General features: G+C 40.0%; 2 protein-coding genes across 2 annotated transcripts; both read left to right on the top strand.

Moving 5' to 3' along the window:
• Positions 1-22,653: 22,653 nt before the first annotated feature.
• Positions 22,654-99,135, top strand: LOC311289085 (uncharacterized protein; the record flags this gene model as incomplete). Its single annotated transcript, XM_084406843.1, has 6 exons — positions 22,654-22,745; positions 22,852-22,933; positions 47,147-47,369; positions 97,581-97,831; positions 97,929-98,996; positions 99,082-99,135. Exons 2-6 carry the CDS (start codon positions 22,865-22,867, stop codon positions 99,133-99,135), a joined length of 1,665 nt encoding a protein of 554 aa, XP_084262969.1. The 5' UTR covers positions 22,654-22,745; positions 22,852-22,864.
• Positions 99,136-99,243: 108 nt separating this feature from the next.
• LOC311290012 (uncharacterized protein) lies at positions 99,244-126,635 on the top strand. Its single transcript, XM_084408288.1, has 6 exons — positions 99,244-103,231; positions 103,341-103,470; positions 123,665-123,837; positions 124,115-124,387; positions 124,541-124,647; positions 125,505-126,635. Exons 1-6 carry the CDS (start codon positions 99,273-99,275, stop codon positions 125,822-125,824), a joined length of 4,962 nt encoding a protein of 1,653 aa, XP_084264414.1. The 5' UTR covers positions 99,244-99,272; the 3' UTR covers positions 125,825-126,635.
• The last annotated feature ends 17,544 nt before the right edge of the window (positions 126,636-144,179 follow it).

Raw genomic sequence — 144,179 nt, 5'->3', positions numbered from 1 at the left:
GTTTTCTACGTGAAAAGGAAGCATGAGAGTCATTTAGTTTGTAATGACTTTCAACCCGGTGTGCAGCCACTTGGTAAGCTCTCTTAATTTCAAATGTTTTCTTGTCTGCTTTATGATGTATGCTTCATGTTGTCTGCTGTCGCCATGCTATGTTGTTGTACTGTGTTTATGTCCGTTGCACGTTAAAGATAACGCTATGCTCCGGTAGATCTAAGCAGTTTAGTTAACTGATAAAGATAACGCTATGCTCCAAAGATAGCCGTGGGACATAAAGCTAACATTTAGACTTATAACATTGCTATACCATACGTTTCCATTCGTGTTTACTTTCTTTAGCTTTATAAATGTTTGATGAAGTATGAATCGCGGACCGGTATTTGACGTAAGTAACATACTTCCTGGTTTGCCGCGGGGCATTTTGGGAGTTGTAGTTTCCTGCTTGCAGAAAAGACTGCATGCATTTTGCATAGGTTTTTGGTAGGACTTGAGTATGGTGCATAATGTTTGAAGTGTAAAGGGTAAACATGAAAATTATGAAATGATTATTATTAATATTATAGTATATTAATATTATTATATATTTGTATTTTGATTAATGTTATTTATTGTTGCTTACTGTTATTGGGCTATTGAGGTAAAGAATTGGGGCTGTTTGTAGTATGCAAATGAAATTTGAGACATTGCATTTCTTATTATTTCAGTTTTATTACCTGGTTATCCTTTGTGAAAAAATAAACAAACAAATGTGGAATACCGAGTAATATCCTTTGTACACTGGGTTGCCCTTTCCGTGGGAAGAACATGGAACAGAGATCCTACCCACACACAAAAGAAATATATTTGAAATGTATTTTCAGAATATATTTTGGAATATATGCAAATATTTGAAATTGGCCCAATAAATATATTGTAAGCAAGGTTCACTCACAGAAAGAGCCTGCAGAGGCGGCGATAGCCACGACAAACTCTCAAGGTAGTTGCAGCCGCTCCAGCCACAAACTTATCCTGCAGGAATTCCAGCACTGAACCAATCGGGCAGCTGACTGGGTCCACTGCACTAGTCGAACACTTAGAAAAATACAGCCATCTAGTAGAAGGCGAATGAGCATTATCAATGGTTTCCCGAACATTAGCGAGAAGACCAGATGCCACTGTCGTTATCGATTGCCCCTGATCGGCCAAACCCACAGCCTCCATATCTAGGCTTGAGGATGCCAAATCCTGCCCTGGAGCATTCTCGATGCCAGAATAACCTCACTCCCTCCCCCCTCTGCCCCCGACTCCAGTTGTTATTCTACTGACGGGCCAGCGTGTCTACACACCCCACTATCCCTGTGGTATGTGTGCTTTCTAATGTCTAAGTGCATTAAAAGAGGTGCAGAGCAGGGGGGAGAACTTATTCAGGTCTCCCCTCAGACACCGCCCTCACCCTACCTATAGATTGATTGTGTGCCCCCTCTAATATGAGATGCATTAAAAAGAGGTGGGGCGCGCCTGTGCAGGTATCATGAGGAGCATTAAAAAGTGAGGTGTACAGAGTAGAGCCGGCCCTGGCAGTCACAGGGGAAAAGGAGGGCTGCGGAGGCGCACTGGCAGGGAGGTCCCCCCGGACGCATACCCCTGCCATCCAACCACACCACAAGGTAGCCAGTCACAGGCATCTGGAGGCCAGAGCAGCACAGAGGAAAACTGCGGGTTGACCGTGAGCCATTCAGGGGAGGAGACATAGAGGATCAATTAGGGGAATGTAGTGGGTGCATGTAGTTGGGGGATTTATCCCAATCCTGCTGATTTTTCTCAATTTCTTGTATTTATGTATTAATGTGAGTGGTGAGTGATCTGAGTGGTATAGGGGTATGGTAGACAATGGTGAAGCAGATTTATTAAAGTTAATAAGAGATTGGTAGGTAAAAAACGTGAAAACTGAGTCTCAGGCAGAGGGGGCCAGTAGAGCTGTCATGTTAATGTTTTCAAGATATTTAATTTTTTGTTGCAAATGTGTTTCCTTTTCCTTTTCTATTTTTTTTTTTGTGGACTGAAAATGATATAATAATTCCTCTAAGTACTGTTTTTCCTGTTTCCCACAGAAGAGAAGGCGATGACTCTGGAGAATCATTCATTTCTAGAAAGAATGCCCACTCTCTCTTGATAAGGGCGTCAAATTGTGGATCGTGGAGGAGAGAGGTGTTAAAGCGCCATCTGGGTGTTGTTTTGTGTATACGAGTCTTTGTCCATTTAATTGTGACAGGGGCGTGGTCGCTGATTATAATCGGATGGATTGTTGACTGGGAGATATTAGAAATCAAGGCAGGAATAGGAGCGATGGACTGGCGAGAAGAATGAGTATTCTCTGCTGCTTGGGTGTTGTAAGCGCCAGCTGTCAGCAAGACCGTAATCACTCATAAACTGTTTTATGGTTGAAGTGGATTGCCAGATTAGTTTGCTTTTCGAGTTATCAGAACGGTCTATTGATAGGTCTAAAACTGTGTTGAAATCTCCTGCAATTATTACTGTGCGATCGGTCAGGTTTGATATGGCAGAGAAAAAGGACTGGAAAAAAATTGGATCATCTGAGTTTGGACCATATATATTTCCTATTGTAATTGGGTTATTATCTATTGATATATTGATGATAATATAGCGCCCTTCAGCGTCAGCGATAGTAGTATTATGAGTAAATGAGATCTTTTTATGTATCAATATGCAGACTCCTCGTTGTTTTGTATTGTAATTTGCTGAAAATACCTGATTATACTGAGCTGATTTGATTCTGTTGTGATCGAATTCTGCCAGATGAGTTTCTTGAAGGAGGCAAATGTCGGCCTGTAATTTATTTAAATGGTCAAACACCTTGGCCATAGTGAGATAGTGAGAAGTAGAGTAATGGAGGTTGCATATTTACAATAACACAGCTATTGCATATTTACAATAACAGGAGGTTGCATAACAGGAGGTTGCATATTTACAATAACACAGCTATCAAAAACAAAAGAGAGAAAGACATCGTCAACATAGACATTAATAGTGATAACATAGTAGCTAAGGTTAGATATTAAAAGGAAACTATAGTAACAAGACCTGTGCTAAAGTTTAAATACATGTAGCTATCATACAAATAGGCTACAATGAAGGTGAGAGAGAGAGAGAGAGAGAGAGGGGGGAGAGAGAAAGAGAGAGAGAGAGAGAGAGAGAGAGAGAGAGAGAGCGAGATAGAGAAGTAGAGTAATGGAGGTTGCATATTTACCAGTGTGAGAGTTAGAAAAGCCAGGGGGTAATGTTATGGGGTAATGGTAGAAAGTTGTGTAGTGAGTGACTGTAAAGATAATGTTAGTGATTTATTTTCTAGTTTAAGAGTGTCTATTTGTTCTTGGCTGAATTCAAGGCTAAGGCGTAGAGCTTGGATCTCTTCGTGTAATACTTCAATGAGTGACAGTATGGCTTTGAATCCGGTGAGTTGGGTCTGAATGGAGAGTAATATTTCCTTGTTTTCAGCGCAGCATTTGTGTGGTGGAGATTCAGAGCTAGATCGTTCACTGCAAGCTCTTTTTGGTGTGTTCTTGGTACTGGTAGCGGATCCGTGTGGCATGTTTTGGTCTCACGCTACGTTGATAAAGTCCTCAAGGTCTTCCAGTGTGGTGAGTTGGACGTAGCATGCGTCGATAAGGTCCTCAATTTTTTCCAGTGTGGCGAGGGGTGTAATGGAGTCCAGTAGCGAGATGTAAATTCAAGTGAGATAAATCCAAACGAGCGGATAAACAAAAACAAAAAACAGCGTCTAGTAGGCAGCCATCTTCCGCACATCGTCTTGAACTACGCGCATGCGTCACTCTGACATCACTCGCATGCGGCTCCCATGTCTCCCATGTCCCATAAAGAAACATGTCTTGAGCCTAAAGGAAGAGGTGGCGCGCATGCCTGTCCACGGTGGGCGACCACAAGTCTCCCTGGCGATTTACGCAGGGCACCACTGCCATGTTGTCCATCTTGAAAATGACATGACAGCCCATCAGGGCCGGAAGGAAGTCATCAAGGGCCAGAGAGAAAAGTCCAGGCAGTTTATGTACCATAAGAGAAGCTCACCCGTCCAAACCCTGCAAGCCGGTCTGCCCTCAAAGACCACACCCCAACCAGTCAAAGAGACGTCCATCGTGACAACCTGACGATGACAGACTACACCCATCTTGACCCTTTGAAGCAAAGAAGGGGGGTCTTTCTACCTCCAGAGAGCATGAAGGTAACTGCACGACACTCTTAGCAGACGGATGGAAGACCAAGAAGGACGAATACCTCTGCGCTTCACTCACCATAGGAATGGTCTCATATGAAGGATACTCAAAGGCAGCACAGGAGAGGCTGGTGGTCGAGCCTGAAACGGGCCAAGCACACAAAGAGACTGGAAACTCAAGCAGGGGCCAAGTGGGCATGCATTGAGAGAGAATCGAGTTGGATACCCAAGAAAATGGTCAGCTGGGAAGGAGTTAAGACACTCTTCTGAGCATTCAGCCTGAGACCAAGAGACCGGAGATAGTGGAGAAGGACGTCCTTGTGACGACAAACTAACTCTCTTTAATGAGCCAATCATCTAGTTAATTTAATACACAGATGCTCTGGAGCCTCGAGAGGGCCATTTGGAGAACTTCAGCGGGGCCAAGAACACACTATTGGCAAGCTTTGCTCCAAAAGCAAGCCTGAGGAACTTTCTGTCTCTCTTGATGATCTGGATGTGGAAGTACGCATCCTTAGATCGATGGTCATGAACCAATTTCCGGTTCAGAATGAGACAAGATGGACTTCGACGTCAGCATCTCGAAATTGCTTAGTGTAAGCACAAGACTCGCAAGTCCAAATCAGAAGCAAAGCAGGGTATTTCTTGTTACAGCATTTCTTCCGAAATGGGTGGTCACTGTAGAAGCTGGATGGTATAACCAAACAACAAACTGATCCTCCCATATGAAGCCCCGAAACACTTGATTGGCTGGAAAAACTTCTGAAACAGGAAACAGTCAAATTATTCAATCGGGCAAGCCAGCACCAACCACAGAGGTGGGAGCTTGGATGCCGACATAGACCCTGCACACATGGCCATAGGGTCATCTTCTCAGACTACGAAAGCTAAGGCGCGGAGAACAATTAAAATCGGTCCGAACACAACAAATGGCGGAACAGCTGAGAGAGAGGCAAACACACTTAGACGTTGCCATAGGAAGTTACTCTTAAAGGGTAACTAAACCCTAAAACAACTTTTTTTAGTTAATGATCTGTAAGACTGGGGTTTTATTAATGCTGTTCATTGATTCAAGTCATTTTTGACATTTGGGTTTAAAGTGTTTTAATTCTACAATATATGGTGTAAAAACGTCTGAGTGCTGCCCTCTTCAGGTTGAACAGTGGCTACTGCAGTTGCATTTTCCTATTGGAAGTTGTGGTACCCTCTGACGTCATAGGGTACCAGCTAACCATGCCCTTGCCTACAGAGAGATGCATCTCAGATGCACGCCCCCCTTCTGCTAGGCTCTGCCCACTTTTAAAAAACGTTCAGATCTATTTTTTTACAGTCTATGGTTCAGATAGATACTGCTATCTGCTAAGTAACGTTAGCATCACACAGGTCACAATTAATGCCAGATATTGAACTTCAGGGGCGTAGCACCAAATTTTGGGCCCTGGGTACAAACCATCTTGCTGGGCCCCCGTACTAAATACCATAGTGATACCAATGCATTTAGATACGTATTGCATTTTTATCATAAAAACACTTAAAATGTAAACAAAATAAGCCACACTCTGATTAATATATTTTTGTTTTATTGTCAAAAGTACAAGTTAATAGATGATTATTTGTCTGTTTAGAAATAAATGCAGACTATTGAATCACAGGGTACACTAACCGCCAAACTAGACATTCAGTCTTTGAATTACATTTTTAAAATAAGTCATTTTCAATCATTAAGATGTGCATTAAACTGAGAACAATTCTGTACTTAATGTAAGAGCGTGCGCGAGCTAATTTGCATAGCAATGCGGTAAAATAGGCGCTAATGTTTTTGCGGGTGTTAGATTTTGACAATGGAGGGAAATATACAGTGTTTTCATGTAAACATCTGATTTTTGCAGTGTAAGATTACAGTTAACGCCTTTAAATATTACATAAATGTATTATTATGTATTTTTATTAAACTTATTGAGTGTAGGCCTATAAATCAGCAGCAAAAAGTAATTCTTGAAAAAATCTGCACAGTAATTTTATCAAATCTACACGTTAATAAAAACAAATAGCTATTAGTACTCTTATAAAATTTAATCAGGCAATCATACATTTCTCAATTTTATATTTATATATTAATGTCAAGAATTTAGAAGTGTGTTTATATAGCCTACGCTACACTACACAGAAATAATACACAATTAAATTATGCTTATTTTAAATGCATTGAGCAGGCTAGGTATAAAAAATATAGGCTTTTAATAATCTTTCAGTGCGCAAAACCATGATAATATGAAACGCTTCAAAACAGAGCGCGTATGCGCATCGCGGGTGCAGAATGATGTGCTCAAAGCGACATGGAGTCACAGCAAGTGTGCATTTAAAAGTTCACGGCACAAAGCGAAGACATGTCGAGCGCACAAATCCTAGTGTATATCTGTCCAACAGTTTATTGATCATTTGTTTCTTCAGTTTTAAATTCCAGTTATTGTGCGTTTGATGCCGATTCATAGTCCTTGTGATGTGTGTGATCTAACAGGCACACGGTAGCGAGTCGTTTAAAAACAGCAACAAACTCCAACAAAATAAAGTAATTTTATGCAAATCCACAGCCTTTTCTCTACAGATCAAGCATTATAATGTTAATATATCATATTGGAGAGAGTTTTACCGTGCATCCTGCTGTAACCGGCAGAGGCGCGCGCGCTGTTTGAATAACGTTAGTTAGCTGTTACTGAATGGAGATTGACAGCCGCAGAGGAGGGAAAACGAGTTTCCGTAAACTTTAATGATGTAATACGACATCTGTCCGTGTCCCTCACATTAAGCTATGGAATGGCCTCAGATGACTTTGTCACCCAAACTGACGTGAAAAAAGCGCGAGGCGCCGAAAAGCGCGCTGTTTGCATCCCTGTATGTGTGATACTATAAAGTATTGGTATATTATTCAAACAGAGTACGAAGATAAATGTATGCTATTCTACCTGGAGTAGATATTTATGTTAAAACAATGTCAATGCTCGATTATGCATTTGGAGCTCACCTTTTTTTTTTTTTTAAAAAACTGAGTGAGCAACTGCTTGCCCTCATTTGCCTTTCTCTCTTTAATCTTCTTTTCTTTTCGTTTTTGAGCCCCTTATTTTCCTTCCTTAAGGAAAGACATGACTCTTCCCCTGTCTTCCTAATTCCTATCACAGCTCACTCCAGCTCCTCCTGTCTCTCATCAACTGATTCACCGCGGGTCTGTAGCTGAAGCACCTGACCTGCGGGTCGTACCATTTACATTGATTCGAGAGGGGTGGTGGGGCCCTGCACAGCATGAAAATGACTTTTTTATACCAAACCAGTGCCTAACTACAAGTTTAGTTTTGCACAGGAACTTTTTTATTTGTACATAAATGCTATACAAATGTTAGTGCATGTATATGTATGTATAGAAAACTGACTTCTAAGGGCCCCCCCCCCTGCCTCGGGCCCTGGGAACTCGGTACCCTTTATCCCCCCAGTCCGACGCCCCTGTTGAACTTCACCTAATAAACCAGTCTACAGTTTACAGAAAACATTTGTTTACTTACCAGGGCTTAACTATACCGTTGTTGTCACAATAGTTGTCACAATAACTGTCAATAACACTACAAACACGAGCATCTTTGATCGTAGCATTGTCCCAGTCTGCCCGTTTATTATATAAAAAAATACACATACTTAACAGTGTTAAATTTGAAAAAATACTGTTCGACAGAACTGCTTGGTTTGTTACCACAGTTATCTGCGTGGTTCCTCGGCGATGAAGTTCCACATTTGCGGCTATCCAACACGAAAATGCAGCAAGCATTTCACAATATTTTCTTCAGATAACTCCAAATTTCTCCCACACACTGGACTTGATTTTTGATGACTGTCAAAAACTTTACAATCTCCACTAGCTATTTTTTTTCTTTAACTCCTCAGCATCGACGACTGAAAGCAGGTCGCGCGCGCGCGCGGTTATGATGCATTTTTAAAAGTGAAAGATCCTGGGAGGGCGTGGCGCGTGGGCAAATAAACTGATGTGGATTTTAAATTATTTTATCAACTTGAAATACAGGCATATTTTTGTAGACGTGTTCCTAAAAATATGAATATTATTTTACGTTTGCATGTGATTGTTTTAAACCCGTGTTTAAACCCGTGTTTAGACCCGTGTTTCCCCCGTGTCCGACCCGACACAGTTGGATATTTTTCACCCGTTTGAGCAGAATTTGTGGGTCACCCATCCGAACCCGTGCAGGACTCTAATCAGGCAGACAATCGCCATTAGCTAAAACAAGTTTATTATGGTTCTGTTCCCGTTCCTGTGATGGCAAAGACAGTGCATACCCTTGACACAATATGCCGGTCTATTAGCCGCACCATTTTTCTGACCCCATGCTGCGCGCGCACCCAACCTAGGCGTTCGATGTTTACAAACATTGAAGGGGTCTATAAACTGAAACAAAACTCAGCGAATACTTGTCACTAGGGGTGTCGCAATATACCGGTATTGACGATAATCGTGATATTCAAAGCATGAAATATCGACATCGTGTTAATTTAGAGCAATACAATATACCGGTATTGGCGATATTGGCGTTTTCTAGACGCAACGCTCGTCCGCGCCCGCGCAGCTAGAGTGAAACACTCTGTCCACACCATGGTCCACACCCGAAAAAAGTAAGCTGAGCTCGCCAGTATTAACAACAGAGTTCTTCGGCTTCAAAGAAAACAGCACCTTAGAGGTGGTCGCACACCGGACGAGAAGCGCAGCGCCAAGTTTTTAAAATTCGAACACATTCTGTATGAGTGTACACACACCGGACGAGAAGCACAGCGCGGTTCTATTCGGCGTCTGTCCGCGTCGCCCAGCAACGGCTCAGGACGTTGTTCAAAATCCTGCCGCGACACAGAGCGCAGGAAAAAGTGTTCAGATCACAGACTCAGCAACTATTGTATTTAATTGTACAGTATAATCATAACATAGTACAGACATTATCTCAATTCCATAATGTCCTTAAACATAATGATATTGCTGGCCATAAACTGAGAAAGTGCGTGTCCGGTGTGCAATACCTGGAGTTGTCATAGACGCGACGCGGCTATTATTTTACTAGTCATCATGGAATGGGAAACGTGACATTAACTGTTAACAGGGGGTTTCTGTGTTCATATATTTAATAAAGGGTGATTATTAAAATTAAGAACCCCGTTTTCTTTACTCATCTTATTTTTGTATTTGTATTTGCACTTGATTTTTTTATTCAAATCTGCTATCTGCATGACTTTATTGGCGCCAGTGCAACAACAGGTTTAAGAGCTTTTCAGTTCTTCAGGAAACCTTCAGACAGTGTTTGGCTTCAGTTTGAAACCAGATAAACTTCACATGCTTGTCTTCCTTCACAAAAATTTGCCATAGATTGAGTACCCCCCCATAGATTCTATAGATATCGCGATATATCGATATCGTGAATTCTTTTGGCCACAATAACCGTGGTGTGAAAAATCTAACATCGTGACAGCCCTACTTGTCACACATTTATGAGCCATATACCTTTATAAACATTTAAGTGTGTACTTTTAAATGATCGGATTCAAAACGAAAACAAATATTCTCTGTTTAAGTAATTTGTATAAAACCAACAAGATGTCCAGCTTCTCAAACGCTTGCTCATTACAGTTAATTTGGCCACGCCCACGCGCGCAAAAGAGATTCACATGCAAATCTCCACATGGAATGCGAGGATCCGGCATTACCTCAACAACAAAACACTTCACTTTTCGTCGAGTTTGAAAGACGTGCCTGAGCTTACATTGGATTTAGGCTACCTCAGAAGAAGAAGAACGCGATTTGAAGACAAGAAAGATAAGGTAAGAAATTCTTACATATTAGTTTGTTATTGTTGCATAAATGTCACGTTGCAGTTGAACTGTTGCTAGATATATGGGGAATATTATAATATTTAGACCCGTGTTTACTGTTACTGTGTTTGTGGATATCTGCTCAAACGTAGATATGTATATGGTAGGCCTAACCATAATGTTTTATATTTGAGCGCGATCGCGTTTGAATGTATCATATTTTTGATAGCGATCGCGTTTGAATGTGTCATATTTTTGATAGCGATCGCGTTTGAATGTACTGTATCATATTTTGGATGAAAGCAAAACGCACCAAACAGCTTCATGTTTTATTATTATCTCATTTCATATCATCATAACGGATGGAAACATTTGAAGTAACATGATAATCAATATATTTTTCTCTAGCTTAGTTGTTACTGAAATCTTTTGGAAGATTTATACTGCTATAGGTTATTTATTGTTATTATTATTTTATCCGGCACTGCGCATATACCTTATGCCTACAAGGCACAACAAACCTGGTGTTCATTATATTATGTTGGAAACATTTGTGTGTGTGTGTGTGTGTGTGTGTATTCTGTGAATTTTAAAAAGGAATTTTAAAAAGCAATTTTAACCAGAAAAATCTAATATTTATTTCCAAAATCGTGCAGGCCTTTCTCTTGATATCACTATGTTCACTTTTTTTTTTTCAGGGCCCAGATGCCACTGAGGACTTCAACATTCACATGAGTCTCTGTACGTGAACACGGTAAAGTGAAAATCTTGGAAATGAAAGGTATGTACAATGTTTTTAGGAATGGCACAAAGGTCTGTCTTTGAAGTGCTTTTTTGGCATTTGCTGTGTATCTTTGGATTATGTTGTGTTGTAAATAAATCCAAACAATTTAAAAGCCATTCTTTTTTAAATCTCCTCATTTACAGTATTGTGCAAGGTTGCTCAGAATGGCAGGGCCTGATAGCTCCTAATAGGGCCGTTAGGGGAGGTTCTTTGTCTTTCTCAGGTGAGAAAAGCTTACATATTAATGAGCTCCCGCATAAAGCTTTCTAACACAAAACACGTCGTAAATTTTTTAAATCAATTTATTGTCTTATCTGAATGAGCAGTCAGGGTGATTTTCACATAGTTTTGGAGCAAATATTCTAGGCTACGTCATACAATTTTCAAAAGTCTTGTGAAGAAATAATCAGTAGGGGTTTCATGACCTTATTTCAGTGAGAATTTTTTTTTGTATTTTCACAAACCACGCATAAATGTCATTATTTCAAAACTACAAACTTTTACATACATGCTGCTGATATATTATTGTAGCAGAGTTTGTGCTGAATACAGTGTAATTAGACTTTAGCCATGAAAATGTCACAAGTAACAGAAATAACCAGAAATGTCAGAGCATGTCAGAACACCTCCAGGGCCCAGAAAACAGCTCAGACCTCAGAGGGTTAATGAGCCATTCATTCAGGTGCGTCACTGAGCCACAAGAATGCAAGAGCAACAGTTGGAAGCATATCAATTTAAAAAAAAAAAATTCACAAATTTTGCTTGCAAATTGGCCTATAATATCCAAGGAAAACATGTCTAGTAATTGTGCAGTTAATTCTCATACTGTATTTTCAGTTTTGGAATATTTATCCTCTCCCCAAATTTGTCACTAATAAAACACAGTAAAAATTATTTAAAGAAAAGGCTTATATTTACCTTTTAATAGTTTGTTTACATCTACCTTGTAAATATATTTTTTTATTAAAAAGGTTACAATTACAACAACAATTCAAGTGTAATCTTTCTTTGTAAAAACTAAAGTATACATTTTATCATACATATTTCAAAGTTAAGGATTTGATTGATTATTTGATGACTTTATTTTTGACAAAACATACTATATTTAACATATGAGCAAAAATTGGCAAACAAAAGCTTATTTGAGTTGGCAGATATTTTACAGTAAAAATTTATAATCTATCCAAAACTAATCAACGAAATGTTGTCTTTCATATGTCTGTAACATAGGTCTTTCATTTTTATTATAAGAAATATAAATGTTAATTTGCAGTTTAATACGTTGCTTATACAAATACATTTTATTTCAACATATTTCAGTCGATTTTTACTCAGTATAGCAATACAGTTTGCTAAAAGCGAAACATTCATTCACACACAGAAACGCCTGACTGTAACGTTGTTTTTATGAAATATTAGGGCATATAAATGTTAATTTGCAGTTTAATACGTTGCTTATACAAATAGCCTACATTTTATTTCAACATATTTCAGTCGATTTTTACTCATCTCAGTATAGCAATACAGTTTGCTAAAACATCATCATTCATTCACACACAGAAACGCGATTTAAATTTAAACTGTCTTTTTGCGAGCTGTGGTAAACAGCGCGCATCTCTGCCATTCATTCATTCACAAACAGAAACGCGATTCACTTGAGAAGGAAAAAAACTTACTACAGTATTCCTCAGCTCAGTCGGATCCTTGCTCCTCGAAATACCCGCACTTCTGAGGTACATTTTCCATTATTATTATTCCTCACAGCGCTGCGAGACGGTGTAAACAAGTACAATGTTAAACTTGTGTTTTCTCGAGCTGATATGGGGGCGTTCACAGGTTTGCGTGGATTGCCTCAGTAATTTGCGTTTGAATAGCGCGCTCTCCGTGGGCGGGTCACATTAAAAATAATTAGATGAGATGAGAACGACTGACATCTTGCTCTTTTATTACAGATTACATGAACTGAGAATATTTGTTTTTTTATATAAATTACTTCATTTAAAAGAAGAGAATTCAAGCTTCATGCCTGTTTGTCTGTATGTCTGTTTGACTGAGTATTCGCTGAGTTACAGTTCATTTTCGGACGCGTTTCAGAATGGACTTAACTGACAGAGAGAAGGCAGAACTCGCCTTCTGTTTATTTTTCTTTATTTGGCAAAAAGCACAACACTTTGTTTTTATTGTGAGTATACACAAAAATAATACACATTTAACAGGATCGATTGATGTATGAAACTGGTTTGTAAGATCAAAGTCAACAGTATTTGGACTCTCGTTTGAACTAATAGGGAAAAAACCGAGCAAATCACGCCGGTGTGATTGCTGACCTCAGAGGGTTAAGCACAAACACATTCACGTAAAAAGTTCCAGCTCAATGCAACAGTGGAGCTGACAAGAACAGTAATTAGTCATGCAAACTACTGTTTGGTAGCACGAAGGGCAAAACATATAGTGCACGATAATGTATACTGCAGCACGTAAATGCAGCCATGTGAAGCAAATGTTGGTAGCATAAGCGCAGCACCGATCACATGAAGTGAGGCTGACCATGGTGAGCGCTAAAATAGTTTGCCATAAGAAAAATGACTCTTTTACTGTACATGAACAACAAAATTCCTGCTGCAAAACTCAGAGTCCACCTAAAAGCACATCACAAGAGTTGGATGCTTGTTGGCTTGTCAGGCCACTCGATGTTGAGCTTATCTGTAGCACGTACTAGTACGTCTACATGTCTACACGCGCTTGCTGGCCGCTGGGCGGGAGAGCGTCAGCCGCGGCATCGGAATCCTCCGAATTAGACACTGCAGTGAATAAAATATCCTCCATACCAAAGGAAACAAAATTGCGTGCCTCTGGACTGGGTCATTTATCATCTAAATAATCATGGAGAAACTCCACTGGAGAAAGAGATTGAGAGGGAATAGTGCTCGCTCTCTAACGCCTCGAGCTCGACGTCCAATCTCCAGGCTACATCATTAGCCCCGTTTCCATTACCCTTCAAATTGCGCAAATTGAAATTGCGAATTGAAAATACGCACAATGGAAACACGTCAATTTCGCAAAAACTCCCGTTTATCGCAAAAAAGTTTTTACGCTCTCATGAGGTGGTTTTTCAGGCAATTCGAAAAAGGAATATTTCGCAAAACTGCAATGGAAACAGTTTTTGCGCATTTACAGTCACCTGACGTAATGACGCGGTGTGTTTGAGGTCCATGTATAGCTACGCAAATAATAATTATTTTATATTATTTTATTATAACATTTAAAAGGCCATATTTAGAAGACGCTTTTATGCAAAAAAGGAACCAAGCTAAGTGTGGAGCGCGCACTGCATGACACGGAGGTGTGAGCGCGAACACTTGCATTTTCCTATCAACAGTGGAAACAACTTAAAATACTCTATCATTTTTGGTCATACAGAAAATAATAATACATTATTCTCAACTACTTTTATTTGTGTAAATGCACAATAACAAGAAAATGTTGTGCTTTTGTAAAATAAAAGAAAACAATCAGACGCACTTCATGATCTCCGTAAACTGGAGAGCGAGAACTGAAACAAAATATAGCCTATGTAGGCTAAAGCTTGAAATGTCCACTTTAAAACGAACAAATTCGAATCGAAGGCTAATACCTTCTGATTATGTAAACCGTCTGCTTAACAGCGGAGATGGAGATGTGATTATAGCCAAAACAATAGTTTATTAATATTATTAATGGCTCTTCTCATTCAGCACTGCGGGAAAAACATCAATTCCAGGTTCTAATTTGGCCTTAGAAAACCAGTAAAATCGACATGTTTTCCATATTAATTTGTGAATATTTTAAATGTTTAATAAAGGGGCAAAAAGTCATAAACAAAAATCTGAAAATTCGTCGATATTTACTTTTTTGCGCAGCAGTTGGTGTAGCCAGTTCAAATTAAAATTTTGGTGTTCAATTTTGCGTTTTAAAAAGACAACAACCGTTCATTTTTCGTTTTTCAATTACGGGTTAAAAAAGGAAAAACGAATGGACATAAAAGTAGCCTACATGGATCGTTTGGACAGAATACGAGACAGAGTTCTTTATTAAATTAATAAAAGAAACAATAATTAGCCTATAGGAATCCTGGATTCTAAATCTCAAAGAAATGCCACAATCAAAACCTTGGAGCAGAAATGAGGGTGAAACACCCAGAAACTCCTTAGGCTATATGTGTCGTTCGCAGTATAAGGGTCTTTCCCTGCCATTAATGCTTGGATAACACACCACGTCTCCTTCCATTCACCCTCTGGGGACCAAGCTGTTTTGGGGGTCCTTGAGATGTTCTGACATGCCTTGACATTTGTGCTTTTTTCAGTTATTTATAAACATGTTAATGGCTAAGGTGTAAATTCACTCTATATAGCACAAACAGGGCTACCATAATATGCGAGCAACGTGTATGTAGATGTTTGTATTTTTAAGAGAATAATGTTTATGCGTGGTTATTAGAAAAAATTAAAATGAAAGTTGCTGAATTAAGACCACAAAACACATATTAAATATGTGTCCACAAGACTTTTGACTAATGGATGTTGTCCCTTTGAGTTCTAGCTTCAAAATGATGTGAAAATAGTCTTGCTTTATCGTTCACAAAAAAAAAATACATTGATTTAAATGGTGTAAAACAGGTTTTGCTTGGAAAGCCAATATGCGAGGGGGAGGAGTAGTTTACACCTTAGATTACAATGTCCCACCCACTCTGCATAATGACTCTGCCTAATGAGCCTTTCATTCAGGTGTGACACTGACTGAGCCACAATGCAAGGACAAAAGATGTATTTAGAAGAAGACTTATATTGACCATTTAAGATTTCGCTTACATCTCTCTTGTAAATATGTTTTGTTATTTTATTAAAAATGTTACAATTACAACAATAATTACAATTTCAACAATATTTCAAGTGTACTCTTTCTTTGTAAAAAAGAAAAAGAAAAAAGATTATAGGCCTACATTTTATCATATGTATTCATTAGTTTGAATATAGCCAACATTGGAACATCTAACATCTTAGTCTATGACTTTATTTTTGACAAAAATAATATTTATATATATATATACACTGCTCAAAAAAATAAAGGGAACACTTTTTAATCAGAGAATATCATCAAGTCAGTTAAACTCCTGGGATATTGATCTGGTCAGTTAAGTAACAGAGGGGTTTGGTAATCAGTTTCAGCTGCTTTAGTGTTAATGAAATTAACAGCGGGTGCACTAGATGGGCAACAGTGAGACAACCCCCAAAACAGGAATGGTTTTACAGGTGGAGGCCACTGACATTTTTTCCCTACTCATCTTTTTGGACTGTTTTTCACCAGTTTTGCATTTGGCTAGGGTCAGTGTCACTACTGGTAGCATGAGGCGATACCTGGACCCTACAGAGGTTGCGCAGGCAGTCCAGCTCCTTCAGGATGGCTCATCAATATGTGCCATTGCCAGAAGGTTTGCTGTGTCTCCCAGCACAGTCTCAAGAGCATGGAGGAGATTCCAGGAAGACAGACAGCTACTCTAGGAGAGCTGGACAGGGCCATAGAAGGTCCTTAACCCATCAGCAGGACCGGTATCTGCTCCTTTGTGCGAGGAGGAACATGATGAGCACTGCCAGAGCCCTACAAAATGACCTTCAGCAGGCCACTGGTGTGAATGTCTCTGACCAAACAATCAGAAACAGACTTCATGAGGGTGGTCTGAGGGCCCGACGTCCTCTAGTGGGCCCTGTGCTCACTGCCCAGCACCAGGGAGCTCGATTGGCATTTCCCATTGAACACCAGAATTGGCAGGTCCGCCATTGGTGCCCTGTGGTTTTCACAAATGAGAGCAGGTTCACCCTGAGCACGTGACAGACAGGAAAGGGTCTGGAAAAGCCGTGGAGAATGTTATGTTGCCTGTAACATCGTTCAGCATGACCGGTTTGGTGGTGGGTCAGTGATGGTCTGGGGAGGCATATCCATGGAGGGACGCACAGACCTCTGCAGGCTAGACAATGGCACCCTGACTGCCATTAGGTATCGGGATGAAATCCTTGGATCCATTGTCAGACCCTATGCTGGTGCAGTGGGTCCTGGGTTCCTCCTGGTGCACAACAATGCCCGGCCTCATGTGGCGAGAGCATGCAGGCAGTTCCTGGAGGATGAAGGAATGATACCATTGAAGGGCCACCACGCTCACCTGACCTACATCCAATAGAACACCTCTGGGACATTGTGTTTGGTCCATCTGACATCACCTGGTTGCACCTCAGACTGTCCAGGAGCTCAGTCATCTGGAGTTGTTCACCCAACAACTCTATCCGGTCCCCAAACCACGTTTTTTCACGAAAACACACGTGAGAAGTGGGGCTAGATTGACAGGGGGAGCCTTCTCTTAATTTGACTGGCATGAAGTTAGTGATGAAACCTGATGTTAAGGCACCTCCCTGTTTCATAGGGGATACATCTGAGAACTCCGGTGTGTTCCAGGCATCCAGAGAAGCCTGGAATTCCACCTTTCTGGAAAGCAGTATTGATGTATCCATTCGCTGTCATGTACGAGGTCATCCTCTTGGCCAGTACCGAAAAGAAGATCTTGCCTTCTACACTTACCAGTGAGATTGTTCTGAATTGGTCAATGGTTGAGGAGTTCTCTTCCTTTGGCTCGAACAGCCCTCTGCCTTCTTCCAGCCTGATGGAATGGTACTCTTTTTTCAGATCCTCCGGAACAGCTTCCACAGCCTCGGGAGGAGCATTGGGTATTTCTCATATACCTTGTAGGGTAGTAGGGTATACAGCTTGGGCCGGGGGCAGACCCTGTTCTGGCCTTCTTCACCAACTCATGGACTTCCTTCCAGGATGGTTAACTGATGTTAACCCTCTAGCCGCCACAGTCGAGTTTACTCGACAAGATGCGGCACTGAATAAAACGGCCGATTTTGTCAAACAGGGTGTCAAATTTCGTTCGACCTCCCCTCCACTAGTTAGCATACATGTCATACTTCATCCCCGACTCAAAAAAATGTCATGTTTCTATACAAAATCTTCGAGCTAGAGCGTGTTGAATCAGTGCGAACAAAAGCGGAGCTAGTGTGCGAGTGAGCCATTTTATCAGATCAATATTGTCAACGTCAGCGAGTATTTGCATTAGATTATTATTATTATTATCATCTAATGGCATCAATAAAGCTTACCCGCAATGAAGTGTTGGGTGTTCTATTCGCGGACCCTGATTCTGAAGGGGAATAACGTTATCTGCCTTCAGAAAATGACGGTGATTCTGAAAGTGAAAGTATAGCCCTACACCAAGCACAAACGGTGAATCCTTTGCCCAATATATATGGTCCTTTGCCCAATGTCAGTGGTGGGAACAATGTTTCCCGGGGTCGGAGTGTTCATTGCGAAGTTAGCAGGCGTGTTAGTGTTGTGGGGAACGAGGCGGGAGATGTTTACCGCGCTCGCCATGGTGACCGCGTGCCTCTCCGCAATCGCGGCGACAGTATTGTGGTGGAGGCTTTGTCTAATGCCACTGGGTATGTTAGACGAGGTCGAAGTATTCATAGGACAGTTAGGGGGCAACGAGGGGGCAACGTGGAGGCAGGGTGGGGAGTCGCAATGACAAAGACAGTAGTCCGAGCTGTGCACACTCGGCGCGCGCGCGAGACAGATCTGGCCGCGCCCGCGCTGCTCGTAGCAAGAGCAGAGGCGGTGTGACACGGAGCAGAGGGGCTATTAGTCTATCGCAAGACCACACCATGAAACACTACAAGAAATGTCACCTGGATGGATAGGGAGTCATTATCTCTACAGCAAAAGCTCTGCAACATAATTTTTTTTTTTTTTTGTCTGCCATTTATTAGTAATGATTTACACTGTTGATTTACTATCTATTTCCCTGACCATTTTAGTGTACAATATGTGTTCTTTTTTGTGTGTTCATGTCCTTATGATGTGTGCGTCTATGTCAGCTAAAAAAAACAACCAAAAAAAAAAAAAACACAAAAAAAAAAAAAAAAAACCTAACACTGTCTCTCGTCTTGTCTCGTCATCTCACTCATGATCTGTGGCATGCCATGGCGAGTGAGCTTTTGAACTAAACAGGTTTTGTCTACTTGTGTTTGTGTGTCATATGAATAATATGTGCACCATAATCAGAGTGCCTACTGTTTGTAGTAAATGGAAAATCTCTACAGCAAAAGGCCAACCGCTACATGCATTCAGTTTGTTTCTATTATTAGTAATGATTTACACAGTTTGTTCACTACTTACTATTTACCTGAGCATTCAGTATTGTGCAATATAGCATACAGAAGGTGAGGGACATTTTTGGGGGAAAGAAGTGCTGCATTTTATCTTTTAAACATGTGACTTTTCATGAATATTCTATAATCCAAGATGGCCGCCACTATATGACGTCATAATATGCAAATTAGATGGGAAAATGTAATTCCTACATAAACTTTGGGTCATCCTTAATATTTCTCTAATTTACAGAAAGTCTCTATCTTTTATCACTTTTAATATATAGCCTTTTGAAATTAAGATGTCAAAATCGAACGTTTTAGGAAAAAACCTCTGGCGCCTAAAGGGTTAAACTCTTTTTCCAGGATATTTATACTGTTGACGCTTGGGTTGGCGTCCAGGGCCTGGTTTCTAGAGGTATCATTGTGGGTCTCCCTCAAGAACGCCTCCACATCTCCTCTGGGGCTGGTCAGCCTTCCAGATTTTGCTTCACCCAGCAGTGTTCTGGTGAATCGGAAAGGGGTCTTTGGTGAACTGGGATCTTTTGTTCTCCCTATCCTTCCTCTTCTTCCAGATTTTCTGCTTTTCGGAGTCTGCAGAGGTGCTCCCGGAGTTGATGCGTCAGGTCCTTGATGCCTTCCATTTTATCAACAAGGGCTCTTTTGAACTGCTTAGTGAGAGTCTTGATTTCTCCCCACAGATGATGGATTTCCCTTTCTCTTCTGCTTGGCTGGTGTGCAGACTTGATGTTGATTTTCTTCTCCTTAATTCCAAAACGCTCCCTTGCCAGGTTGTAGGTTATTGTTGTGAGAGTACTGACTTTCTGCTCAGCCGTCCCTGCTAGTGTGGCTTCTAGCACTTTGTTGAGATATTGGTCTAGTTGGTACCACTCTTTGTTATTAGGGGTGTCACGGTTCACAAAATTCACGGTTCGGCTCAATACGATACACTTGTGTCACGGTTCGGTTCGGTACGTTTTTGATACAGCAAAAAGAAAGAAATGCCAGAGAAATTTCCTTGATTTAATTTTATTTAATTTTATTTTATTTTATTTTATTAAAACTAACATCATAAAGTATGATTTTTTTTACTTTAAGCAATTCTAGAGCTATAGCCTAATTGACTTTTCTTAGGAGCATATAAAACAAAACAGCTCCTTGGAAAAAATGAAATAAAAGGTTTGAAACAAAGGTTTATTTTATTTTAGATTAACATTTGAGGGCAGCAATTGTATTCATAATGTCAAAATAAAACTGACGTAATGTTACTTGAAGGCATTATGCCTACTATTCCTGCCAAACTTCCATGGTTGCAGTTAGTGTTACTACAGTAAATCCACGGTGAATGTTGCTGATCTGTGGACACTGGATAGTTCATTCATGACACAATGTTTCTCCTGGTTTCCACGTCAGCGCTATTTGATCCGTTAATAACGGAGAAATGTGAATTTTTCTCACTAGTTTCTAATGATTTTCTACTATCAACACTTTATTCCTAATTGGTCTTCGATCGCCAAGTCTCTCTTTGCTTTAACTGCGGGTCAGAAGAGAAGAGGTAAAGAGAAAGTAAGGAACCCTGCTGGCACGTCCAGGAAGCTGAATCCAAGTGATTGGACAGAGGAATGCGATATAAAAGGAAAATAATAGCAGAACCTGGCTAAAACAGCACGTTAGTGGTGAGGGAAAAGCTCCCTGTATTGCGTGTGATAACAACAACAAAGATTGTTAGCTGAGGGGATTACAAAGATTAACCAAGTGTTTTTTTTCCACCACCGATAAATTAAATGTGGAGTTATCTGCTTTTACCAACAAACAAAAAAATACCACGTTAGTCAAGCTCGCATCAGCTGATCCACGTCTACCTATAGGAATACGACGCCTATCACTGTATACATATATAAGCTCCTTCAGTATTATCTGCAGCTATCCCGGCTCCTCCTCTCGTTAGTCAGGATTTGGCATTCTGATTCCCCTTGAATCAGAATAAATTCTCGAAATCATATTTTACTTTAAAGTCTTGAATTAATGATATCTGCAAGTTCTGTTCTGTTTACCCTAAGAGGGGTTATTGCTACTCTCCCTGCTCTTATCCATGCTAGGCTGCATGGATGCGCAGGGAGTTTTTGCCCAGAATGGAACCATACCGCCAATCCAGATTGTATGCTAATTGTCAACCGTATTTGACGATAGTAGTCCTGACAGAAATGAGTGTTGGAGTTATCTGCTTTTGCTGAATGTGTCAGTATGAGTATTTTAGTCTCGGCCTACTATTGGTTGGTTAGGGTCTATTGAGTGAACATATCACAGCTAGAGGTAGAGTATATATACCTGCCTTGTGAAGAATCACGTCACCAACTAACTGCCTTTTCCGGTTCCGCATGCCAACTGTTTGTTGGTCCCTACATGGTGTAGGAGTTTTTGCAGTTTTCCATGGTAGACATGTCTGCAGCCCATCCACAGGTAGGAATGTGGTTGTTTGTGGTGTTTATATTTGTATTGGTTTGGTATTCCTGGGTTGGGAGTTCCCAGGTGGCTTCATTGCACTGTGGTTCTTTAGTAAGTCCTCTTACCACCACATAAATAACAAACTTTTAACTAAAAACATACTTTCAATTAACTTACATTTTTTTAAGTTACCTTTATTTTTTAATAACTAAATCAAAACAACTCATCTGCAGTTTGATTGATATTACTTGGAATGCAAAATAAAAAAAAACATGATTTATGAAAATGAATAAAAACAGATAACAGCAAATTAACTCTTCAATTCTGAATTTGGCATTTGTCTCACAACAAGATAAATGTTGTGTTCACTGTTAAACTTCTATTGTCACACAGAGGTTTTTGATTTGGGTTGCAGTAAAGTAGAGTGGAGTGGAATTTGCAGTACCAGGAAAACATACTTTAATAAATCAAAAGTTCCTCCCTATTGCGCAAAGGCCATGTATTGAAATTAACCTAGAAAATGTCATTGTGAATTTTCCTAAAATTCTAAGTGGTAATATGGAGACAGCTGTGTATTTGTCCCAAACACCAGATGAGTTAAAAAAAATAAGCTCCAAATAAAAAGTAAAACGACAGTAACAAATGTGTATTTGATGTGAAACAATTATTTTCTTTCTGGCTTTCTTTCTATTGTATATTCTTTCTGTTATCACACATACAGTATGCTTGCTTGTGAGTCATTCTAAATAATTATAAATATGACATGAATATGAGAAAATAGCCTCTAGCTGTGTTGGTTTTCATTCAGAATTTTTAAGAGCATTGTACAGCAGGTAAAATAACCTGTCACATGAAGATCTTTGTCACATGAAGATCTGGCCCGTCACCTACTCAATGTTCTGATGAAGTATCAGGAGTTACACAACAGGTCTCTTTTTGAAGATTGCTGCCTGACATGTTTGAGCACGCTGAGCCAGAAGATTGACAGAGGAGGAAATTATATGAGGAAATGGCTTCTCATTCCTATAGAATCCTTTTGACAGAATCTCATCAACACCAAATAGTAAAGTACGTCACATCATTGGTCCTAAGCTCAACCCCCTTCTCTCCTCACGCTCTGATGGACGGTTTATAAAGAGCAGACTGCATGAGCTTCTTCACTTTTCTCACAGATACCGACTTTTCTGCACAGGAATGAAATCAGGTTCCATATCTTTTTACTATAGTTATAATAATGCAATTCTATTTGTTTTTAGTTACTTTGCATAGCTGTTAAATACTGACCAATGTTTAATGTTTTACTGTAACAGAATATCCTGAATAATGGGGGCCACGGTTACAGTCGTCAATGACACTCCTTATACCTGGCACTTTGCCACCCAGAACAGAGGGGTAAGAAATTTTGGTGCATTCACTACACATGATTGTTTCTGTTTCAAAGTTATTATTCCCTAGTTAGCATGTCCTCTGATTAGCCAGATAATAAAGCATGTTATGCTTGTTTATTCGGTAACACTTTAGAATACTGTTCGTCGTTAAAGGGTTATGAAACCCTAAAACACATTTTCTTGAGATGTTAACAGATTTAAATCACAGAATTAGTTAACAGAATTAATTCGGAGAGCTGATTGACTGAGCTTTTCTCCACATTTATTCATGAGAATGAACTTGTTTAATCCAATCACTGCCAAACACATTTACGTTTGTGGCAATGTCTGTGGCACGTTGCATTTCTGCAATGGCAACGTCGCTGTTTATGTGCTCGCAACATTGTAACAACGTAGAATTGTAAGACGCGACAGGGCTGTAGCAATGTTGTTGAGCGACATTCAGCAACTGAGAGATGAAGTTCTGACATTTTCTTTTTTTTTAATGCTAGATATGCCTATAGACAGGGGTTAAAGTGGGCCGGAACGGTCTGAAACTGTGTTCCAGCACCTCCGATAAATAACTAAATAAATAAATAGATAGATAGATTAATTAATATCAATGATATTATTTATAGCCGCGATGGAAGGCTATTGTTAAAAAAAATGTCGCCTGCACTGTTAAATTGCAGCCAGACTGGTGCTTCTTCTGAAGGAGTCCTTTCGTATCAAATCAAAACGTAATATCACAAACGCTTTCACAAACACGCTTCCCGAGGTTATGTTCTCAGTCACAGAACGCCAGCGATTACTAATGCGTGCATTCACGCTGGTTGAGGAAAGTTAGCGGTAAAGTTAGATTTAGGTTTGATATTCGCCGAAAATTAGTTCTCCCTTGCCACAGTTCTGTAGGGTCAGCAGTCTTACAAAGATATCAATAGCAGGATTAGTTTTAACATTATGTAACCATTGTATATCAACATGAAACATTCTTTCAAAATCAATAGCTGCATATTTATACCTGAGAATGCTTTGACGCATTTCCACCAACTGCGGTAAACGTAGCCTATAGTTTGTATTATTTAAATTACTTTTAACATTTTAAAACAGACGTTTTCAAATTCCAAAGCTTGTAGAAGGATCATATTGACAATACCTGGTAGCCTTGAGTAAATTAACTTGTTTAAGAAAATGATTCATAAAACAATATAAATATCAGTTGAGCCTATGTTTACTTTCTTCACTGACACAGACGAAAATGAAAAGACTATCAGTCAAAGTTCAGCTTTAGGAGGGGAAGAAATATGGCAGGATAAGGAGACTGAGAGAAAAAGAAAGATGAAGATGAGGAGAGAGCAGGTGTTGACAAATAATCGAATGCCCACTGAGATGGTTTTAGCTGGTAATGTGAGCTGTTGTGGCTACAGTGCCAGGGTTGAATTTTTGTCCCAGTCCGCCCCTGACAGTTGCTGTTCCAGCCAGAGCAAGTGGATGTTGCAGTGGAGTTAAAAGACAAAGGTGAAGTAGGCTCATGTCAAATTTACATAATTGTGGTTGTGATTTATTTATGTTATAGTTGTCTTGAGCCAAATTTTATGTTTGAATTTACTTAGTGAAAAAACAAGGTTGTGTTCCATACTTTGGGTGTTCAGCAATTTTAACATAGTATCGTCATCATATCAGTGTAGATGTAGATGGACCAAAATAAAACCATTAAAATATCAATTAAATAAGTATTGTGATGCTTGGTGCCACAGTGACACTCTTGTCCCAAAAGGTTCTGCTATACCACAATACTCAATATGTTGTCCCACTGTGAGTAATTTTTCCCTGTTGCACCTACACAAAATTTGAGGGTTCCCCCACCTGCCAAATCCCACTTTAACCACTGCCTATAGATATCCCCCATGTAGTATTTTATGTTTTGATGTAAATTTTTAATTAGTCAGATGTTAGATAATTATATACTTTTTAAATTTTGTTTATCCTTATTATTATTTAATGGGGCTATCAGTAAATTAGCCTAATTATAATCAACACCTGCAAGCGTACACTTTGAAGAGTAAAAATTCCAGAAGGTTACGTTAATTCAACTTTATTATATGGTAATCAAATTGCACCTCCAAAAGTCATACATTTGTGAATAAAGAAAAAAACTAAATAAACGACTACACAAATTTCTTTTAAGTGTAATAAATGAAACATAAAAAGCAAAGATCATAACATTTAATGAACAAAACCGGGTTCTGTACATGGCAGACGGGAGCGTAGTCGAAAGCCGGGCGATAGAGGTCGGTAACCGGAATCAGTCCAGGAAACATCCACAAATCCAGAGGAGCAAAGAACGAATGACACTAAATAGCAGAAAAATCAAATGAAAAACTAAACAGTTTGAGCGAGGCTACATTTGTCACATTAGAAAATGAAGTTGTAGGTTGTCTTTGAATAATTACGTATCTTATTTAGCTGAGGTAAATTAAATGCAATACTCACGTATTCTTGCTTGATGAAGAATGAGACGACACAATGAGTCCAACGGGTGGTTGAAATTTAAAAGGATGATTCGCGCTTCAGGGCAGTGACGAATTCAAGTAGTCCAGTGGTTGTCAAGACACCATAGGCACAACTTAAGCAATGGCCCTGAACTGTGGTTTAATGTCAACATTGGGACAACGCTGTAACAACCTTCAACACATAACGTAGTTATAGCAACCTTTTGGCCATGTTGTTAGAAGGTTGGGTAAGTTGTGCTAACATTCTGTGTTTGTTGGGTGTACATTAGCCTGGCAAGCCAGACCTACATCAAAATGTTAGGTCTGGCAACTCACCATTGGCACAACTCAATCCGAGGTGCAGGATAAACGGTTGTCTTTCAAATTCCCTCTGTATGCAATAGGATAGCGCTACAACCAACCAGAGCGTTTTCCCACCACCGGAGCTAGTTGATAGATTAAACGGCAAAACTACGAACACATCTTCCTTTTTTAAGAATGACTTAAGTGCCGTTCTTTGTTCTTTTGTCAAAGAAAAGCTTAACTCCAAGCCCTCCAGAGTCGCGGCCAAAGCCGATTAAAAAGACTGCTGTTCGCCAGCAGCAGCAGCAGCAGCAGCAGCACTTCTTTGTTTTCAAGTAGAATAGAATAGAGTAGGAATTCACACGGAACCATCACGGTAACCCTTCCTTTTACAGTCCCCTAATTACTAGGTATTTACCTGGTAAATATATGGTAAGTTATAGTTGGTTATTGGTAATTACCACAGGTAACAAGTATGTAAATGCAGAGAAACTACAAACTAATTACTAGGTATTTACCTGGTAAATATATGGTAAGTTTTAGTTGGTTATTGGTAATTACCACAGGTAACAAGTATGTAAATGCAGAGAAACTACTAAGTATTTACCTGGTAAGCATATGGTAAATTATAGTATTTTAGTGTGTAATTACTTAAGGTGATTAGTATGCAATTACAGAGAAACTACCAGGGAAAAAAACACCACTGTTAAATATAAACTCAACAAAGTACTGTGTACTTGTTACCTGTTTAGGTTGGTAATAACTCCGATTTAATTGTGTACTTCCTCAGAATGTAGGCAGACTATTTTTAGAAACACCTCCAGTATTACCCATCAATTCAAGTTAGGTTTGTAGTTATCCTAAGGTTATGTTGGTAACAGTCCATGTTTATTTATTACTATCTTGAAATTAAGACGTAGTTTCCAATAAATTACCTTGTCTTACATAGTTGTTGTTCATTGCTACACCCATTTATAGAGGGTTTATCAAATAATTTACCTTACACTTACCTGGTAACTACCCCGCAGGAACAGTTTTCCATAATGTCATGGCACATCTTAAATACTGGGTATGTTCTTGCAGATGTTTTTACAATTTACTCAGTAAGTAAAGTGCAACTGTACTGTAAAAGGAAGCCTTGTTTATTTCCATGGTATTACCGGAATTGTACCATATAACTTGATCATTACCTTTTCCATATAGTCACAATTTTTTACCTCGTATGTCCTGCAACGTTACCAAGGAAAACATGACAATTTACTCAGTAAGTAAAGTGTAACTGTACTGTAAAATGAAGCCTTGTTTATTTCCATGGTATTACCGGAATTGTACCATATAACCTGATCATTCCCTTTTCCATAGTCACATTTTTATTTTTATTTTACCTCGTATATCCTGCAACGTTACCAAGGAAAACATGACAATTTACTCAGTAAGTAAAGTGTAACTGTACTGTAAAAGGAAGCCTTGTTTATTTCCATGGTATTACCGGAATTGTACCATATCATTCCCTTTTCCATAGTCACATTTATTTTTATTTTTTTTACCTCATATGTCCTGCAACGTTACCAAGGAAAACATGACAATTTACTCAGTAAGTAAAGTGCAACTGTACTGTAAAAGGAAGCCTTGTTTATTTCCATGGTTTTACCAGACTCTTACCACATCCTTTGCTACTGTTTAAACATTTTTGAAATCACAAAATTTTACCGTGTGTTCTGCAACTTAACTAAAACATTCCAGCCTGGTCTCATTTTTAATACGTAGTATTAATACGTAATTTTCAAAAATAGAAAACTACATAGGCTACAATTATGAAGAAAAACAACATACGTGTAATCACAATAATTTATTTATTGCGAAAATGTCAAAACCGGTACCAAAAGTCGTTCACATGACGATGTGTTACAGTCACAGTCCTCTCTTTCAGTATATAATAGTTTTGAATGAGGTACAGAGCAGAATTTAAGTTATTAATCCATGAACATGTTAATCCGGCTTCGCTCTGTGTGAAGGCGCACGCTTCTCCATTTCAAATGTAGTTTACCGACTGAAATACGGCATGTCGCAATCTGTGACGAACATAGACGAACAGGCGAGAGCCAATGAGCGTTTGATATCACTGCCGTAAAACATGTGGTAACGCTTCTCGAGGGTGCAATTTTTGAATTTGAATTCATCATCACCGAGCGCGGGTCCGCGGGATTTGACAGTTACAGACTGCGCTGTTGTGGTTGCCTGTGAAATGGAGATGAAGATCACTCACTGGATAAAGGGCTGAATTTGGATCTCTTTCTTGCAAACGTATGGATTCTAAAGATTTGGATTATATCAAGTAGGCTATAATAAAATTGATGTCTTTTGTGAATTTATGTTGGGTTTTGGTGTATTATTGTTCTATTGGAGAAAACGCATTTTGTGTCTCACTGTAAATAAACTAAATATTAAAATGGTTAAACGATTAAATAAGGTACTTTTAAGGTTTTAAAGTGTATTCTTGTTTAACTGCATGTATGCTAATCCTCCGAAACGAGTTTGCAGCAGAAGGCACGAACAGAGCGAAATGTTATTAGTCTATTTCTTGAGTAAACTGCATAAATGCGACTGAAAACATAATTGATAAGACATTTCAAGTCAAGTCAAGTCATTTTCATTTATATAGCGCTTTTAACAATGTAGATTGTCTCAAAGCAGCTTTACAGAGATAAATGTATAATTTAACGTAAGATTGTTTTGGCTTTATAAGCGGTTCTTTAATAAAGTTATTTTCCAGCTAAAGTTAGTTTTGATTGATTCGCTTCCGTCGCAACGATCATTTGTTTTTAAATTAGGGCCGCCAAGACGACACCATTCTCTCTACACAGACTTTAAACGCGAACCTGTGAGAAACGCTGATGGCGTTCAGATGCGCATTAAGAACGGGTTCTATAGTTATGTGCGTTTGAATATATGTGTGCAGGTTTGGAATTCCCTGCAAACCAAGCCTAAACAAATTACTGGTGTTTCCTTATAGTTTTGATTCAGAATTTTATTTTATTTTATCAATTCGGGGTAGATGCGCAAATTGAGTTTTCCCGACGACGCGTTATCTGTAGAGTGGGAAAGGGATCCTCCATAGGGAGAGACTAGTTGGCACTTCAGCACTGCGTTGACATCGGGTCCAGGCGAAGGTCCTTCATCAGATCTGGAAACGGCCTGGATCCGGCAGGCTGCGGGAAAACCTTGGGATAAACAAAGACACTAAAATTAGCGTAGATGCCATTCTTCTCATGATGTAACAAGTACATCAGGATTTATGGGAAGTGTTCCCGGTTCCAGCTGACCTAATCTATGCAGCCTAATATTGAATTATAGAAGTCTATAATGTATTATGTGAACGCTATGTCAAAGAGATGTGTCTTTAATCTAGATTTGAACTGACAGAGTGTGTCTGCTTCCCGGACAATGGTAGGAAGGCTGTTCCAAAGTTTTGGTGCTAAATAGGAAAAGGATCTACCGCCAGCAGTCGATTTAGATATTCTAGGTATTATCAACTGGCCGGAATTTTGAGATCGCAATAGACGTGAAGGAGTATAATGCGTTAAGAGCTCGCTCAAGTACTGCGGAGCTAAACCATTTAGTGCTTTGTAAGTAATCAGCAATATTTTAAAATTGATGCGATGTTTAATAGGGAGCCAGTGCAGTTTTAACAGAACCGGGCTAATATGGTCATACTTCCTGGTTCTAGTAAGAACTCAAGCTGCTGCGTTTTGAACTAGCTGTAGTTTGTTTATTAAGCGTGCAGGGCAACCACCCAGTAGAGCATTACAATAATCTAGCCTTGAGGTCATGAACGCATGGACTAATTGTTCCGCATTTGTCAATGAGAGCATATGACGTAATTTAGATATATTTTTAAGATGGAAAAATGCGGTTTTACAGATACTAGACACGTGACTTTCAAATGAAAGATTGGTATCAAAGAGCACACCCAGGTTCCTAACCGACGACGAAGACTTAACAGAGCAGCCATCAAGTGTTAGACAGTATTCTAGGTTATTACGTGAGGAAGTTTTTTGTCCAATAATTAGAATCTCTGTTTTTTCAGAATTTAGAAGTAGGAAATTACGAGTCATCCAATTTTTTATATCAGCTATGCATTCTGTTAATTTTGTGAATTGGTAAGTTTCGTTAGGTTTTGAAGAAATATAGAGCTGAGTATCGTCGGCATAACAGTGGAAGCTAATTCCATGTTTCCTAATGATATCTCCTAATGGTACCATGTACAGAGTGAACAGCAGCGGTCCTAGTACTGAGCCCTGTGGTACGCCATACTGAACTTGTGATTGATAAGACATCTCTTCATTTACTGCTACAAACTGATAACGGTCAGATAAGTATGATTTAAACCATGCTAGTGCAATTCCACTAATGCCAACATAGTTTTCTAGTCTATTTAAAAGAATGTTGTGGTCAATGGTGTCAAACGCAGCACTAAGATCGAGTAACACTAATAGAGAGACACAACCACGATCGGATGATAAGAGCAAATCATTTGTTACTCTAACGAGAGCAGTCTCAGTACTATGGTATGGTCTAAATCCGGACTGAAAATCCTCGCAGATATCATTTCTTTCTAGAAAGGAACATAGTTGTGAAGATACTGCCTTTTCTAGTATCTTTGACAGAAAAGGTAGATTCGAGATCGGCCTGTAATTGACTAATTCTGAAGGATCAAGTTGCATTTTTTTAACAAGCGGTTTAATCATAGCCAGCTTAAAGTTTTTTGGTACGTATCCTAGAGACAAAGATGAATTAATGATATTAAGAAGAGGATCTATGACCTCTGGAAGCATCTCTTTCATTAGCTTAGTCGGTATAGGGTCTAACATACATGTTGTAGATTTAGATGATTTAACGAGTTTAGTAAATTCTTCCTCTCCTATAGCAATGAATGAATCAAATTTTTCCTCAGGGAGACTACAATGCACTGCCTGATGCGATACTGTAGTAGACGGTTGCATAGTTATAATTTTATCCCTGATATTATCAATCTTATAAGTGAAGAAGTTCATAAAGTCATTACTGCTGTGCTGCTTGGAACCTTCTGTGTTTGAAGCTTTCTTTTTCGTTAGTTTAGCCACTGTTTCAAATAAATACCTAGGATTATGTTTATTTTCTTCTAATAGTTTTGAAAAATAAGCAGATCTAGCAGCTTTTAAAGCCTCTCTGTAAGCAATCGAGCTCTCTTTCCATGAAATGCGAAATACCTCTAATTTTGTTTTCTTCCAGTTGCGCTCCATTTTTCTGGCTGCTCTCTTAAGGGCCCGAGTGTGCTCGTTGTACCACGGCGTTGGATTATTTTCTTTAATCTTCTTTAAGCGCAAAGGAGCAACTGTGTCTAAAGTGCTGGAAAAGAGAGAGTTAAAAGTTTCTGTTGCAATATCAAGTTTTTCTAAGCTATCCGGAATGCTAAAATGATGAAACTGATCAGGAAGATTATTAATAAAGCAATCTTTAGTAGCAGAAGTGATAGGTCTAACATATTTGTAACACGGAGTCAGCTTTGCAGCCTTGGCTAAATGTAATTTACACGAGACTAGATAATGATCTGAGATGTCATCGCTCTGCTGCAGAATTTCAACGGCATCAACATCTATTCCATGTGATAATATTAGATCTAGACTCTATTGCATTTGAATGCAATAGAGTCAAAACATTAATGCCATGATTTTAATATGCATAAATAAGAATACGTACAAATATGTACGTCGGTAGAGTTGTTCATACGTAAATAATTTATGTTTTTGTGCTGTTAATACAAACATTTTACGTTTTAGTGCTATAAATACTATACGTTTCTGTGTGTATAAAACGTAAGTAAATGTACGTATGGTAGAATTACACTTTACGTAAAAATACACACGTATTCTCATGAGATCACGTTGAACATTCTCAGTAAGTAAAGTGAAACTGTAACGTTACTGTAAAAGGAAGCCTTTTTATTTCCATGGAATTACTGGGATCTTACCCTATAATCTGTAATAGCTACAGGTACGTAGCTATAACAGATTATAGGGTAAGATCCCAGTAATTCCATGGAAATAAAAAGGCTTCCTTTTACAGTACAGTTTCACTTTACTTACTGAGTAAATTGTTATGTTTTCCTTGGTAACGTTGCAGGACATACTAGGAAAAAATAAAAAATAAAAATGTGACTATGGAAAAGGGAATGATATGGACCAATTCCAGTAATACCATGGAAATAAACAAGGCTTCATTTTACAGTACAGTTTCACTTTACTTACTGAGTAAATTGTCATGTTTTCCTTGGTAACGTTGCAGGACATATGAGGTAAAAAAATTTGCCTATATGGAAAAGGGGAATGATCAGGTTATATGGTACAATTCCGGTAATACCATGGAAATAAACAAGGCTTCATTTTACAGTACAGTTACACTTTACTTACCGAGTAAATTGTCATGTTTTCCTTGGTAACTTTGCAGGACATATGAGATAAAAAATTGTGACTATATGGAAAAGGGAATGATCAAGTTATATGGTACAATTCCGGTAATACCATGGAAATAACCAAGGCTTCATTTTACAGTACAGTTGCACTTTACTTACTGAGTAAATTGTCATGTTTTCCTTGGTAACGTTGCAGGACATACTAGGAAAACAAATAAATAAAAATGTGACTATGGAAAAGGGAATGATATGGTAGGCTACAATTCCAGTAATACCATGGAAATAAACAAGGCTTCATTTTACAGTACAGTTACACTTTACTTACTGAGTAAATTGTCATGTTTTCCTTGGTAACGTTGCAGGACATATGAGATAAAAAATTGTGACTATATGGAAAAGGGAATGATCAAGTTATATGGTACAATTCCGGTAATACCATGGAAATAAACAAGGCTTCATTTTACAGTACAGTTGCACTTTACTTACTGAGTAAATTGTAAAAACATCTGCAAGAACATACCCAGAATTTAAGATGTGCCATGACATTAGGGAAAACTGTTCCTGCGGGGTAGTTACCAGGTAAGTGTAAGGTAAATTATTTGATAAACCCTCTATTAATGGGTGTAGCAATGAACAACAATTATGCAAGACAAGGTAATTTATTGGAAACTACCGTCTTAATTTCAAGATAGTAATAAATAAACATGGACTGTTACCAACATAACCCTAGGATAACTACAAACCTAACTTGAATTGATGGGTAATACTGGAGGTGTTTCTAAAATTTGGCTGCCTACATTCTGAGGAAGTACACAATTAAATCGGAGTTATTACATTTACATTTACATTTACATTTAGTCATTTAGCAGACGCTTTTATCCAAAGCGACTTACAAATCAGGACTAAATTAAGCGAGTCATCATGAAGAGGCAAAAGACAACAACAACGCAAGAAGTGTTCAGAATACGAAGTTCATGCATTATTCAGAGTAGCATAAGCATGATAAGTGGGATTTTAAGGGAAAGGTGTTTTTTTTTTTTTTATGAGTTTAGGTGCTCATGGAAGAGATGGGTTTTCAGCTGTTTTTTGAATGTTGTCAGGGATTCTGCATTCCGGATGAGGGTGGGGAGAGTGTTCCACCAGCATGGAACTGTGAATGAGAATGATCTGGAAAGTGATTTTGTGGCTTTCTGTGATGGAACCACGAGACGTCGCTCGTTGATTGATCGTAGGCGTCTGGTGGGGATGTAGGCTCGTAGGAGTGAGTGAAGGTAGGAGGGAGCTGAGCGTGTGATAGATCTGTAAGCAAGCGTCAATGCCTTGAACTTGATGCGAGCAGCGAGAGGTAGCCAGTGCAGAGAGATTAACAGAGGGGTGACGTGGGCCCTCTTGGGCTCGTTGAAGACAAGACGAGCTGCAGCATTCTGGATCATCTGAAGAGGTTTGGTAGCACATGCTGGAAGTCCGGCCAGAAGAGCATTGCAGTAGTCAAGCCTAGAAATGACCAGGGCCTGGACGAGGAGTTGTGTTGCGTGCTCAGTTAGGAAAGGCCTGATCTTCCTGATGTTGTGCAGCGCAAACCTGCATGATCGAGCTGTCTTTGAAATGTGATCTGTGAAGGTCAGCTGGTCATCAAACGTTACTCCCAGATTTCTGACCGACCTTGATGGGGTGATTGATGATGAATCAAGCTGGATGGTGAAGTCGTGCTGTAGAGACGGATTGGCAGGGAGGACGAGCAGCTCAGTCTTTGCCAGGTTGAGCTGCAGGTGATGTTCCTTCATCCATGTGGAGATGTCTGCCAGACAGCTCGAGACCCGTGCAGCTACTGTGGGATCATCTGGTCGAAATGAGAGGAAGAGTTGTGTGTCATCAGCATAGCAGTGGTAGGAAAAACCGTGTGCCTGTATGATGTGTCCCAGTGATGTAGTGTAGATGGAGAAGAGGAGGGGACCAAGAACTGAACCCTGGGGAACCCCTGTGGTCAGTTGATGTGCTCTGGATACCTCGCCTCTCCATGCGACTTTGAAGGACCTACCTGTGAGATAGGATTCAAACCAGTCGAGTGAAGTTCCTGTGATGCCCAGTGATGAGAGGCTGGACATAAGGATCTGATGGTTCACGGTGTCGAAGGCAGCAGACAGATCAAGGAGAATGAGGAGTGAAGATTTGGAAGCAGCTTTTGCAATCCGTAGGGCTTCTGTGACCGACAGTAATGCAGTCTCAGTTGAATGCCCTTTCTTGAAGCCAGATTGGTTGACATCCAGCTGGTTGTTTAGAGACAAGAAGGATGTTACTTGGTTGAAAACAGCTCTTTCAAGTGTTTTTGCAATGAATGGTAGGAGAGAGATGGGTCTGTAATTCTCTACAAAAGATGTGTTTAGCGTTGGTTTTTTAAGCAGTGGAGTGACCCGAGCCTGCTTGAATGCTGTAGGGAAGGTGCCAGATACTTCTTCCTCTGTTAGCGGCGAAAAGGAGGACAGAGGGGTATTGGCTGTGGAAGGGGTCGGTCTGGGTTCCTGTGTGTGTGGAGCTGAGAATTGACTGCTGATAGTTGTTGTTTTGTTGGTGAAGAAGTTTGCAAAATCATCGGCAGTTAAGGAGGAGGAGGGTGGTGGTGGAGGTGGACAGAGGAGTGAGTTGAATGTCTTGAAGAGTAGTCGTGCGTTGGAGGAGCTGTTGATCTTGTTGTGGAAATATGAAGATTTTGCAGCATGAACATCAGCAGAAAAGGACGAGAGGAGAGATTTATACATACTCAGGTCAGATGAGTCTTTTGATTTGCGCCATTTCCTCTCCGCTGCCCTGAGTTCGGTCCGGTGTTCACGAAGAACCTCAGATAGCCAGGGGTTAGAAGGAGTAGCGCGTGCTGGCCTGGAGGAGAGAGGGCAGATTTTGTCTAGAGTAGAGGTTAGTGTGGAGCATAGGGTATCCGTTGCAGTATTCACATCCAGAGATGAGAATTGTGAGGGTGGGGGAAGAGAAGATGACACGGCAGAGGAGAGATGGGAGGGGGAAAGTGAGCGTAGGTTTCGCCTGAGGGTGACTGGTGGTGGGGTTGGTGGCGCAGGGGTAGCGAGTTGTAGACTGAAGGTGATGAGGAAATGATCTGAAACATGGAGAGGCCTCACCAGAATGTTGTCTGTGATGCAGTTGCGTGTGTAAACCAGGTCCAGTTGGTTGCCTGATTTGTGAGTACCTGTGGTGATGTGTCGTTTGAGATCGAAGGAGGCTAGTAGAGAGGTGAAGTCTGTTGCATGTGGTTTTTCGAGATGAATGTTGAAGTCACCGAAGACTAGAAGTGGGGTGCCGTCCTCAGGGAAGGAGGACAGCAGCACATCCAGCTCCTCTACGAAGTTACCCAGCTGACCTGGGGGGCGATAAATTACTACAATATGGATCTTACTGGGAGTTGTAAGTGTGATAGCATGATATTCAAATGAATTGTTGTTGCATAGAGAAGAGAGCGCTGAGTATTTCCAATTGTTGGAAACGAGAAGCCCTGTCCCGCCACCCCTCCCAGACTGGCGAGGGGAGTGAGAAAAGGAGAAATTGCTAGAGAGAGCAGCGGGGGTTGCTGAGTCTTCAGGACGAATCCAGGTCTCAGTCAAGCCCAGGATACTGAGAGTAGAATGAGATGCAAAGGCTGGAATGAAGTCAGCTTTGTTGACTGCTGACTGACAATTCCATAGACCCACGGAAAGAGAGAGAGGAGTGTGTGAGGATGAGAGAATGGGACGCAGATTAGCAGTATCGCGCTGCCTTGTGTGCGTGATGAAAGGGCGTTGTCGAACGATAACAGGAATGTGTTGAAAACACATGCTGATTCGGGAGAAAGATAAGATAAGAAGTGGAAAGGGAAAAGGCGAATTTTAAGTGCCTTTCTGGTGTCCTTGCTCGGTGGAGTCGCGCAGGTAGAGTCGATGGTCTTTACCCGAGTCGGTCTTCACACGAGGAGGCTGAACACGAGGGCTGAACGCTTCCGCTGACGCTTCCGCGACAGCGCGTAAAATACACAGATATACAGAAAAATGCTTTCACCGCTTGAGTGAGTACAGCTGTTTCGGTCTTGCAATTAAGTGGATAACGCGATAATGGGCCAACTTTCGCTTTGAAAGTGCTAGGAGCAGAGGCTTAAAGTGCAAATTAGACTTTAACAATAATAATGTTCACTCGCGGCTGCTTGTTTAATGTGGCAACGCGTCAAACTAAAATACACAATTATGTGAAGTTCAAAAAATAAGGGAAGCTGAGAATCGAAGATGGGCTTACCTTGACTACAAAGCAACGCTGACAATAACAAGAGAGCAGAGTATTCCAGAAAAACACACAGTTGCGCGTTCCAGTCGAGCCTCTTGTTGCTCGCTTGTCCTACGGGAGTGAACTGAATCTCGTCTATTTAAAGGTATTCTAACAGATGCTGGTTCGGTCTTGCAATTAAGTGGATAACGCGATAATGGGCCAACTTTCGCTTTGAAAGTGCTAGGAGCAGAGGCTTAAAGTGCAAATTAGACTTTAACAATAATAATGTTCACTCGCGGCTGCTTGTTTAATGTGGCAACGCGTCAAACTAAAATACACAATTATGTGAAGTTCAAAAAAATAAGGGAAGCTGAGAATCGAAGATGGGCTTACCTTGACTACAAAGCAACGCTGACAATAACAAGAGAGCAGAGTATTCCAGAAAAACACACAGTTGCGCGTTCCAGTCGAGCCTCTTGTTGCTCGCTTGTCCTACGGGAGTGAACTGAATCTCGTCTATTTAAAGGTATTCTAACAGATGCTGGTTCGGTCTTGCAATTAAGTGGATAACGCGATAATGGGCCAACTTTCGCTTTGAAAGTGCTAGGAGCAGAGGCTTAAAGTGCAAATTAGACTTTAACAATAATAATGTTCACTCGCGGCTGCTTGTTTAATGTGGCAACGCGTCAAACTAAAATACACAATTATGTGAAGTTCAAAAAAATAAGGGAAGCTGAGAATCGAAGATGGGCTTACCTTGACTACAAAGCAACGCTGACAATAACAAGAGAGCAGAGTATTCCAGAAAAACACACAGTTGCGCGTTCCAGTCGAGCCTCTTGTTGCTCGCTTGTCCTACGGGAGTGAACTGAATCTCGTCTATTTAAAGGTATTCTAACAGATGCTGGTTCGGTCTTGCAATTAAGTGGATAACGCGATAATGGGCCAACTTTCGCTTTGAAAGTGCTAGGAGCAGAGGCTTAAAGTGCAAATTAGACTTTAACAATAATAATGTTCACTCGCGGCTGCTTGTTTAATGTGGCAACGCGTCAAACTAAAATACACAATTATGTGAAGTTCAAAAAATAAGGGAAGCTGAGAATCGAAGATGGGCTTACCTTGACTACAAAGCAACGCTGACAATAACAAGAGAGCAGAGTATTCCAGAAAAACACACAGTTGCGCGTTCCAGTCGAGCCTCTTGTTGCTCGCTTGTCCTACGGGAGTGAACTGAATCTCGTCTATTTAAAGGTATTCTAACAGATGCTGGTTCGGTCTTGCAATTAAGTGGATAACGCGATAATGGGCCAACTTTCGCTTTGAAAGTGCTAGGAGCAGAGGCTTAAAGTGCAAATTAGACTTTAACAATAATAATGTTCACTCGCGGCTGCTTGTTTAATGTGGCAACGCGTCAAACTAAAATACACAATTATGTGAAGTTCAAAAAATAAGGGAAGCTGAGAATCGAAGATGGGCTTACCTTGACTACAAAGCAACGCTGACAATAACAAGAGAGCAGAGTATTCCAGAAAAACACACAGTTGCGCGTTCCAGTCGAGCCTCTTGTTGCTCGCTTGTCCTACGGGAGTGAACTGAATCTCGTCTATTTAAAGGTATTCTAACAGATGCTGGTTCGGTCTTGCAATTAAGTGGATAACGCGATAATGGGCCAACTTTCGCTTTGAAAGTGCTAGGAGCAGAGGCTTAAAGTGCAAATTAGACTTTAACAATAATAATGTTCACTCGCGGCTGCTTGTTTAATGTGGCAACGCGTCAAACTAAAATACACAATTATGTGAAGTTCAAAAAATAAGGGAAGCTGAGAATCGAAGATGGGCTTACCTTGACTACAAAGCAACGCTGACAATAACAAGAGAGCAGAGTATTCCAGAAAAACACACAGTTGCGCGTTCCAGTCGAGCCTCTTGTTGCTCGCTTGTCCTTACCAACCTAAACAGGTAACAAGTACACAGTACTTTGTTGAGTTGATATTTAACAGTGGTGTTTTTTTCCCTGGTAGTTTCTCTGTAATTGCATACTAATCACCTTAAGTAATTACACACTAAAATACTATAATTTACCATATGCTTACCAGGTAAATACTTAGTAGTTAGTTTGTAGTTTCTCTGCATTTACATACTTGTTACCTGTGGTAATTACCAATAACCAACAACCTTACCGGAAGGGAAAGGTTACCTGTAAAAGGAAGGTTTTTTTTTTTTTTTTTTGAGTGTACAGTATATCAGTTCCCTTTCGAGGGAACTCGTGATATGTCAATGACACTTTGGGAACGCCCCTGCGTGATTGCGTCTGAAGCACATGTGTCAACTAGTCCTATGGCGAGAGTGAACATCACGGGCGGGTGACATCATGACCAGGAAAGGATAAAAGCACATCCGGTATACGACCGTGCTAGCTTCTGTCCCTCAGCAAGCGCTCTGTCAAACTGTCTGTCATGTTTATTGTTGTCTGTCACGAAACCTATACAGCTCCAATCTTTATATTATGGCGTCCAAACAATCATTCAAACCGTGTGCTTCTCCCTGCCCTCGTTATCTTACGGGTGGGGATACACACAAACTTTGTGTGTTGTGTTTTTGGAGCGGAGCATGCTCTGTCAGCCTTCGAGGGGGCTGACTGTGAGCATTGTGAGAGGCTGCCGCTCCGCTCTCGCCTGTCACTCTTTGAGGAGAGTGTTCAGGTGAGCGTTCCCGGCGGTTCGGCTCACGGAGGGGATTGAGACGGGCCCCGCCCTTTCTCAACCTTTACCCGTGAGATCCAGTGCTCTCTCTCTAGAGTTAGAATCCCGCCCTGCGTTTTTGGTGCATCAGCCGTTTAGTTCTGAGGAACTAGATGTGCTGAGCATCGAAACAGGGGAAGAAGAAATGCCAGCTTCTTCCCCAGCGCATGAGGAGCTGGTGGAGGTTTTGTCTCGAGCTGTGTCTAAGTTGAATATTGAATGGCCAGCCGAGAAACAAGGTGCCCGTCCTAAGAGCCTTTTAGATGAACATTTCCTCACATCAAGCACAATACCTCCACCTAGGGGACTTCCATTTTTTCCAGATCTTCACAGAGAGTTATCTAGATCATGGAATAAACCTTATTCGTCTAGAGTATTTAGCCCTCAAGTTCATGTTTACTCTGAGAGGGTTGAATGAATATGGTTATAGGACGATGCTCCGGCATTGCCATCGTCCTTGAAGTCCCCAATGCTGCCCACTAAACCTTTAAAAACTTCCTCTATGTTAGTGGGTAAAGCATATATGGCAGCAGGTCAGGCTGGTGCATGTCTTCATACCATGGCTATACTACAACCGTATCAGACTTACCTGCTGAGGGACCTCGAGATTGGCGAGGGGGCGGGGCCTGACGTAGTTTGAGAACTGCGTCAGGCCACCGATCTGTCTCTTCAAGCCACTAAAGAGACCGCTCGTGCTACTGGGCGGTCGATGGCAGATAATGTGGCTACAGAGACATCTTTGGTTAAATCTATCTGATATCAAAGACAAAGATAAATATTTTCTGTTGGATGCCCCGCTTTCGCCTAGTGGTCTATTCGGTGAAGCAGTAGTAGATAGATTTCAAGAAGCGAAAAAGCAAGCGGAGGCATTCAAACGGTATCTCCCTCGCCATCAACAGGCCTCTGGGGCTGCTGGGCGTGAGCAGCTCCAGCCGTCAAGCTCCTTACACAGAGCTCAACAGAAGGAGAGTGTCGCTTCAATCATCACATCTGTAAAAGAGATAAAGCTAGGCCAGTAACTCATTGTAAAGCAGTTCCAAAAACTGTTGGGTCTGATGACAGCCGTGTCCAACATTATTCGGTTCCGCCTGCTGTACATGAGGCCCCTGCAGTGGTGGCCCAAGACCAAAGGGTTTTCTCCGAGGGGGAACCCACTCCGTATGATCAAGATAACATTGTGGTGTCTCCGTGCCTTGGTTATATGGAGGAAACCTTGGTTTCTATCCCAGGGTCCAGTGTTAGGAGCTCTTTGCCATCGAGTTTCGCTCTCGACAGACGCTTCTCTCGCGGGCTGTGGAGCGGTAACGGAAGGCCACTCAGCTCAAGGTCTTTGGAAGGGTCATCATCTTTCACATAAACTGGCAATAAACTGCCTGGAGATGATGGCGGTCTTCAATGCGTAGAGACATTTTCTTCCAGACCTGAGGGGCCATCACGTGCTTGTTCGCACAGACAACACGTCGGTGGTCTCCTACATAAATCATCAAGGGGGTCTGCGCTCACGTCCACTATTCAAACTGGCACACCAGATTCTCTTGTGGTCCCTAGAGAAGTTACTCTCCCTGAGAGCAATTTATATTCTGGGACATCAGAATATAGGAGCAGACATCCTGTCGAGGCAGGAGCTGAGGCCCGGGGAATGGAGGCTCCACGAGGTGGTGGAGCGCATTTGGGGAGTGTATGGCAAGGCACAGGTGGATCTGTTCGCGTCTCAGGATACGACGCACTGTCCACTTTGGTTTTCACTCACACATCCAGCCCCATTAGGTCTGGATGCCATGGTGCAGATGTGGCCGAGGCTATGCTTTTCCCCCGATCGCTCTGCTCCCAGGAGTTCTGAAAAAGGTTTGCCAGGACGGAGCGAGTGTACTGCTAGTAGCTCCGTACTGGCCAAGCCGAATTTGGTTCTCGAACCTAATATCCCTTCTAGACGGCTCTCCCCTGGAGCTGCCGGTCAGGAGGGACCTTCTATCTCAGGAGGAGGGAGCAATCCTCCATCCCTGCCCAGAAACACTCAACCTGTGGGTATGGCCTCTGAGGGGGCCTGACTCATAGACTCTGGTCTCTAAACTGAGGTTGTAGAGACCATACTAAACTCTTTACTCTCACAATTAGTTCAATACTTGAGTTCCTGCAAGATCGTTTTGCTTCAGGGTTATCTCCTTCCACACTGAAGGTCTATGTTGCTGCTATTGCTGCTTACCATGCCCCGGTGGGGGGGGGTTTCTATTGGAAGAGATCCTTTAATTATACGTTTCCTTCGTGGCACCCTGAGGCTGAGGCCTGCAGTTCGTACCAGGATTCCAGCTTGAGATATGGCCCTGGACCTAGAAGGTCTATCAGTCGCTCCCTTTGAGCCTCTTGAGTCTATTTCAGATAAATTTCTGACCCTCAAAACTGTTTTTCTTCTAACCATTTCTTCTCTTAAAAGAATAGGAGATCTCCAGGCCCTTTCGGTATCTCCTTCGTGCCTTGAGTTTGCACCTGGGATGGTTAAGGTGCTCCTCTATCCTAAACCCGGTTATGCTTTTTTTTTCGTTTAAAGTTACTATCAGATTTAATGTTATACCTTGACAAACTATACATCATTAAAAAGATATAAGACTCAAGTTTCAGTATTTGACCACCATTGTATTCTGAGAAACTTATAGTGACAGTTATGTCTTAATTTGTGTCGGGAGTTATGAAATTAAAAAAATGAGTCGATACCTTTAATATGAATTATGAGCGTCAGCAGCTCCCATTCAGAAAAACACTCCTTTATAGACAGGAATAATATTTATTGAATTTATACCAAAATGCGTCGATGTAATCATTATGAGCGCTTCATAGTCTGATTTACTGTGTTTTCAATTCATACCAATAGCCTGAGGGTGCTACATTCACAATAATAGTCCATATATGGAACATGAAGAAGAGCCATAATCATGTGACATTCCAGGAAGCCTCGAACACACACAAAGCTAACAGAGATCGTTGTAACATGCAGATAAAGACGTTTTGAAGACCATAAACATGATTGCAATGATATTTGATTTACCTGTGTTCTTCAAGCCATGCCAGGTATTTTCATAATAATAGATTATATTTATAATGTAATGCTAATCGATATAGACTTTATCATCGTGGAGAATACTATAAAATAATATATTTTCTGTCTGATTTTTTTTATCTGAAAACAAATTAGATCACAGAAGATTATTTAAAACACTCGACTTGCGTTATAAAGTAAGTTTGGAGCACAAACATGGTTTTAATCTCATATATTGTCGTGTATTGATGGTGTGCTAAGCTAACATGCTAGCTAGCCCCAGGTGCACCTGCCACGTCTAGCAGTTATACTTTTATGATTTTTTTCTAAATAGGGATGCTTACTGAAATGTTTCTTTATTCAAGAAGGGCATTTGATACAGTTTCAAATGTGAAGTGAGAACTTTGATAAAAGAAATTAGGGATTGAAACCCTATGAATAGCCTGTGAATAGCCAGTCGTTAGGTGAATGTGTGCATGGGGAGACTGAGACTGAATGGGAGGGCTCGTTTGCCCACAAAACAATAGAGACAATAGACTGAATAGATGATGACTAAACACCAGTAGCATTTTAAAGTCTAATCAAAATAAAGTCACATGACATGATCTTGAAAAACATTTAACTAAATACAGAGTTATCATCTTCAGATTTTAAATATAAAATGTTTAGACATGTGGCTTTAGCTGTGGTGCATTTCTAGATTGCTACAGTGCCAACTTCAATTTTATTTTCATGAGGATGTTTCATAAAAATACATTTCTAATAACTTTACAAAACTTTGAAGCTATTTATAAAAAAAAATTCATTATGACAATAATTAATTATACATTTACAATAAACTACCAGGTGTCAGCTTTCAAATGAGATCATACTTGTGCTTTTAGTACCAAGGGTTCATGAACTGTATCTGTTTCAGTTTGGGTATGTCATTTCTGGGGATTTTTCAAAAGTGGGGTTGCAGCTTAACAGGTTAAACTGTGCCTATGGTGTCTTGACTGCCACTGGACTACATGTGTACTCGTCATTGCCCTGAAGTGCGAAATTCAGCCTTTTAAATTTCAACCGCCCGTTGGCCTACCTCCGCTAAATAAGATACGTAATTATTCAAACACAACCTACAACTTCATTTCCTAATATGACTAAGGCAGCCTGCTCACACTGTTTAGTTTTTCATTTGATTTGTCTGCTATTTGGTCTCATTCGTTTCTTTGCTCCTCTGGATTTGTGGATGTTTCCTGGACTGATTCCGGTTACCGTCCTTTATCACCCGGCTTTCAACTACACTCCCCTGTCTGCAATATACAGAACCCGGTTTTGTTCATTAAATGTTATGATCTTTGCTTTTTATGTTTGATTTAATATAGGCCTACTTAAAAGAAATTTGTATATTTGTGTTTTTGTCTTTTTTCACAAATGTATGATTTTTGAAAGTGCAATTTGATTACCATATGCAGTTTTACGTAACATTTTGTCATTTTTACTCTTCAAAGTGTACGCTTGCAAACGTTAATTATAATTAGGCTAATTTAATGATTAGCCCCATTAAATAATAATAAGGATAAACAATATTTAAAAAGTATATAATTATCTAGCATCTGACTAATTAAAAATTAACCTCAAAACATAAAATGCTAAATGGGGGATATCTATAGGCCTATCTAGCATTAAAAAAAATTGTCAGAACGTCATCTCTCAGTTGCTGAATGTCGCGCAACAACATTGCTACAGCCCTGTTGCATCTTACAATTCTACGTTACAATGTTGCGAGCACGTAGCCAGCGACGTTGCCATAGCAGAAATGCAACGTGCCACAGACGTTGCCACAAACGTAAATGTGTTTGCTGGGTTATCGTACACACTCTCTCTCTCTCTCTCGCTCAATAACTGCATTAATCTGCTAAAAATTCAACGGCCCGTCATCAATTATTCCTTACTTATTGCTGCATTCTCTAATAAAATTAGCGAGTTGAGTGAAGCATGACAGCACCACCTGTGTCTCAATGTTGTAATTGTCACAGATGTATATTTAAACAGCGCACGGGCCACATTAAATTGATAACCAGAATTTGTTGGCGGGCCTAATTGAAAGTCGTGGCAGGCTGTGTTTGGCCCGCGGGATTCATAAGATTTGTTAACAACGTACTGAAGGCACGGTTAACAAATCTGAGAGCGCGGATTAGAAACTCGTGGGAACGGTTTATTAATCCGTGGGCACGATTTGTTAAACCTAGGGAACAGTTTGAGAATTTGTGAGTGGGTAGATGACAAATAAGGGTGAAACAGCATTTTTTAAAACAAAGTTCTAAATTGCTTGAGAATTGTATGAATTTGTAAAGTTCAAATACTGTTGTTTTTGAAACTGTTAGAGGTTAGCAGATTTTTTTTCTCATTATGTAATTTATTAAGCTTTTCTCACAGCTCCAAGCAAAATATGTCCTGCGGTGTGACATGACATTACTATAAAATTCAAATATTGAAATATTATTAATTTCAAATACAAATCAGGTATGTTTCAAGTTTAACAAGTATTCTTAAAGAATGATCATTAAAATTCTGCATATATATTTTTTTTCACAGCTGTTTTTCGATTATATTCTTTGCTTGTGCCATCTTTTACCACTCTCTCCAGTGGAAATATTGTGTAAAATATTGTAAAAAATACTTGAAAATGTTTATTATTTTTTTATATAGTTATATTATGCAAAGTTTTCAAATGCATATAATCATTTAAGCTAGTTAACATAGTAAAAGTCTTTTAATTGTGTTTGAAGTGATGTCACACCACAGAACATCCCGTCACACCACAGGAGGAAATTAAACACTGTATGAACATTTATGGTGAAATTTATTGAATACTTTTGTAACAAACAAGTTCATTTGCATCTCTATTTGAACAGTAATGAAAATGCAACATATCAGTACAATCTTATTACTTAGTGTATGAATTTGAACTAAAAACATAGTGAACAAGACATACTGAATAATTAACATTTTGGAGGCGTCAAATCAGACCCCGTAATAAAGACGATTCATTTTTATTTTTAACTTAAAAGACTAAACAAATATCTTGTTTCTCAGGAGAAAGTCATTAAATCATGCTAAAATAATTAAAAGCATGTTAAAATCATCAATTCAACTCTTTGAACAGTGAACAAGAGAAATTTGACTTCATCCTGTGCTAACCTTTCCCTGTACCTCCTTGTCCTTTCTTTGCTCATGCCTAAAAACTGACCAAAATCACTTTAAAAACAATGATTAGTGACTGTTAACATACACATACAACAAACAAATGAAGACAGATATATATTTAAGTTTAATATATGTATAATATAGGTATATTATGTATAATGAAAACAGATATATATTTATGTTTAAATATATGTATAATATAGGTATATTATATATAATATTTGCAATATTTGTTTAATATATATAGAGACAGAGATATATTTATATTTATGTTTAATATTGCAAACATAACAGACGAGAATCTAGCTAGACATCTGACTTAATTATGTCACACTACAGGACGGGCTGTCACACTACAGGACTCTTTCACCTTTGCAGCCATTTTGAGTCATTGCTATACAAGACTGGCCTTGGGCATTACAGGAACTGAATAAGTTCATTGTTTTAAACCTGAATATGAATCTTTAAAAAAAAAAAATTTTTTTTTTCGAACTAGATCAGTCTAGATCAGTCACACCACAGGACTATCAAAAATGGACACGTTCATGGTCTGACAGAAATGATGAAATATATCAAATTAATAAGAGATTAACACTCATCTTTTAACCTCCTTAGCACATCCAAACATCTGGGGGACTTCCTGGTAGGGGTCTTGACTAAAGGACCCCTATGTTTAGATTTGTTTAACTTTTGCTTGCAATTAATGCAATTAAAGTTTGATAAGTTTAAATGACTAAAATAATGATATATAAAGTATTCTGTTCACAGATGTAAAGTACAATAACTATATATTTCATTAAGTACTCCTCTCATAAATTACATTTTATTGTCAAATATTATGTAAAAAACTGACGCTTGTAGTTGAGTTCATAGAGCAGGGGCTGGTGATAAAAATGTCAACAGTAAGTTGTACTGGAGAATACTGTATAAGCAAATGTATTGCCGTTTACAGGACAAAATACATTTCAAGTGCATTAATACACACAGTATACTGTATATTATAGACTAAACACATTAAAAAAAAATCAAACATGCACTTAAGTGTGTTTAGAAAAATAATGAAAGTGTACTTGCTTTAAGTAAAACTTAATTAGATATTATTACAAAGTGCATTTGTAAAAAGTGCACTTAAGTGTGTTTAGAAATATTGTCATGAAAGTGTACTTTCTTTAAGAAAAACTTAATTAGAGTTTATTACAAAGTGTATTTTTTAAAAAGTGCACTTAAGTGTGTTAAGAAATATTTTCATTAAAGTGTATTCCATTTAAGTACACTTAAGTGTTCTTTAATTTTAATTATATTATGTTATCGGCAAGTGTGCTTTTAAAAAAATATATACTATTATTATTTGAAGCACACAAAAAGAATGCTTTCAATACTATTAAGCACACTTCTTTTTCACAAGGGGCCCATAATTTAATAACTAATGATCTTTGCAAATGAAGTGAATCAATCAAAAATAACTTTAGCTGGACAATAACATTATTCTAGAGGTGCTTTAAAGCCAAAACAATCTTTGTTACTTAAATTTCCTATAATCACTGTAAAGCTGTTTTTTTAATCCTTGATTAGCTAATAGTGAACTACCACATTTGACTAAGCACTATTACTTACTATTTATTTGTTAATCAGAGTTTCTTGTTACTTAATAATAGTCACCAGAGGGATAATATTGCATTTTCTTATATGTTCCTATGTAGTTATTCATTAATGACAGAACAGTATTCTAAAGTGTTACCATTTATCCACTGCTTTTTTGATGGAAACTGATGTATAATTCTGCTCCCCAGTTAACACAAATTGGTCCTAACAAAACCACATCCTATGAGGAGGAGAGGGTAGTCCACCGCTACATCTTCATCAGATATGATAATCACACTACAGATAGTTTTAATTACGAGTTTAACACCCACAAAGGCAACACCTCCTTCATCTTAAGTGAAACCTACGACCGTTCCAGGATACAGCTGCACTGCACCTCTGAGGGTGGAACTCGTTACTGTCCCAACCACGGTAAGTTCCTGCAAACATATCGGTTCTGCACAACACTATGCAGCTAAAATTATGTGCACCCCCGACCATTAACCATACTTTTTTAACCTCCCATTCCATATTTATTTCCCCTTGCTGTTTTAATAAGCTTCACTCTTCTGGGAAGGCTTTTATAGGATTAATTTAATGCCAACAGTATTACAATCACTGATCAAAAAAATAAAACATGTCAAAACGCACAATATATGTAAAAATATATTGTACAAAACTCGGGGGTGGGGGTGGGATGCAAAATTATCAGAATAGCAAACAACATGGTCAGGCATAAAAAAAGCATATATCCAAACTTTAAACACTTTAAAAATTGGATTACACAAAATAAAATAAAAGTCTGATTTTGTGCTCTCTGATATTTTCTGTTAATATTTTCATATTTAACTTTTGCTCGCTATTTATGCACTTAAATGTGTGTTTAATTGACTTAAATAATGATATTTAAAGTATTCTGTTCACAGATGTAAAGTACAATAACTTACTAATACATTAAGTACTCCTCTCATGAATTATATTTTATTGTCAAATATTATATAGAAAACTGACGCTTGCAGTTCATAGAGCAGGGGCTGGTGATAAAAATGTCAACAGTAAGTTGTACTGGAGAATACTGTTTAAGCAAATGCATTGCCGTTTACAGGACAAAATACATTTCAAGTGCATTAATGCACACAGTATACTGTATATTATAGACTAAACACATTTAAAATATTATTTTTAAACATGCATTTAGGTGTGTTTAGAAATGTAATGAAAGTGTACTTTCTTTAAGTAAAACTTAATTAGATATTATTACAAAGTGCATTTTTTAAAAAGTGCGTTTAGAAATATTGTGATGAAAGTGTATTTTCTTTAAGTAAAATTAATTAGATATTATTACAAAATGCATTTTTAAAAAGTGCACAAAAGTGTGTTTAGAAATATTGTCATGAAAGTGTTCTTACTTTAAGTTAAGCTTTATTAGATATAATTACAAAGTGCATTTAAAAAATGCACTTAAAGGGGGGGTGAAACACTCAGTTTCAGTCAATCTCATGTTAATCTTGAGTACCTATAGAGTAGTATCGCATCCTTTCTATCTCCAAAAAGTCTTTAGTTTTGTTATATTTATAAAAGAAAGATAGGCTGTACCGAGTCTTTCCGGAAAAAAACGAGCGTCTGGAGGCGTGCCGTGTGGGCGGAGCTAAAGAATCACGAGCGCTGTTCACTGTTTACTTGCTGTGCTTACGCGCCGATAGCTAACAACACACAGACATTTGAAGAAGCAGTTTTACTCACCGCCTGCGGTTTCGACGCATGGCCTTGAACCTTTATCGTTGGGACTGCTCCATCCTTAAGCATTAGACGATCTGCAAATCCGGCGTTGAACCGGGCCTTGTTTATAAAACAATCATCGTCAAAATGCAGGGATCAAACAAGAACACTTGCACAACTCCGTTGATGCTCTGGAAAAACAAACTCCATCCACTGGTCCCTTAACGCTGGGTTCTTTGGGAATCTGTGCAGGGTTGTCTTGCCCTGGCAACCAAAAGCCCACTTCTTTGGTGATGCTGGGCGTACTGCTTTCGCTCTCTCGCTCTGGTCTACGGGTGCGCGCGCGCCTTCCGGGAGAAGTGCCCTTAGGACCGTATAAGGAAATTCCGCCCCATCTGACGTCACACAGGGCCATGGTCGAAAAAAACTTTCCGAAACTTGTGGCAAACCGGAAGGAGCACTTTTGACACAGAAATACTCCTTCAAATGTACAACTTAAACTTTGAAACTTTGTCCATGTTTAGCATGGGAATCCAACTTTAGCATGGGAATCTTTAACAGTGTAAAAAACTCAGTATGCATGAAATAGCATTTCACCCCCCCTTTAAAGCAACACCAAGGAACTTTTCCTCTGCGGTCGCCCTACAGGTTGGAAGCAGAATTGTCCATTACCGCTGTCGTAAATAATTTAGCCTACCGCATCCTACACGCATGCTCGCTGTTTATCCAGCACTGGCTTTGGAATAAAAAATGTAACGTTTGCCGTAAAGCAAGTCAAATTTGTAGTTTTCTTATGTCTCTTTAGAACTGCAGAAACGCGACCCGATCTGGCAATCTTACATAGTGTGGATATACCAGATAAAGGACCGCAACTGTGGCATAAGTGCCTTTCACCCTGTCATGACTTAAAACACATTTGTAAAAAAAAAAATACTTTATTTGCAAATCTCATTTAAAGGGGTCATGATTTGGATTGTTTTATTATTTTATAATGTTGCCTGGGGTGCCCTTATAATGTTAGTATGATTTTTACATCAAAAATTGTCATAATTTATAAATAAAAGCCATTTTTCCAAGCCTGATTTCAGCCTCAGATTTGAACGCTCCGTTTTAAAGGGCGTGTCTGCTGAGACTGCAGTGCAAACGCCCACTGCTGTGATTGGCTGACATGCTTGCATATGAAATAGCTAGTATTACATGAACTCTCTCGAAAACTTTTACTACGTTTTTACTATTACAGCTATCGAGATTAACAAATCGTGAAAAGTATCGTTTAAAGCATTATATTTAAATCTATTACATCGCATGAAAGGTTGCAGCATGATGAGCTTTGACTGAGCAGATGACAGACAGTCTGTTGATCGCGTGAATAAAGATCTTATCATTGCAACGCAATTTTTGCACTCTCACAAATGCTTACACCAAATCACAATGCAAACACGATGTGAATACACAGTAAGAGCTTCGTTGTGTAGTGTAACAGTGTCATTATTTCATCACGAGTTTGGTAAGTGTCCAGATAAGCTCTCGCGGCTCGCGCTGTGCTGTTTGATTGACAGCTTGGGCGAATGGAAAGGGATCGTTCTTTGGTCGCTTTCTGTATATAATTTAATAACAGTTTAAAAAAGATTATTTTCATAATACTGCGAGAAATTATGTGAAGTTGATCGTTTAGTCACTGATGCATAAACAGTATTGAACGATTTTAAGAGAAAGATATCTGAACTTGAATAATTACACATCAGAAATCACTGATCGCAGATCAGGCATTAGAATACTACGGAGCCCCCCTAGTCCCACTTTGGCAAAAAAAAATTATTATAACTATCTTGTGGCCTCAAGATAGTAACTCGTGGCCTCAAGATAGTAACTCGTGGCCTCAAGATACTAACTCGTGGCCTCAAGATAGTAACTCGTGGCCTCAAGATACTAACTCGTGGCCTCAAGATAGTAACTCGTGGCCTCAAGATAGTAACTCGTGGCCTCAAGATAGTAACTCGTGGCCTCAAGATAGTATATCTCGTGGCCTCAAGATAGTAACTCGTGGCCTCAAGATAGTAACTCGTGGCCTCAAGATACTAACTCGTGGCCACGAGAAAGTAAGTTTTTTCAGGGCGAACGTTCCCTTTAATGTTTCCATGGCGACGCGTCACGCGATACACTGCAGCCACAATAATACTGTATTAGATGTGTCGCTTTTATTTCGCTTTTCCTTTTTTATTCAAAATATTCACAAACTTGCTTACCATGTCATCAACTAGCCCCTGAGAGTACGGCGCCACATTTAGAATGTTCAGTGCTGCCAGATTCAAACTGTGCTTTCGCGCATTGGCTGGCGCTGAGCCAGAGTCGGACGCGTTCAGCGCTGTCATCACAACTAAGCAGTTTTTTCAACTTCATAATGTTTATTTTTGGTTTCAGATATTTAAATACACATAAGCACGAGTAAAACAATACATTTGGAGTTTGTAAAACACACTGATGTCTGTGAAGCAGCAATAACAATCTATTCTAATATAATTTGCCGACATGTGTTATTCATATTAGACAAACATAGTGCAAGACAGGGAACTATAAAGTTTACTCTATTCTTCTCAGTTCACGGGCCACTTTTTTGCATTTATTTCGGGAGAAACTGATGAATTTACGTGCTGTAAATCCGACTGACAGGACAACATTGCAGCGCCCATCTCATGTTATTATAGATCAAGATTATTTATAAAGGTTTTTAAACGAGCCCAGAGTCGGACGCGTTCAGCGCTGTCATCACAACTAAGCAGTTTTTCAACTTCATAATGTTTATTTTTGGTTTCAGATATTTAAATACATAAGCACGAGTAAAACAATACATTTGGAGTTTGTAAAACACACTGATGTCTGTGGAAGCAGCAATAACAATCTATTCAAATATAATTTCCCGACATGTGTTATTCATATTAGACAAACATAGTGCAAGAGTCAAGACAAGGAACTATAAAGTTACTCTATTCTTCTCAGTTCACCGGCCACTTTCTTGCATTTATTTCGGGAGAAACTGATGAATTCACGTGCTGTAAATCCGACGGACAACATTGCAGCGCCCATAACGTTATTATAGATCAAGATTATTTATAAAGGTTTTTAAACAACACACTCACTTACACGTATGTGAGAATCGGAATATCAGATAGGCTAGTTGATGACATGGTAAGCAAGTTTGTGAATATTTTGAATAAAAAAGGAAAAGCGAAATAAAAGCGACACATCTGTCATACAGTATTATTGTGGCTGCAGTGTATCGCGTGACGCGTCGCCATGGAAACATTAACATGGAAACGTTCGCCTTGAAAAAACTCACTTTCTCGTGGCCACGAGTTAGTATCTTGAGGCCACGAGTTACTATCTTGAGGCCACGAGTTAGTATCTTGAGGCCACGAGTTAGTATCTTGAGGCCACGAGTTACTATCTTGAGGCCACGAGATATACTATCTTGAGGCCACGAGTTAGTATCTTGAGGCCACGAGTTAGTATCTTGAGGCCACGAGTTACTATCTTGAGGCCACGAGTTACTATCTTGAGGCCACAAGATAGTTATAATAATTTTTTTTTGCCAAAGTGGGACTAGGGGGGCTCCGTAGAATACACATGGTTACTTACATGTTGCTGGCAGATCCGTCGGGAAATTGTGATTGACTGATTTAATAAAGTTTAACCATGCTGGAATCCGAAGGAAGCTTATGCAGACTGTCTTCTTCCACAAACAGGCACGCACAATATTTAGTAAACAGCATGTTTATTGCTTGGAAGTAGCTCGATCCGGTTTAGCAATCATCATGTCGTCCTATGTCATTTAGCATGTTTGAGCGAATCGGTGGGCGGGGCTAAACAGGCCGTGTTGAAGTAGGCGTTGATCTTCTTTTGTGGAGGCGGTGTTTTATCCTCTTTGACGTCATAGTTCCCCACTTTGAAAAACGTCGTTTGCTGAGCCTGATGTCTATAAAAGCTTATTGGACTAACAAGGTTTTCAGTTCTGAAACTTACAGGATATTATTACAGTATGATGATCTCTTATATGTCAAAAGCTCAAGGAAAATTTGATTTCTCAGTTCATCACCCCTTTAATTTATTTGTGAATTTTATAAAAAAAAAATTAAACTCTTTACATTTATTTGTGGTTATTTGCAGTTATCATTTTGTGTCAACCCGCTATCATCCCGTTTAAATATTTTCCCGTATTTTTAATCTTTCGCAACTGGCGCAAACCAGTTAAGCGGAAATCCCACCCTGCAGCTAATTTCATTGGTTAAACCACTTTAATACATTAATACGCAAATGACAAACGAAATTAAAAGCAGAAGCCCCTCGTGGACGACTACCACACACACATAAAGTAAAATCCATGCCTGGTCCTCCCCTGTGACATTGTTGCATGTGCCAAATTACACAACATAAAAAAAAATTAAACAAAAAACTTTTCATTAAATGTTTAATAAAAGACAAATATGCTTAGTTCCTTGAGTTTTATTTCAATTGTTCTTTGTAAAGAAAAGCCAGTGGTCAAGTGCCTGCAACAAGTGATATTAGACACATGCCTCATGCAACAAATAAAAAGGAAAAGTTGGCTATACACTGGCCACCTGTAGGCCTATGTCTCTCTGTCTGTGCAGACTCTTCTGTAGGCCTTTCTGTAGATGTGGAATCCTGCAACTTATATTGCAGCCATAAAGCATACAAGTATAAATTAAGTAAAGTTATTTATGCACTTGCAGGTAGGCTAGTTCCTCCATATGACAGTTATCTGAGAGGGTTTATTCACTGTCCAGTGCAATGGAGACAAATGGACATTACAAAGTCTTATACTTTCTTTCCTTTGGAAAGTTAGAAAATGTCCACTTACTGCACATATTTCAGCCACCACTTTCTTGGGAACAGATACAAGTGTTGGTGTATTATGTAAAAGTGCACAAAAGAGGAAAACACAATGTCATTACAGTGAACTACACTCGGGAAAAATGTGATCAATAACTCATGGCAAAATATTTTTACATTAACATAAGTTTATCAGTTTTCACTTTCACAAGTCAAAGCAATTCATCATTACTCAAGATTTAACAGCTGAAATGACTATACGGCCTTAATTTAATGCCGAAAACATTATTTTACTGTTGTAACGAAGTTCAATAGTTATGGGAAGAAGGAGGCGGGAACCGGCGAACATTCAATATATTTTAATGACAAAAATAAACCAAATACAAAATGAAAGTAAAAGCCAGCAGCCCCTCACGGACGACTGCTGGCCACACAAAACAGAAACAAAACACAACATAAAATCAGGCCTGTCCTCTCTCGCTCTTCACTGTCGTCGCTCCTCCTTTATGCTTCCGCTCCTCCGTGAGAGATTCGAGACCGGTGTGTCTCGCAGGTGTCGCTCATCAGAGTAATCACGCCACCGGCCTCATGCCGCTCTCTCACGGCCCTCAGCCTCGTCCTGCTCGCCACAACAGTGTAGGCTACTAAGATCTTTTCTTTCTTTTCTCAGCCTTTTTCTTGGTTGCTTTTATAAACAGACATTGCCTTTTATAAAAGAGACTATAACTAAAAATTATAAATGATAAATTATAATTATATATTGTTTTTTAATTTATTAATATTTAATATTAATATTAATATGTATTAATTATTAATTATATATTAATTATAAATTGCGGGTGTGTATTTGTAGCCTCTTACCGCTAAGAGGCGCTAGAATCACAGACATTGCAAAGTGTCAATTTATTCTCCATATTGCGCAATCTGCCGCGGCTCTTTGAGAGCGATTGAAAGCTGGTAGCAAATCAATTCAAATGAAACATTGAACGAATTCATATTCACAATACTGAAATTACTGAAATTAAATTGAATAACTTGAATAATGAAAAAAAAAAATCAACATAAAACATTGCAATAGAAAATATTAGGCCACATCAATGAGGCTTTGTAAGAGCATAAGACATTATTTAACAGTATTCAGACGATAGCTCTGTGGTCAATGCAACAACACGAGCCTCTCGGATCTACAAGCGACCTAAGATCGAATCTCAGTGTAGCCGAAAGTGTTTATGTTTTCCGTTCTTGATGCTTAAATATGTATCTGTTTATTAAAGTCAAGCTTCTTGTTTAATTATCGATTGTACATTACAAATTAAATAAACAATGAAAATGTAAAATAAAAATAAAATTAATTAAGTTTGAAAACCCATCGCACATTTCAAGGTATAAATAAATTGTCGGGTCAGTTTATTTATTTAAAACAGGGTTGCATCGATAGAGTTTATTCCCTTTGCGATGCAAAATAAGAAACACAGATTCTTATTCTTGCAACATGTTACATTTCTATTGTCAAAGAAATTGCAGCAACATAAATTAAGAACAGGCGTTTTTCTTTGCCTCGCTCTCACGCTGGATCTTTTTTTAGTAGCCTAAGTTTCTTTTGTCTTCCTCACTGGGCGTGCCGGGTCTTTCTCGAAATTAAATATTTCATACAGCTGATAATACTGTATATGTCGCTGCGTGTCATCCACACAAATTACGAAAGAAAAAACTGTAACAAATAGCCTTTGTTGCTTCAAAGACACAGCATGCCTTGCTGAATTCACCTTACAATAAAACAAGTGTAGAACAGAGTGCTAAGTTGTAAAAGTGTTTTCTACGCATGCGCGAGTATGGGTTACGGTGATGAAGTTATATGCTTGTAACTTCGGTATCTCCTCTAGTAGAGTTATATGTTGTTAAATGAACCTTTGCCTTGCCGCTCGTCATTCAACATGCTGTCAGAAGTGGTCCTCACGGAATCGTGAATGCAGCGAAGAAAAGAAGATACTCTTCCAACGAACTTTCACACAGTAAGCCACCATCGTTCATCGCACAATAAAACATGGCTGAAGGGTTTCACAGACCTGATCCACTTGTCTTTGATGGCAATATCGCCGAAAATTGGCGTGTGTTTGAGCAGGAATTTGACATATTTATTGCTGCTGCACACTCAGAAAAAGAGCCTCGCACAAAAGCTTTCATACTGCTTAATCTGGCTGGCTCGGAGGCCATTGAGCGCGAACGAACGTTCGTCTATGCACCCGCTGTTTATACGGGTGAGGGAGAAAACCGACGAATGTCTAAAACGCAAGTTTCGCGAACTTTGTAGTCCTCAAACAAACATAACAATGGAAAGACACAAATTTAATTCAAGAAATCAAAGGCCAGGAGAGACAATAGAAGCATATGTAACCGACCTACGAAACAAGGCGCAGAGTTGCAGGTTTGGAGATTTACAAGAAGAACTGATAAGGGATCGACTTGTGTGTGGGATACTCAATGATGGAATGAGAAAACTCCTGCTGCGTGACAATGAGCTAACATTGACAAAAGCCATTGAAACATGTCAAATACATGAACTGACAGACCAGCACACTAAAACACTAGCTGGACCAAAGCATAATTTGGCAAATGTGGACAGTGTTCAACAAACGATAAAAAGAAAACCGTTTCGTACTCCCAAACAGAAATCAGACAAGTTTGCCCCACAACAAATTAATAATTGCAGCAATTGTGGAAGCAACCATGAGGCAAAACGGGAGAAATGTCCTGCATATGGCCAGCAGTGTCACAGGTGCAACAAATGGAACCACTTCCAAAAATGCTGCAAATCTATGAAAGTTCATCGTACACGGAATCTAAAAAAGACTGTGAATCAAATTGATGTTGCCAGAGTTTCAAACAGCAGCGAAGACTCATTCTTTATAGACGGAGTTTCCTTAAATCACCAGAAGGTGGCAGAAATTGACACAAAACAGTCAAAGAAAACCGCAATATCTTGCACAGTCCAAACCAATGGAAAGCCTCTCGAACTAAAGATCGACACAGGAGCCTCATGCAACATCATGTCTATGCAGACATTTGCACAGGTAAAGCAAGAAGAGAATCTTCAGTTATCAAGCCATGTGAAGCTTGTTGTGTATGGTGGAGAGGAGATCCAGACTGCGGGTTCAACTGTGTTATCATGCAACCTGAGTGACCAGAACTATTCTCTACAGTTCTACGTGGTGAAAAAAAATGTACAGCCATTGCTTGGGCTATATGACTGTCTTCGGATGGGCCTCATTTCCCTCAATAACGCAGTACACCAGGTCAGTCTAAAAGAGAACTCAAGTTCCCTTTCGAAAGCTACAATCGATGCTGCGCTGCTCAGCGCATTGGGAACGTCTTTAATCGTGACCAGCTGTGAATATTGTGTATAACACGTCAATGAAATTGACCTGGAGGCAATATAGCCTCGGTCGGTGACGTCATCGGCGCGCCCCCGCGACACGAGGCTATAAGTAGATGAGCCACAGGTGCATCGTCAGGTCTTTTGTCTTCAGACCATTACTGTGCATGTGTGAATGTCAAAACTCTCTCTCTACCTTTTATCTGCTACAGATCTTTGCTAGGAGTTAGTTTATTCAGGCAGTGTGCAGAACATTTCTAATTTCTCAAGCCTTTTCTCTCTCGCACATCAAAGAGTTTAAAAAGAGGAGAAATGAGCCAACAAAACAATAAGTGTTGTGTTCCTCCATGCTCCCATTCCATGTCAGAACTGGATACACACACTTACTGCTTGCTTTGTTTGGGAAAGAACATGCTGCCCTTGCATTTGAGCATGGTGATTGCGAGCACTGTGGAATGTTTACAGTTAAGTGCTTTGCGTTCGCTTTGCTTATTTCAAGGGGTAGCGCCCATAAAGATTGTGGGGCTCGCGTGCGATCTGGCTGAGAAGCGAGAGACGTTGGTTCCCTATCGCTCGCTCTCTCTCCAGATCGCGATGTCCTTTTGCCTGACTACCGAAGCGTGCCTCGGCGCTTCTTCGGCTCGGGCAGAGGACATTGAATCTCGTGGGTTTGTCGCCTCCGAGCGTTTCTCCCGTGATGATAAAAGGAGATCGCTCGTGGCGGTCGCTTGTGCAGTGACCAGATTGATCTGATCACAACAAAAAGAGTCACATAAAACACAGTCTATAAATAAATAAAGATTGTAAATATTTATGTCTTGTGTCCTCGACATCGAGCCATTCTACTATCGCGGGTGCGAGGGCACGCGATTATATGATATTGCCTCAGTTTGGAGAGACGCTCGCGGGCTATCTCTCCCCTGGGATCATATTATCAGATGCATTTTCAGCGGTTAGGCTGGTACTGCGTTGTACACCATGGCCGTGTGAAAAGCATACCAGGTTGATCTTATGAAAGATTTAAACACAGCCTCTCATCCAGACCGTGTTTGCTTGTCTGATTGGGATGTGTTTATTGCTGAGGAACTGATATTTATATTTATATATAATATTTATATAGCCTAATATAATATAATTATATATACATATATGTATGTATTATATATAATATATTATATTGTCTGGCTGTTTTCCGGACACATTTAATTCTGAAGAATTAAAGCTGCCTCTGAACACATCTCTCGTTATGTTAAAACGTTTGAGAGGTTCTGGTGGTGACTTGAGTGATGGTCGGATTACAGCTAGACTGCCCTCCTTGAGGATCTCCATGACGTTAACTCGGTTATGGGAAAACCTTATTCTTCGTGCATCTTTGTGCCCTTGACGTATTAAGACTATCATGGGTGCGGGGCTGTGTGGTTATACGATGATGAGCCAGTCTGAAGAGACATTTTCTTCTCTTCTTTTTGCTCATCATCATTTTAGGAGGGTTCAAAAGCAGAGTGTAACGAGTTGCGCTCCCCCTCGTGAAAACTGGGGACCGGCTCGTTGTACTCAGCAGCTGCATAATAGACCTAAGACAAAATCCTGAGGGTTGTTTTGTCCCAGGTCTGTGGGGGTGTGCCCCTACGGGACGAGACATGTAAATCAAACAGCTCCTACCTGACACCCTCACGAAACCACTGTACTTCCTCGCCACCTCTGGTGATTCGGGGAGCAGTCAGGCTATTACAGCAGATACTTCCTGGTCCCCAAAAAGGATGGGGGGTTGCGTCCAATCTTCGATCTTCAAGGCTTAAACCGTACAGTTAAAGCACTCAAGTTCAAGATGTTAACGGTAAGACGATCGTGTCGTAAATTCAACATCACGTTTGATTTGTCACGATCGATCTGAAGGACGTATATTTTCATATAGAATATTGCCACAACACAGGAGGTTCCCAAGTTTGCTTTTGGGGCAAAGCTTACCAATTTGGGTCCTTCCATTCGACCTAGCCATGTTATCTCTAGGGGGCTGAGGTCAACGCCAAGGGCGTTCTCTCTCCCACCCTGAGGGTAACATGTTTGGGGTTAAATGAGACTCTGTCACCATCGGGCATAATTGTCTCCCGCTCGTGTCAGGACCAGTTTTAACATCCTAAGCAACATCTAGCTAGGTCAGGACATTACATGGGTATCATGGCAGCTGCGTCCACAATGATTCTTCTGGGCCTTTTGCGCATGAGACCATTTTAGTTGTGGCTCAAAACGGGGGATTTCAACCTACAATCCCCAAGGGCAAATAAAGGCAAGAACACTCGCTGAGTGCTTCGTGTCCTTTCTAAAATCCATGTTTATGGTGAGTCACGCGCTGAACGCTTCGTGCACTTTCTAAAATCCATGTTTATGGTAAGGGTTACGCGCTGCGGCTTCGTTCCCTTTCTATGTGGTTCAGACCCCGGTTCCTTGCTTTGGGTCCCACTTTAGGTGCGTCTCGCTGTCGCAGAATGCTAACGGCAGACGTCTCCCTGATGGGCTGGGGAGCGGTCTTAAGTGGTCGTCCAGCTCAAGGGGAATGGGAGGGTCATCAGCTCAATTGGCACATCAACTGCCTCAAGCTGATGACTGTATTTCTGGCCCTGAAATACTTTCTCCCTCAGTTGAGAGACCGTCATGTCCTAGTGCAGCACAGCGGCAGTCTCTTACATAAATTACCAGGGAGGTTTGTGCTCACGCAATCTGAACAGAATAGCGAGGCAGATCTTTCTCTGGGCCCAGGAAAAGTTCCTGTCACTCAGGGCAGTGTACATTTCAGGGCACCTGAATGTGGGAGCGGATTTACTGTTCAGACAGAAACTACCGATAGGGGAATGGAAACTCCACCCAGAAGTAGTCAAACAGATTTGGACCAGATTTTACGAAGTGGTGTTGGACCTCTTCGCCTCTTATCAGAAAGCGCAATGTCCCCTCTACTTCTCTCTGAATCACCCAGCCCCTGGGTCTGGATGCGATGGCGCACACATGGCCCAGAATGTGCCTGTATGCGTTTCCTCCAGTTTCTCTGCTCCCAGGAGTTCTAGCCAGAGTTTGGTTCTCCGAGATAATATCTCTCCTCAACGGCTCGCCATGGACGATTCCGGAGAGGAGGGACTTTCTGTTTCAGACGGAGGCCGCGATATTCCATCCCAGGCCCAACCTCTGGAACCTTCATGTTTGGCCCCTGATGGGTACCAACTGAGGGACACTGGGCTTTCGCCTGCCGTTATTGAGACCATTCTAAGTGCTAGGGATTCCTCCACTAGAAAGAGTTATGTCAACAAATGGAGTGTCTTTGAAAGGTGTTGTACATAATGCAGTTCCGGTCAACTGCCAGATTGCTTCAGTTCTGGATTTTCTGCAGGAAAAATTAACTACAGGCACATGCCCCGCCACTCTCAAGGTTTATTTGGCCGCTCTTTTGGCTTGCCATGCCTTGGTTTACGGGGTGCCACTCGGGAGACATCCTCTGCTCGCTTGTTTCATTCGTGGGGCCAGACGACTGAGGCCTCCCGTAAAAACCAATATCCCATCATGGGACATAGCAGTAGTCCTAGAAGGGTCTGGTTGAGACACCTTTTGAAACTCTAGAATCAGCGTCTGAAAACTTCTGACTCTAAAGATGTTTTTTCTTATGGCAATAACTTCTTTGAAAGAATTGGGGATATGCAGGCTCTGTCGATTTTGCCACCCTGCTTAGACTTTGCCCCAGGAATGGTGAAAGTGATTTTGCATCCTCATCCTGATTACCTGTCTAAGGTGCCTTTTTCGGCTATACATCCTGTCACGCTTGAGGCCTTCTCCTCTCGGCCTTTCACGACGCCGGAACAGGAGAGATCTCATAGACTATGTCCAGTCCGTGCTCTTCAGGCCTACGTCCACCGCACTAGCTAGTAGCGTAAGTCAAGGCGACTTTTCGTCTGTTATGGGGGCCGCAACCGATGGCTGCCGCCACTAAGCAGACCATGTCACATTGGGTCAGGGATGCTATTGCTCTTGTCTATGAGGCGCGCGGTCAAGCTTCGCCAATGGCTTTAAGGGCTCACTCCACCAGAGGGGTCGCCTCCTCTGCTGCCTTGGCAAGAGGTGCCCCTTGCAGTTTATTTGTGATGCGGCAGGATGGTCCTCTCCGCACACATTCATAAGATTTTAAAGTTTGGATGTTCATGCCACTCCGGGCTCTCATGTCCTTGAGTCGACATCGCAAGCTAATGTCTAGACCTTCTTACGTTCTTGTGAAACACACCTGCACAACCGTGGGAGTCCAGACATGTTCAAGCACGGCGGCGTGGGTATTCTCGTTCCCAATGCGCTGAGCAGCGCAGCATCGATTGTAGCTTTCGAAAGGGAACGTCTCCGGTTACTTGACTGTAACCTTGTTCCCTGAGAAAGCGGAACGAGATGCTGCGCTACTTTGCCGTGCTGAAGATGTCCCAGGACTGCTCTTCAGACAAAATATCCTGACGATGCACCTGTGGCTCATCTACTTATAGCCTCGTGTCGCGGGGGCGCGCCGATGACGTCACCGACCGAGGCTATATTGCCTCCGGGTCAATTTCATTGACGTGTTATACACAATATTCACAGCTGGTCACGATTAAAGACGTTCCCAATGCGCTGAGCAGCGCAGCATCTCGTTCCGCTTTCTCAGGGAACAAGGTTACAGTCAAGTAACCGGAGACGTTTTGCGCAGGAGATTAACACAGAATATGCAGATCTTTTCCTAGATGAAGTAGGGAGGCTTCCTGTAACATACTGCATGAAACTTGACAAAGAAGCTCAACCTGTCGTCCGTCCAGCACGAAGAATTCCTGCAGCAATGCAACACAAGGTAAAAGCAGAGTTGGAAAGAATGGTCGCTATCGGCGTTATCACTCCTATATCTGAGCCAACCGATTGGGTGTCATCTATGGTGGCCACTCACAACTCACTCGACTGTGTATAGACCCTAGGGACCTGAACAAATTTCTAAAACGTCCACATCACCCTATGCGCACAGTGGAAGAAGTGGCAGTGCAGATGCCAAACTCCACTGTATTCTCGGTACTAGATGCCAAAAGCTCATTCTGGCAGATTTCACTGGATCATAAGTCTTCCCTACTGACTACTTTCAGTACGACATTTGGAAGATTTAGATTTCTTCGGATGCCCTTTGGCATTAATTCAGCCAGCAAGGTCTTTCAGCGTGCTATGGAACAGATCTTCGCTGGCTACCCGTGCGCAGTCATAGTTGATGACATCATTGTGGGGGGCAACGGCGAGCAGGAACACGATGTAAATTTGAAGAAAGTGTTAGGCCGTGCTCGTGAAGTGAACTTGAGACTGAATCCTCAAAAGTGCAAATTCCGCTTAACTGAGGTGAGCTATGTTGGACACATTTTCACAAGTAAGGGACTACAACCTGACCCTGCTAAAACAAAAGCAATCACAGAAATGCTGCCACCAGACAATGTTACCACACTGCAGCGCTTCCTGGGTATGATCAACTATTTAGGAAAATTCATACCAAACCTCAGTGAGCTGTCTGCACCCCTGCGTGAGATGACCTGTAAAAACACAGAGTGGTGCTGGTTTAAACAGCATCAGGATTCTTTCGAAGATCTGAAGCACAGGATTTCCAGTCCACCTACCTTGAAATACTATGACGTCCAGAAACCCGTCACACTCACCTGTGATGCTTCCCATTTTGGACACGGAGCTGCGTGTCTTCAAGAAGATGCACCTGTCGCGTACGCTTCTCGCACTCTGACGCAAACAGAAGTGCGTTACACGCAGATTGAAAAAGAGCTTCTGTGGTATTCGCGTGCACCAAATTCAGTGACTACATATATGGTAAACAAATTCACATTGAAACGGACCATCAGCCATTGGTAACCATCCTTAACAAGCCTATCCACACAGCTCCAGCAAGGCTGCAACGCATGATGCTAAGATTGCAGAAATACAACTTCACAATCACATACAAGAAAGGAAAACACATGTTCCTTGCCGACACATTGTCACGTTCCCCCAGAGACTCACCAGACGAACACACTGATGACAGAGCTGACTTCGAGGTCATGTCAATTCAACACATCTCGTCTACCAGACTGAAAGAGCTTCAAACTCACACAGCACAAGATCCGACCCTTCAACGGCTCTGCAGTATTATCAAGTCAGGCTGGCCCTCTAGCCAATCAAAGCTGCCAGCAGAAATTCATGAGTATTTTCCATTCAGGGATGAGCTCACAGTCGATGAAGATGTGCTCATGAAGGGGTCGAGAACAGTTGTTCCAGAATCACTGCGCAGCGAGTATATCACCATAATTCACAGAGGTCACCCAGGCCTTGATGCAACCAAACGCAGGGCACGAGGCATTGTGTTCTGGCCTTCTCTAACCAAAGACATTGAAAAGGAGGTACTGTCGTGCTCTGTCTGTAACAGTATGAGGCCCCATCAACAAAAAGAGCCTCTTCACTTACACGACATCCCTGAACTTCCGTGGTCAAGTGTGGCTACAGATATCTTTGAGTGGAATGGTCAACACTATCTCGTACTAGTTGACTCCTATTCAGGATGGTTCGAAATTGATCTGCTTCGGGACCTGTCCTCCAGTACAGTGATTACAAAACTCAAAAAGCACTTTGCAGTTCATGGGAGTCTGCACAAAGTCTTTTCAGACAATGGTACCCAATTTTCAAGCCAACGGTTCAAAGAATTTGCTGCTGCCTGGGATTTTAAACACACTACCAGTAGCCCTGAGTATCCACAAGCTAATGGGCTAGCCGAGAGGGCAGTGTGGAGTGCAAAACATCTAATGGAGAAATCCAAAAGGGATGGCTCGGATGTGTTTCAAAACTTGCTCAACCTCAGAAATATTCCACGTGACGGGACACTGGGTTCGCCAGCAGAGAGATTAATGTCGAGGCAGACGCGCACAACTCTGCCAATCAGCAAGTCCATTCTGGTGCCAGCCTCAAAGGACAACGTTGCTGTCAAGACTCAACTCTCAAAGAAGAGACACTGTCAAAAGAGATACTACGACAAGTCCAGCAGAGCTCTCCGGCCACTCATACAAGGTGAGATTGTGAGACTTGCAACTTCTAAAGGCCATGACAGAATCGGACTTGTCAAACAGTTCTGTGATGAACCAAGGTCATATCTTGTAGAGACTGAAGGAAAAGAATACAGACGAAACCGAAAACATATCCTTCCTGTCGCGGAGCCACAACCACAACGGTTCGAGCACAGCGATGTGACATTTCCCTTTGTCCAGACCCCCTCTGTTGAATCTAAGCACAAATACTCCACTCCAAGTGAAGTCAAAGAACAATGCACCCCACAAGGAGCCGAGAAGAAGCCACTGAATGAACATTCAACAAGAATTCTTTCCACAGTTCCATATGTGACCAGAGCAGGTCGCCTTTGCAAACCAAACCCTAAATATATGGAATGAAGGAAAAAAAGACAGCGGAAACAGTTCGGTTATTTAGTAATAAAATGTTCAATTTGTAAATGTTGACATTACTTTGTTAAAAAAAAAGAAAAAAAAAGAGGTTAAGTGTAAAAAGATTTTTTACTCTCAGCTTAATTAATCTGTTAAATGTGTTGCTTATAAAGATAAAAGGCTTTGAGTTAACTTACAATGTAATGAACTTTGTAGGGAACTTTTCATTAAGGAATATCTGTCACAATTAAAGAAGGAGAATGTAGAACAGAGTGCTCTGTAGCTTTAAATCCAACAGGCTAAGTTGTAAAAGTGTTTTCTACGCATGCGCGAGTATGGGTTATGGTGATGAAGTTATATGCTTGTATGTTGAATTTCGGTATCTCCTCTAGTAAAGTTATATGTTGTTAAACAAACCTTTGCCTTGCCGCTCGTCATTCAACAACGAGGTTGGTCGCGAATTAAAGAGCTCTGTATCTGCTCAATTGAAATTGTGTGAGGAAAACCTGTAAGTACAATCAATAAAACTACAATATTTATCATTTAATAATATAGGGCCTACATATGGACTTTTGGAGACTTTGAGATTTATCCTTAAAATAATTTTGCCTTTTCCTGCTCATCAGGCTATCCGACACTCTCCATATGAAAGACGGAACATTAACACCTCTTGTCCTGCACCCCCACGATAAAGCAACTGCATTCTCCAAACCCCCCACAGGCTATCTGAGTTTGCAAAACAAAACAAAGAGTTTGTAATTCACACTTAAATCACACTTAAAACGCTACTTCAGTTTGGGCCAGCTTTTTCCAAGCAAAACTAAATACAATCTTCAAACGCATGTTCATTTGTTGTCATGAACAAAATGTTCAACTCAATATTAAATTTTGAATCCTTACAACCAGGGTGCAATTTTTAAATAAAGGTTTTTATTTATTTATTATTATTCAAATAAATCTCGAACCACAGTGCTTCGTGCTGCTGTTAAACTAAATAAATTTATAGAACAATTATGAACTTAAATGAAACAATATCGCAACATTGAAAAATACATTTATTTGATCTGTTTTTACAATTTAATTCAGGGCGATTTAGCCTACATTTAATTAGAGCGAGATTTTCACCCTGTCCTTGTCCTTTCCTCATTGAGAAGAGCTCACATGATAGCTAAACATGTTTGAGTAGATCCTACCTCTCGGTTTCATATGAAGCCGAAACTCGGATCTCTACCACAGAGGATAGTTGCGATAATCACAGTGCCCAAATAACAGCTATGCAAAAGATAGTGGATATGCTACAGTTGAAGGTTGACGACCTGGAGAACCGTGGTCGTTGGAAGAATTAAAAAATTGTCAATTTCCCCAACATGACATCATGACTTTGCGCAAACATACACGCCACTTTCAAGTCAAGTGGCGTGTTATCTATATGCATTTTGAGCTATCCGCGTGTATGTCCACGCGTCATCTTCCGCGTGTATGTCTACGCCGTTAAATGTCAAAGTGATTCCGCGTGTATGTCTACGCCGTTAAATGTCCGGGCGAAACGAAGCAAAATGTATATATCTACATCTGGGGAGCGATATTTTTTTACTAGGATGGTAGGGGAAGACTCATAAATGGTATTAACCCCAGTGACGGGTAGGTTTAGGGACGGGGTTGGGGTAAGTCATATATATTTATATAGAGAGTAATGTAACGTTAAGTCAACGGTGTTGATAAACACGCTGAAAAGCGATTATGCGTGTTGATAGCACGCCAAAAATGGAAATACGAATTGGCGTGTCATACATACGCCATTTCATGAGATCAGTCTGATTTCCCGGAAAAGGCGGAGGGTTCCGCTCCACTTGCGGACTTTCTCCAAACGTCCATTCCTACTCTAGTTGGCCTACCTGCTGACTTTCCTTCTCTGGAGATTGAACTTGCTCATCGCACTCTGGTCCCTAGCCAGGACGCGAACAAGCCGCCAAGAAGTATCCTAGTGCGATTTCTCTGATACTCTCAGAAAGAAGCGGTTCTCAGGGCAGCTTTGAAGAAGCGTGACATCCTCTACAATGGATCCAAATTAAGGTTTTACTCCGACCTTTCGGCGGAGGTCCTGCGCAAACGTTGTGAGTTTGATTCAGTGGGGAAATTGATGGCCCATTGTAACATGTATCACGGCTTCGATTACCTGGCGTGGCTCCGCTGTCTTCACAACGGGCAAATTCGTCTTTTTGATACTCCTGAATCAGCCGCCGCCTTCTTGGAAACTCTTACTTGAGATATTTTACTCTCGTTTGTTTGGGAGGAATACAGGAATGCTGTCTTGATTTAGTGAGTCCCTGACATTACCTTTTACTTTCTTTTGACTAATTGAAGAGCACCTATCATGGAATTTTGAAATTTACCTTTCATGTAGTGTATAACATAGATCTAAGTGAACAAAAACGAATCATTTTTATGAATCGTTAGAAGACCGAATCTTTTTCTCTGACTGTATGATGTATTAGTGTCAAGTTATTTGAGTAGGATACGCCCACTTATTGCGCTCCAAGACGCCAGTGAAAACATCAGGCGACGAGATGCTTTGTTCTAAAGTGCGACTCAAAAGCCAAGTTTTTCATCTGCCAAAGGAGGAGCATTTGAAGACTATGTGGCTACAGTTCATATATAAAACTATACCACAGAAGTATAGTCCGAGCCTTGTGCTTTGTTCGAGCCATTTTGAAGAGGATTGCTTAACCAACCTAACGTTACATGCATTCAAACTTGGATTAGCGAGCGGCTGATATTGAAGGAAGGTTCAGTTCCAAGTGTATTTGCATCAGCTTCCTCCACCGTATCACAACCTGTAAGTGTTATTAATAATTGTTGCTTTTATGTTTTATGTAGCATGCAATAATAATTATTTTGTTTGTTGTGTAGGCTAAGCAAGACTTTAGCTTCTAGGTCTTCAATGACAGTTGTATTGAGATATGTGAAGTGTTTATTCTTTAAGACAACTCCGAAAACAACGACAGAGTAATACCTCGTAGTACTGCATTTTGTTTTTTGTCAGATTGCTTTTACAATATGAACTGCGTTTGAGTTTGTTGATCATTCGCATCTCCAGACGTTTCCCCTTCATATTCAGGCTCGAATTGATAGGGTAAAATTGATGCCATGTTTGCTCATACACTTTATACGCGTTTATACTTGTTAAACCGAAAACCATTAATGGTGATGGGCGTTCCGTTTTCCGAAAATATCTGCACACTGCACAGACTCTATACCAATGGTCATCGGACCAATTACCGCAGATTAGGCGTGATGCGTGATGTAAAGGCGGGGTTTTGAAAAGTGATTCACTAAACGAATCATTTGAGAATCGCGGTCAAAACAGGTAAAAAATAAATGCATATTATAAGAAAACTAAAGTGTTTTTTGTCATTGCATGCATGCAAAACTGTTGTTGGGGACTTCTAAAACAATATTAGGAACATTTTAAATGCCATGATAGGTGCTCTTTAACAGAGCTAACCTTATTGAAGAGGTACATACGGTGAGGTTTGATTTAATTTGAAATATAGCTCCCCGTTTAAAATATAGCTCTCATTTTATTCCCAAGTCACTCTATTTTCTCCGTTGGGTTCTTATGTTTTTATTCATCTCTTGGTTTGGCCGTTGTCTCTGGCGCCCGAACTGTTATGGTGGTCTTTAAATTAAGTTTGGATTTGTATCTGATTATTATGTTCGTTGACTTCATTCTGGGGGTTGTTACTCTGTCATTTGGGGACAGAGTCGGGGCGGGCGTGCGCTGCAAGCTGTTTCTCGATGTTTTATTTGTCTGTTGTAAGTCAACTCTCTGCCGTTTTATTATGCCAAGAATTTTCGTTTTATCTATGCGATTAATTCGCAACCTGCATGGCTGGTTCACTTAAACTTATCACTTGGAACGTTCAAGGGATTGGACATGTAATTAAAGGGAAAAAAATTTAACTCATTTGAAAAAACAAAAACCCGACATAGTACTGCTTCAGGAAACAAAACTATCCGACACTGAACATTCAAACCTGGGGAAAGGCTGGTGGGTCAAGTTTATTTTTCCTCTTACTCGCAGAACAAAAGAGGGGTAACTATTCTTATTAATAAAAATCTACCTTTTATTTTAGAACATAAGGAATCAGATCCTGAAGGGAGATTTATTATGATCACAGGTTCAATCCTCAATCACCATATAACTATTCTCAATGTTTATGCTCCAAATGTAGACTCCCCTAACTTTATATCTCAGATGATCTTATTGTTCACTTACCATTGTAAAGGTTTCCTATGTGGAGACTTTAATTGTATAATGAACGCTTCCCTATATTAATCTTCATCTGCAAATATATCAAACCCTAAATCATCTAAGTTGCTCAACAATTTAAATTCAGATTCTGGCTTAATAGACGTATGGCGTCAATTAAATCCTAATGTGAAAGATTATACATTTTATTCTCACCCTCACAATTCATATTCTAGGCTTGGCTATTTTTTTCTTCCTAAACAATTTTTGCATGTGTAGTAAGTGGCTCAATTTTAGCGACTACGCCACCCCAGGTTAACGGGGAAAAACAACCCAAATAAAGCACACAAATACGTTCCACTTAGAAAAGGCAAGAGGCATGGGCTTCCGTACAAAAATGTTTTATTAAAGCTAAAAGTTGATCAACAATTATTTAAAATCAGTATGTCACATGGGTCATGACTGAATTGAACAGAACCAAAGAAATAATACACAAAAGAAATAAACAAGATTCACAATAAACCTTCACAAGATTCACAATAAACTCACAAGATTCACAATAAACTCACAGGGGCTGAGGCTTCCAGTCAGGAGCAGGCTAGTGTGCCGGCAGCAAGTCTACCATAAGACGCACGCCAACCCAAAGTACACCCACCAAATTCACTGCAAATAACCAAAGTAGTGACATGGCAATAATGAAACTGCAATAACACTCTTAGTGAAGCGAAACCTGCAGAGGAACAGACAACCAGCCCGCTCCAGGAAGTCCTCAGCTCCTAAAAAAAAAGAAAAATATAAATAATTAATAAGCTAAACAATTTAAGTAAACAAAAGAAATAGAAAACACATTCAAATTCAATTTATAGACTTTAACGTGACAAACACCAAAAAGAAAACAATTTTATTGTACCCCAAAATAACCAAAGTATAAATACTATAAACACTCACATTCACATTAAAGAGAATTAATAAACAAATATACTGTGACCACGGCAGAAACTCAAATACAGAGTTAACTGCAGTAATGCGAAGCCTGGACGTGATTTTAGGCAGACACAGTCACTCAGAATCAAATAATAAAAAGAAAACAAATCCACCAAAACAAAAATAAAGAAATGCCAACTAGTAGCAAAAACAAAAGAAACCTTCAAGCCCGCGTAGACATGCGTGACTGAATCTTAATGTGAAGAAAGCAGCAGCGTGGCTTTAAAGAGCAAGTGGCGGAGAGAGAGCGAGCGCACGCACGTTGTTTAATGCGACTGCTCACTTAGCCCGCTTTAGCGTCCACGAAGACCAGAGAATACGATCAAGTTACACTTCAACATATACCATAAGAGAATCATATAACAGCCTTGTTGACTGCAACAGCTGGTGTTCCAATCAGTTAAGCTGCGATGCCACACCGATGGAAGCCCTGAAGGCACACCGTACTGGGAGTAAGCAGCAACCTATGCGCACAAACCCTCAGCCACCCAGCGGCACACTCAGTCCATAGTTGCGACAGGAAGGGGCGGGCTTTCAACCATGACGCACCCCAGGAGGCATGAATGAACGGTTTATATGTCCCAATGGGCGAATGCTCATTGGCCACCTACCAAATTGTGCTGACGTCCCACGACTTCACTACACATGCAGTTCAATCTTGTCACAATGACCCTATCGCCCTATCAGATCACGCAGCAGTACGCTTGCAAATTGACCCTGCTTTCAGTATTCCCAGATCCTCAAATTGGAGGTTTAACACATCTCTTTTAAACAGCGATCCTTTCTCATCTTTTGTCTCAGATAGTTTGTCTCAATTTTGGCTTGACAACAGAGACTCTCCAGTGTCTTCTGCCATGATTTGGGATGCAGCCAAAGCCACTTTACGCGGTCACCTTATTTCTTATACTTCTCATCTTAAAAGAGTCAAAGATAGTAATAGAAAAAATCTTGAAAATGAGGTAACCAGATTGGAACAAATACATAAGCAATTTCCTTCTGTTTCGAACTAAAAGTTTTGGTGAATGCAAGAATTAAGCTAAATATGGATCATACCTCCCATATTCAGAAGCTTCTGCTCTTTACTAAACAAAAATATTACGAATTTGGCAATAAATCTAGCCGGTTCCTGGCATACCAACTAAAAAAATCAAAATAATGACCGGTCAATTAATATGATACGAAATATAAATGGTGTCACTTCGAGTGACCCTTTAACCATAAACAGTACTTTCAAGGAATTCTATAAATCTCTATATAGTTCTGAATTAAAAGTGACAGACTCTGACAATGCTGCACTTTTAAGTAAAATCACATTACCGTTATGCTCCGAGGAAGATCGTATTAACTTAAACACGCCGTTTTCAGTAGAGGAGGTTTGGGCAGCAATTCAGTCCATGCCGAATGGGAAATGTCCCGGCCCAGATGGTTTTCCATTGGAATTTTTCAAAAAATTCTGGCCTAATATCCATCTGATTTTCATGCCTGTGATCAATGATATCTGGAAAGGCGAAGTCCCCCCTTCATGGCGACACGCTTCAATTAGTTTACCTCTAAAAAAAGATAAAAATCCTCTAGTTTGCTCATCTTATAGGCCTATTAGCCTTCTTAATGTGGACTTTAAGATAATGGCAAAAGTTTTAGCCCGAAGATTGGAATCTATTCTTCCCAAGGTGATAAATCCTGATCAAGCAGGATTTGTGAAATGGTTCAGATAACGTACGTCGTGCTCTTAATGCTATACATCATTTTTGTACTCAAAAAAAGACATCAATGATATTATCTTTGGATGCCGAAAAGGCTTTTGACCGCGTGGAGTGGCCCTTCTTGTTTTCGGTTTTGGAAAAATTTGGATTAAGCTCTAATTTTATTAATGTTTTTAAGCATCTTTATTCAGACTCTATTGCCTCTGTCAACACAAACGGTTTGATGTCTGAATTTTTCCCAGTACGTAGAGGTTGCAGACAGGGATGCCTCCTATCACCCTTATTGTTTACATTATTCATTGAACCCCTGGCAGAGTCTATCAGTATTTAAAGGGAAATTAAAGGGAAAAAACACGTCATCTCTCTGTATGCAGATGATGTTCTTTTATATTTAGAGAATTTGCGGACTTCCACTTCTGCAGTTCTGAATTCTTTAGCTTCGTTCAGTACTGTGTCAGGTTATAAAATCAATATAGAAAAGTCTGTTTCTATGTCTTTTAATTACTCTCATAAATCCCCGATACGGTTTCTAAAAAAGGCTTTAAATATTTGGGCATTTTCCTCACTCCTGACCTGAACAATTTGTTTGAAACAAATTATTCTCCTTTAATTCAAAAAGTTAAAAAAGATTTAGAAAAGTGGACATCTTTACCAATTTCCCTTCTTGGAAGAGTAAACATCATTAAGATGAACATACTTCCTCGATTAAACACGATTTCTTCAAAATCTCCCATGCTACTTAGCTACATCGTTCTTTAAATCTTTGAATTCTTACACATCTCGTTTTATTTGGAATAATAAGCAACAGAGAGTTGGTTTCTCTAAACTCTGTAAACCGAGGGACCTCGGGGGTCTCTCCTTACCCAATTTCCAACTTTATTACTGGGCTGCCCAAATCAAAATGATAACAAGTTGGGTTAGGAATAGGCAGGATGCTCTGTGGATTGATTTTGAATCTTAATTTTGCCATCCAAGAAGTTTAGGTTCCCTGTGCTTTATTAATTGTATAACTCAGATAAACTCTCTTACTGACAATGTGATTGTCTATAACACATTACTGGTTTGGAAGGACGTGACAAAACATTTGAATATCCCTCAAAATATATCCATTCACTCCCCTCTAGCTTTGAACCCGGACTTTCCCATTCAGATTTGGACCATTGGATTGCTGGACTGGACTTTTAGGGGTCTGTCTGATTTCTCAGGAATGTTTACTTCTGAAACTTTGAGATCATTTGTACAAATTAGATCAGAGTTTGATATACCCTCAGAAGACTTTTTCAAATATCTTCAAATTCTGCATTTTACAGAGTCTCTTATCCACCTTATTTTCGAACGCGGAAGTAAATATGGATCACTATAAATATGCGGCACTTCCGTTTCCTCGCTTCACTGGGCTAACTAACAATATTGATCGCGAAGGATTATGCAGAGTTGACAGAAAAATGTTACACATGCTGTAGCAGAAGAATACAACAAAGAACTAAAGCCCCGCCTCGGCCAGTTCGGGTACCGGAGCTGGTTGAAACACTCATGCATCTAGTTGGCAGAGTGCCAAAACTTCGCCGGCGCCTTCAGCCCCGCCCGATCGAGCCAACGCTGTATACGCATCTATGGAGGTATTTTGTCATTGTCAATGCCATCAGAATGCAACCAAAGCAGAGGATAGCAATAAGTAGATGGTTATAAATAATTGTAAATCATACAAAATAAATGCCATGATCACTACTAGATTTTATAGGTGTTACTAATGCTTTTGTTAATGGTGATCAGCAACCAAATAATGTGGAAGTTACTGCCTTTTGCCTTGGCATGAATTATTACTTTTTGCTGACAATACAAAGGCAGAGTACAGTAACTTAAAAAAATCTTGAGCTCAAACTTGACTTTTGACCACTATTTTTATGTATATAATTTTCATTACTAAAACATCTATTTGCCAGATCAGGTCTTGTGTTCACAAAATGAAAAGAACAAACATACGGTCGCTTCGGTGGTTTATTCAAATTTAAAGCTTTTAACCTTTCTTTTGTACCAGTTATCATGACAACCTCTAACTGCACAAACAATCCCGGTTATTAAGTTTTATTATAACTCCATCAAACTTCTTCTGTGTATGTGCAATAGACCATGGCCCAATAGCTAGACTGTTCCGTTAATGGACGTCTTCTATATCTACACTTAATATGTATTTAGCTACAAGGGGGCATTAGTGTCTCTTTTATAACTATAATACAGATTGGAGAGCCTTTTTAACAGGGTTCTGGAAAACGTTTTATTTTATCCCCTCACTTTTTTTGCTGAATGACATTCCTAAAGACCTGCTTGACTCAGACTTCAAACCTCTGTTTACTACCTTTATACTACCCTTTATACACTACTTTTACTACCCTTATATTCCTGGATAAGAAATGTATACTATTAAAATGGCATACATCTCAGGTCCCTACTATTTCTATGTGGATTTCTCAGCTGTCAGCCTTTCTTCCTCTGGAGAAACTTACTTATGACCTCAGCCACAAACAGGACAAATTCAGGAGTCTTTGGGATCCTCTCCAATCCTTTCTACACAAATTTTGAATTTTTTATTTTAAGAAAGTGTTTTCTGTGCAAAGGGACATTGTGCAAAACAGCAGCAATTGCCGTATTTTAAAATGTAAGTGGGTTAAATATAAAACCCTAAGCCTAATAGGCATATTTTTCATATATATAAATAGGCCTATTAGGCTACAACAGAATAGAACCAAAGATAGAATCAATTTTAGAACTGAAAAAATAGAATCAAAAGTTAAAAATAGAGACGATATTAGGAGCAATGACGCTGAATATTTTTACTATTCTATTGAGGAATTAGATAAATGAAGAGCTCTCGTGAGCGATACAATTGCATAGTAATTTATAGTGATTTCAAAAGCAGTCCTTAAAAAAAATAATAATACATGGAGTAGTGTGGCATAATTTTTGAGAGATTACGCAGAACGCGTTTTAGTTAAGATTTTGGTTTCAATGCCCTTGGCTACTGCTTTAAAAAAATGTCACAACGCGTTTTGAGATTGTTTTGAATTTAAGTTTAAAATGTAGTGTTTTGGCACACCAGGCCGAGTGACGTTACGCATTGTTCAAAAATCTGGTTTTATTCTGGCATGTTGAACTGGCGTTAGATTTTTTTTTTTTTTTTTTGATTTATTAGATTTAGATTTTAGATTTCGTTAGATTTTTTTTTCTCATAACAGCTAAAATAACTAATATATGCCTTGTCTTAATATGACCTACTTAATATAGGCAATAGGCATATAATAGCCTATATAATAAATTAGCAAAACTTGGCCACTAAATATTTAATTTTCAATTATTTTAATTATCACAATTAAAGTTTTAATTTTATTAAATTGAACAAGCGCAACAATCAGCATTTAATCAAATATTCTAAAAGATGTATTATTAATAATAATGTTATTTCAACATAATATTTCGTTTTTTCGACATAATGTGTGCGTGCAACAAGCAAGATGTGTATTTGTAAATCCGGTGATGCGTGCATTGATTTTTATCAATAAACTAGTGTTTTCTGACAGTGTCGACTGCAAAGATGAAGTTGACGATCGCCATATTTGTAGTGAACGCACCTAGAGAGAAATGCACATAAAGACATAATCAGAGAGTAGCCTTTTTCTTTTTGTTTTGAATTATTTCGTTTGAAGACATTTCAAGCTTTGTGTATTTGATGTATTTATCATGTCTGTGTGAGGCATACGCTGAGTTTCGTTAAGTTAGGAGGATGAGATGCGCTTCAGCTGACGTGCAATGCAAGTGACTGCGCGGGCGCCTCCATGATTAGTGTCTGTTATATTTGCTTCTCTTACTTATTTAAATCCAGGCAATTGGTTGATGAAAAATTGATTAAAATTAAGATACAATTTATAGAAAACGAAATTCACTTTAAAGAAAGGTTTTCTACGAAACAAAACTTAATGAAGTGGTCAAAAACATGTCTGACCCACTCCATATCCATCTCTCGATATAATGCAATGCATCCTATCTTACTCGTGCTGTTCACTTTTCATATTCAACATAGATGGAAAAAAATAACATTAATATTTTAACAAATATGATACTAAATGAGATTATTTAATGGCTACAACAGTATAGTAGGCCTATAGACTTTTTTTTTTTAGAATAGAATTTTGCTGTGCACTTGCATATTAGTGTCAGCGGGGAAGGAAATATAGAGACCAGACCTCTTGGAACTTTAATTGAATACATAGCGTTGGTAAAGCATACTGAAATTACATCCCTACAAATTTATTAGGCCCTACTGAAAATAAATGTATCGAATTTAAGCAAGGTAGCCTAAATGTTAAGACTGTAAGCCCTTTGCTTTTTTACGTAGCCTATAAAGGACTCTTATAGCCGACTTTGTGTTAATTTAATTTGTAGAGGATTTTTTTTAACTCAAACATTAACACTGAAATAAATGAAACTAAATTATTGTACATTTTTTGGCACACCATGAGTGGCGCTATGCATTGTTCTAAAGCCAGGTTTTATTCTGGCATGTTGAATTAGTGTTCGACAAACGCGGCGGCGCGTTCATTTGAATGAAGAGCGCTTCTCGCTCGTTTGAGCGAACACACACTGGAACGTTAAGCCATGTCGCAACGAGTGAATCGTGGCCGAGTGGTTGAACTTACGTTACGATCATTTAGCTGACACGGGTTCAAATCCCGAACTAACTTGGACTACTGATATTTTTATATTAGCCTATTAATGCATTTTATAGTCTATTGTTGATGCAGAGAGATTTGTCTAGTTCTAAAACATAGTTTTTTGCTTATAGCCTATTTACAAAATAAAATCACCATGCATTTCCATTTTACACTAAGGAACAAATATTATACAATGACTTTACTTCTGTAGCCTATAATAATTCCAATCGTAATTTCAAAAGCAGTTCTGTTAAAAAAAAAAAAATATATATATATATATATATATATGACGTTTAAACGACAAACAATAAAATCAGAACCAGTATTCTGTTGCGTTCATGATTCCAGTGGCAGTAATGCATCCACGGCTTTTCAAAATGTCACATAGCGTTTTGAGATTGTTTTGAATGAAATATTGAGGTTTATAATGAAGTGTTTTGGCACACCACGACGAGTGGCAAACTCTTTGTTTTGTTTTGCAAACTCAGATAGCCTGTGGGGGGTTTGGAGAAGGCAATAGTTGCTTTATCGTGGGGGTGCAGGACAGAGGTGTTAATGTTCCGTCTTTCATATGGAGAGTGTCAGAGCCAGCCTGATGAGCAGGCAAAGGCAAAATTCTTCTAAGGATTAATCTCAAAATCTCCAAAAGTCCATAGCCTATGTACAGTAGGCCCTATATCTTATTAAATTATATATTGTAGTTTTATTGATTGTATTTAAAGGTTTTCCACACACAATTTCAATTTAGCAGATACAGAGCTCTTTAATTCGCGACCCACCTCGTTTTATTGTGAGGTGAATTCAGCAAGGCATGTTGTATCTTTGAAGGAACAAAAGCTATTTGTTACAGTTTTTTCTTTCGTGATTTGTGTGGATGACACACAGCAACATATACAGTATTATCAGCTGTATGGTGTTTTTTACACTGAAATGCTTAATTTCGAGAAAGACCCGCCGCACGCAGTGAGGGAGACCAAACTTACTAAAAAAATATCCAGCGCGAGAGAGGCAAAGAAAAACGCCTGTTCTTAATTTATGTTACTTTGAACTTTTTTCGTTTTGTACCGTTTTAATTTTTTAATTTAGCTGCAATTTCTTTGACAATAGAAATTTAAAATGTTGCAAGAATAAGATTCTGTGTTTCTTATTTTGCATCACAAAGGGAATAAACTCTATCGATGCAACCCTGTTTAAATAAATAAACTGTCCCGACACTTTATTCATACCTTGAAATGTGCGATGCGTTTTCAAACTTAATTCATTTTCTTTTTCTTTTACATTTTCATTGTTTATTTTGTAATTGAAAGCAATACTGTAGGCCTATTGAAAGTATTTTTCTGATTTGTTCGATCTGTTTTGAAAAATGAAAATCCCGTTGCTATGGCCGGGTATCACTGTCAGTCATCTCAATCTCGTGAATGATTCACACACACAAATAAAATAATTTAGCAGATTAAAGACGAGCTTCATCATCTTCATTTTCTGGTGCAGCAAATTTATGCTGTAATGTACAATTGATAATTAAACAAGACGATTGACTTTAATAAACAGATGCATATTTAAGCATCAAGAACGGAAAAACATAAACACTGTCGGCTACACTGAGATTCGATCTCAGATCGTTTGAAGCTCCGAGAGGCTATTGTTAATGCATTGACCACAGAGCTATCGTCTGAATAGCCTAGGTCTACTACTGTTTGTTTGGGATTTGAACCGATTTGAATTCGGCCACGAATTTGTTTTGTTTTATTTTGTTTTAAATGTATTTTTACATAGGCTATTTTGCTTTCGTTAATGTTAACCAATTCTGTTGTAGCATAATAGGCCTATATATTTTTTCCCTAAAAGTTTGTTTTATTCTATGCTTTGTTTGTTTATATTTTTACATATTCAGTAAGTCTCATTTTTGTTCACTTGCGCCATGTTTTTTTTTTTTTTTTTTTTTTTTTTTTAAATAAACAGATAGGAAACTTACCTTTTAAAATGCCGCAGTTGCTGCTGTTTTGCCCTGTCACTTGCGCCACCCGGTATAGCCTAGTCATTTCGCGAACGACTTTGAAATTCGACTGGTTTATTTTTGCTGCGGCAATAATAGGCATTGTGGTTGATTTATTTATTAAATAATTCAATTGATAATCATAACAACATGTAAGCCTATTTAATTCTGAATATAACAAAGAATGCTTAAACCGACTAACATCGGTTAGTAACTGCAAGACCTGAAAATGTTTTAATTTTACGGTAAATTATTTTAATTTATTTCACTGTTATGTTTCAGTTAATAAATCTACAAACACATTAAAATAACATGAAGTAAAGGACAAGTAACCTATTGACATAGCCTTTCTAAATTATAGAAAAACTGGGCACACAAAGTTAACGTGTGTTTACTTTGTTTAAATTTAATGAATTTGAATTCGTTTAACCACAATATTTATCTTGAATTTATCTGTGGCCTCTCAGCTCAGATTACTGCTGCGGCAGATTACGTCATAAAGAGAATAAACTGACACTTTTCAAAGTCTGTGATTACAGCGCCACTCAGCGGTAAAAGGCAGCAAATACACATCCCAATTTTGCCGCCGCGGGAACGGCGGCGGTAAAAGTCTCATTCTGGTAGTCCACCATCTGTAGCAGGGTGAAGTGTACCCTTGTTGTTCATTGGCCAGTGTCATGCGAAAACGTTGAACCTATCAGTAGTCTGATGTCGTAGTATAAAATGGGGGGACTTTTGTCACTTGGGATGTGTTGTCATCCGTACCGCCCCTTTACGGAAGTTCATTATGAATGGGATAGATTTGGAGTGCCGTCTCAGCTCTGTGCTGCTCTGCACAGACTGCCCCGGGTTTTGAGTTCATTGACGAGCAACCGGCGGCATGTTGAGGTCAGCGATCACGCATAGTGCTGCGCTGAGAACATTTCCTAGTTGAGTACACAATCAAGGGTTTCATCACCGTATTATGGGGCGGGATGCGCGTCTATCGATCTAACACACTGCTGCCTTGCCTGGGCTTATTCCGGTCGACTTTTGTTAGAGTAGACTTTTTGTGTGTTTACAACTTTTGGCCCAGAGAATTGCTCACAGAGGAGAATTGCTCACACACCTGGCCGGCTTGCTCGTCAGGTGTGCGGATTGACTGTGGCCTTGTCTGTTTGTTTTATTTTTTTCTAGGTTTAATGTTTTGGGTTTTTTTGGTTTGTGTTGTGCATTGTAATCGTTGTTATTTCTCTTTTTGCTTTATTTTTCGTGCTTGTTTTCGTGTGCACAGGATGTGATGTCATTTATTTTGTAGGTTTAAAATTTTATTTGAGTTACAAAGTATGATTAATTTGAATATTGGTACTTTATGTATTTTCCTTTGTTTTGTGACTTGATTTTCCTTTTGGGCTGGTTAGTACCAGCCAATTATAGTGTTTATTGTGTTGTCCTTTTCTCCTCTGTATTTGGAGGGGTGGGGAAGGTGTATAGGGGAGGGGTTTAGCTGCTGTTTAATGGTGTCCACATTTAGTGCAGTGCTTCTTTGGCTTGACCTCAACAGAGTGGGTGTGTGTGGATATTAAGTGTGGTGTGTGAATTGAGGGCCACAGCAGGCCATCTCCCTCCCTATAAGCTTTCTTTTGTGTCTGTTGTTCTGTTATCATTTTTGTATCTTGTAAGATACATCTTGTAAGAAATCTCAGATTTGATTGTAGGTTTTGCAAGTTCAACATGGGTTATAGGTCGAAAGTTGAATGAACAAGTACTTATGTCCTTTCGATTACAGGTTGAGTTGTTGTTGCCCATAACACGCTAGCATTCTGCTAATGAACACTGATTGGTCAGTGAAGGACTGATTACGACCAGAGAAACCACTTGATGGCATCGTGGCATCCGAAGCGGGACCAGAAAGTTTCAACGCAGCTAAATTTTTTTTTTTGGTTGCTGCCACTTTTATCTTCCAGAGCGCGAAAGCACCAAAGTGACTGAAGGATTGCCGTAAAGCAGTATCTCTGGTCGTAGGATGTGTATGACGTCATTGACATTTTAAAAGACTTTTTAAAGCAAATAAGTCACTCTAAAAAATCTAACACCCAGCAATGGGTAATTTCTTTGCATCTCCTTTCGAATACAACATTCAAATTACTAGACAAAAAATTATATCCTGAGAAAAGTATATTTTGAGGGGTATAGCTCCATAGACCGCCATTCATTCTGCACTCGTCCTGTGAGCGCCCTCATATGGAACCAGACTGGAACTGCAACCAGTTCAGAAGCCGAAAGTTTACTGAGAGTGGAAGTTCTCCCCTTATTAGACATTCTCTGGTGAGGTGCAACATGCGAGGCAAGCTCATTATCATAAGAACCAATCACAACCATTCAACGGCTCTGGAATCAATCAGGACTAGTCACATGTATTGTAACGTAAATGACTCTGGGTAAATGCGAATTAGCTCAAGGATATAGGGAATTTTGGAAATATTAATAATCATAACTCATGGTCATAATTCATAAATCGCATATACATTTACTTTATCAATTATCGGTATTTAACTCTTGGCTGGCCTGGTCTCTTTTATCAATCAGTCACTTGTCCAGCAAATGTATGTAAGATAGCTTATCACAGTTCAGCCAGGGTATTACCGTGTTTACAAACTCCAAGAAAGTTTTATCTTCTGGCCACGAACATCAAACTTTCTGAGTTTATGAATTAAAAACTACTCAAGGTAGTCTATAATATCAAGCTTGTAGCTTAATTAGATCTTTTCATTTCATTGACTTCATAAAAGTGGGTTTTCAAACACAGGGACAGTTAAAAGTATAAATGGATTTTAATAAATGTAAAAAAAATAGAGAGATTATATGAGCTACAAATATAAACGTACGTAAAAATGCAAACAATAAAACAAACAAACATTTAACCAAACAAGAACATAAGAAATAACCAGTGTTGGGTAAGTTACTTTAAAAAAGTAATTAGTTATAGTTACTAGTTACTTCTCATAAAAAGTAACTGCGTTAGTAACTGAATTACATCATTACAAAAGTAACTAATTACCAGGGAAAGTAACTATTGCGTTAAAAAAAAAAGACTGTTGAGCGCGTTCTCGGACACACTCGGTCTCTCTCGCGCACTGTCGAGCGCGTTCTCGGACACACTCGGTCTCTCTCGCGCACTGTCGAGCGCGCTGGCTCGCGGCATTCGCCTCGCTTTTGTCCAGTCCGGCGCCTCATAAACACACACACACACACACACACACACACACACACAGAGAGAGCCCACTCGGATGAAAACCGCTTCAGTGAGCTCAATTATAGTAACGCCGCATTTTTATTGACAGTAACGGCAACGGCGTTGTAACGGAGGAAACAGTAATTAGTTTGATTACTCGTTACTGACAAAAATAACGCCGTTAGTAACGCCGTTTATTTATAACGCCGTTATTCCCATCACTGGAAATAACGTGATCAGAATGAATGAAATGAAAGAGAGAAAGAAGGATATAGAGAGAAGGGAAAAGCTAGTAATTATTACAGACAGAAACCTAATTTCAAAAGACACCTGGAATCAGCTTTCATAGTAATCAATATACTTGCAAGTTTGTTCTCTGTTCGGGTGATGCTGAGAGGCAGGAAGCACGGACGGTGTCCTGTTTGTGCTGCGTTTCCGGTGTCGCGGGAAGCTTAAAAGGCTCACTGAATGTAACGTTTACCGGAAAATAAGATTAATCTCCCGTGAAGGAAGAGGCAATTATATATAACGTCTCTGGTTACTTTCGTAACCTATGTTCTCTGAATAGGGAACGAGACGCTGCGGATAGCGCAGTGGGATATTCTCTGAATGTGCCGATTGTCTGAAGCCCTATAGAATCACGCCAATTCATTGGCTGATGGTGCCCGCGCAATCTGGCTCCGCCCCGACGCTCTTACTTCGCATCATTACATATTCGCGCGCGCCATCTGCTCCTCAGATTTCTCTGCCGAAAAGAAAACTGTCAGCAGCGCGAGGAGCTTGGCAGCTAACGCAGCGTCTCGTTCCCTATTCAGAGAACATAGGTTACGAAAGTAACCAGAGACGTTCTCTTTCATAGGTTCACTCAACGCTGCGGATAGCGCAGTGGGAACGGGCTACCAAACTCGCCAAGCTAGAGCGCTTTCCATGACTGGTACATAAATGAGACAACGACCAAGATGAGATCAAACAGAAAGAACCTGGGAACCCGGGGTCATGTCAAGATCCAAATTATAGAACCTTACAAAAGTGTGCGGAGAGGACCAGCCTGCTGCAACACAAATGTCCTCCAAAAGTGCTCCTCTAAAAAGAGCTTGAGAAAATGCCACACTTCTGGTGGAATGTGCTCTAATGCTAAGAGGTGAAGGCAAGCCACGCACCTCGTAAGCCAACGAGATAGCGTCTGTGACCCAGTGAGAAATCCTCTGCTTTGATGCAGCAAGCCCACGGCGGCCAGCACCGAAGCAAACCAGAAGCTGGTTAGATTTCCTCCAACCGCCTGAGCGGTCTACATATATCTTAAGAGAACGAACTGGGTAGAGTAAGTTAAGCTTCCTATCTTCCTCAGAAGAAAATGGAGGAGGGTGGAAAGCGTTAAGGTTAACCACCTGCGAGCGAAAGTTGTGGAAAGAACTTTGGGGACATACCCTGGTCTCGGCCTCAAGGAAACCTTGAACAAGCCAGGAGCAAAGACCAAGCAAGACTCGCTAACAGAAAGAGCTTGCAAGTCTCCTACCCGCTTTAATGAGGACAAAGCCAACAAAAGAGAAACCTTGAGTCAGAATCCACTCCGGAGCTGACTCCAAGGGCTCAAAGGGGGCCTTCGTCAAACCTTCTAGGACAACAGAAAGGTCCCATGAGGGAACTCTAGGGGAGCGAGCCGGTTTCAGGCGCTTAACCCCACGCATGAAGGCCTAAACTAACCTTAGTTTCCCCAGGGGAATCTCGTCCGATTCCCTATGTGCTGCAATAGCTGCGACATAAACTCTGAGAGTGGTAGCAGTTGCTCCAGAAGCAAACTTCTCCTGCAGGAACTCCAGTACTGAACCAACAGGGCAGTTAACTGGGCTCCTATCATGTGCTAAGCACCATGTCTCAAAAACCTTCCATTTGGAAGAATATAGCCTCCTTGTAGAAGGGGCTCTAGCACTCGCAATGGTCTCCTGAACGTTAGTTGGGAGATCAGAACTTAATGCTAACGGCCTCTGATCGGCCAAACATACAGCTTCCACATGTCTCCGAAAACCATGGCTGAGACGGCCAGAACGGAGCTACCAGGAAGAGGCGGACTCCGCTCTCTCTCACTCTGACCCAGACCGCCTGGATCAGTTTGATGAGCGGGAAGGCATAGAGTTTCTGCGTTGGCCAAGGGTGAGCGAACGCATCTATCCCTAATGGAGCTGGGGGACTCAGGGAGAACCAAAACGGGCATTGGGACGACTCTTGAGATGCAAAGAGGTCCACTTCCGCTTCTCCGAAAACCTCCCAGATCAGGGCCACCGGGTTCAACATCCATTCTCCCGATCAGAGTTTCTGCCTCCACAGAAAATCTGCTGCGAGGTTCAGAACCCCTGGGACATTAACTGCTCTTAGAGATAGGAATCTGCTCTGAAACCACAGGAGAAAGTGCATGCCTGTCTAGGGTGTGCGACCGAGAACCCCCCTGCTGGTTCACATGAGACACCACTGCCATGTCGTCTGTTCTGACAATTACATGGTGTCCCTCCAGAAGAGGGAGAAAATGACGCAGAGCCAGAAAAACGTCTCTTAACTCCAGGCAGTTTATGTGCCAAGAGAGAGTCTCGCCATTCCAGACCCCACACGCTGGTCTGCCCTCGAAAACTGCTCCCCAGCCGGTGAGAGAGGCATCCGTCGTAATCATCTGGCGACGAAATACCGCACCCATGCTGACCCCTTTCCGAAGAAAAAGAGGGTCCCGCCAAACTGACAGGGCTCGAAAGCAACTGCGCGATACCTTCAGTAGGCGAAGGGTTGGCCCGGAGGGCCGAACCCCTGAGAGCTTCATCCACCACATGAAGGGTCTCATGTGGAGCAGGCCCAGTGGTAGCACGGAGGAGGCCGCGGCCATTAGGCCCAGCATCCTGCGGCAAGTGCCCACAGACACATGATGGCCTAGCGAAAAACGGGCCAAGCATGTCGTCAGACTGGAAATCCGTGCAGGAGCCAAGCGGGCCTGCATGAGAACGGAATCCATGTTCACCCCCATGGTGCTTTGAGCCGGAGCAAGAACACTCTTCTCCGAGTTCAACCTCAAAAACCGAGAGACTGGATATGGCTCAGAACGATGTCTCTGTGGTGGGTCACTAGCTCCCTGGATTGGGCTAAATGAGCCAATCGTCCAGGTAATTTAGAATACGGATGCCCTGGAGCCGCAATGGGGCCAGAGCTGCATCCATACACTTCGTGAATGTCCTCGGGGCCAGAGCGAGGCCGAAGGGAAGGACCCTGTACTGGAACGCTCTTTCTCCAAAGGCGAACCTGAGGAACTGCCTGTGTCGCCGTACAACCTGGATGTGAAAGTAAGCATCCTAGGTCTACTGTCACGAACCAATCCCCTGGCCGAATCTGAGATATGATAGCTTTTAGCATCAACATCTTGAATTTCCCTTTGTAAGGGCGAAGTTCAGTCGGCGGAGGTCCAGTATGGGACGCAAACCGCCGCCCTTCTTCGGGCTCAGGAAATAACGGCTGTAAAAGCCCCGCTCGGCTTCCCCTGAAGGAACCTCCTCTCTATTGCTCCTTTGAGAAGGAGGGATGAAATTTTCTGCTGAAGTACAGAAGCCTGAGTGGCGCTGTCTACTACAGTAGGAAAGACCCCGTTGAAACAGGGGGGATTGCGGCAAAACTGAAGAGTGTAGCCGAACCGAACTGTGTGATTTATGCCTGCCTGCCCAGCCGCCATGTAGGATTTCCCAATGAGAGGAAGTAGTCCTACATGCTTTAGAGGGGAGGAAGGGGCGCGACCTCCAGGACGGCGCAGACGACGGAGCAAGATGGTCGGCTAAAGTCTCCTCAAGTTGCCGCATTAGTGAGGCGCGCAGAGAAAGGCTGCTTCCAGGATCTGGAAATCTCGTGATGCAGATCACTGAAAAATGGCAGCTTTCTCTGTTGAGGCCTATTTTATTTTATTTATTTATTTATTTATTTATTTTTTTTTTCATTTATTTTTTTTCATAAGCGTCGTGCTCATGACATTTGAGGCAGGGGGCGCGCTGATAACAGCGTGCAGATTGCCCGCGCTCGACTCCTCTGCGGCGGTCAACCGAGAGGGGGAGGGCTGGGCGAGTCCCGTAGGAACTGTCATGTCTGTGTGTGGATGTGGGCGCGGGATAGCGGGCATATTTACCACACTGAAAACATAGTCCGCTTGAGTGAAGTGAATGCACGTTGGTTTCGTTTTTATTTAGAAACCTTGAGACATGCAGAACGTAGAGCTGTGCTTGTGTGTAGAAATGGGTGGGCCTTTTTTTTTTTTTTTTTTTTACACACATAAAACACCATCGGCCGTGGCCGGGACACCAGAAAATACACTCTCTTGGGGATTTATCTGGGTAGCCGTGAAAGGCATTTGTGTGCAGGCAAGCGGGCAATGGAACCGGCTTGTTGGCTGCAGAAAACACTGGACCAGTCACATTTGCTGGCCAATCAATAGCGAGCTTCTCCGTAGCGCGCGAAAGTACGTCAACGAGCCCCGCGTAGGCCGCAGTAGGCCGCGCTTCCTGGCCGCTCGGCGGGATAACCTCGTCGGCGAGAGTAGGCCCGAAATCCTTGGAGTCGGAAGCCTCGGTCAAAAGTACATCCTCCAGCCCGAAAGAGACCGCGTCGCGTGCTCCCGGGCTGGGGCGCAAATAATCGTGCGAAAATTCGACTGGCGTGCCGAGGGAGGGAGAGAAAGAGCGGGGCTCGTCTGCTCGAACTCCTTAAGCTCTACATCCGAACCCCAAGTCGCGGATCCTCGAGAGGCCTCGGGAGCGCGACAGGGGGAGACAAATGATTCCCTCTCAAAAACCGCGTTTTAGCCGCGATTTGAGGGTTTTGAGCAACAAATTTTCACAGAATTGCATTTTAGACGATCCTATGACTGCCTCGCGCGCATGTGAAAAGCCCAAACATAAACATCACTTACTGCGTGGGTCGTCGTTAGCGATGTAACGAGCACATGGCGGAGTACAGCGTCGGTATTCCATGGCAACTTCACCGTAAGGAGAAACAGAGTTCCGCTTGAACAGTCGCAGAAGCGCCGAGAATAATCCAGAAGTCGTATTTTTAGAGCTCAGAAAAATCACGAGCGAAGGGCAAACGTGACCGCTTCGTTCTGAAGGCAGAGAAATCTGAGGAGCAGATGGCGCGCGCGAATATGTAATGATGCGACGTAAGAGCGTCGGGGCGGAGCCAGATTGCGCGGGCGCCATCAGCCAATGAATTGGCGTGATTCTATAGGGCTTCAGACAATCGGCACATTCAGAGAATATCCCACTGCGCTATCCGCAGCGTTGAGTGAACCTATGAAAGAGAACTTAGTTGCAAAGAACGGCAGCTACGACTCGAACATGTGTTTGTCCGAGGGAGAAGGCCAGAGCCTTTTCAGATGTTCCTTGGAGAAGCGTTGCGCCGGGGAGAAGAGGAAGAAGGGTGAGAGAGAGCGTGCAAGAGGAGAGGGTCTCTCCTTTTAAAGGACATCTGCTTACGCCCTCTTTTTGGGACAACAGCGAATCGGATCTTCTGATCTGAAGCGAGAAAAAGTTTCTTTGTTTGTGAAGAAACGCCTACTTTGACTTTGTCGTGTGAGAGATAGAATTCGTATTTTCTTTTTCCGAAAGATTGTACACACAGAACAATACATTTTACTGTAATCTCCTATGTGTGACTGGTTCAGTAGAAACAGGACGGTCAGACAGATACCAAGGATGACAGGTAAAGATAGGAGAAACATAACGTTACATTCATATGCATAATAAACACACAAATAAAGTTTGATTGACACACAATAAAATTGTCAGTATTTCCGTTATGGCATGTGAAGACACTTGAGAAACAAAGGAATACATATCAAACATTTTAGGGGTACTTTTCCCTGAAAAGTTCCATGAAGTGTGTGTGTGTGTGTGTGTGTGTGTGTGTGTGTGTGTGCGTGTGTGTGTGTGTGTGTGTGTGTGTGTGTGTGTGTGTGTGTGTGTGTGTGTGTGTGTGGAATGCAGTATCTGGAATGTCTTTGAGGCTTGTCACGTGATTCAAAGGCATGTGGTTTTTACAGAGAGAGGGGGTTTTAAACAACAGGGTATCTTCTGAGGCAATGTGTGACTCAAATGTCTCTCTGGAGAGCCACAAAGATGCCATTATGAAAGTCCCAGCAGACTTCGGGGCGTCGTGAACAGACCTCTTGTCTTCTCAGACAATGAAGGATGTGTTTGCGAGATCGGGATCCACTAATTTGAAAAGCAGCTGACCGGATGTCATTGTCATTGTTGCTACAGTATTATGCTATTATTTGAATTAAAACAAGTACAAACTTATTCAAACGAGGGCTCCAAGCTCAGAATTCTGCTCAAATCCAGAGTACTACCCCGTATCCCCGGCCAGCCAAGAGAGAGGAGTCGGGCTTACAGAGGGATGCAGAAAACTGTCTAGGTAACTAGGTGAGTCGGCTATGTATATACCTCCTCTCGAGCTGATTAGATATAGCCTACCATTTGAACGTGCGTCTCTCGAACTTAAACAAACTTCAGATAAAACGTCATTTGTCACTTGAATTCTGCAATCTCTCATGGTGCAGACATGTAAGAGGCTGACAATTAGCCGAAAATATACTAATTTAATTAGCGACACTTAGCCTACATTTTAAAACAATATTTCTATGATTAAATCACTGACAGAGACTCTTCCCCCATCAACCAGTCACCGTGGTCATAGTTAGTAAGTGTGATGACATCATCCATAGTGTGACAACATCTGCTGTTGGTCTTGGGAATTGCCGTTTGGTATCTTTGCCACAAATTACTTCCATTGCCAGTCAATCGGATACACCTGTGACCCATGTTTAGGCACTCCTTTAAAAAGAGATCTCCGCAGGGGCGGACTGGGACCAAAAAGTGGCCCTGGACTTTCTGGCCCACAGCAGCCCACCACATCCCACATCATAACACCAGTAGCGGTTTTAGGCACGGGCGAACCGGGCAATCGCCCGGGGCGGCATTTTTGGGGGAGCGGCGCCGCCGGCACGAGCAAAAAAAAAATAACAAAAAATCTGCGTCGCGAAGCGGTTTTCTATTATCTATCATTTTACTGTGTGGGGAATTGGCAAATTTGCGCCCTCTGCAGCTGCAGGCGCCCCTGCTTGCTGAGAAGATGCCGCGCACAGAAGCTGTTTGTTTGAGAAGGGGAAAGGGGAGGGGGCGCGGAGTCGCGGATGACAGTTCACCTCTGGGTCTCTCCCAAATGGAACGGACAAGGGGGGGGGGGGGATCCATATAGTTATCTAAGTCAGTCACACCTCGACTTTCTTCCAAATAACGCACATTTCATTCATAATATTATAAATACAGGCCTCTATATTTCCTGCACATTTTTGTTTTTCTGAATGGTCTGAATAAAAATAGGTAATACAAAACGATTACTTGGTCACCACCACCAAGGTGAATTGGTTTAGTCTTGACTTCTGGTCGTGACTCGTGAGTGACAGTTGGTATGGGGGGGATCAGGGGAAATCTGTTGATTGTCAATGTCAAGTGCCAAATAAGAGATGGACAAGAAAGGTCATTGTATGTAATTCAATGTAGAATTCAATGTAGAACCGCCACTGCATAACACATTGGCACAATAATGTGCAGAATAATTTTTAACACCACTTATAGCATAAAGATATAACACAATACAAAAATAAATTCTATTTAAACATTAATTTTAAGTAACAACATATATTAGGTCATATTTGTAAAACAAAGGGAAACAAACAGAAGAACATTAAGACACACAACATTATTAATAAAACTATCAAGACAGAATATCAGCTAGTCAGGGGGAGCTAGAGCCGTCAGAGCCTGCTGAACTGCTACTCTTTGCGCCAAATGTAGGCCTTTAATATGTTAATTTGAAGCATTTCACAGCATCTACCTCTAATGCTTTTTTTAACACGTAACCTTTCAGCTCCACTTTTTCTTTACTTCCTCTTGTCATCCATGGACAATTATAATAATTATATAAATTATTATAAAATAATTATCTGGTTAGTGAACAAGTCAGTGCACGATAATGGACAATCGACAAAATAAAAGTCAAAACGACACAGACAGAAGGCTTCATTTTACCTGAGTGTTCCTTGGCGAATATTTCAATATTAACATGAGCGGAGTGGAATAAAGAAAGTGTTTAGCAGGATTGATATTCAAAACGGTAAGCACGCGCTGCTTTGTTTACAGTTTGTGTAACTTATCTGCAGCCGGCAGCGTCGGTTTCTCTTTTTGAATGATGAATATGAATATATCTGCAGAAATAGACCGTTGTCTCATTTACACGCAGACGCAGAACGCGCATTCTAGCTGACAGCCGGCTGTAGTTTTCTCGGTGTGTTCAAGTGCAGCTTTTTTTCCCACGACGCGAGGCGACAACACAGTCGGCTTTCATCAGCGCTAGTTCATCGGCGTCGGCTTGGTGTGTTCCAGGGCGTGAAAGGGGGCGTGTTTCAAGATACGCAATGGAGTAGACCAAACTAATTAACAGGGAGGGAGTGCAATCCACTCACAAAACACTTGTCGGCCGCGCCCGCGCGATCAACTCACTCACCCATTTGCTAGCCTATATATATATATATATTTGTGTACCGGGTGGGCCGGCCCACTTTGGCCAGCGGCCCACCGGGAAAAGTCCCGGTGCTCCAGATGGCCAGTCCGCCCCTGGATCTCACAGAAACACTTATTTACTTTAATTGTTTTCATTCTATTATTTAATGTTACCTTCATTTTGTAGTAAATAAACTTTTGAGCCTATAATTTGGTTTACGTGTGTCCCTTGTTTTTGTTGCTTCCCTTGAGCCAAGGGTCGTAATAATAGCAACAAGGTCAACCCCGCCCTTTATCATAGCTTAAGACTTAAAGTTACTAAAAGTTGGTCTCAGCAGCTTTGTGAGTAGGTTTTAATGGAACACCCTTAACTAAGAACTTTTACTGGAACTTGGGAGAACTCTTAGTGGTGAGATAAAATGTGAATATGGCCCCAGAGAGCTATCTGATTTATCAAAATGAATCCATTTACACTTGATTACATAAATGTGTCTCCACAAAACCAATATGACATAATATCTTCAATTCCGCTATATGCAGATTTAATGGAGTTAACGTCACCAAAAGCAACAGACATGAGCTGCATTTTATTGATCATCAGCTAATTTCAAAATCAAAGTCTGCAATAGGAGAGAGTGGGCAACAGAACTGGTAAGATCAAACATTCAAATGGTAGGCTATATCTAATCAGCTCGAGAGGAGGTATATACACAGCCGACTCACCTAGTTACCTCAACAGTTTTCTGCATCCCTCCGACTTCTCACCGCCACCCAACTTCTCACTCTTGGCAGAAGTACTCTGGGTTTGGGCTTAAATCAGAGCTCGGAGCCCTCTATCCCCTCGAACAGCACACCAAATACGCTTATCATTTGTAAGTGTGACCTTGTGAAAACAACTACTACAGGTAATCATTTTATGTTCCACATGGTTGAGTGAGCAGTCCAATGGTGGTGAAGTCTTCCACTGGTTGTGCTGGGTAACAATGCAGTGGGGAAGGAGTCCAGAATCCATTTCAAGTCAAGTCAAGTCACCTTTATTTACATAGTACTTTTGCAGATCATTGTGATCTCTCTTTGTTTCACCCACTGCTGTTGGATATGGAGGTCCTGAGGAATTTGTATGGCAGTCACAAGCCAAAATCTTAGGAGTTAGTCTCTAGATGGGTGAAGGGCAGAAACTGCATATGGACCAATGAGAAGTCCTGTCCTTCTCAGGCTTTGTAACAGAGGTCTTATTGCGCTCTAATCAGTCCCTCCAGAAAAACGCGATTATGCGATCGCATGATTCCATGCATAATCAGCCAAAGTCCGCATATTTATGCGGGGGGCGCATTTTTTTAAATACGCCGCACTTTTGCCGCATAAATTGCAGATTTCCGCGTGCAAAATATGCGGGCTTGCATGATTTCATAATCCCCGCATTTTCGTTGCAAAAAGTCAGCAGAAAGTTGACAAATGTTGGGTTTACTTCACACAAGCGCAGCCATTTCCCCTGTTGCCATGGGAACGTTATGAAGTGACGTAATTACGCGACATCATTGAAAAGCTGCAAACCCCGCGATAGGCCTATTTCACAAAAATCCGGTCGTATCTTACACCGCAGGCCGTGCTTTGCATGTTTTCATGGAACAACTGGGGAGAAGTTAAATCACGTCAGACACAGAAGGCAAAAAGACGTGTCTGTGGTGTGAAGGAGTAAGTTAAGCAGATGTTGAAAATGGAGTGTTGATGCTGGTTCGGGAGTGATGCCCTGACAAAACATGTTTATATTGCACTTGATTGTTATCTGATTTGCACGTCATGCACTTTTATTTATTATTATCAAATGTTGGCAAATTAAAATTGTTTGTAGAAGTTGTTTTCTGTAACTTTCTTAAAAATGAGTGAACATGGAGCAGTTTTTCCGTGAGCGGGACTGGAAAACCCGGAGTGGATCATGAGCGGAGTGATAAAAGAACGCTTAGAGTGGAGAGAGGAACATGCTTTTGCTCCACTCCAGGCTTTGATCGCATCCCCCTAAGCAGGGTGAATAGCCTACACCTCGTCTTTCCCATTCAAACTAAAATGAAGACATTTATTACACTATTAATGTAATTGGTGTTGGGCAATCACTTTTTTTCTCTCTTTTTCATCAAACTGCAGTTTTTGCAAGTTCCCGCAATTTTCGCAAGTTCCCGCAATTTTTGCAAGTTCCCGCAATTTCATCGCATAAAATTGCATAAATATCCCGCATATTCCATCGCATTTTTTAAGAAATCTTGCCGCATAATCAAGGATTTTTGCCCGCAACAATCACTAAAAAACTCCGCGTTTTTCTGGAGGGACTGTCTAATTGGTATCTGGCTGTTGTCCTAGCATCTTTATCTGATGGCATTGTGTTAGTCTATCTGATGGCATTGTGTTAGTCCACCAAGATTCAATCAAAATGTTGAAAACCTTTGTAACACTGCTTAAGTGTTCATTTTAACACAATTGAGTGTGGATTTAAACTCTAAGTAGACTTAATTAACAGCTGAGGTTTTTGCCGTGTATATTTTTCCTGATTATGTTCAAATTCTTTTGGTTCAAAACATATTCACACAAGGGGAGATGCAAACATACTTTCATTGTTTTGTAAGTTTTCTGCTCTCTCTTCTACAGTCTATACAGCGTGTTCCATGTAATCTGTAAATTGTTTGTAATCCTTTGGTGTCTGATAGGGGTTGCATTGGCTAGTCGACTAGTCCAGTGGTTTTCAACCTTATTTACTCCAAGGCCCCTCTCCTCTCCCAATCAACACTCCAAGGCCCCTAAACCAGTTTTTTTCACAAAACATTTGCATTCTAGTGTTATTGCTCTTCAACTCCGTTATTATTTTTTTAAACAAAACAAATTCAAAATAGATTTAAACCTTCAGTGTTTTTTATTAGCCTGGGTTTCCCCATGCTGCCTTGAGCGCAGCGCGATTTTATTCACGCTGCTAGGCAGTCTGGATACCATGGACCAGATTTTCCCCTCAGCTAGGGAACCAATCACAGAACGGGGAGGGAGCAGCAAGATGATGACGACATCTATGCGACACACCGAAGCAGTTTGTTTATATCTATTGCTCCAACATGACAGACGTAAAAATATATGCATATTTTTAGGAACACATCTACAAAAATATGCCTGTATTTCAAGTTGATAAAATAATTTAAAATCCACATCAGTTTATTATTTACCACGCCCTCCCAGGATCTATAACGTTACCTAGGCTACTTTCACTTTTAAAAATTCATCATAACTGCGCGCGCGCGCGCGATCTGCTTGCAGTCGTCGAGATGGATGCTGAGGAGTTGAAGAAAAGAATAGCTAGTGGAGATTGTAAAGTTGTCGACAATACGTCATCAAAAATCAAGTCCAGTGTGTGGGAGAAATTTGGAGTTATCTGAAGAAAATATTGTGAAAGGCTTTGCTGCAAACATTTTCGTGTTGGATAGCCGCAAATGTGGAACTTCATCCCTGAGGAAGCACGCAGAAACTGTGGTAACAAGCAGTTCTATCGAACAGTATTTTTCATATTTAACACTGTTAAGTATGTGTGGTGTGCAGGGCGTGTTTGAACCCAGAATTGTCAGATGTAGGCTAGACGAAATTGCGTGGCAGATATAGTGTTGTAGCCGCGTCTGTTATTAGGCTACTCAGTTTTGTGGTAACGTTAGCCATGTTCTTCATGTACCGGCCTTTTGACAGCTTCGGCTGAAGTTGTCCTTGTGTTAATTTTTGTGTAATAACTTCTGTATGACCTGGCAATAAACATTTTTGTAAGTGTGTCTCAAAGAGAAAGTGGTCTGACGTTAGCCAGGCTAGTTTTTTATATAATTTTTAAAAATGTCACTGCAGACATTCTTTACAACTTAAAAGTACTCGCCAAAGGACTGCATACGGAATTATTAAATGCCAAAATACCAATGAAAAATACAAACATTGTTAATGTGGAAACTGAAGGCGGGTCATCACTGAACAGTTCCTCTGTCAGAACAAGCAATCGTTTCTATGTTTGTTGCGTCTGATGTATATGTGTAAACACCACTGATCCTCACAAACTTCTCTAAAACACACTTCTTCAGCGAGCATCGGTTATAAAACAATCAACAACTATGTGAATATATTGAACTGTGTTCATGCAGAAATACAATGTTATAGTGACCAGTCGAGAGCCCACAACATACATGGTTTGTTTGCACAGCAATAATAACGGACTCGCGTTTGCCTAATGTACGAGTCCTGTAGGACCTCCTTTACCTTCGTCATCCCCCAAGATTTTATTAACAGACTTGCGCGTGAAGCTCAACTTTCAAAGGATTGAACTGAAAATGCTCGCTCCGCAACAGTGAACACGCATCGTGAGATATTTAGTTTCAGTTTGCGTAATACGTATCCTGTGTTTATGAAGCGTTTGGGTGTTTTGAGCCGCCGTTCAGTCTGTATTTCACACAGCGCAAAGAGAAACGGCTCGGGCTGCTCCGAAACAATCACAGGATATGTATGAGAGAAGTGGTGCTTTTTTATTTTTTTTTATTTAACATATTGATAATTGTTTAAATTATATTAAGAATTTAAATTCATGTCAGATCATCTTGCGGCCCCCCTGGAGTCTCACTGAGGCCCCCTACACTGTAAAAAAATATTTTCATGATTTATCACAACTTTTTTTCTTTTGTCAAATCAACTTAGATAATTAATGTGGTTAAGAAAACATAATATTTTGAGATTCTGTTGATTAAACCAATCTCCTTTCTATTAACTCAAAATTTTAAGGCAACCAGGTTACTTACTTTAAGTTAAACCAACAATTATTTTTTACAGTGTAAGTGGGCGGTTGAGACCCCCGGTTGAGAACCCATGGGGTGCTTCTCATTTCTTATTTGTGCATCCTCGTTTCCTTTCCTCGTGTCTCAGCTCCACACCCTGTAGGATGCAAAGGAAGGCTGCAGGAAAGAAAAGGAGGACAGGAATCAAAGGAAAGCTTTTTTCATTGGAATACTTGATTTTTCGAGCGTCACTTCACAGCGTCATCAGCAGCGCTCAATCTGTCCTTATGTTGTTAAACTTTGGTTATTTAAGAAATTCATAATAAATAATAATAAAGCAAATTAAATAAAACCCTGTTGAAATATGTGAGATGTGTGGTTTATTTAAACTGCAAAGGTAAAGTATAAATTAAAATTATTGTGACATATGAAGGGGGAGGAGAATTTAAACTTGCGTCACGTTTAGTTGGTAAAACTCTTCCGCATAGGATACACCCGTGTATCCACGCTCATGACTCCTCTGGAAGCCTCCTCACTCCTCGATCCTCGACTCCTCGAGGCGCAATTAGAGAATTGATATGTCCTTCAAGATGGCTGAGCTCGATCGGTTTCCAGGTCATAGGATGGAGGATGGAGGACGGAGGAGCGAGGATTCGAGGAGGGATATTGAGAAGCACCCATGGATTAGTCAACTTTTATGCTTTGCCATGACGCTTTAAGCTTGACGTCGCTGGTCATGACCAATAGGATGCAGCAGGATAAGAAATCTTGAAAGTGAAACAGATAGAATGACAAATAAATGCATACTCTAAGAGCGCTGCACAACATATATATGATTAAACCATCTGGATGCTCAAAATTGATCGGGAGAATGCAAATTTTAAAAAACTTGCATTGTAATGCACAAAGCTCGCAATTCATGCACACCGCACACAGAATCATTCAGTACCGCAGAAATGTATTGTCAACAATGTTCTGTGATTTATCAATAAAATAGCTTAGAAAATGAAAAGTTCTAGCATTTATTTCTTGGTAACTAAAACCCACAGCTGCACTATTAGTAGAGAGATGCTGCCAGGTAGAATTAATTCACATGCAACTGCTCTCTCACATAATTCTCACTAACTCGTTCATATAAATGTAATCTTTACTGTGCTAATTTATCTTTATCTGATTTAGAACCAGCAGAAATCTGTAAGAAATATATAGAAAGACAAAAGAACTGATAACAAAATAAGCTGTTATGTAGGAGCGCTATGTAATATACAGTGGTGGTCAGAATTAATGGCACCCCTGGTAAATATGATCAAAAATGGTTGTAAAAAATAAACCTGCATTGTTTATCCTTTTGATCTTTCATTAAAAAAATTTGCAAAAATCTAACCTTTCATTGAAGTAAAATAATTGAAATTGGGGGGTAAATCACATTATGAAATAAATGTTTTTCTCCAAAAAACGTCGGCCACAATTATTGATACCCCTAGAATTTTTTATGAGTAAAATATCTCTGAAGTATATTCTCATTTATATTTACCTTTATTTAGCACACCAGGGTGACTAGGAACATGAAATTGTCCAGCTATGACTTCTTGTTTCACAGGAGTTTAAATATGACGAATACACAAAGGCCAAATTCCCTTAATCATCCATCACAATGAGTAAAACCAAAGAATATAGTTCAGATGTGCAGCAAAAGATTGTTGAGCTTCACAAAATAGAAAGTGACTAAGAAAATAGCTAAAGAATTGAAAATCCCCATTTTGACCATCAGGGCAATAATTAAGAAGTTCCAATTAACTAAAGATGTTACGAATCTGCCAGGAAGAGGACGTGTGTCTATATTATCTTAATGCACGGTGAGGATGAAAGTTTGAGTGGCCAAAGACTCTCCAAGGATCACAGATGGAGAATTGCAGAGATTAGTTGAGTCTTGGGGTCAGAAAGCCTAAAAAAAAATTATCAAACAAACCCTACATCACCACATGTTGTTTGGGAAAGTTTCAAGAAAAATCCTTGCTCTTCCAAAAATAAACTCCAGCATATTCAGTTGTCAGACACGACTGGATCTTCAAAAGGGACCGGATTCTGTGGTCAGATGAAACAAAAAAAGGGCTTTTTGGCAGCAAACCCACCAGATGTGTTTAGTGCAAACAGGGATAAAAAGTACCCCATGCCTACGGTTAAATACACTGCTGGATCTTCATCAAAATCAACACAAAAATAGGTAACTGAGCACAAAATGAAGCTTCTGCCATGACCGTACCAGTCCCCTAAACTGAACCCCATAGAAGATGAGTGGGCTGAACTGAAGAGAAGAAGCACCAACATGAAATTGTGAATCTGAAGGATCTGGAGAGATTCTGTATGGAGGAATGATCTCTGATCTCTTGTCAGTTATTCTCCAAACTCATCAGGCATTATAGGAGAAGACTCAGATCTGTTATCTTGGCAAAAGGAGATTGCAAAAAGTATTTAATAACAGGGTGCCAATAATTATGGCCAGCGTGTTTTGGAGAAAAACATTTATTTTATAATGTGATTTACCCCCCACTTTCAATTCTTTAACTTCAATGAAAGGTTTGATTTTTGCAATATTTTTGAATGAAAGATCAAAAGGATAAACAATGCAGATTTATTTTTTTACAGCCATTTTTTATCATATTTACCAGGGGTATGATTAATTCTGAGCATGACTGTATATTTTATGGTGCTTAATTTTAAACACCTTTAACCTTATTTTAATTATTCTCAGGTAAGGTAAAGTAAGTCAAGTCTGCTTTAAACAATAAGCATGTAAATTTCCATACTTAAAATATTTAGAATTAATATTAATCAATATTAATTAATATTTATTCATTAATTCTGACCACCACTGTATGCCATACATGTGCACAAGAAAACCCGTGTTCGAGTCTCAGCTCCAGGTTCAGGCTTATTTGTTCATTAATGACGTAATCAGACACTAGTCTACGTCGACTCCACTTTCATCACATAAATGTTGACTTTAAAAAAATCTGAAGTCGTTGAACCCCTAGTGACTGATGTCTTTAAACAGGAAAAATTGAAGAAGATGAAAAACAAAGACAGCAAGAGGAGGAGAGAAGACGTCTGGAGCGTTTGGAACGTGAGCAAAGGATTCAACAGGAGCTGGACAGAGAGAGTGAATCATCCAGACTCAAGCTTTCTCGAGCAACTGAGCGGCTTCGTGAAAAAAAGAGCTTAAGAGGTCAAGAGCAACATCATGAACGCACACAAGTTCTCCATCAGCAAATAGAAGATGACGCTGCTGCGATCGAGAGGGACGAGGTATGACTAATTTGGATTGAACAACATAACTGTATACAGCATGTGATAAAATACCACTTTTTACTGAGACCCATTTTTGTTTTGCATATTTATGTAGGTTACTGATGTTGAAGAAAAATTCAAAGACCTTTTGTTAAAGTACCAGATCACAGAAGATAAAGAGATACAGCACTATCAGATTTATGACAGGATTAAGATGCTCCAGAATGAACTTGCAATTCAACATTGCAGAGAAAACAACATTTCAGCAGGGTCTCAGTTTACATTTGATCATGCTATAAGATATAATGAGCTGTCTCTTACAGAGAAGCTCAGAGTTCTTGAGGCATCTCTACAGTTCATTCTGTACAACAACACTAAAGATGAAGATCAGCCGCTTGGCTGGGAGAAGTACGAATTTCTCTTGGGTTTGATGGAGCAGCTTCATGCCACAAATCCAACTTTGGCAAAACACATTTTATTAAATATACTTGACATGATCTCAGAGCTTTCAACACAAAGTAGGGACATTTTGGGTCAAATGTTGTTCAACAGAATCTGGACACCAACAGAAATAATGCTCTTCATTTGCAAAAGTCCAGCTATCAATTGTGATCAAATCGATTCAGTTCTCCACACAGCACAAACCTACCACCTGGACTGCATCCACGTTCTCTCTGCTCTTACAAATGAAAACCCTTTAATGTTTCTTCAAGAACAAATAAAAAATGACAAAGAAAAAGACGCTGACACAATTGTGAAGGAACTTCGTGAAGCAAACTGCCCAGAGAAAGTCTTGGTGCTGTTGAAGGATGTGCTTCGATACGTGGAGTCAGAACTACCAAAGTATCAATTGGTGGACCTTAACAAAGAAAAAATAGCAGATTTGAAAAGGAAAATAACTTATCTTAATCTTACAAACCCAGATATTAATATTCTGAAAGAAATCTTAATTGCCATGTCAATAGCAGTGAAAGACTGCTCAACAATCACCACAAAAGACAACACGAAGATTCAAGGCTATTTTCCAAGATGTACACAACTAGCATCATTGCTTTTGTTCCTACTGGCACAGTTGACAGAAAATAAAGGATGTCTTCTAGAGATTGGCACAGGTGAGGGCAAGTCCTGTATCTTAGCCATGTTTGCAACAATTCTGGCCATCCGTGGAACAAAAGTGGACATTGTGACAAGCTCTCCAGTTCTAGCCAGACGAGATCAAGAAGAGTGGAAAACGTTTTTTGAAATGTTTGGTGTCACCTCGTCTGTAGTACCTCCACTTTACTCAAGTTACTATTTACCAGAGGAACAAGAGGAACATCTAAAAGATGCTTACAGGCAACAAATAGTATATGGCACAGTGGGAGTCTTTGCAGCAGACACACTTAAACAGGAATTTGAGAAGAAGACTACTCGTGATACAAGGGAATTTGAGGTTGTAATAGTGGATGAAGTGGACTACATGACCTTGGACAATGGAGTTCAAGTAACATTCTTGTCCCATGAATCTAGTGGATTTAGGCACGTGGAGCAAGTCCTTTCCAACATATGGGCCATGATATCTACTTGTCAACCAATTGAAATGCTTGAAACAGGGGAGATAAAATGGGCAACAAGGATACAGTACTTTCATAAAGCCGTAACAGCAGCCGTTATGGGACAGGAAACAGACAGCTTTTCAGCAAATGAGATCTTGCTACCCGGAGTGAATTTGGGATTTTACACTCAGGAGGATATTGAAATGATGTGTCAAGATGATGTGAAAGAGGACGGAATGTCTAAAGCATTATCTGAAGTCATGAAGAAACTTGGAGTTTCACAACAGTACGATCTTCTGAGTATATTTGAGGAGGTCATGGAGAAAAGTGCAGTGTTTAAGTGCTATTCATTAGAGAACAAGAAAGCAAAATGTTTTGAAGCTCAGGAAAAACGAGGTGACCTTAATGTTGAAATGATATTGCTGGAAGGAGGACTGGCATGTGAAATCATGTCTGAGAAATCCCTCATTGATGCAACTGTAAGCACAATAAAGTCATATATCAAGTACTCAGATAAACTCCAAACAGCCAAAGAATCCAACAACTTCATTGTCATCCCTGTTTTCTTGAAAAGCTATGTTGAGAATCAGTTACCAGTTTTTGTTGAGAATGCACTAAAGGCTGTTGAGATGTCACAGGGCCGGGAATACATGATCGACACCTCACCGGCCGCTGAAAGAGTTGCTGACAGTCATGACAAAGGCAAGTATAATGCAATAATTCCAGTGGACTTCAAAGCGAGTGGTGTTCTGGAGAAAAACAAGAAGTGGGGTAATGGCCTGCAACAATTTTTGGAGTTCAAGCACCAACTTGCGATTTCTCCAATATCCAACGTGACAAACTACATGTCAAATTTCCATTATTTTCAAAGGTATCTCAGTGGGAGTGGTATATTTGGTGTTTCTGGTACATTAGGAGGTAAGGCAGATCAGGACTTTCTGGCAAGACATTATAAAGCCAAGAGCTACACTGTACCTGCACATCGCCATAAAAGGGTGGTGGAGCTTCCAGTCGTCCAGGTGAAAGGTGGGAATCACCAATGGATCCAGACTATTTGTGAAACTTCATGGAAAGTAGCAGAGAGAAGACAAGTTGTCTTGGTAATTTGTGAAGATGTTAAAACAGCAGATGAACTACATGAGAAAATACAAGGCGACAGCAGATTTAAGGCAGAACAGATTACTCTGTACACAATCAGTGAGAAGCACAACATTGAAAGAGAGAAATTCTGTGCAGGCAGAATAATCATTGCTACAAATCTCGGAGGACGGGGTACAGACATCAAGGTTGATGAAAGTGTGAATAAGTGTGGTGGTCTTTTCGTTATACTTACTCACTTTCCAACTAACCGAAGAGTGGAGAAACAAATATTTGGTCGTACATCTCGAAAAGGCAATCCTGGGATGATCCAGATGGTTGTGAACTGTGATCATCTCGCACCAGCTTACCAAGGTCAGTCTGTGGAAATCATGCGCCAGCTAAGAGAGAAATATGAAATTAAACGAATCCATGACATGGAAAGTGATGAGCTGGTTGAAATAAACCTAAAGGAAAATCTGTTCTCCACATTTTGTACATTGCTGAAGGACTTTGAAAGGCATTACACACAGAAAGAAAAACTGGACCCCATGGGAATGCAGCTCAAAAATATTCCTGATTGCTTTAAACATTATCAGCCTAAGTTTGATTATCAGCCTGCCATCAACGCTTTGAAAGAATCTTGGGCCCTGTGGTTGACCCTTCACGAAGATCACATCAATAGGCATGATGACTTCAAGCAACTTGAAGCAGACCTTATCAGGACAATAAACGAAACAAGTGGAAAGCTGCTAAGAGGAGAATGTGATAATTTCTATGATCACGTCAAACAAGCAATTGGAAGAACTGATCTACACTGCCGTGACAAATCCAACAATACATTTGGAGCTGAATCCTATTGGCAAAAAGTTGCTATATTTGACCCACACTACAAGGCTGTGGCCCTCTATAACCAGGCGTACATCACCATCAACCTCGGTAAGGGTAACTATAAAGCAGATGCTATGAAACTGCTGGAAGATGCAAAGAAATCCATTGACGTCTACGTCTCAGAAGTCTCAAATACAATGGTCTCATGTAACTTATCAGTCACTGGTAACAAAGATCAGAGTACAGACAACAACAACTTTCAGAGTCAAATGGAGGCCAGAATGAACATCTTTATGTCTTGGAAGACATACATTGATAATGCATTAGGTAAACTTAAAGAGTTGGAGAAAAACAACAGTGACGCCATAACAGAAGACTGTTCAGTCTACATGCTTTCTGAAGAAAAGAACTTCATCATCACTAATGAGCTGAGATCGTTATACGACTGTGGCCTCGGTGTTGTTTTTGAGGTGAAAAAGAAGCCCAAGTTTTGCATCGATGCTTTGATTTGTTTCATACTCGGGGTGGTGCAGGTTCTCGCTGGGGTTCTTGTTTGTGCGCTGACACTTGGAACAGCCAGCCAGTTTGGAATGGGCCTGATTTCAGAAGGAGTGTCTGACATGATCAGTGGAATAGAGGGGATGATAAAGGGCACATTTGATTGGGTTTCATGGGCAATATCTAAGAGTATCAGCATCGGGCTTTCTTTGCTGACAGCTGGGTTTAGTGTTATCAAGAAAGCAGTTACATCAGTGTTTAAAGTGACAAAAGGTATCCTCGATGGTACAAAGTCTTTCTCTTCTATTGCATCTAAAATCATTAAATCAGGAAAGGCAACATTTATTTCAGTCAAAGGAAGTGTTAAGTCTGGTTTATCATCCCTCAGTAAAGAATCTTTTAAGTCTGCAATGAAACACATGACAACTTCAGCAGTGGTCAAACAGAACTTCAAATTTGCAACTAAATATGCAGTTCAGGAAATCGGGAAAAAGTCTGTGCTCACTGCTATGAACTACGCAATCGATGCAGCTCTTCAGGAAGTCTTTAAGAACATTTTGCAAAGAAGTTTTGAGAATGTCGTTACTTCATCAGTGAAGCAGAGCAGTGAACTGGATCAGACTCTTGTCGAATTCATCAGCTCAGGCGTTCCAAAAGCAGCCTTGAAAAAAGAGAATTTCAAGATTGACCAGAATTATGAGACGCAAATAAAAAAATCAGTTGGCATGCTCTGCGAAAAGATTACTTGTATCATACTGGACTGTACCACAGCACGGGACGTTATCAGCAAACTTTCTGAGGTGTGTAAAGCAGCAACAAAGTTTATGAATCAAGAGAAACAGTCAGGTGTGCTTGAAATGGCAACGATGGCTCTGAAAGTTGCTGAGTACTCAACAACTCTATGTCAAATATTGGGTGCCGTACCAACCAATGAGATAATACAACAGAAATGTGTTCCTGAATTACTGGATAGCATCAGTGAGCTTGAGAAAGAAATGACAAAGTATGACCAAGATGGACGACACAGATTACACGATGTACAACGCCTTAAAGGAGAACTTCTTCAGATTATCGCACAGAAAGTTTCTGAGCAATTCATCAGTTCCTGTTCTACACACATGACTTCTTTAATGACCAGCACATTTAAGAGTGCGTTGAACAAGGCTGCAGGAAAGGCGGTAGACAAGGTCATGCGCAGACATAAGACTCAGTGTTTCTTTGATGACCAGAGAAGAAAACACAACAAGAAATCTGCGAGCCACAAGGAAGTGGAACAGCTGTCAGATGAGGACAAAAAAAAACTGAAGTATACAGTAGATATATGCAAAACAGTGTACACATTCTCAAAAAGTTACCTCACTGTCGCTGATGAAAATGGAAAACAGCTCACTGAGGAACGTTACCCAGGAACCACCAAATCAGCAGTCGGTATAAAATTGAGATTAACCAAATCTGAAAAAGCCCCACATACATCTCAGTAAGACTAATTACTAGAGCATTATACTGCTCACATATAAAACATTTATTTCAGTTAATGTTTATGAACTTTGTGTACTGAATGTGGTTACTTTTAATTTTAAAAACAGAGCTGATGCACAGCTGTACAGCGGCCATTTTGACATTGTGCAGGATGATGGCAAGATAATCAGCGTTCACTCGGATCATCAGAATGCTCTTTATCATGCTGTAGCACAAGCAACAAGAGTGCAAAATGAGGTGAGTACATTTATCACTAGGTTACTTTTTAGGAAAATACAAAAGCACAGAATGTGGGTTATTAGCCAGCCTAGCTCATGTCACCTCCTGATGAAATTTAAAATAGTTCCTCTTCCCTTTGTAGGAAATAAAACACTCAGGTGGTGAAGTTATGCCGAGTTTACACTGGAAGATTTTCAAAGTAGTCTGGTCACTGTTCTTTTCACACTGCATGACTATCTGGGGTAACATTCAGTTGCTGCTGTGTTCACACGGCACAATGGATTTCCCACTGTATGACTTTACAAAAGAAAGAATCGCTGACAACTTCGGTCTGGTCTGCAAACTACGTTTCACAACCAAACACACACGAGAAGTGATAAGAAAATTACGGAATATCACGCATGCGTGAGACTGGAGTTTTCGTGCGAGACTGATAAAAAAAATATAAATAATTATAGGCCCCGTTTACACGAAGGAAAGACGCAGATATTTCCCTGCGGTTTGGCCTCTCATTTACACGAAAAACCCGTTTTTTATCACAGAAAACGATTATTTCTAAAAACTCAGACCAAAGTGGAAATTTCTGATAACGCCGATTATGTGTTGCCGTGTCAACTGGGAGAGACTGGGTTTTAGGTTCTCAAACGTCACATTATTCACCAGAAAATGCTTAAAATATCAGAAAATGTCATGTAAGCGCCCTATGTTTACAGTTTGTTTAGCTACTGATCATGCTCGACGGCATATTTATGCGCATTGATGTAAATGACAACTTTTTTGAAAATTATGTTGTGTGCACTATGTTATTATTGAAAACGGAGGGTGGGAAATATTCGTTTCTCTGAATACCCGGCTATGTCTAAATGTGGCCATAGTCTGCAAGAACATTTGCGATCCAAATTGTCTGTGTGCTGATTTGCACCGAAAAGGAGAAAGAAAAAACAGGAAATGGTTGAGGAGATGAGGGGTGCAAGTGTGTTCTGCAAAGAGAGTAGGAGGTAAATAAATAATTTAGCAAAGTGCTGCTGGTCAAGCCAATGTTTGTGCTTTGTTTCTGTTTTATATAATTGTAAATATATCTATTAAAATACTGATATTCTGGTCTATAACTCCTCCGCGAACATCCCGCTATCCTGTTTCTTGCTCTCTCATTAGCTGTAGGCACTGATCTATATAATGACTGGATAGCCCATGATGTTCTAAACTGCCAGAGGGCAGTGAAGCCACCGGAAGTGTTCGAGCGGCCATATTACGATTCCCTACCAGCAAAGGCTCCAATGGCCGCTATACGGAGATTGGTAGCTCCCACAGCACTTTTAAGATGACCCGCTGTGGAGCATACAAGTGTAAAACGACGGTCACAAAAGGATTTAGAAAAACTTCCCACAGGTTGTAATTCAAGCCCTTTAAGTAGTCATTTATATGCACAATTGTCGCTATTCCCGTGAATAATAAGGCGACTGCAGATGTGTATTTTGCAGCCAACGAGCGCGTTGTACAACCCGCTCGCCTGCACCCAAACACCGTCTTTACGGCACCCCAGAGAAATCTCATAAGAGTACAATTTTGACGAGGGAGGAAAAGACAGTTAAGTCCCGCTGTGGCCGGACCACCGTCAAAGCTTCACGCTCTGTCAGTCCCTGTTGTTATGGCTACTGCAGATGCTTATTTCGCAGCCAGCGAGCCGGTAAATCAACCCGCTCGCCTGCACACAACCGCCGTTTTCACGGTGACCCAGAGAAATCTCAAAAGAGCTTAACGTCTGGTTGTCCGGCTCACGCCGCATGTGTCTCAAGTGTAGAAAATGTGCCCACGTTTCTGTGTTCACCCCTACACACAAACACTATAAACCCCGTGTCTCTCTCAGAGCCCACTCTCATGTAGCGGACAAAAGCCGCTCGAGTGTTAAATGTAGGTCACGTGTCCACAGCCCTGTGCCCGCATCTACCCACTGCCCGCTCTGTTACACGGCCGCTCTCGCGCGCCGTCCCTCACACAAAATGTTCCCCGTCCTAAGCCACCGGGACAATGTGTCTAAAACAGCCAGCCATCACTGTATGCGAGCCGCCGTATTCAAGCACCGATAGCGCCTGCGCCTCCGAATCAGGTTCTCGAGCCCGCGCATCACGGCAATCGGAACCCGGAGGCCATTCTGCCCCTAGCTGTACATGCGAAAGCATGGGAAGCTATTCCAGGTGTGTCAGAATGGGTGCTGAGCACAGTGAGAAAGGGCTATTCATTGCAGTTTGCTCGCCGTCCCCCGTGTTTTTGAGCGCAAACCGAGACGAGAGTGAATGGGGAAGTAGCACACCTACTTCGTGCAGAAATAGCAAAACTTCTGTGCAAAGGGGCTATAGAACCGGTACACCCTTCTCTGAACGAGGCAGGCTTTTACAGCCGTTACTTCCTTGTGCCAAAGAAGGACTGAGCTCTCAGACAAAGCTCTTATGAGAAGACCGTTCAAAATGCTCACAACCAGACAGATCCTTGCGCAGATTTGCCCGAGAGACTGGTTTATTTCCCTCGATCTGAAAGACGCTTACTTTCAGATTCAGATAATACCCCGTCACAGGCCATTCTTGAGATTCGCCTTCGACGGTCAGATATATCAGTACACCGTCCTGCCGTTCGGCCTGTCTCAGCACCCCGTACATTTACGAAGTGCATGGACACGGCTCTCGCTCCCCTGAGAGGTCAGGGCATGCGAATTGTGAACTATCTGGACGATTGGCAGATTCTAGCACAGTCAGAAGAAGAACTTATTTCTCACAGAACAGTGCTTCTCAGCCACCTGGAAAGCTTGGGTCTCACGGTCTACTGGACCAAGAGCTCATTACTGCCCAGTCAGTCAACCTCTTTTCTGGGTTTGGAACTGGAATCTGTGGCTATGACGGCCCGGCTGTCGATACAGTGTGCGCGCCGTATCCAGTGCCTGGCCGCGTCTTTCCAGCTGGGCAGCGCCGCACCTCTAAAAACATTTCAGAGGATGCTGGGTCGTATGGCATCAGCTGCAGCAGTGCTTCAGCTGGGTCTACTGCATATGCGCTCCCTACAACACTGGTTGAACGCTCGAGTGCCTCACCGAGCCTGGGCGTCCGGCAGCATACGGATCAGAGTGACTCAGAGCTGCGTTTCAGCACTGAGACCCTGGTTAGCGGCCGACTGGTACCACCGGGGAGTGATAACACTTCCTCCCACATAAACGGGACCACCATGTGCTAGTCCGCTTGGACAACATGTCAGTGGTGTCTTATGTGAACCGACAGGGCGGTGTCAGATCCAGAAATCTCTGCAATCTGACAAAACGCCTTCTCGTGTGGGCTCATCACTCGTTGCGCTCGCTGAGAGCCGCGCACGTGCCGGGCCATCTGAACGTCAGCCCAGACAAACTGTCCAGGGACATCATTCCCCCGGGAGAATGGTCTCTGCACCCTCAGACAGTCCAGTTACTCTGGCGCCTATTCGGCAGGGCGGAAGTCGACCTCTTTGCGTCAGAAGACAACGCTCACTGCCCGACGTTTTTTTCATAGAGCGAGGACGCGCTGGCCCAAACCTGGCCCAGCCGCCCGCTGTACGCTTTCCCTCCGATCTCTCTGTTACCACAGGTCATCAAGAGGATCAGGGAAACACATCACCCAGTGCTTCTAATAGCCCCGCGGTGGGAGAACCAAATCTGGTACCCAGAGCTAGTGAGGCTGTCGCACTTAGCCCCATGGCGGATCCCGTTGAGAAAGGATCTCCTCTCTCAAGCCGGTGGATCGATTTGGCATCCCCATCCAGAGCGCTGGTCTCTGCATGCGTGGATAATCAACGGATACCCGCTGACCTGCCAGAAGGGGTCGTAAACACGATCACGCAGTCTAGAGCTCCTTCCACGAGAAAGCTCTACGCGTCTAAATGGTCTGTGTTTTCTAAATGGTGCGCTAATAAGAGCCTGGATCCACGTACATGCGGGGTCCCACGGGTGCTCTCCTTCCTACAAGAGCTGTTGGACAAGGGCAGGTCCCCCTCATAAAAAAAAAAATCATCATTCCTAATGCCGAAACCTGACAGCCAATCCGAGTCGGAGTAGGGCCGAATTGTTTTCAAAGTCTTTTACACCGCGAGTCTGACAACTGGACACACTGTCTAACAAAGAGCCGCACGTCGGAAAGCAAGCCTGAGGTAAGTTAGCTTACAGTGTTAACTGTCCTGTCAGATACAGACAGCGATGTTGCCAATGTCATTATTTTTACATAGAAGAGGGCGGAGATCGCGAGCGGGCGCGGGCGCCGTGAGCATTGAGCGAGCAGGAACGAGTAGTGAGTTCTCGTCGAAAAAGATGGATAAAGCAAAAAAGCTGTCAGGGGCTAAAAATAGAAAAAGAAAGGGGAAAGGAGATGGCATGTCAACTGATGCGACAGCAGCTAAATAAGTGGATGGTGAAAGGCTACATGTAGGATTTTGTTTTGTGTGACGTCCAGGCATGTAGGCTAATGCCATTGGGATTACCGGGAGAATCTTTTTTCCGGGAGATTACCGGGAGATTACCGTGAGAAAAAACCGGGAGATTTTTTTTTTTTTTTTTTTAACGGCCCATAAAACTCGTACATCGGCGGCCCATTCATTTTGTTTTGCTTATTTGGAGGCGCTGGGTTAGTGCGTAATTAGTGTGTAATGCATTGGTAAAAAAAAAAGTCAGCGCTAGTTTTTTTTCTGACACCCAATGAAACACGTAGATCAGCGGCCCATTGGTTCTTTTCTTGATTGACACTGGGCTAGCCCAATCACATCTTTAATGTGAAGTATAGAAATATACTCTTTCAAGTATAGAAATTAGTACAAAAGTAATTATGAAAGTTTCCTTTATTTTTCAGTGCATTTGTTTTACAATATATGGCTATTACTATCATGGGATTAATATTATAACTATTATTATGTAGTAGTAATGTAGACAGACAATGTAACTAAAAGAGTTTAGAATTTTTTTTTATTTTTTTATTTGCACCAGATTGATGAATTTAACATTAAAAAGCACAAAATTTTCTTAGGGGGGAGCATGCCCCCCAACCCCCCTAGAGGGACAGAGGACAACTCGCCACAGTGATCCAAAAAATCCTGTGAGAAACACTGGTATTACTATGCCATAGTTTTTATTCATAGGTTTATATATGCCGCATCCTTCTCACCTTTTTTACCCCTGACCTGTTTTCATGCCTGATTATCGTTTCATAATAATTTATATTATTTATTAATATTATCTAGTTTTTACATTTACGGAATGACCAGTCCTTAAGTTAATTTAAAAGGAAAAATATGAATTGATACAAGGTTACCAAGTTTGACATCTACTTACTAAAGTTCTATCATTAAATAGTGATTGATTATCATATCATAATATAATGCTTGATTGACTGATGTTAAGAGTGTTTGTTCAGAAAAAAAACAAGATGAGATATTTGGGAAAGTGTGTCTGTGTGTGTGTGATGTATATAAATATATATATATATATATATATATATATATATATATAAATATATATATATATATATATATATATATATATATATATGAAGAGGTCAGATGCAAAAGCCTCTAAGTGCCATCTGAAATTTGCTTCTAGAATGATCATTTTTATCAAGCTCGTATATTTAAGTTCAATAATTTCACTTAAATGGCAATGCAAATGACCTATTAATTGTAATTTAAGTGAAATTACTTAACCTAAATATACAAGCTTGATAAAAATGATCATTCTAGAAGAAAATTTCAGATGGCACTTAGAGGCTTTTGCATCTGAACTCTTCATATATATGATATATATATATATATATATATATTAGGGGTGTAACGGTTCACAAAATTCACAGTTATTCATAATATATATATATATATTCATAATGTCAAAATAAAACCGACGTAATGTTACTTGAAGGCATTATAGCCTACTATTCCTGCCAAACTTCCATGGTTGCAGTTAGTGTTACTACAGTAAATCCATGGTGAATGTTGCAGATCTGTGGACAGTGGCTAGTTCATTCATGGCACAATATTTCTTCCAGGTTTCCACGTCAGCGCTGTTTGATCCGTTAATAATGGAGAAATGTGAATGTTTCTCACTAGATCTCGCAGCGATGTTATTACTTCTGTGGCGAATTCAAATGCTTTCTTTACTGGATCTCTTATTAGCGCTGTGTAGTAACAGTGTCGCATGATCACGATTGGCTCGCGCTGCACTGGTCCAAACTGATAAACGGTCCTTCAACCACACAATAACGAGCAGTTTTGTTCCGCTTGCATTACGTTTGCCATTTGATGTTGGGCAATGTTGTGGTCGCGTCGACATCTCTTAAATTATGAGCGCGCTTACCACGCGCAGCTCCTACATTTGAAATAACGAAATTTTGGTCGGCAGGAAAAATGGTCCAACGAACCGTTCGGTTTGAAAATGCGTACCGAACGCCGAACCAAAAGCCTCGTCCCGAATGATTCAATACGAATATGTGTATCGTTACACCCCTAATATATATATATGGGTGATTCTTTAACTATGGTACTTTTCTTGTCCCTGGATGAAATAATAAAATCTAAAAACCATTTCTTCTTTTTTGTTTTTGCCACACTTACTTCACCCTCAGGGGAACTTATAAAAAATTTATCATGGCTCAATCATCCCCTTTGGCCAGATACGTGCGTTATTCTGCTCTGTTGGTTACCCAACAAACGGCTAACCTTGTAAGTTCCTCCGTCAGTTCCTGCACTGTCATCGCGTCCAGGCGCAGGTCCTTCATCAGATCTGGATACGGCCTGGATCTGGCTGGCTGCGGGAAAGCCTCGAAATAAACAGAGAGACTAATATTAGCTTAGACACTGACCATTCTTCTTATGATGTAATGAGTACATCAGGATTTATGGGAAGTATTCCCGGTTCTGGCTGCCCTAATCTATGCAGCCTAACATTGAATTATAAAAGTCTATAATGTGTTGTGTGTATGTTAGGTCAAAGAGATGTGTTTTTAGTCTATCTTTGAACTGAAAGAGTATGTCTGCTTCCCGGACAATGTTAGGAAGACTGTTCCAAAGTTTTGTTGCTAAATAGCAAAAGGATCTACCGCAAGCAGTCGATTTTGATATTCTAGGTATTATCAACTGGCCGGAATTTTGAGATTGCAATAGACGTGAAGGACTATAATGCGTTGAGAGTTCGCTCAAGTCAAGTCAAGTCATGTCATCTTCATTTATATAGTGCTTTTAACAATGTAGATTGTTTCAAAGCAGCTTTACAGAGATAAGCATATAATTTAAGGTAACAGAGATTGTTTTGACTTTATAGCGGTTCTTTAATAAAGTTATATTCCAGCTAAAGTTAGTTTTGATTCATTCGCTTCCGTCGCAACAATCATTTGTTATTAAATTAGGGGCCGCTAAGATGACACCATTCTCTCTACACAGACTTTAAACGCGAACCTGTGAGAAACGCTGATGGCGTTCACATGCGCATTAAGAATTGGTTCTATAGGTATGTGCGTTTGAATATATGTGCGCAGGTTTGGAATTCCCTACAAACCAAGGCTAAACAAAGTACTGGTGTTTCCTTATAATTTTTGATACAGAATTTTGTTTTATTTTATCAATTCGGGGTAGGTCCGCGAATTGAGTTTCCCGAAAACGCTTTATCTGTAGAGTGGTAAAGGGATCCTCCATAGGGAGAGACTAGTTGGCACTTCAGCACTGCGTTGTCATCGGGTCCAGGCGCAGGTCCTTCATCAGATCTAGATACGGCCTGGATCTGGCAGGCTGCGGGAAAACCTTGGGATAAACAAAGACACTAAAATTAGCTTAGATGCCATTCTTCTTATGATGTAACGAGTACATCAGGATTTATGGGAAGTGTTCCCGGTTCCAGCTGACCTAATCTATGCAGCCTAATTATTGAAGTCTAGAATGTGTTATGTGAATGCTAGGTCAAAGAGATGTGTACTCAAGTACTGCTAAACCATTTAGTGCTTTGTAAGTAATCAGCAATATTTGAATATGTATAAAATGTATACAAGCCAATGCAGTGTTGACAGAACTGGGCTAATATGGTCATAATTCCTGGTTCTGGTAAGAACTCGAGCTGCTGCGTTTTGGACCAGCTGTAGTTTTTTTTATTAATCGTGCAGGGCAACCACCCAGTAGAGCATTACAATAATCTAGCCTTGATGTCATGAACGCATGGACTAATTGTTCCGCATTTGTCAATGAGAGCATATTGCGTAATTTAGATATATTTTTAAGATGGAAAAATGTGGTTTTACAGATACTAGACACGTGACTTTCAAATGAAAGATTGGTATCAAAGAGCACTCCCAGGTTCCTAACCAACGACGAAGACTTGACAGAGCAGCCATCAAGTGTTAGATAGTATTCTAGGTTATTACGTGAGGAAGTTTTTTGTCCAATAATTAGAATCTCTTTTTTTTTCAGAGTTAAGTAGTAGGAAATTACTAGTCATTAAATTTTTTATATCACCTATGCATTCCGTTAATTTTGTGAATTGGTAGGTTTTGTCAGGGCGTGAAGAAATATAGAGCTGCGTATCATCAGCATAACAGTGGAAACTAATGCCATGCTTCCTAATGACATCTCCCAAGAGTAGCATGTACAGAGTGAACAGCAAAGGTCCTAGTACTGAGCCTTGTGGTACGCCATACTGAACTTGTGATCGATAAGACATCTCTTCATTTACTGCTACAAACTGATAACGGTCAGATAAGTATGATTTAAACCATGCTAGTGCAATTCCACTAATGCCAACATCATTTTTGAGTCTATTTAAAAGAATGTTGTGGTCAATAGTGTCAAATGCAGCACTAAGATCAAGTAACACTAATAGCGAGAAACAACCACGAACGGATGATAAGAGCAAATCATTTGTAACTCTAATGAGAGCAGTCTCAGTACTATGGTACGGTCTAAATCCTGACTGAAAATCATTTCTTTCTAAAAAGGAACATAGTTGTGAGGATACCGCCTTTTCTAGTATCTTTGACAGAAAAGGTAGATTCTAGATCGGCCTGTAATTGACTAATTCTGTACGATCAAGTTGCGTTTTTTAACAAGCGGTTTAATCATAGCCAGCTTAAAAGTTTTTGGAACGTATCCTAATGACAAAGATGAATTAATGATATTAAGTAGAGGATCTATGACCTCTGGAAGCATCTCTTTCAGTAGCTTAGTCAGTATAGGGTCTAACATACATGTTGTCGATTTGTTGTCGATTTTAAAATTGTTGATGATTTAACAATTTTAGTAAATTCTTCCTGTCCTATAGCAATGAATGAAACAAATTGTTCATCAGGGAGACTACGGTGCACTGCCTGATGCAATACTGTAGTAGACGGTTGGATGTGTAGCCGGGGCGTCAGATACCGGAGGGAATGATAAGAAAGCACCAACAATTAAACTAATATTCGACTACGCCACCCGGAATATATCAGGAACTATCAGCCCCAAAACAGGGGGCGCACAGGTCCGTTACCAGAAATGGGTGAGCAGAGTGAACTAGGCCAGGGAGTATAAAAAGGAGGCAACTTTATTAATATAAAAATTTTTTTAAACAATCAATACATTAACCTGTTAGGCTGCAACCCCACTTTTGAAAAATCCCCAGAAATGACATACCCAAACTGAAACAGATACAGTTCATGAACCCTTTGTACTAAAAGTACAAGTATGATCTCGTTTGAAAGCTGACACCTGGCAGTTTATTGTTAATGTAGAATTAATTATTGTCATAATGAAATTTTTTTTTATAAATAGCTTCAAAGTTTTGTAAAGTTATTAGAAATGTATTTTTATGAAACATCTTCATGAAAATAATATTGAAGTTGGCATTGTATCAATCTAGAAATGCACTGCAGCTAAAGCCACGTCTGACCATGTTATATTTAAAATCTGAAGATGATAACTCTAAAACTCTGTATTTAGTTAAATGTTTTTCAAGATCATGTCACACGACTTTATTTTGATTAGACTCTAAAATGCAAACTGATGTTTATTGTCATCTTCTAAGCATCCATTCAGTTTTTTGTCTCTATTGTTTTGTGGTGCAAACGAGCCCCATTCGGTCTCAGTCTCCCCCTGCACACATTCACACCTCTCCAGCCTGGTTATGGCTCTTAATATTCTTTTCTTTTGTCTGTATTATAATTAAGAAGACGAGGAAGGCAGAAGGCTCCAATAAAAGTGTTTACTTGAAAATATAACTCAAGCGATACAAAAATGACATGGACGGACACTTGTAACAAGGTTACACAGACAAGAACGGACAAAGACTGACTGAACAGAGGGAACTAAATACAGACACTGATGAACATAAACCAGTTGACACAGATAAAGGTCATTGACAAGACACAGGTGATGATGATGAACTAATGATGGCAACAGATAAGTGGCGGGAAAACAAAAGGCATGTGACTAATAAGACTAAACAGGAACACAACTGTTACTGTCATGACGACAGCACAGGATTTTTTTTTCTGAATGGGAGCGGCTGACGCTCATAATTCATATTAAAGGTATCGACTCATTTTTTCATTACATAACTCATGACAAAACAATAAACACTATGATTGGCTGGTACTAACCAGCCCAAAATGAAAATCAACAGTCACAAAACAAGGGAAAAATACATAAAACCAAGATCGATAGACCCGCATCCCATCCCATAATACAGTGATAAAACCCTTGATTGTGTATTCAACCTGCCAAACATGAAACAGAAGAATTACTAATAAAGCAAAAAAACACAAAAAAAAACACAAATGGCTCTCATACCTACCAGGAAATGTTCTCAGCGCAGCACTATTCGTGATCACTGACCACAACATGCAGCCGGTTGCTCGTCAATGAACTACACAGACACAGAATAGTAAACACATTCCATGAAAATCCTCATTAAAGGGTCATGAAACCCTAAACCAAATTTTCTGAGATTTTAACAGAGATATGTGTGTTGAACACCACTGAAGACAATGTTAGCATCTGTTAGATTTAATAGTAGGGGGAAAATGGTTACATTTTAGTTTTTTTCCGCTATTTCTGTCTTCCGGGTTTAAAATCTTCATCGTGTCCACGTCACAGGCAGTGACGTGGCAGAGCACTATAGTACTTTTATGACTCATCTCATCTCATGTCTTATAATTATTCATGTACTGAGTTTTCTTATCCAATGAGAAGACACTTTCTCTTAATTATTCATGACACCATGTGGAACTTTCCAATGACAGACATGTCAAACTGTGAGATATCGTGTAGTAGATGAGAGAGGCAATGATGGGACACGCGTTTGTTTTCGTGGTGCAAAAGTTCCAGTTGGTTGGCCATCAACAACGGACACATCTAAACTATGTGTGTGTAGCAACCATTCAACAGGAGAATGGTGGACTTCGGCCTTGTACACCAACGCAGGTTTCATCTTGCGAATGATGCAGTCCCGAGGACTTTTCTATCACTTTAGAGGTGTGTGTGTTTGTGTGTCTAAAATTTAACCCTGACCGTTTTACATGCCTTTTGTTAAATAATCACTCGTTATTAAAATGTAGATATTTCGATAATACCTCAATTGTATGGAACGTATGCTTAATTTGTTCAAATGTCTATGTCACTGTCCATCTTTATTATGTGGGTTTAGGGGGCAGGTAGATCTAGGCTATGTACGGAACTTATTTTTTTTTGTTAAGTGGAAAATGTATTACTTTCAAATATATGCATTTATAGTTGTGTATATAAACAAATATATATTTTATAATGACATAATTATATATATACATGTACATTTATATGTTTTAAATACAATTATGATTACTGTAGTAGGCTAATAAGTAGCAGGGCATTCAGTTACTTTAGAAAGGACAAAAAAAAAGGTGTCAGTGTATTTCATTAGACTTCAACTTTGCCAGCTATAAAAAAAAAAAATCTAGCATTTCCTCACGTTTTACCACTGATTTTTAGTGACAGTCGATATGCATGTGCCACTGGCAATGACAGTCCCCCCTCTCCCCTGCCGTGCCATACCACACCCACTCTCCTCCCTTCTTCTGACACACAACGCCCATTTAAGTTGCATTTTTCAAAAAGATTGTGAGCTAGACTTGAGCTGAAAGAGGGGGGTTTCATGACCCTTTAAAACAGACGTACCAACCTCAAAACCCAGGGCAGCCTGTGCACAGCAGCACAAAGCAGAGACTGCACTCCAGATCTATCCCATTCATAAATGATGAACTTCTGTAAAGGGGCAGTATGGATGACAACGCATCCCAGGCGACAAAAGTCCCCCCATTTTATACTACGACACCAGACTACTGATAGGTTCAATGTTTTCTCATGACACTGGCCAATGAACAACAAGGGTACACTTCACCCTGCTACACAGTTAGAATGTTCTCCCTGATATTATCAATCTTGTAAGTAAAGAATTTCATAAAACTTCAAGCCCAGATGTTTCAAAGCAGCACAGCAGTAATGACTTTATTTTTCATTAGTTTAGCCACTGTTTCAAATAAATGCCGAAGGTTTTGTTTATTTTCTTCTAATAGGGTTGAAAAATAAGCAGATCTAGCAGCTTTTAAGGCCTCTCTGTATGCAATCGAGCTCTCTTTCCATGAAATGTGAAATACCTCTAGTTTTGTTTTCGTCCAGTTGCGCTCCATTTTTCTGGCTGCTCTCTTAAGGGCCTGAGTGTGCTCGTTGTACCACAGCGTTGGACTATTTTTTTTAATCTTCTTTAAGCCCAACGGAGCAACTGTGTCTAAAGTGCTGGAAAAGAGAGAGTTAAAAGTTTCTGTTGCAATATCAAGTTCATCTAAGCTATCTGGGATGCTGAGATGATGAAACTGATCAGGAAGATTATTGATAAAGCAATCTTTAGTGGCAGAAGTGATAGGTCTAACATATTTGTAACACGGAGTCGGCTTTGCAGCCTTGACTAAATGAAGTTTACACGAGACTAGATAATGATCTGAGTATTTTTATAAAATAGCATTATAATAATTTGTTGCATAGCCCATCTGAACATTATACTATTAATGCTAATCTTTTAGAGATGCACCGATTGATCGGCTGGTGACCGGAATTGGGCGATTTTCACGTGATCTGCGAACGGCTGGTCAGTCTGACATATGCCGATTATATGCCGGTCAAATGCACTCGGGCGCCGCATGATTAACATCGCGGAACATCAGCATCACACGTGCACACGGAACGCACATGTAGGAAACCTCGTGAATTACGGCAGTTTCAGAGCGCAAGCGCGAGCGGTGCGTGATTTTTCCGGCGTGCATATTAATCAATGATTGCATTCACTTATACTGCGAGCAGGAGCAGCGCGTTAGCATTGAAGCGGGGGTTTCGGCGCCGAGTCTATTTTTGCTGCGCTGTTCACGCTCAATTAAAGTGAAAGCACACTTTTGATGGTCAAAATAAATATGATTTCACACAAAAAGTGCCTAAAATGCACATCATTTGCATGTCTAGTGTGGGCTATGTCAGAATAGAAAATGAAGACTCAAAAATATTTATAGAAAATTTACCCATTTAAACTTGTTTTTATTATTCAGTTTGGGTAAAGGTATATGGTGTTTTATAAAAAAATATTGGCTGGTATCAAACACCATCACATAATCTGATGTTCACAGATGTTTTATTTATGTATTTCTACATTTGTCGTAGTATTGTCGACGGGTTCAATAACACATCCTGTAAAGGGGGGGCCGTGGCAAGAACCTAGTGGTATTTGGATGGCCTTGTCAGGGAAAAGTTTGGGAACCCCTGATCTAGGGTATAATTACGACGATGAGTAGGTTCTGACACGTGTTGTCTAACTCATATAGAGTTAAGAATGTCTTTAAATGCCAGTCCCAATTCATCTTTTTCGTTTTCTACATGTATATTAAAATCACCAACAATTAGGACTTTATCAAAGAAATTGCTGACTTTCTATCAGAGTTAGTACTGGTTGCAGATAAAGTCTGTATGGTGCCCTGGTGGCCTGTATACAGTAGTCAGCACAAATCTCAAATGTGATTTATCATTTACACTATATATTGCTATATTTAGCACCAACACTTCAAAATAATTATATTTGAAACTAGACTTCATAGTAATTCTAAAAATATTACTATAAATTACAGCAACACCTCCCCCTTTGCCTTTCAGACGAGGTTTATGTTTATAACAGTAATCTTGCGGGGTGGACTCATTTAAAGTAATGTAATCGTTTTGTTTTAGCCAGGTTTCTGTCAAACACAGCACATCTAGATTATAGTCTGTAATAATATCATTAACAATAAGTGCTTCTGAAGTAAGGGATCGAATATTCAGCAACTCAAGTTTTATCATTTGCTCATTTGTATTATATCTGTTTTTTATTTGTTGAACATCGATTAAATTTTTACCCTTAGATGGGTTTGGAAGTTTTTTGTATATCCTAATTCGGGGAACAGACACAGTCTCTATATGATGGTATCTAGGTGAAAGAGGCTCTATGGGATGGGATTTATCTGACCTTGGTGACGTGAGCAGGGTTTTTCCTGGGTCAAAATTGGTCTTCGGTGGTGGCTGACCGACATGGTCATCCACACACAGCAAAGAGTACCCTATACCCACATGATCCGCAAGCCCAATATTGAAAATAAATGTTAAATTTAAAATAAATACAAAGAAACAGTTTGTGATTTTTTTTAGGTAATTTACTACACATTGTCATAGGCCTATACATACTGTGGATTATTAAGGCTAAATTTTACTAAACACTCTTGCTAAATTAGGTAAGCACACTTACTTTCTCATTTCAGATTAGGGGTGGGAATCTCTAGGCATCTCACGATTCGATTCGATTACAATTCAGAGGGTAACGGTTATCGATTATTAACGTTTTGTTTTTAGCAAAACGTTTAGCAAAGTATTTATGATGACCCATAACGAATTTTCTTCCATCTTCCTATATTAATTTTGTTAATAAAACAAATGGAAGTGATTTGAACATTGCAAAGAACCAACATGAAAATAAATGTGTGCCTGTACTAGCAGCGTACTTGTAGTAAATTAATACAAACTTCAGCATATTCTGAATCTCTAGCATTTCATAATAGACTTCTAACCAACATCCTCTGGTTATTTCCAATGAGCAATATAATCCTTCAGACAAAAAACATTTTGCTGTAGCAAATTCACAAACAGTTTTCATTCAAAAATATAGAATGATGTACCAGCAGCTCTCATATAATGCTTGTGGACTTATGCATATTCTGAATAATTAGTAACATACAAAACCTCTCTTATTCACAACTAAATAATAAAGAGGTATGACTTGAAATGTTTGCTGGATACCACAATCAAAAACAGCTTATACAAAAAAAGTGAATGAACATCTGCAGAGAGCACAGTCAAAATGTAACTTTTTGTGACTGGCATTGCACATATTGCAGGGCAGTACAACGTAAGTATAACAGATCGGTTTACAGTATATTGATGTGAAAACTAAATAGTACTGAAAGCAGCTTTCATACAAAAAATACTAAATAGGTAACAATGAAATTGCCAATTTTCCATACGCTAGCTTTTAACGAAGAGGGTGCCGTTCGAATTTGGCGCTCAGGCATCATGCGTCTGTTGTGCGCGAGTCTGTAATGTGCGCGCCACAGACTGCACACGCACTGCACGTCCGCTAGAGTTCCGCCTTTTGCGTTCCGTCAATATTATGTTTTTTTTTAGAGATTTGATTTTTTTGACATTTGTGAATCGATTCAGAATCGTCCACGTACGCATCGCGATGCATATAAGAATCCGCGCGGTGCTGTGATCGTTCTCTCCGTCACTCCGTCAGTAGCCTGCTTCACTCAGAAAACCCAATTACAGATCAAATAAGGCTTTGGCGGGACAAAAAAATCGTTTTGGCGGCCGCCAAAAAAATTTCAATGTAGGAAAAACCCTGGTGAGGCCGCTAGCAGACGGTCGGTTTAGCCAGTCTGTCTGCTTCCTGACCTGAGCCCCTGATTGTCATGTTTGAGCTCTAAGACTATATATATCATATTACTAGAGAGAAGAGCAGCACCATCCCAGGAGGGATGAATACCATCTCTTTTCAACAGGTCAGGTCTGCCCCAAAACCTTTTCCAATTGTCTATGAATTCTATATTATTTTGCGGACACCACTTAGACAACCAGCCATTGAGTGAGGACAATCTACAAAGTATCTCATCACTCCTGCGAACAGGAAGGGGGCCAGAGCAAATTACAGTGCCTGACATCGTACTTGCAAGTTCACACACCTCTTTAACATTAATTTTAGTGTGGAGAGGAGTGATGTGTGCTCTCTTGGGCTCCTTAAAGACCATTTTAGCTGCTGCATTCTGGATCGGTTGCAGAGGTTTGACAGATCAAGCTGGAAGACCAGCCAGGAACGCATTACGATAGTCTGGATAGAGCAAGCGCTTGGACAAGGAGTTGTGTAGCATGCTCTGATAGGAAGGGCCTGATCCTCCTAATGTTGTGCAAGGCAAATCTACATGACCGGGCAGTTCTAGCAATGTGGTATGTGAAGTTCAATTGATCATCAATCACAACTCGAAGGTTCCTGGCTGACCTTGATGGAGTTATCGATAATGAACCTAGCTGAATGTTGAAAGTTGTGATGTAGTTTTGGTGTCTAAGTGAAAATAAGTCACAAATCTAAGTGAAAGTAAGTCGCAGACGCTTAACACTAGGCCTGTCGCAATAGTCAATAAATCAATTAATCAAAAAAAATGAATAAAAAAGAGCTCGATAATTTTTCCGGCCGCGATAATTCCATTTGCATGCTTGTTTGTTTTCATCGTCTCTCTCTCTCTCTACCAAAGAGACTGGATGACCACTTTCGGTTCCTTTGCGTATATGAGGAGTGAACTCTCTTGTCAGTTGCATGGTCTTTGTGTGGGGAGGCGGCACGTGCCGCTTGTCAGTCACATGGTCTTTGTATGGGAAAGCGGGACTGCTTGCGGCGACTGCCGGGAGAGAGAGAAGACGCTAGTTGTGAGTTGGAGGGAAAAAAAGGAAAAAGATGGAATTGGTTTCAAAGCCAAACGCGACAGCGAGCCCGATCTCATGAAAATGCGTATCTATACCACGAATGTTATTTCTCGTGCCATTTATACGCCAAAAATAGTTTTTGCGTGCATATGATACGCACTTTATGGCGTGTAATACGCACACACTCCTCACCCCTAATCCTAACCAAGTATTTTCAGTGAGTAGCATATACACGCAATAACATTTACATTTATTCATTTAGCTGACGCTTTTATCCAAAGCGACTTACAATTGCTATATATGTCAGAGGTCGCACGCCTCTGGAGCAACTAGGGGTTAAGTGTCTTGCTCAGGGACACATTGGTGTCTCACAGTGGATTCGAACCCGGGTCTCTCACACCAAAGGCATGTGTCTTATCCATTGCGCCACACCACCCCCCGTCTCAATAAAGGCTCCGTCTTCCCGACAGTACACAATCACTCGGGCGTTTAGTCAACTAGTAACAGGACAGTGCAAAAAGGTGTGACATGGCCTGTTGAGGCTTTTTTTATTTGTTTACAAAGGACCTAACTGGCAGTTTTGCCTGTTATGGAATGTATCACTATTTAGGTCTGAGCCTAATGTTTAATATTTTTTGAAGTGCAATTTTGTTTACATACATTTATTGTTTTTGGTATTTATTCAAGTGAGTTTTTTTTGTTAACAGACTCTGAGAGTCCATTGCTTTTATTGTTTTTGGTTGTTTTGTTCATTTTTTGTGGATATTTTAAATGTTTTCCGTTTTCAATGTTTAATATTCTTTAGAAATAAAAGTTTATAGATCTTTGAAAAGGTGTACCTGCATTATTATGCCATTATCATTATATTAGATGGAAATGGTCTCAGAACGACAATATTATCGTTTATCGCAATAATTTCTTGGACAATTTATCGTCCAGCAAAATTTGTTATCGTGACAGACCTACTTAACACACAATTATCTTCATTAAAAGTAAAGAAACTAAATGATCTTACCAGGGCTGTTGCCGCGTTCTGTTATTGTGGTCTTTGAATTAGAAATTTTAGCTGATGATCAATCAAATGCAGCTCATAACGGTTGCTTTTGGTGACGTGAACTCCATTAAATCTGCATATAGCGCGGGAATTAAAGATCGGATTTAAATCCGTTTTGCAAATACACATTTATGTGACCAGGTGTAAATGGAATCGTTTTGATAAATCAGATAGCTATCCAATCTGAGAAAACACATGAAGTGTCCAGGTGGCCCGATGTTTATACTTGTGTGCTGGTGTGTGCATCGAGCCGGCAAGTGTGTGTGTGGGGACTGTGTGGTAGAGCGAGGGAGAAGTGAGAAAGTGACGGCGCTTAGCTTTGGAGCGAGTAGCGACTCTAGAGTCGTATTGAGAGGAGTCGTATTGAGAGAAACAAAGTGTCTCCCCTTTTCTTTCTGACCACTGTGGGAAATCTGTAACATAAAAAGTTAAACCTCTCCAAGCGACGTGTATTTTTCGAGAGGTGCATGTCAGACGGGACGCATCATAAACAAAATATTGCATAATTATCGTGAGACTTTCAATATATCGGGCAACGTGATATTGCGATAACGATATTGAGTTGATATATATCGTGCACCCCTAGTTCATGGAGAAGAGAAGTGGTCCAAGCACTGAGCCCTGAGGCACCCCAGGAGCAAGATTTTACAACTTAGACACATCACCCCTCCACGACACCCTAAAAGACATACCTGAGAGGTATGCCGTGAACCAATATCATAATCATCTGTGAAAACATCAAAAACGAGATGTCATGTTCATACCAAGCGGCAACCTCCCCGTCTCTCTCTTGAAACCAACACGGAAGTGAGTTAAACTGCAATTCGTTGACTGGCCGCTTGAGGCTGTTGTCAGAAGTGAGTCAAATCTGTATCTCCCCCATGTTAAAATGCCAAATTTTACAGCAGAAAAAAACGTGTTTAAAGCCTGGTGTCTGTATGTGGATTTGGTCTATACAGCTAATTTTGCCCTTCATAACAACTGTGAGGGGGGTGAATTATTTTATAACTCGTCCGTTTAGTTGATTAATATTTAAATTTAAGGGTGTGGCCAAGCCACTTGAGTGACAGATGGATTGCCGCTGTCAGTGCTAGCCGTTTGTCTGCTGTTACTAGCCGTCACTTCACCTCAGCAATGTTAGCTGCTGAACTTGCCATCTCTGCAGTGTTTGTGCTTTTTTTCGGGATTATTATTTCATACAATTTAATACTTGGGTAACGTTACAAAGCCCACGTCTTTGGATTCCGTCGTTATCGTTCGAGAGAACAACCAGCGCTGTATTTCAGTTGTTTTCCTCTGTGAACATGCACTAATGGATGTCTGACAATTTCGTTGCTTTTTGGGGTTTTCAAATTTAAAACGTCAATAAATGCTCGTTCGTTCTGCTCCCATGGAACAGATGGATTATAATATGCTTATGTAAGTTACCGTCAGATGAAATCATGCGGGCGTCGGCGCTTTCTCCGTCCTTGAATGAGCGCGGATTTTCTAGCGCATTTACTTGCACTTCAAAGGCAATATATCTATGGTTTAACGGTTAAACCATAACCCATTTGAGAGACGGCCAACATCAGAATTTAAAATGGACTGAATAAGCTCTCTACGAACTTGAGCGATGCCGCGCTGACGGACCATGAAAGAGTGACGGACATGTATGCACATAAATCACTGTCACACACAAACACTCTCGAAGTAATACACAGTCTCACTTGTAGCCATGTCTTTTAACTATTATAATATTTCAAAGGGCAAAAATAGGAACGTTTAATTGGCTTTACATCATCAGCTAACTCGATCACGTCGAGCTAGGTGATTTCAGATAGCCAGGCTCCTCAGCTCCACTCACGCCCCGCCTGTTTGTCTATTTTCTGTTATCCGGGAGTGACGCAAGGCCAAGATGGCGACGGCCGGCTCCGCCCACTTTAGGCTTCAAAAATGCTCTTCAGAAACCTACGGGTGACGTCACGGACACTACGTCCATATTTTTTTACAGTCTATGGTTCATACGTATTACGTGTTCAGTCTATAGGTGCATAGTGTTTTCCTTACAAAGTGACATTGCCAACTGCTGGCCAGGCATTAATAATACATCATTTTTAATTGCATTTTTAACCCCTGCTTATTCTCCAGAGAGATTACGACTTCTGTCACAAAAACCCCAGGATATACAACATAACTGGAGGAATTAGAAAAGAGACAGATGGTGCACTGCAGAAATACTTACAGAGTGTTAAATTCATCAGAAGTGCCGAACATATCCTCATCAAAATGTACCATCTTGGATTTGTTGGTGAATATAACAGGTAAAGTTTCTGATTGCTGGACTGTGTCTGGAGATCCACAAAGGAAATAGAGAAGATTCACGTGATACACTAAATATACAGTATATATATATTTTAGGTACTGAAAAATACTATAGCTGTATACTATTGTAATAACTGTATTAGGTATCAGGAGTGTCATGTGTACGAAGATCATATCCTCACCTGACCTTTAAATCAGCTTACTAGTTTAAATAAGCAGATTTCATGCTAATTTCATTCTATCAACTTGTCAGTAATTCTCATTCTCTCTGGACAGTGTTCAAAGTGCTCGGAGGTCCAGTAAGAACAACACAGGGACACTGAACACAAGCCATATTCCACCCAAGGACTCCATCAGACTAGCTCTGACATTCATAGAAAACTCAAACTCAGAGAGCAAATTTAAAAATAAAAACCCTGAGCTTCATAAACTGATCAACAGCATAAAGACTGACAATGATGGACAGAACCTGATGGCCATGGAGGTTCTGGGACAAGATCACAGACGAGCTTTAACTACGGGCCCAAGCAGCCGCTCGCAGATGGCCAGGTAACGTTCACAGTTACGGGCCAAGTGCTCATGCAAGACAATTATACAGAATTCCAATGAACACTACAGGAATCTGTAGCAATATTTAACATTGAATATTTTAGGTACAGCATCACAAAGGTTAAATCTGCTTTTAACATTTGTTTTTTACAGGAAGCTTCTAGCAGACTCAATGATTAGTGGAGACGTGGAGCTTCTGCTGAAACACTCCATGATTCTTCATCACCCGTTTACTTCACAAAAGCTCAGAGAAGCTCTAGGTAAGAAACTCTTGAGGTGTTAATCCTGTAAAACACGCGTATAATCTACCTTCCAGCAGAGACTGTGATTTTCCAGGGTGTTTACGGTAGATATGATAATGACTGTGAGGATAATGCAGGAGCTTTTATGGTGAAAATGTAATCTTTGACCAATTAGATAAGAAAAACTAAAGAGTTTTATTGTCATTTGAGCCATATACATTGATACAGTAGAACGATATAAAAGTCTCTAAAGCCTCGGTGCAACATTACAGAAGTCACAGACAGCAGTGAACACACTTAACAACATGTGGCACACAGATTAGAGGAAGACAACGTGGCAGTACACAATGGACAAGACAATTTATACAACACAAGATATTAAGTGGAATTAAGTAAATAATTAATGTTTTTTTGTAATGGCAATGAGATGTTGTTTTGATTGTTCTTTGTGAATATGAAACTATTCCAAGCATATGTTTGGTTTGTCCTGTTTACCAAAAGTGTGTTTGCTGCTATTGTACATACATCTTTATTGTAAATAATGACAAATGAAAACAGCCAGCTAAAATGTTTTATTTATATTATGAGAACTGACCATAGACCATTGTAAAATTGTTATTAATCTCTAAGAAAAACATGCATGTGAAATGTCATTGCTTTGAAGGATTTGAAGAAGGTCTTAAAGGGATAATTAAATTACTATTTTATTTTATATTGTACAGCACTTTAGTCAGCCTTGTTGCGTCATTAAATGTGCTTTAGGAATGAACTGAACTGAAGAGAATACTAAATGTAAAGCATAACACGACTGATAGTCTGAGATTAACAGAGCTGTCTGTTGCTGCACTTGATAATATTCTTGTGTGTAATTCCAGGTGACAGCGTTCTGTCTCAGAGCTGCGTTTTGTCGGATGAAGGCATCCAAAGCTACTATAAAGCAGGATACCGAAACCTGGTGTCGGAGTACAGCCGCGTGGGAATCCTGGGTCAGAAGCAGCGCAAGCGTCTGGATGAGTGGGTGAATCAGGATCGACACGAGGACACCAACACTGCAGAGTACAGAAAACTTCTGCAGGGATTACAGGGAAAAAAAGGGGGGAAGTGGGCCAGAGTGTCAGCTGATTCAGCACCCAGTGACTGTTTGTGCAACTGTGCGCAAGTGTGCGCCTGTTGTATTGATTGTTTTCCTTTTTGATTTAAATAAAAAAACACTTGTTCTCCGTAAGGCAACCCTGTCCTCTTCCTTCCCTGCATACTGAAACTACTACAGTAATAAATGTAACTTATTACATTGCAGCACTAAAAATACAATTTAATTAGCTATGTTGCTATAGCTTACAAGCCACTGTCTGTATATACTGTACGAGTGGACAACCTTAATCCTCATTGTGTGGTTTGGAAGACTTGTTTTTGGTTAATAGAAGTCTTTATCTTGTGATAACGGATTGGGCCACTCTGGTATCGACGACAGTGCTGAGGCTTGATGGATTTTGACCCAAAGTCATGCCGATGCGTCACGTCTCCTTTTATTTTATGCTATTATTACAGTATCAACAGTGGGTCCTCTTGCTTTTGGTTGAGGGTGCTTGTACTGGCTTGTTGTCGTTTGTGGAAGAAATTGAATATGTTCTATATGTTTGCATTTTCTTATATTCATAGAATCTAAGAAATATGATGATAATCAGATGAATGTAGTGTTGATACATACCCTTATGAATATACGTATGTGTATGTCCTTGTATATGACCTGACAAAAGTTAATGTGACAGGATGTATGACCGAGACAGAGTTGGGCCGAGTTAGATTAATGATTAAATATGATAGCCATAACTAACACATTGTTTAGATTTGTCTAAGATGTATCTTGATTTAGCGTCAGGAAAACAACCTTGGGGGAGGAACAACTATAAAGAATGAAGGATACCCCCAACTCGTTGTCACACTGTGCAGGCACTTTGTAATGACTGTATGACTGCTGACCTCTCCTTGCAAGGAAATATTAAATAATTGTTAAAGACAACTGATCCATGTTTGTCTCTTATTCAGTGATGTAAAATTGTTTGCCCCTACACGTCCCATAGTGCATCCTGGTACCATCCCTTCTCCAAGATACAGTGTACACGTACAAGGCCATCCACGTGAAGTAACAACACCACAAAAACAAGAGCAAGGAACATAATGAGGAATATTATAAATATACAGATGTGGCCTTTAAAAATGAACGTCTCAGAGAGAAGAATGCCGCGAGCACTTCCGAAATTCTGCGGGATCCTGGGATTAGGTGTTGGACACAGGAAATACTAAAACCTGTAGATGGCAGTCATGTTTAATGTAGGCCATACTGACGACAATACTGTATGTGTGCTCGACTTCATGCTGAGCATACTGTATCATATTGAAGTAACATGACAGGGATTCTCGGTGCTTTGGCAGTACTTTGATGTCATACACATGCACGCTTTTTGGCAAACGTTTGTAGCATATGGACAGGACTCATGATTACTTGTCGTCATAAATTTTAAGGTAGCTTTTAACCCTTAAACTCATAATTGTAAATTAAAGCATGGCGCTGTGAGTCTGGACTGAATTGATCTCTTTTGACACGTTTGTTACCAAGTGATGCTTAACAGAGAACATCTCAGAATTCGAGGAGATGGTTTCAAAGAGATTCTTATCTGCTCACATCTCTCTCTCTCTCTCCAAGCCAGAGACCCAGGTGGCCAGGAGATCTCCACACATTCTCACACACACACACACACACACACACACACGCAAACATCCCTTTGCATTTAATTCCGAATACAAGTGATTCAGAATCTGTAGGTGACATATTAAAGCATGCATGTTTGATTAGTTTTGTTTTATTCTATAGTGTGATTCTCTAGTGTGTAGTTTTGAATTCTAAATGTGTATTTTAAGAATGATCCACCATATTGTCCTGTAACCCTACCTCCTGCTAGACCATTAAACTATGACCCCAAACAGAATTTTCAGAGAACACAACTCTCACTTAAATTCTTGTAGAGAAAGAAATAAAAACCCTGTTAACCCTATATATTCTCTCTATATACAGTGAGGAAAATAAGTATTTGAACACCCTGCTATTTTGCAAGTTCTCCCACTTGGAAATCATGGAGGGGTCTGAAATTGTCATCGTAGGTGCATGTCCACTGTGAGAGACTTAATCTATAAAAAAAAATCCAGAAATCACAATATATGATTTTTTAACTATTTGTATGGTACAGTTGCAAATAAGTATTTGAACACCTGTCTATCAGCTAGAATTCTGACCCTCAAAGACCTGTTAGTCTGCCTTTAAAATGTCCACCTCCACTCCATTTATTATCCTAAATTAGATGCACCTGTTTGAGGTCGTTAGCTGCATAAAGACACCTGTCCACCCCATACAATCAGTAAGAATCCAACTACTAACATGGCCAAGACCAAAGAGCTGTCCAAAGACACTAGAGACAAAATTGTACACCTCCACAAGGCTGGAAAGGGCTACGGGGAAATTGCCAAGCAGCTTGGTGAAAAAAGGTCCACTGTTGGAGCAATCATTAGAAAATGGAAGAAGCTAAACATGACTGTCAATCTCCCTCGGACTGGGGCTCCATGCAAGATCTCACCTCGTGGGGTCTCAGTGATCCTAAGAAAGGTGAGAAATCAGCCCAGAACTACACGGGAGGAGCTGGTCAATGACCTGAAAAGAGCTGGGACCACCGTTTCCAAGGTTACTGTTGGTAATACACTAAGACGTCATGGTTTGAAATCATGCATGGCACGGAAGGTTCCCCTGCTTAAACCAGCACATGTCAAGGCCCGTCTTAAGTTTGCCAATGACCATTTGGATGATCCAGAAGAGTCATGGGAGAAAGTCATGTGGTCAGATGAGACCAAAATAGAACTTTTTGGTCATAATTCCACTAAAAGTGTTTGGAATGAGTACCATCCCAAGAACACCATCCCTACTGTGAAGCATGGGGGTGGTAGCATCATGCTTTGGGGGGGGGGGGGGGGGGGGGGGTTTCTGCACATGGGACAGGGCGACTGCACTGTATTAAGGAGAGGATGACCGGGGCCAGAGAATGTCTAATATGGCGAGAAGTTTCACTCTCACTACACTTCCGGCTTCTGAACTGGTTGCAGTTCCACTCTGATTCCATATGAGGGCGCTCACAGGACGAGTGCAGAATGAATGGAGGTCAATGACGGTATACCCCTCAAAATCCACTTTTCTCAGGATATAATTTTTTGTCTAGTAATTTGAATGTTGTATTCGAAAGGAGATGCAAAGAAATTACACATTGCTGGGTGTTCGATTTTTTAGAGTCACTTATTTTCTTTAAAAAGTCTTTCAAAATGTCAATGACGTCAGAATGCTGACGTCATTAGCAGAATGCTAGCGTGTTATGGGCAACAACAACTCAAACTGTAAGAAATCGAAAGGACATAAGTACTCGTTCATTCAACTTTCGACCTAAAACCCATGTTGAATTTGCAAAATCTACAATCAGATCTGAGATTTATCAATGGCAATCAGGTGAAAGAGACAAATTTAGCTGTCTAGCCCCATTGACTCCCATTCATTTTGCACTCATGGCGATCGCCCCCAGTGGAACTCTGGTGGTACTACAACCAAAATTCGGTACAATAGGGCTTAATAGGGAGTGGGCAGGCTCTCCGTAGACGGGCTCTGCCGGGGCCATGTATTGCGAGATTGTGGGGAACAACCTCCTTCCCTCAGTTAGAGCATTGAAGATGGGTCGAGGCTGGGTGCCTGGGTCTTCCAACATGACAATGACCCGAAGCACACAGCCAGGATAACCAAGGAGTGGCTCTGTAAGAAGCATATCAAGGTTCTGGCGTGGCCTAGCCAGTCTCCAGACCTAAACCCAATAGAGAATCTTTGGAGGGAGCTCAAACTCCGTGTTTCTCAGCGACAGCCCAGAAACCTGACTGATCTAGAGAAGATCTGTGTGGAGGAGTGGGCCAAAATCCCTCCTGCAGTGTGTGCAAACCTGGTGAAAAACTACAGGAAACGTTTGACCTCTGTAATTGCAAACAAAGGCTACTGTACCAAATATTAACATTGATTTTCTCAGGTGTTCAAATACTTATTTGCAGCCGTATCATACAAATAAATAGTTAAAAAATCATACATTGTGATTTCTGGATTTTTTTTTTAGATTATGTCTCTCACAGTGGACATGCACCTACGATGACAATTTCAGACTCCTTCATGATTTCTAAGTGGGAGAACTTGCAAAATAGCAGGGTGTTCAAATACTTATTTTCCTCACTGTATATAACCACTGGATAAATGTGTAAACGTATCTAATTTCCCCACCTCCTGATTTTTCCTTTATGTGGTTGTCTTTTGTATTCCTGTAAACCTTCAGACTTTGCATATGGTTAACCAGATTATATGTGTGGCAGGTTTAGATTCTAAAAATCCAATCTTCACTCCCCATTTGTGAATACCACATTTTGGTAACTTTATGACGCAATTATGTTATTTGGCCTGTTAGCCAAACCTTTTTAAGCTTATTTTTACAGAATAAGAATCTATCTCAACGTGTAAAGCTCTCCTTGTACTGAAACCAAATATATGCATCAGGCTCTGGTAAAATGTACTATACTATGTTTACCATCGTGTATAATTGATCAAATAATAATGCTGCCATAAAACATGCAAATTAAACTGGGAACCAAGACAAACAAAGTTTTTCCCGCTCGGAATGTCACATTCCGATTGGCCTGACAGTCCCCAGGAGGAGTGTTTGTTGAATCCTAGAAAAAGCGGACACACTCGGTGTTCGCTCGATTGTTCTCTTGTTCCTTAGTCTTGTCATCCTTGTACTTGTCTCGTCTTCTCTCCGTTTTGTTTTACTTTCACTTTGTTTTGTTTTAGTCGTAACTCCGACTTCTTGTTTTAGTAGTCTCGTGTTCATTCAGTTCCAACTACGAGTGAAACGAACTTTAAACTAAATTTTCTGGCAACTCGTACAAGTCGACTGCTTGAATCTCCCGCATCGACGCGTGCTCAAGAAGAACCCAATAAGAACGCTTCAGCTCAACGTACACGCACCTTGAAGGGCAAAGACGCACGCCGTCCTGTTTCGACCAGAAGGTTTCAATGCAAGTATTTCAATCTCTTACCAGATGTAAATGCGTATTACATTTCCCTGTTTAAGGTGATTTTGATTCTTCTGCTGGTTCTCAAAGGTCGTTTTTGTGATTGGTTTGCTATTCTTGTGATTTGTTTGCCATCTTGTAATCTGCTGTATTTCTTCTTTCTTTCATTAGTTACTTTCATATATATATATATATATATATATATATATATATATATATATATATATATGTATATGTATATGTATATGTATATATATATATATATATATATATATATATATATATATATAATTTTTGTTAGACATAACTTAGTTGTACTTGAATAATCGCATTTTATTAAAACTGATTATACTCTTGATTGTCTCTGTTGTGTTCGATCTTAAAGCTACAAGCTCGATACATTTGTGATTGACCTACAAGTTAATAATCTTGTGAACAAGACAATTATTCTCTGTGGCCAAGGGAATAATTTTTCTTTAGAGTTTATAAGAATACTCTTGATAGTTGATAAGAACATCGCATGATCCATTTGGCGGACAGACGGATTATCTGATGCAATGATTTGATTTGGTAGGCATTCACAAATTCAAATTATAGCCCTTCTGTATTCATAATTAATTGCAATTCGTTGAGATTGATTGTCTATACAGAGATACACCTATATGGGCTGTGTATTACCTTTTTGGGTGATTTTAAATTGTGTAAGTGATAGCCAGTATGATTAGTTATTGATTTATTAATAATTCATAATTGAAAATTAGTAATCAATAACCTGTACATTCCCCTCACATAAGCTGGTGTTCTTACATATTTTTGGTGGAGAAAAATGCGAGGCACATTTTAAGCTTTGTTTTATGGGCATATTCAGTTTCAATTTGTGTGTATAATCGTTATTGATTTTGTACGAGCGCTCCGGTGAGAAGTCGCAACGCAAACTCACTACGGAACTGTAAGGCACAAAAGCCAATCTCAGCTCAAGCATATTGACTCTGCTAAAATATGTCTAACATGTTGAACAATTGTTAATTGCTAAAAGTAAACTGCAGTTAGTAATATTAAACTGGTTCTGTAAAGACGAGAAAAAAATCTCGTTCCATTACTACGTTTTGATATTGTTAAATCACCTGTTAGAACGAGTCTCTTCTCTCAGCGCGTGACGTAAATCTGAATTGAGTGAGATTTCCTCTTTTCAGTATTAAAGGCCTAAATGTGGTATCGCTAGCTTGAATTTATCGTTATTTCCAGTAATATCAGCTAAGACGATCTCTACGCAAATCAGAAATCATACAAACGGTACAGGTTTGATGATAGATTTGTAAATTGGAGTTTTGTTAAGATTTTAGTAAAATCTGATTTTATAACAACAGGAAAAATATACTGTTGTGTACGTTTGGTGTACTGGCGAGAAGAGAATTCTGCCAGATACCTCTTGTGCAGTTAAAGGGATAGTTCACCCAAAAATGAAAATTCTGTCATCATTTACTCACCCTCAAGTTGTTCCAAACCTGTATGAGTTTCTTTGTTCTGCTGAACACAAAGGAAGATATCTGGAAGAACGTTTGTAACTAAACAGATCTCGGTCCCCATTAATAATAATAATAATAATAATTCGTTACATTTATATAGCGCTTTTTCTGAGACCTCAAAGCGCTTTACATAGATGGGGGAATCTCCTCAACCACCACCAATGTGCAGCATCCACTTGGATGATGCGACAGCAGCCATATTGCGCCAGAACGCCCACCACACACCAGCTTAATGGTGGAGAGGAGACAGTGATGAAGCCAATCAGTATATGGGGATGATTAGGAGGCCATGATGGACAGAGGCCAAGGGGCAAATTTGGCCAGGATGCCGGGGTTCCACCCCTACTCTTTTTCGAAGGACATCCTGGGATTTTTAATGACCACAGAGAGTCAGGACCTCGGTTTAACGTCTCATCTGAAGGACGGTGCTCTTTTGGCAGTATAGTGTCCCCGTCACTATACTGGGGCATTAGGACCCACACAGACCACAGGGTGAGCACCCCCTGATGGCCTCACTAACACCTCTTCCAGCAGCAACCTGGTTTTCTCAGGAGGTCTCCCATCCAGGTACTAACCAGGCTCAGCCCTGCTTAGCTTCAGTGGGAAACCAGTCTTGGGCTACAGGGTGATATGGCTGCTGGCTGCTTGACTACCATAGTAGGAAAAAATATATACTATGGTAGTGTTGGATTGCAAATTTATTAAATGTTTAATTTAGTTTGCAACAGTAAAAGTTGAGTACATTGAAGTTAGCATTTTAAGGTTAGGTTAGGATAATGGTATCAGCAGTTTCTGCCAGACCTGTTTTCTCTGTTATAATTCACCCTATTGTCTTTAACCCCCTGGGGTCGGCTATCGCGCCGGCGCGATAGGCTCGTTTTTTTCCTTCTCAGTGCAAAAAAGAATCAAAATTCTAATATTAATTTTTATTTTATATGCTTGTGTTATACATCAATCGATCCTGTTAAGTGTGTATTTTTTTTGTGTATACTCATAATAAAAACAAAGTGTTGTGCTTTTCGCCAAATAAAGAAAAATAAACATTTGCGAGTTCTGCCTCCTCTCCGTCAGTGAAGTCCACTCTGAAACGCGTCCGAAAATGAACTAACTCAGCGAATACTTCTCACACAGACACGTGAGATATGTCTTTATGAAGCTTGAATTCTCTTCTTTTAAGTGAAGTAATTAATATAAAAAACTAATGTTTTCAACTCATGTAATCCGTTTGAAAGCAAGGAGAGGTGCCGTTTTTTCTTTCTGCCTCATTATCTCTATAATGAGCTGAGGCCGCCCCGCCCCCGGCACTATTCACATGGTAAATAGTTTAGGTGATCTAGATGCTTCGCACCCGCCCCCCGATCAATGCCATAAAAACACAAAGTTTCTTCATCAGATTCACTGATAGTTCATCGCGTTTAGAGAGGATGGCTCGTTTCTCCGGTAAAGACGCCCTTCAGATGATTCTGGACAGCGAGGAAGAACTCACCTTTTCCTCAGAGGAAGATTGTAACTCAGACGAAGCATTTTTAAGAGCGAATTGATCACGCCGAGTAAACACCGAGTTTTCACGTGAGTAAATACATGTACTCAAGTGGTCTAGTGGTAGAACATTTGCCAAGCGTGTCAGAGGTTCTGAGTTCGGATCCGCACTCATATTTTTTTTTTTTTTTTTTTTTTATGAAATCAGATTGTGTTTATCAGTGGTTGTATATCAGGCAGAGACATGTTTGTGTGTATTTTGTTTTGTAATTTCACTGGAACGAATAGAGAGTCTCCACAACGGATTGAAGCGCGCGTCCGAGTGAAGACTGCGCGAGCCTAAAACAAACACAGTATCCGCGTCTGACTCACGGGAATCCACGGCGCAAACCTGTGAGGGGCTGTGTTTTCTCGAGCCCCATATCAGCTCGAGAAAACACAAGTTTATTCAGATCATTACTTGTTTACACCGTCTCGCAGTGCTGTGAGGAATAATAATAATGGAAAATGTCCCTCAAAAGGTAGATGTAAACAAACTATTAAAAGGTAAACATAATTTTTTTCTTTAAATAATTTTTATTGTGTTTTATTAGTAACAAATTTGGGGAGAGGATAAATATTCCAAAACTGAAAATACAGTATGAGAATTTACTGCACAATTACTAGACATGTTTACCTTGGATATTATACAATTTATTAAAAAAAAAAATTTATCACAATTTGTAAAAAAAAAAAGAAAAAAAAGAAAGTATATAATTTTTTTTTATAAAATGTATATTTGTGTATAAATATATACACACACATATACACATATACATATATATATACACACACACACATACATACATACATACATATACATATATATATATATATATATATATATATATATATATATATATATATATATATATATGTATGTGTGTGTGTGTATATATGAAGAGTTCAGATGCAAAAGCCTCTAAATGCCATCTGAAATTTTCTTCTAGAATGATCATTTTTATGAAGCTTGTATATTTAAGTTAGCTATAGGTGACACACCTGAATGAATGGCTCATTAAGTATGCAGGGGCATTGTCTCACCAGGTGTGAACTACTAAATATGCATGATGCTGTTGGAGCGTTTACGCCCCATCCGCATATTGGCTTTCCAAACTAAAAGTGTTTCACAAAACTAAAATCAATGTATCGTTTTATGTGAATGATTAGGCAGGATGATTTTCACATCATTTTGAAGAAAAAACTCTAGGCGACGACATCCATTAGTCAGAAGTCTTATTGCCACATATTTAGTATGTGTTTTGAGGCCTTATTTCAGAAACTTTAATTTTTAGTTTTTTCAATAACAATGCATAAACATTATTCTCTCAAAAATGAAAACATGTACATACATGTGGCTCACATATTATGGAACTCCTGTTTGTGCTATATAGAGTGAATTTACACCTTTGCCATTAATATGTTTATAAGCAACTGAAAAAAGCACAAATGTCAGGGCATGTCAGAACATCTCAAGGACCCCAAAAACACCCCAGACCCCAGAGGGTTAATGGCTCTTCGAGTCCCAGTATCACTCAGACTGATGGGATTAGCACACGAATGATTCGTCTATGCAATTTGCAATGCAATAGACTGTTATGCTGATTGAATTAGGATTGGCCAGACATTCAGTCTAGGGTGTTTTACCTAAACCTGTATACTTCATTTGCATGCTTTGTTTGAATTTGTCTCCACCCCCAAAAGTCCCTCCTCCTAAAATGCCTTTAAGATACCATGTAAAGTTATGTTAGATTAGACGACTTTGGAACTGCAGCCACGTCAACGCGAAGTCCTCAATAAAGAATTACTTCTTGGACGTGATCCCAAACGTCTCCTGGTTTCTGCTTCGACAAAGAAAAACTTTCCAACAGTAGTCAATGGGGACCGAGATCTGTTTGATTACAAACATTCTTCCAAATATCTTGAACAACTTGAGGGTGAGTAAACGATGATAGAATTTTCATTTTTGGGTAAACTATCCCTTTAACTGGCACAAAGGATAAGCGGAGATCTAAAGAAAAAAAATTCACTCGTGATTTGTGCAGTAAAATCGAAGTGTGAACGCGCCCAGATTTCGAGTCACATTGAAAGTTGTAACTCTGTTGTCTAAACACTAGAGTGCAGTCTTTCAAGTGTCTAAATACGTCTCAGACTTCATTCTGTGTGGGTATTATTGGATAGGTTTATTTCCTTTCCCTTTCTCTAACCTTACTTAATTCTGTGTGGGCTCGACAGCGCCTTCTTGTGGGAATTATTGGATAAGTTCTACTTTCTGCTATTTCTCTTTTCTGAACAGTTTATTCCACCCTGTTGGTTATGTGAATTTTGTTCACTGTTATAAATGTTTCCATTTATGCAATTTTACTAGTATTCGGCATTAGCCAAGTTTTCTTTCTCTCTGACTGAATACACTTATTTAGGTTTGGGTTTAGAAGAAAAATAAATTTTGTTTATTGTTTCATTTCTATTTCTCTTTTAATTATTTTATTTCTTCTTAGGAATACTTTATAAATTGTTTTTTTCTTTTATAATTTTTTTATTATAATTTTTTTTTTTTTTTTACCATTATCATCCTGTTGCTTAAACGACTCGCTTGTGCCTGTTAGATCACACACACATCACAAGGACTATGAATCAGCATCAAACGCACAATAACTGGAATTTAAAGGGTTAGTTCACCCTAAAATGAAAATTCTGTCAGTAATTACTCACCCTCATGTTGTTCCATGTTGTGCGCAAAAACAAACAAAAATAACGACTTTATTCCACTTTTCATTTCCTTCTCTCTGGACCTTGAATCTTTTTACGTAGTTTTTAAGCGTAGCGCGTCTGTGTTGCACGTCACAACGTAGGCTCACTATTGGGCGACTCTGGTCATGACTCTGGTCAAACTCGAGGTCTAGAGAGAAGGAAATGAAAAGTGGATTAAAGTTGTTATTTTTGTTTGTTTTTGCGCACAAAAAGTATTCTCGTCACTTTATAAACTTAAGATTGAGCCACTGGAGTCACTTGGACTATATTAACGATGTCTTTAATACATTTTCTGGGCCAGCAAGTTAACATGTCCATAAGCCTGCAGGAGGAGTGATCCAGCTCTCAGATTTCATCAAAAATATCTTAAATTGTGTTCCGAAGATGAACGAAAGTCTTGCGGGGTTGGAACAACATGAGGGTGAGTAATTACTGACAGAATTCTCATTTTTGGGTGAACTAACCCTTTAAAACTGTGAAGAAACAAATGATCAATAAACTGTTGGACAGATATACACTGGGATTTGTGCGCTCGACATTTCTTCGCTTTGTGCCGTGAACTTTTAAATGTTTTAAAAGCCGTGAACTTTTAAAAACGCTTTGTGAGCTCTGTTTTAAAGTGTTTCATATTATAATGGTTTTGCGCACTGAAAGATTATTAAAAGGTTATATATTTTTAGCCTGCACAATATATTTAAAATAAGCATAATTTAAACAAACTGTATGTAAGATTGTGGCCAAAACTGGTACTGCAATCACTTTCAAATTACTGTAGACCCCTGTACTGTAGGGCGAGGGATTCGATAACCTCTCTCTTTTTTGACCATACATGTTTTTCATCCCTGATATCTAAGCAAACTTTTCGAAGCAGAAGCGAATATCTAAATGTCAGTATCGTTGCTAGGTCTGTTTCAACACCTGGTTTTAGAAACTGGAAGAAAAGCAACTATGAAAGATGTAGGGTTTTAGGTACATGCAAAGTCTGAACGACACAACAACACTGTTGTACCCTGGTGTTTTATTTTCACATTGAATTGACACCCTGTATTTGTACCCTGTACTGTATTTTAAAAATTTGTATGGCCTACCTCTTTTGCACCTGCACTCACTCTTGTACAAAATGAATGTTAATATGATTTTAAAGTAAAATAAAGTTTATAATCTTTAAATAAAATGTGTTGCATTTTTAATGTGCCCCTCTGGTTAAACACTGGCCCCTCCTTGGCCCCCCTAGTAAAATTTGTCTAGAGCCGCCACTGCACATCTGTAAATATAAATTGTATTTCATTTGTCTTTTATAACCAGCTTTTAGTTTCTGTACTTTATGATTTATGCATGACACTTTTACACTTTTGCTTTATTGTTTGTATCAATTTAATTTATTGCTTGGTTTCTGTTGCTTTTTAGTAGTGATCGACCGATGTATCGGTTTACCGATATTTTTCCCGATATTTAAGCATTTTCCCATAATCGGATATCAGTTTTGTAATATCGGAGTCGCTGATAAATGGCGCCATCTTGTGGCCGTTTTGAGAATTCCGCCATTGCAGCCCGCGTCTGAGGAGATCAGTCAACAACAACACTGTGCACAGGTAAAGTATATGTTCTACTTGCTTTGCTTTAATTATTCAACTTTATTTAACATAACAGACAAGCAGAAATGAGATTTGAGACATAGGCTAAATGCCTGATATCGTTTATTTATGCAACTTGGTTCTAAAAAATTTAGACAAACTCATGGAGTCATGTAGCATAATCCGTCATGTCCTGCCCCAATAAAGACGTAACTTTACATGAATTAAATAAAACAGACATGAATGAGTGCATGTTGAAAATAAAAGCGCTGAATTTAATTCTCTATCTGTTGTATTTGCTCACCATTAGTCTCGAAAAAAAAGTTTGTTCATATTTCTGCACTTGACTGGGGTTGATGATCAGGAATGCTGAAGCACGGCCACTGAATGAAACTTTAGACAAGATTATCTCGTTTAAACACCCTAAATTATAGTATCATTTACTACATAGCAATTATTTTGCTAATACAAATCTAAATAAATATCGCTCTGTGGAAATAAATTATTATCTCCACGCGCGATTGCGGTTGAGTAGCCTAAGTTATAGTTCTGTGTAAATGCATATAAACAGCTCTTTGTCAGAAAGCATTTCATGATCTAGACCGACAAAAACATTATTAGTAATTAATAACATACTAGTTGGAAAATGCAATGATGTGTATGCTGTTTTGTTTGTTACTTTCCTGACAATGTTATATTCCAGCTAATATTATTCAGTGAATTAATATTACCCAGTGAATTATTCCTCACTCTTTAAACCTATTAAACGGCACATAAACCTTCTAAAACTGTTTAAAATGAATTACATTTCTGCAAAGGTGATATGATTCCCCTGTCAATTATTTTCTCCATATGAAAACATTAGACTTTTAACATTTATTTTGCCTATTGTTAACATTCTTGCTGCTGATGCTTATAAATGATATGTATAACTTAGATATAAATTATATAATGTAATAATATAAATGTTTTTATTGTAATTTGAAGATTTAACCCTCTGGGGTCTGAGCTGTTTTCTGGGCCCTGGAGGTGTTCTGACATGCTCTGACATTTGTGTTATTTCTGTTACTTGTGACATTTTCATGGCTAAAGTCTATTTACACTGTATTCAGCACAAACTCAGCTACAATAATATATCAGCAGCATGTGTGTAAAAGTTTGTTGTTTTGAGATAATGACATTTATGCGTGGTTTGTGAAAATACAAAAAAAAATTCTCACTGAAATAAGGTCATGAAACCCACACTGATTATTTCTTCACAAGATTTTTGAAAATTGTATGACGTAGCCTAGAATATTTGCTCTAAAACTATGTGAAAATCACCCTGACTGCTCATTCAGATAAGACAATATATTGATTTAAAAATTTTACGACGTGTTTTGTAGGGGTGTAACGATTCGTTTTAACAACGATTCGATTCGATTCGCGATTCATGGTTGTCGATACGATTCAAGGACGATATTGGTTCATTTAGAACGATCCGATCCGAAACGATTCAGTGACTTGAAATCGATTCAGTAACTTTTTAGCCAAAAATTCTTGTAAGGGAATCAGGTATCAATTAATTATAGATACAAAAACAAACAAGTAAACAACAATTAATGTAAAATGCATTCACATTTTATTTTAATAAGTAGGACTGAACGATTATGACAAAATTGATAATTGTTGATTATTCCCTTGAAATTGTAATTGTGATTATTAATTACGATTATCACAACATAGAATGATGTTTTGAATAGTTTGGCCATGGGACCCACATTTCCCCATGGTCATCAAGCCGCGGCCCACCTTTTTAGGAATTATATAGGCCTAGTATAATACATTTGTTTACACAAAAATTGTTGACACACAAGTTGTCCCCCTTTACTTAACAATTTTTTTTTAAGAATATGACAAATACTGATAGACAGTAGGCACTGCGAGGTTAAGCTATTAAATAGCAGTCCCAAACTAGTTTTTGTTAATACAATCTTGGTATGAGCCACCACAGTCATATAAAAATATACAAAACCAGTAAGTGGCATTTTGTTATGGAAACAAACAACAATTAGGCTACCATGGTGATACACAATACTTAGAAGAACTGGTAAAGAAACATGGAAACTGCTCCTGATAAATAGCAACACACATGACGTACCAATAACGTAATTTATTGGTATTTTACTTTTATTTCTTAACTTACTAATTTACGACGTTGCATGCTCGTATTTCTTTTGCGCTTTAGTGAAGTGATACAGCGCGCTCCACCGCATTTGCGCGTGCAATTGAAGAGTGCGTGCTACTGCAGTACAGCGGCTGAGAGGACAGGACAGTCCGTTTTTCTGAGGCGAGAGACTTTGCGTTGCTTGTTGTCTTTGCGCTGCTGCTGGCGCGTCACGCATGGCGACGACGACACAGATAGGCAGACTGAATCGAGTAACGTTTAACGCCTTTATCATTAAAAGTGCAAAGAAAAAACATCCATATAAAGTCTAACGTGCTTAAATCCAATGCGCTATTTCCTAGTATCGATACAATCGATTCATTACCTTTTAAAACGATATTAGATCGATATATGTCGTCCGGAAGGCCAACTTGCCGAGCACAGATCGATCCAGTTGGATCGTAGGAATATAAATCGATACATCGATGTAGTTGATGAATCGTTACACCCCTAGTGTTTTGTGTGAAAAAGCTTTATGCGGGAGCTCATTAATATGTAAGCTTTTCACACCTGAGAAAGACAAAGACCCTCCCCTAACGGCCCTATTAGGAGCAGTCAGGCCCTATCATTCTGAGCAACCTTGCACAAAGAATGAGGAGATTTAAAAAAGAATGGCTTTTAGATTTTTTGGATTTATTTACAACACAACATAATCCAAAGATACACAACAAATGACAAAAAAGCACTCATTGAAAACAATGATCCAAAGACAGAGACCTTTGTGCCATTCCTAAAAACATTGTACATACCTTTCATTTCCAAGGTGTTTGATTTTCACTTTACCATGTTCATGTACAGAGACTCATGTGAATGTTGAAGTCAGCAGGCCTCAGCATCTGGGCCCTGAAAAAAAAAAAAAGTGAACATACTGATATCAAGAGAAAGGCCTGCACGATTTTGGGAATAAATTTTAGATTTTCTGGTTAAAATTGCTTTTTAAAATTCACAGAATACACACACACATAAATGTTTCCAACAATATATAATATAATGAACACCAGGTTTGTTGTGCCTTGTAGGCATAGGCTATGCGCAGTGCTGCATAAAATAATAATAACAATAACCTATAGCAGCCTATAAATCTTCCAAAATATTTCAGTAACAACTAAGCTAGAGAAAAATATATTGATTATCATGTTACTTCAAATGTTTCCATTCGTTATGATGATATGAAATGAGATAATAGTAAAACATGAAGCCGTTTGGTGCTTTTCAAACGCGATCGCGATCCAAAATATGATACATTCAAACGCGATCACGCTCAAATATAAAACATTATGGTTACCATATACACATCTACATTTGAGCAGATATCCACAAACACAGTAACAGTAAACACGGGTCTAAATAGTATAATATTAACCATATATCTAGCAACAGTTCAACTGCAATGTGAAATTTATGCAACAATAACAAACTAATATGTAAGAATTTCTTACCTTACATCTTTCTTGTCTTCAAATCGCGTTCTTCTTCTTCTGAGGTAGCCTAAATCCAATGTAAGCTCACGGCGCGTCTTTCAAACTCGACGAAAAGCAGAGACTTGTGAAGTGTTTTGATGTTTTGTTTTTGAGGTAACGAGCGTGTTCGCGTTCCATGTGGAGATTTGCATGTGAATATCTTTTGCGCGAATGGGCGTGTTCAAATAAAAAATAATTAGGAAGCGTTTGAGAAGCTGGACATCTTGTTGGTTTTATACAAATTACTTAAACAGAGAATATTTGTTTTCAGTTTGAATCCGATCATTTAAAAGTACACACTTAAATGTTTATAAAGGTATATGGCTCATAAATGTGTGACAAGTATTCGCTAAGTTTTGTTTCAGTTTATAGACGTGCTCAAGAAAAAAAAGTTCGCCGAGACGGAGAGGCAGAACGCACACCCTGTTTATTTTCTTTATTTTACAAAAGCACAATGTTTTGATTTGATTGTAAGTGGACACATACAAAAGTAAAAATATCACAGATTTTTTTTATATTTCTTTATTCTGTATGACCATAAATGACGGAGTAATTTAAGTTTATAATGCTACAATGTGAAGAAAATCCAGCAAAACGCGCCGGCGCGTTTGCCGACCTCAGAGGGTTAATTTAACATGAAAGACTGCTAACTTTCACTTTTGTTTTGCTTTTTAAAGGGGTCATATAATGCCATTTTTGTACAAGCTAATATGATTCTTTAGGGTCTAAATTAAAAGTTTGTAATATACTTTAATTAAAAATTCTCATTAGTATTGTAAGAAAACACTAATTTTACCTGGTCAAAAACAGCTCTGTTTTCAGCACGCCGTTTCAGTGCATGTGTCTTTAAATGATAATGAGCTTTGCTCACCCCGCCCCTCTGTTCTGTGGGTACACCGTATTAGACATTCTCTGACCGTATCTAACACAATAACCACGTGTTATTCGTTATAAACGTGGGATTATGAATTATATTGAGAACGTCGTACATAGAAAACATGCCGTAATGTACCCTGAGTGTAAACCTTAGACGCATTCATCGTGAAGCCTGCAGCAAGGTTTGCAAATTTCGCAAAGATTAATATAAATACTAATATAAAGGTTAATAAAACATTACACTCACATCTTCTGGAGGTTCAGCAGGAACACGTTGGTACCGATCCGTTTTTTCTCGTTTGTGAAGCTGTCTGGTGTGAAATGATTCGCGCAAACATGAAAGCACAGACGATCGTGGGGAATCCCCGTGAGGGAATCCCCGCGTCAATCCTTTGGGCATGTAACAACACTGGGTTAGTTAAGGGGATTTATTAGCTCAATCAAGCTTAATATTCATAAGATCTGAATATTAATGTGTTGTATACACAAATTAATTTATTCTCAATAGGGGATAAGTAGGTAGAATTTATTTGTTCAATTAGGGGAAATTTAGGTAAAGTTAGTGTTCATTTATCGTGCAAATTATCTGTCTGACAGACAATATGCACAATTACTGAACAGAAACCTATCAGTCTATAACACCGACGAGATATCCTTCTTGTGGCCACAGAGAACGATACCTTAGGGTTTATAGACAGTTTAGATATTTACTGGTAGAGTTTTTAGAGGTAATCAACACTCTCAGAGATTTCAGCAATGTAACAATATGAGACAGATTCAGTTTCATAGGATAACAAGTTTTAATCAAACGACTAAGATTACATGTACTACTTCAAATCACGCAGGAGTAAATATGCATAAACCAAACAACATGAGCGATCGCAATAAAACATAAAATAAAACAAAGCAACAGAATAAAGTAATAACAAGGGTATAGGGGAAGAGAAAATGAGAGAGAGAGGAAGAGAGAGCTTTTGGGTGTTTGTAGGTATGGCAGCGTGTGTGTTCAGGAACACGTGTATGTGTGTTTAGGCTAGGAGCACGTGGGGTGTGTTTGTCTAGGAGCGTGTGGGTGTGTCTGTCTAGGAGCGTGTGAGTTTGAGAAAGAGTGTGTGTCTGTAAGTCTAGGAAAAATGTGAGATTGTGTATGAGAGAATCAGAACAAGGAAGAAGGCAAAACAGTTTAAAAATGTTACTTCTCAACGAGAACCCAAAGGCTATAGCAATTTCTAGTCAACTTAAACAGCGTTTCTTTTGAATCTGCAAATTTTAGGATATACAGTACTTGTTTGGAGCCCTCCTGTATGCGTCTCATGAAACAAAAGGCACCTGGAACACGTGGTCAGTCGCTTCGTCGGAGGCGAGGTTTGGTTGCTATGGTAGCTCGGAGAGTTCGTTAAACTTAGCTCAAAGATAACTTAGCCTTAAGTTTCGTTGTTTGAGAATTATCAACTGAAATAAAGTATCAAGAAAATAAAGACTTAGAGTAAAACAAAAAGAA

The sequence above is a fragment of the Rutilus rutilus genome (assembly GCF_951802725.1).
Source record: "Rutilus rutilus genome assembly, chromosome: 4".
In the NCBI taxonomy this organism is placed as follows: domain Eukaryota; kingdom Metazoa; phylum Chordata; class Actinopteri; order Cypriniformes; family Leuciscidae; genus Rutilus; species Rutilus rutilus.
The sequence above is the reverse complement of the archived record's forward strand: the minus strand, read 5'-3'. Positions and strand labels throughout refer to the sequence as shown.

What these genes read in the sequence shown, in the direction of transcription:
- LOC311290012 (XM_084408288.1), top strand. Translation starts at nt 99,273, where the DNA reads ATGACCTTGGACAATGGAGTTCAAGTAACATTCTTGTCCCATGAATCT. An exon ending in AAAGCCCCACATACATCTCA is followed by an intron (nt 103,232 to 103,340) that starts GTAAGACTAATT and finishes TTTTAAAAACAG; the next exon opens with AGCTGATGCACAGCTGTACA. An exon ending in AAAGCTCAGAGAAGCTCTAG is followed by an intron (nt 124,648 to 125,504) that starts GTAAGAAACTCT and finishes GTGTAATTCCAG; the next exon opens with GTGACAGCGTTCTGTCTCAG.